Here is a 138,729-nt window from a genome sequence, read left to right on the forward strand (position 1 = left end):
TCCCCGGGCCTGAAGAGTTTGCCCTTGACACTGGTGGGTGTAGAGCTCGCATCCCTGCGTCCTGCCAGTGTGCCCTGTGGGTGGTCTCCCGCTCTCACGTCTTTGCGCGAAGGCAAGCACTTCCGACGCTGTGCGCCAGGGGACCGATAAACCCCAGGCTGCCTCCCAAAGGCTGCGCGGGTGTCGCTGCAGACGCAAGGGAGGGGCACCAGCCCCCGAGAGGGGCCGAGTCCCTCCCCGATATCTCCGCTGGGCTCCCCGTGCAGAGTCCAGGGTGTGAAATAGGGAGGCTGGAGCTGAGTAGCTCAGGCGAGGAGGCAGGGAGGCTGCGTGGCCAAGCCTGAAGGAAGAGCAGGACCCCGTGGGGGCCTGGGGCACTAAGGGGCTTCCTCCAAGAGCCTGTTCCACGTGTGCATGGATACCTCCCCTTTTAATCAGTTAATGGTCACGTCTCAGGTTTAACCGGTTCACCAGTTCATCAGGAGTTTACACCCCTAGATCAGAACGGACGCGTCCTTGCAGACGGACACGCGGGTGGGCACTAAGCTTGCCCGGGGCAGCTGCCTTTTGCAGCGTGTCTCCCGGGACATGCACATGAACCCGCGCAACCCGGCCACTCAGGCCCCTCTGGCATGAGCCTTTGAACCGCTGCCGAGCGTCACCGGCAAAACACACACCCAGAGCGAGGCCCTGGCGCCGCGGCTGACTGAACCCCGGGGGCTGGATTCAGGCTGGTCACACTCACTGCTGGGAAGGAGCCGCCCCACCATTAATTACCGATAATAAGCTTCCCCTGTGCTTTCCCCAGGAAACCCGTCTAGCTCTCCGGATTGGAGACGGACTTCGGCCTGCTTACAGGGCCGTGTCTGAAACCTAGATCTAAACCCAGATTTTTAGGTGAGCCCCTTCCTAGCCCAGCCCGAGGGACAGTTGTTTCAGGCCAATTCCACAAGCCAAACACACAGAGAAGGGCTGGAACTTAACTTCGTTTACAAGTTTAATTCTTATGCAAGTGGTATGAACAGCAGCATCAGCTGGCTCGCACACTGCCTTCCACTTCCTAATGACTTAATCAACCAACTAACTAATGGAGGTGCTAATTGTTCTTATCGGCCTTTTGTAACTACTTGAAACATCTACTCACTGTCTCGCTCTCTTCCCCCTCCCCCTTTTTTCTCTTTTTTTTCCTCCCCCCTGCTCCTTATTTATTCTTGGATCTGGACTTCTAATACTCCAGTCATCTGAAGAAGTGGGCTGTGCCCACGAAAGCTCATGATCCCAGCTACATGTTTTGTTAGTCTAGAAAGTGCTACAAGACCATTTGTTGTTTTTTCTTCAGTTTTTTCTTGTTAAATTGATGGCCATTCCCCAATAAAAAACGCAACAACAGGGCATTTTTCTACCAGGTTCCAAGAGCCAGTGATCCAAACCGACCATCCCATGGAAAGCTCTGGAGATTAATAAACCTTGTTATTAACCACAGAAGATCAAAACCTCTCGGATCCAACCCTGAATTCTCGCACACAATTCCCTCCGCTTCTATGGTACTTTCCGGTAGACAAGGAACACAACACCGGGACTATGAATGGCTTACAAAAAGTGTGAGGCTTTCTTACGAGATACGATTAGAAGGACAATTGGTCTGTTGTAACATGGTCATGAATACGTAACTAAGGACATTCATATGAGCAGAGACAACTGGGACATGATTGCAGGGAGGTTCAGGGAGGTTGGACATTAGGAAAAACTCCCTACCTGTCCGGGTGGTGAAACACTGGAATAAATTGCCCAGGGAAGCTGTGGAATCTCCATCCCTGGAGATATTTAAGAGCAGGTTGGACAGACACCTGTCAGGGATGGTCTAGATGGTGCTTGGTCCTGCCATGAGGGCAGGGGACTGGACTTGATGATCTCTCGAGGTCCCTTCCCGTTCTATGGTCCTATGATTCCCATGCTGATAATAATATGATTCTTTTCACTCCATGTCTGTGCCATACTTGCTACCGTAATGCAGCAATACAATAACAATAACGAATAAGTCGGTAAAGAGGTTTGTGTGGGGTTTGCATGTGTTGAGATTTTTAATTTGTGTGGGTGGGATGGAATTTTATTTGACAATGGAATTTTTAGGCAGGTTTGGGGGGGGTTGATTTTTACACGATTCAGCAGTTTGCACTGAATGAAGCAGGCAGAGGAGTTTGTAACCGGGCACTGGGGGTTTTATTTCTAGTTCTGAAACAAAATCCAGACCGTGCTCATTTCCAGAACTGATTTTGCCCTCTTTAGAATCCCTCGCAAACTTGGCCCGGTTGGCGTTCGTTAGGGCTCCGACCAGCACGAATTCTATGCTCTGGCGCGGCTTTGATTTCCTTTCTCTTTTCCTTAGCTCACCCGAGAAGCCAGGCACTGACTCTCAAGCCCCAGGCTTTATTGTTTCCGTAGCACAAGGTGCCCGTCACTTACAGCCGTGTGGCCTTGTGGCTGGAGGTCTAGAAGTGCTTTACAAAGGTGGACATGTCTTATTACACCCCTTCTGCTGACAGGAGCCCTGGGCCACAGAGACAGGACGTGGCCTGCTCGCACACCAAGTTAGCGGCAAAGCGGGCACCAAAGCTCGGGGTCTCCAGGTTCCCTGCCCTGTGCCACGTTCCATTTTCAGAAGATCCCCAGAACAACCGTGTCTTACGGGCCGAACGGTAGAGATCAGGCCCTGAACGAAGGGGGAAAGCCAGGGGAAACTCCAGCGTGTTTTGCTAAACCCGCCTTTCAGTCTTATCACAACATCCAGCAGTTCCACTGATCCCCCCCCAGACAATCCGCTTCCCCGGCCCCTATTCCCAGGCTGCAGTGGGGGGGCAGAGCAGGGCCCCACATCCACCCTGAGTGTTTGTGTTTCTTTCTGTCCCAGTGCCTGGGCTGCCTTGGCATTGCAGGCCCGGTGTTGGGCTTTCCTGCCTTCTGGCTGCCAGGACTACTTCCACCGCGCAGGCAGCTCTCCGCCGAGCCGACCCTCCCCGGCGGGCGTCAGCCACACGGCCGTTGTGCAGGCGCAGATACGTACCCGGCAGGGAGAGCAGCAGCGCAGGCCCGCAGGTCAGCAGCACCGCACAGAGGCGGACTGCCCTCAGGAGCATCGTCCCAGGTGTCGCCGTCGAGGAGCCGGGAGCTCTCTGGGGGTCGGCTTCCTCCCCGGCACGTGCAACGCACCGCTCCGGTTGCCAGCCGCGACGCCCGGGCTACGTGGAGGGAGGACGCGCCGGGGGCCTGCGTCCTGGCCAGCCCACCCCGTGCCTTGCGCCCCGCGTCGCTGTCCCCCGGGCGGCTGGGTCCGACTGCCACCAAAGCACGCGGGGAAATGAAACGTGCCCATCTCGGCTTGAGAGGGAAACCCTCCCTGCCTCTCGCCCCCGTCTTCCCCTTCCTCCTCCTCCGCCGCAGCTGCACCCAGCCCCGCTCCCCCGCCCCGTGGCCTCGGCAGGTTCCCACACACCCTGCACCCGGCACAGAAGGGAAAGCGGCCTCGGCAGAGCGTTAGGGGTCTGAGGCGCGAGACCACAAGAGGAGGAGGGGGCCCTACGCCGCATTTCCTCTGCCGCAGGCGTGACGTCACCCACAGGCTGCTCCTGCCGGGCAAACGGCTCCGGGGCGGGGGAGCGCTTCTCTCTGCATTATTTATTCGGATTTGTACAGGCCTGGGGGCGGCTCCCAGCCTGACAGGCCGCCTCCGTGTATCCAGCCAGCGAGTCCATCGCACGACCCCTACGGTCTCCTCAGCCTTGGCTCGCAAGTGGCCACCTCTCGCGGGGGAAAGGGTCTGCGGTCCCACGGCCCCGTCCACTCCTTGGAGTCTCGGCTGAGATTCCCAAGCCGGGCATTGGCTAGTAGGGTGGCCAGGTGTCCGGTTTGCAACCGGACAGTCCGGTATTTGAGCTTCCTGTTCGGGAAACTAATGGAGAAAATTGAAATGAGAAAATAGAACTGTCCGGTGTTTTCTAATCGATGGTGATGTCACGTCAAGTGTGTCCGGTATTTTTGTGGAACCATCTGGCAGCCCGGCTAGCGCGAAAGGCCCTGTTCGGCTGTGAGATGGGGACGCTCGTCAGCGGGGAACTGGAGGGAGGCCACCAGGAGGCGGCCATTTTGATTCACCGTCCTCCAAGCCTGGACTGTGACCTACAGGCCTTTGTCAATCCCCGGAGTCATCGAGGGAGGGAAAGAGGGATGGGAGGGGGGCACGGGGAGCTGGAGAGAGAGGGATGTCAAAGCGCTTTTCATCCGTTAACTGGTTAAACGTTATTTGTAACCAGTTAACTGCTAAATGGGGTTGGGGGGCTGGAGCACCCCTCCCGGTAGCTCACCGGGCCGGGCCTGCAATGGGCGGACCCCCTGCCCACACGGGGTGGGGGGCTGTTGCAGCCCCCACCGGTTAACCGTAATCGGCACGTCTCACCCTGTGCGGTGAGGCTCACCAGTGAACCGGTTCACCAGTCGCATCCTGACAGAGAGCGCTAGATCTTCAGAACCTGAGCCAACCACAGGAGAGCCGGCATGAAGACGATGCAGGTGGCAGTCTTCTACCATGCCACCTCCCAAGCTACAGCTGTAGCGTCTACACCAGTGGTCCCCAATGTGGTGCCCACGGGCGCCATGGCGCCCACCGGGCCATTTTTATGCGCCCGCTGAGTGATTGGGGCCGGCCCTGCCCCATGGCACGTGGGGAATGGGCGGTGTCAGCCCGGGCGCGCGGCACAGGGGCGGCCCTGCCCCCAGGTGCACGGCGCAAGGGCTGTGCCAGCCCCAGCCATGCGGCATATGGGTGGCGCCAACCCAGGCGCACAGCACGTGGAAGGCCCCGCCCCTGGGCGCATGGCACAGGAGTGGCGCCAGCCCCTGGAGTGCGGTGCATCGGTGGCGCCGGCACCAGGCGCGCGGCGTATGGGTGGCCCCGCCCCTGGGCACAGGTGTGGCCCCGCTCCCAAGTGCCCGGCATGTGAGCGGCCCCGCCCCCGGGCGCCCGGCAGCCCCACAGGGTTGGGGACCACTGATCTACACTGAAGCGGGCTGAAGAGAAATGCTGCATGTGACGAGACCGGAGGATCTCGAACCCGTCACCATATAAACAGGAGGTGCTTGCCCCCTGCACGAGGGAGCTGTCTACAGAACGCTTAAGGCCAGTTTGGCAAGACCATCCCCGCCCCCAACGGTTTGCTGTGCCGAGGCAAGTAAGCCCCAGATCACGGAGTACGGCTTGGATGATGAGTTGAGCCTGGCGGAGGCGGCCCGGGTGCGGATCCCCATTTCTGTATCCGCACAGGGCTCTAGCTGCCGCAGGGCAAGGGGCCTTAGGAAAACCTATGACGAATTATTAGACCGGCGGCCGCTAGCACATGGCTCTTGTCTGCCTTGACCCACTTTGCGTCTCTGTGTCTGCTGTGCTGACTCAGAGCCACATAGGAAATCGAGGATGATGAAACCGCCCCGTTCTCTGGCTCTCCCTGTGTCTCTCGAATGGAATCTCCTTACCTTTCAAGAGACTCAGGGGAAAATGTGTGATTTGTTCTTGTTTGTCGTTGTGATCTGGTAAATTTCCATGCCTGCAGCTATGAACCGGGCTGTTGCGGTTTGCACAGTGACAGCATTCAAAGCCAGCATCAGGGTGGTTTAAACCGGCAGTTCTCAGGTAGAGGTACACGTATCTCTGGGAATACACAGTGGTCTTCCAGGGGGTTCATCAACTCCTCCAGATATTTGCCTAGTTGTGCAGCAGGCTACACCGAAAGCACTCGCAAAATCAGCACACATTCCAATTTCATGCAGTGCTTTGTGTGCCCTGCTCTCTACACCGTACGTTGACACGTAAGCGCAACAGCGATAGGCTCGTCATTTTATTTTTATAATTAGATGATCGCACGAGAACAAATGTTTCAGTTACCTACCCACCCTCGCTAATAAATATTGATGGACCTAACCCCCATGTGTTCCGAGACAGAACGTGATTTCGAGCCTTCAGGAGAGGCGCCCTCTCTCCGGCATCCATCTAACCCAGTGGTTCCCAAATTTTTCAGCATCACGCCCCCTTTTTGATTTTTTTAAAACCCTCATGGCCCCCCCCCCCCCCTCCCAAATAGCAGCAAAACTTGAGCGGAAAAAAAGGGAACTGAAACCGGGGCTGAAAAACAAAAATAGCAGCAAAACGTTGGGGGGGAGATTAGCGGGTGGGGGGGAGCACTGGGTCGCCTCGTGCCCCCCCTGGAATTTCTTCACACCGTCCGGGGGGGCACGCCCCCTAGCCCCCCTAGAATTTCTTCACACCACCCGGGGGGGCACGCTCCCCAGTTTGGGAACCCATGATCTAACCGAGGTAGAAAAGTTCAAGCTCATCCAAAATCCCACCTGGTTTTAGTTCCAGGGGCTTGGAGCTTGGTTTTGTCAGGAACATGTAAAAATTGGTCCCCGAGATGGACCAGGCCCGAGCTCTTAGTGACGCTAAGGCCTGGCCCGGCTGCCACGTCACAGTGCCACTGAGCTGCCGAATCCGGAGCAGCACTGACCCATGCGCCAGGTCACAAAACCCAGAGCAGGAGCCAGGCCCAGCCCTGTGAGACAGGAGCCGCTGCTATGGGGGGGACTGGGTTTGCCTAGAGCTGGCTTCTCCAGCCCCCCATTCTGCCTGCCCCCTGCCCCGACTCTACAGGGCGGCCCCTCCGCAACCCCTCAGAAATTTCCCTGCCCTCTGCCACAGGCAGGGCACCACTTTTTGCCACAAGGCAGAAGTGGCCTTGCCCTGCTGTGAAAACTGAGAGGCCCGGAGCCGAGCTCCCTCAGGGCACCAGCTTTCTCCCCAGTGCGGCAGCCGCCCACGCCAGCCAGGCTTGTGTGATTCGAGTTTTACCAGCTGTGGAAAAAAAAAAAAAAAGTCTGATTGTGCTAAACGTGAGGCCCGTGACAGCACGTGCGCGTGAGCAGGGGGGAGGGGCAGCGTCAGGCACGGAGTCTGGGGGAAAGAAAGGCCCCAAAAGGGTTTGAAATGTCAAACCCAAGCTGAGGCGGTTCCCCGCTGCTTCTGCTTTTCCCGGGCCCCCGTCTGGGGGAGACGCTCCCTGCAGCCCAGCCCGCAGCATTTTACCACAGAGCAGTGGCCATCTGGGCCGCTGGCTAGCTCTTAATTTGGGTGACTCGATTCTGCCTCCCTCAGGTCCCCCCGGAGCTGGGCCACAGCAGCTCTCCGCCTTCAGGGCTCGTTGGTAAACCTGCCTGGCCAGCTGCAAGCCGGTAAATAGCTTTTGTGCCAAATACCCAAGCACGTAACCCGGGATATATACTACAGCACAGTCTGCTGTATATCGGAGGGTGTTTGTCTCCATCGATTTGTCCGTCTGTCCAAGAACCCCTCCTCAAGGTAAAGTCAGGGTTTGGGTGTGTCAGGAAAACGGGATGAGCCTGGAAGGGGGTTACTTCTCATCCGCTCTATATTTGAGAGAGTGTGTGCGTCTGTCTGCGTGTCCCTCCGTCCGTGAGTCAATTTGTTCAAGAACCCCTCCTAAACAGTAAGAGCTAGGACCACCAAATTTGGTAGGAAGCGTCCTCTTCTCGTAACGTGAAGCAAGGGTCAGGGTTTGGTTACGCCAGGACAATGGGATGTGTGTGGAATGGGATTGGTGGCGCCAGGACAATGGGATGTGTGTGGAATGGGGTTGGTTACGCCAGGACAATGGGATGTGTGTGGAATGGGATTGGTGGCGCCAGGACAATGGGATGTGTGTGGAATGGGATTGGTTGCACCAGGACAATGGGATGTGTGTGGAATGGGATTGGTGGCGCCAGGACAACGGGATGTGTGTGGAATGGGATTGGTGGCGCCAGGACAATGGGATGTGTGTGGAATGGGATTGGTTGCACCAGGACAATGGGATGTGTGTGGAATGGGATTGGTGGCGCCAGGACAATGGGATGTGTGTGGAATGGGGTTGGTGGCGCCAGGACAATGGGATGTGTGTGGAATGGGATTGGTGGCGCCAGGACAATGGGATGTGTGTGGAATGGGATTGGTTGCGCCAGGACAATGGGATGTGTGTGGAACGGGATTGGTGGCACCAGGACAATGGGATGTGTGTGGAATGGGATTGGTGGCGCCAGGACAATGGGATGTGTGTGGAATGGGATTGGTTGCACCAGGACAATGGGATGTGTGTGGAATGGGATTGGTGGCGCCAGGACAATGGGATGTGTGTGGAATGGGATTGGTTACGCCAGGACAATGGGATGTGTGTGGAATGGGATTGGTGGCGCCAGGACAATGGGATGTGTGTGGAATGGGGTTGGTTATGCCAGGACAATGGGATGTGTATGGAATGGGATTGGTGGCGCCAGGACAATGGGATGTGTGTGGAATGGGATTGGTTGCACCAGGACAATGGGATGTGTGTGGAATGGGGTTGGTGGCGCCAGGACAATGGGATGTGTGTGGAATGGGATTGGTGGCGCCAGGACAATGGGATGTGTGTGGAATGGGATTGGTGGCGCCAGGACAATGGGATGTGTGTGGAATGGGATTGGTTGCACCAGGACAATGGGATGTGTGTGGAATGGGATTGGTGGCGCCAGGACAATGGGATGTGTATGGAATGGGATTGGTGGCGCCAGGACAATGGGATGTGTGTGGAATGGGATTGGTTGCGCCAGGACAATGGGATGTGTGTGGAATGGGATTGGTGGCACCAGGACAATGGGATGTGTGTGGAATGGGATTGGTGGCGCCAGGACAATGGGATGTGTGTGGAATGGGATTGGTTGCACCAGGACAATGGGATGTGTGTGGAATGGGATTGGTGGCGCCAGGACAATGGGATGTGTGTGGAATGGGATTGGTTACGCCAGGACAATGGGATGTGTGTGGAATGGGATTGGTGGCGCCAGGACAATGGGATGTGTGTGGAATGGGGTTGGTTATGCCAGGACAATGGGATGTGTATGGAATGGGATTGGTGGCGCCAGGACAATGGGATGTGTGTGGAATGGGATTGGTTGCACCAGGACAATGGGATGTGTGTGGAATGGGGTTGGTTATGCCAGGACAATGGGATGTGTGTGGAATGGGATTGGTGGCGCCAGGACAATGGGATGTGTGTGGAATGGGATTGGTGGCGCCAGGACAATGGGATGTGTGTGGAATGGGATTGGTTGCACCAGGACAATGGGATGTGTGTGGAATGGGATTGGTGGCGCCAGGACAATGGGATGTGTATGGAATGGGATTGGTGGCGCCAGGACAATGGGATGTGTGTGGAATGGGATTGGTGGCGCCAGGACAATGGGATGTGTATGGAATGGGATTGGTGGCGCCAGGACAATGGGATGTGTGTGGAATGGGATTGGTGGCGCCAGGACAATGGGATGTGTGTGGAATGGGATTGGTTGCACCAGGACAATGGGATGTGTGTGGAATGGGATTGGTGGCGCCAGGACAATGGGATGTGTATGGAATGGGATTGGTGGCGCCAGGACAATGGGATGTGTGTGGAATGGGATTGGTGGCGCCAGGACAATGGGATGTGTATGGAATGGGATTGGTGGCGCCAGGACAATGGGATGTGTGTGGAATGGGATTGGTGGCGCCAGGACAATGGGATGTGTGGGGAATGGGCTTGTGTCTCAACAAAGGGAAGTGAGGGGTCTGAAATCAGGGACAGTTCTACTCCGGAGTGACCACAGGGGGCAGCAAGCATGGAGGACAGTTATACTTCAGACTGATCACAGGGGGGCAGCGCGCCCTGCCAATCCCAGAGAGCCATTGGAGCAGCTGCCAACTAGGCAGCACAGTTCCCAGTGCTTTGGCCCGGCTCCCTGTGGATGGGAAACCTGGTGTTCAAATTGGAGCTCCTTCCTGGTTCTCCCACTGCCCGTTTCACACACCTAGATGCTCCCGGGGGTATCCTGCCTGCAGGGTTTTGACAGCCTGTTAAGGGGCCCACGTAGGAAACCGGGTGAAGTTTCTAAAGTTCTTTTGGGATCCTTCTCAAGGGAAAGTGCTACCCACTGGTCAAATCCTGGGCCAACCACGCTTGTCAGGATCGCTTCCCGTTCCAACCAGCCCTGGTCTTTCTCTGCGCTCATTGCAAACGTTCTGCGGTAGGGATTCTTTCTCCCATGAGCGGGAAGGACTGCTTTTCATGCCGACACCCACATCGCACGGAAGCCGGAGCGCGTGCTGATCGCTCTTCGCGAGTTTCCCATTTTCAAAGTTGGCACCCTCCGATCCGCAACCTAGACGGGGTACCATGTGACGTACGCGACCCGTCGCACATCAGGAATAACGATGCCGTTGACGTTCACAGACATTCCCTAGCACAAGCACTGGGCGCGAAGAAAGACATTTGCATGATGAGGGCCCGTTTGGCAATCAAATCCAAGGCTACATGTACCTCACAGCTTCTTCACAACAAATAATTCAACCAGTCCTAGTAACTGTCACAAGCTAATTCTACTAGCCAGATATACAGAGAAGCATTGGCATTAGAGCTCATCCGCAAATTCAATTTGCATGCTAATGGACTCAGTCGTGATGAAGGCTGGTTGGAGCTCTATCTACTTAACTTTCAATAGAGGTGCAAACTAGGAAGCCTAGTTCGAACTACCTAGTTCGTGCCATGTGTAGCCGTGCTGCACGGGGTTCGAACGAGCGGGGATTTTAAAATGGCGGCACCCCGCTTATGCAAATGAAGCCCGGGAAATTCAAATCCCGGGCTTCATTTGCAAGTGCGGTATGCCTACATTACCCTCCTAATTCGAATTAGGAGGGTAGTGTAGACATACCCTGATTCCCTTAACCCCCCTATTTTCTATACCCTCTGCTCCTTGTCTCCCACCCCACTTCTTTTTTTTCTCCCTCCCCTTCTCTCCTATTTATTTTGGGTCTGCACATCCTAAACTCAGAACTCTGGTCATCTGAAGAAGTGGGCAGTGCCCCCGAAAGCTCATGATACCAGCTACATGTTTTGTTAGTCTAGAAAGTGCTATCAGACCAATTGTTGTTTTTTTCTGTACAGACTAACTCGGCTACCCCCTGAAGCTTCTGAATAGCAGAGGTGAGACAGGTTCACGGTCAAGGCCCAGGTCTGGGAGTCTGGAGATCTGGCTCTGTTCCTGACTACCACAGTGTGTGATCTCTCTGGGCCTCAGTTTGACCTCCTCTAAAATGGGGGTAAAAACTCTTGCCTCCCACAGAGGAGGTGAGAGTTCCTTGGTGCTTGGGTATCGGTAGAGGCAAGATGCTCCAGAAGTACAAATCATTACACTGTATCTCAAATAATTCGGCATTTGCTGGAAACAAGGGCTCATCACCACATACGTGCCATGTGCTTGCACGATGACCTTACCGCTAAGCATAGAAAGTCTGAGTCTGATTCAAACCGTAGCATGATTGCTCAAACTTTCCAGCACCTGTTCTAAAAATAAGGAGCAAGGGAATTGTTTTCAGCTAGGGTGAGGAAACTGCTGTATCCACGCAAAACTCGGCTTCTAAATTTAGACCAGAACTCAGTGATTTTGATGCTGGGATTCCATTTGACTCAGGCAAAATTGATGCCAGGCTGGTACCTATCTTTTTTGTTTCATTTCCTGTAGCACTAGACGCTAAGGCAACCATTACTTGCAAAGAAGAATCTGTCTGGCTTGTGTAGTGGGCTATTGTTGTTTAGAAATGCAGCTGATGCGCCCTGTGTACATGTTTCCAGAGCCTTTAACGAGCAATTATGGCCATGCCTTTTCTACTTCGCCATGTCATATTTATCTACTGCCAAAATTATAGGCATTTTTACAGAAAAAAAGAGGGACTCCTACTCTGCACTTTGTAGGAAATCATTTTACTCGAAAAGACAAGGAGATCGTCGAGGGCAAATCAAGACACATATCAACTCTTTGCTAGCCTTGAGTGTTTCCCTTTTCATCATGCCTACCAAAAAAACCCATCGAATCCTAGGTCTGGAAGGGTATGTCTACACTAGCCACCCTAGTTAGCAGTAGGGTGGTTAATATAGTCATACAGAGTTGCAAATGAAGCCCGGGATTTTAATTTCCCGGGCTTCATTTACATGATCCCGCCGGCGCCATTTTTAAATGCCGGCTAGTTCGGACTGCGTGCCGCACGGCTACACGCGGCACGAGCTAGCTAGTTCAGACTAGGCTTCCTAATCCGAACTAGCTGTACACCTCGTTCCACTAGCTGACATACCCGAAGAGACCTCAGGAGTCATCGAGTCCAGCCCCCTGCCCAAAGCAGGACCAACCTCAACTCAATCAACCCAACCAGGGCTTTGTCAAGACGGGACTTAAACACGTCTAGGAAAGAAGATTCCACCCCCTCCCTAGGGAACCCATCCCAGTGCTTCCCACCTGCCTAGGGAAATAGTTTTTCCTCATCTCCAACCCAGACCTCCCCCACTGCAACTTGAGGCCATTGCTCCTCGTTCTGCCATCTGCCCCCACTAAGAACAGCCTCTCTCCATCCTCTTTGGAATCCCCCTTCAGGGAGTTGCAGGCTGCTCTCAAATCCCCCCTCACTCTTCTCTTCTGCAGACGAAACAAGCCCAAATCCCTCAGCCTCTCCTCATAGGTCATGTGCTCCAGCCTCCCACCCCCCATCATTTTGGTCACCCTCCACTGGACTCTCTCCAATGCATCCACATCTTTTCTGGAGTGGAGGACCCAGAACTGGATGCAATACTCCAGATGTGGCCTCACCAGAGATGAATAAAGAGGAATAATCACTTCCCTAGATCTGCTGGCAATGCTCCTCCTAATGCAGCCTAATATGCCATTAGCCTTCTTGGCTACAAGGACACCCTGTTGACTCATATCCAGCTTCCCACCCACTGTAACCTCCAGGTCCTTTTCTGCTGAACTGCTACTTAGCCTCTTAGATAAAAATCTAAGAGGCCAGATTCTTATCTGGTACAAAAGAGCAGAGCTCCACTGACTTCAGTGCCTGTTTACAACAGACGAAAGTCTTATTTTGCAACACAATTCAGTTGGGTGTTGCTCTTCTCTGGACCCTCTCCACTTTCCCCACACCTTTCTTGAAACGGGTTGCCCAGAACTGGACTCCATACTCCAGCTGAGGCCTAATCAGCGCAGGGTAGAGTGGAAGAATGACTGTATGGCCTAGGCCTGGAGCAGACATGCCAGCTACATCTAGACTGACATGATTTTCCGGAAATGCTTTTAACGGAAACAGTTTTCCATTAAAAGCATTTTCGGAACAGAGCGTCTAGATTGACACGGACGCTTTTCCGCAAAAAAGTCCCGATCGCCATTTTCGCGATCGGGGCTTTTTTGCGGAAAACAAATCCGAGCTGTCTACACTGGCTCTTTTGCGCAAAAGGACTTTTGCCCGAACGGGAGCAGCATAGTATTTCCGCAAGAAGCACTGACAATCTTACATGCGATCATCAGTGCTTTTGCGGAAATTCAAGCGGCCAGTATAGACAGCTGGCAAGTTTTTCCGGAAAAGCGGCTGATTTTCCGGAAAAACTGGCCAGTCTAGACACAGCCGCCCAGTGTGACTCCAGAGAGTCCATATGATTTAGAGACCCCTGGCTCCAGCCCTTATGTCCCAAGACAATGGCTCCTCCCAGTTGTGCGGCAATTGAATTTATCTAGCAAGTCCAGCGTCTGGCGCACAAAGCCACAATTCATTTCTATCCCCAGCGCTGGTCCTGGCCGGCTGTGTCATTTTGGGCACAGTCACGTCTCTCTGTGCGCTCTTCTGCCATCTGCACAGTGGGGATAAGAGATCTTTGAGATCTGCAGGTGAAAGCTCTGAGCAAGAGCTTATTAGTATTAATTATTGTCTTAACCGTTAACACCTCTTACCGGGGACCAAGCGGATCATTCTCTTCCGAATCACTGGGAATCTCGACTCCAGTGGGTTTGGAATTGGCCCCTCATTAATTAGAGTGTTGAGTGAAAGAAACAAAGCCGCCCACAAGCACAAACCAACTATGTACGTCTTGCAAACCTCAGCAGTTAGCTGCTGGTTGGGCCTGATCCTGCGAGGTGCAGCGCAACTCCTGCAGTCACTCAAGCCCCAGGGTTATCGAGGGCACTTGGCAGCTAATAGGATCTGATCCATTACCAGCACAGGAAATGCAGATGAGGTGTCAAGATATCTGTTGTGCAAAGAATAAACCACCACAAGGAGGGCCAGCAAAGCGCTGAGGTCAGCCAGTTTCCTTCCTGGTCCGCCAGATTGTGGCTCCGCGCAACAAACGGCAGCTCCCCAAGTAGAACATTTCCCCCCGTTAGCTGTAACCGGTAAGCGGGAGCTGGGACAGCAGCAGGCAGGACCGCGGGGAAAGAGGGACTCAGCCAGGGCTGAGCGTGTTTGCCAGGGAACACAAAGCGCCTTTGCTCTCGAGGCGCGTTCCCGTCAGCCAGCAATTGGCTAATCCTAATCCTAAGTGCCCTGCCATCAAGGGCAACATGTCGCTGGGCCTGCCATCGGACCATGAGCTATCGCGCCGCTGGACCAGCTGGAAGCAGAACAGCTCAGCTGTGTGTCATAGGCCTTGTAGTGGCAAAAGGGGATTCTCCGTCTGCTCCATGGGGCAAGAAGGATTGAGGTTCTACCCTCGCCATTTGCATGAGATGGTCAGTGGCCGCAAAGGAGACCATTCTCTGCTTCTTGCGCCCATTTTTCCTTCTCTAGCACCTACACAATGGATCTGGTAGGCGTTTTGAAGGTTAGCCATTCGGCCGCCGCCACCAGCAGACAGGGAAAGGGCATTGTCCCTGCCTCACAGGGGCAGGGTCCAAAGCACAATGTAATCAGCGTGGTCTGTGATGGTTCCCCCCCATGTGTATGAAATTGACTTATGGATACAAATATGCATAGCTTGGGACAAAATGCCTCATGCCACCGATCGGTCTTAATGTCACGATGCGCTGGGTCTGGATTTCTTATTTTGGTGTGTTTCTCACTCTGGTGTGTAAAGATAGAGACACGGGTAGGGAATGGTTTATGGTTTGAAATGTGCAAATGGAAGCCACCAAGGGGGTTTCCCTCACTGTCTGGGTGGTTACCTGAAAACAGCCTCCTTTGTCCTTTTGGTCTTGGCCATGGTTGGGCTGAGGAATTCATGTGACTGCCCTCATGGGTAGGATCTGACCAGGTAATTTTCCAAGGCAGGGTGGAATGCAGAGAGGAAGAATTCCCATGCAAAAGGAAGGCTCTTTACGATGCAAAAATGCAAACGTTTCAGCCCTTGGTCTTTGGCTGGCAGGACACACCCAAGAGGATAACCAGAGACCCCCAGGGAAAAAAGATCTTCCCTGGCTTGGAGGTTTAGCTGAAATACGAACAGTTTTAGGGTAAGTTTGCAATAAGTTTTAGGGTGTTAGAACGAGCTCTGTGCTTTCTGTTATTTTAAATGTGTAACTCGCTTCGCTCTGCCTGTTTTTACTTGCAGCCACTTAAACCCTCCTGCTTGTAATTAGTAACATCGCTTTTCTTTACTGTCAAGCTCTGTGTAAATAATTGTTCCCTGGGAGAGCCATCCGGATACACACCCTCCTGTGATTGGCAAAGGGGGCGTGCCTGGGTGGTGTATTTGGGGTTCGGATCCCAGTTGGGGTTAGGATTCCTGGATGTTGGGCCCAAAATTGCATTCGCCTCAGAGATGAGGTCATTCAGTGTTTGTATTGCTCTTCAAGGAGGCGGGGGGTGATCTCATCTTTGTGCCTTGGTGGGGAAGACCAGGAGATCTGGCCCAGCAGGCCAGGGAGGTGAGAAGCCCCAAGGAGCAAGAAGTGGCTTTCTCAGCACTTCGGGAAGCAGCCCCAAGGAGTCTTCTATGACCGCTCCTCGTCACAGCATCTTCCATTGGTTTTTTGTCTCCCTCTCTTGCAAAACCCAGCAGGAATAGGACCACCCCACACACCCTGCAAGCCAGCCTGGCCATGTGCAATGCCATGCAGCAATTAGACCCTATGTCCAGAAAGCTATGGAGCAGCTACCAAGCAGCCGGTGCACACTGAGTCCTGGCTGCACCTTACCAAATACCACGTCACATTTGCACCTAGCAGCTTTGCAGTGCGACCCAGGAGCTGTATTTAATCAGTCCACGTGAGTGATAAACAAACGCCTACGTGGCTACTGCAGAAGCTGCTAACCTTGCAAATAAAGCCCCACTAGCCAGGTATTATTCTAAAAGTGCTCTGATAACTATCACCCAGATGTAATTATTTTCCCTTCCAAAAATACCTGACATTTTCTGTAATGTCACAGCTCTTGAGCACATAACAGAAACTGCTCAGCCCCTACAAAACTCCTGGCAAACTTTCCTTATTAGGTAATAGCTCTCTAAGAGGAAATAATAGCCAGTCGGGGCAGGACCAAAATGTCTAAGTAGGCATGATTGTTGTTCGACCATTTTAATATACATTGTACAATTGTCGTTTCTAGGCTTGTGCATCCACCACACCTGAAGAAGTGGGCTGTGCCCACGAAAGCTCACGATACCATCTACATGGTTTGTTACTCTTTAAAGGGCGACCAAACTATTTGTTGTTTTTTAAGTTTATCCTGTACAGACTAACTCGGCTACCCTCTGAAGCTTTTCACCACACCACGGTGCATCACCAGCTTAAAACAATCAGCGGTGATAATGAATAATGACAATAATAATTAGCAACTCTGCATTTAAACCCAGAAAAAACTTAAAAATCAACGACTAGTCTTGCAGCACCTTAAAGACTAACAAAACATTTAAGCTCATGATACCATCTACATGTTTTGTTAGTCTTTAAGGTACTGCAAGACTATTTGTTCGTTTTTTTAAAGTTTTTCCAGTTACAAACTAACTCGGCTCCCCTTCTGAAGCTTTTAAACCCAGAGTCATTCTATTAAAGTCAAAGCACAACCTTCAGGTTTGAGTCCCAGTTTCACTGAGATCCAAATTTGCCTGGCCAACTCCTCCATTCTGAAACAGCAGCCACCAAAAATGGGGGGACCCATGATTTTTGCTACATTTGGATCACTACAAAATTGGCTAATCAGAAAGTTCTTTCTAAGCCACAACCGTGGCATCGTGGCTGGAATCCTTGGATAGCAGTAAAACTCTATACCTTGTTCTACACTAGGGCTTTATTTTGAAATAACCCCCTCTTAGGTCAAATTAATAAGCACAGCGGCCACACTCCCAAGCCTGCTATTTTGAAATAAGGGGCCTCTCATTTCAAAATCTGTTCTCCTGCTTTTCTCGGGGAATAGCGCCAATTCTGAAATACATATTTCAAAATAGTGGTTAGGTGGACGCTCCAGTGATGCTATTTCGAAATAACAAAATAACGACTCCCAGAATATTTTGAACTAATAACTCCCCAGTGCTTCCTGGGGCTCTAAGTCGAGGTAGCATATCAACATTAATGGAGCCTGCCTTGGACTAATTTTGAGGCTTCCCTGTAGTGAGGACATGCTAAGTCGATTTAAGTCATTTCAAAGTAGTTTCCTAGTGTAGACATGTCCTATGATATTACAAGGATGGAGAAAGAAAGAAAGAAAGAAAGAAAGAAAGAAAGAAAGAAAGAAAGAAAGAAAGAAAGAAAGAAAGAAAGAAAGAAAGAAAGAAAGAAAGAAAGGCTGTGTCTAGACTGCAGGGTTTTTTCGAAAAAAGTAGCCTTTTTTCGAAAAAACTTCACCTGCGTCTAGACTACAGCCACGTTCTTTCGAAATTAAATCGAAAGAACGCGGGTTTTCTTTCGATGGCGGTAGTCCTCATTTCACGAGGAAGAACACCTTTTTTTGAAAGTGCTCTTTCGAAAAAAGGCGTTCTTGAATGCAAACAGGGCTTTTTCGAAAGAGAGCATCCAGACTGCCTGGGTGCTCTCTTTCGAAAAAGCGCTTGTTTTTTCGAAAGTACTGCTTGCAGTCTAGATGCTCTTTTTCGAAAGAGGCTTTTTCGAAAGTATCTTGCAGTCTAGACGGAAAGAAAGAAAGAAAGAAAGAAAGAAAGAAAGAAAGAAAGAAAGAAAGAAAGAAAGAAAGAAAGAAAGAAAGAAAGAAGGTAGGTGGGAGGAAGGAAATATGATAGAACATTTCAGAAAATGAACTTTTTAAAAAAAAAGGGGAGGACCATTTTTCACCCAGCTCAAACCTCCAAACAGAGGAATGGCTACAAGGACAATACCATACTGCGATTTTGTAAGAATGATGATGGTGGTGGATTATTTCCATCCTAGTCTGGGGACCCTGCCCACCCTTTGTAACCACACCACAAAGCCCTAGCGTTAGGAGAGTAGCTGCCTGCCAGTCCCCTCCAGGAAGGAAAGGGTTAAACGTATGAGGTCTTCAAGGGACCAGATCCATCCTCCTAAAACTCCCAGAGAAGACGCCCCCAGAGTTGGATCAGGCCCCTGGCTCTCAGGGAAATTGCTCACAGTCCCGTAGTTGTGGGCGGGGCCTTCTGCCCTCATTTCCATCAGGCCCAGAGGGGCTAAAAATGTCACCGTTGTTTTTAGGGAGTATCATCATGGCGGGGGGACTCTTGGAGACCTCCAGCAATGCACTTGCCTCACACACAAGGTGTTCTCAGTCTCAGCTGCAATTTGCAGGCCATGTGGTGGCTCTGCACAGCAGGGGACCGCGACTGTCCTCAGCTCCCTCCCCACGGCACTTCCCCTCGCCCTGGCCAGGGAAAGGGAAGGGCCCGGAACCGGGGCGGGAGGGCTGGGCTCTCCTTGGGAGAGGGCAGCAGGGAGCTGGAGAGAAGCTCCGGGACTCGGGAGTGGTGCCCGGAGCCGCCTGGGAAGCACATGGTACTCATGGGGGAGCAGCGGCAGCGAGGCAGGGCTGAAGGGCCCCAGCAAGAGACAGAAACGGAGCCCGGCTTGGAAACCCACCGATGCTCATTGGCTTGACTAGTGACGACTGAAGCGGGCACCCCAAGTCCCAGGCTGAAGAGCCCTGACTGGACTTCCCCAGGGACCCCAATGGGAACGGGGATTGCTCCCTTTGAACTGTCGCTTTTCAGTCCTTCCCTCAGGCAGGTGTCTGAGGGCGAGTCCACACTAGACCAGGCAGGTCGGCTTAAGCTACGCAACTCCAGCTGGAATCGGCTTCCCTTAAGCCGAGCCCTGGCACCGTCCACACTACAGGGGGCCTCCTGTCGGCTTCCCTTACTCCTCGCAGAAGGAGAGCCGCGGCCGCCGGCGGGAGCTGCCCTCAGCGTTCGATTCACAGACCTGCTAAATCGAACACCAGAAGCTCGACCTCTGGAACGTCCATCTTCCAGTAAGTATAGACGTGCCCTGAGTGGTTATTGGGAGCTGTAGTAGTCAGGCATCCACGGCGTGGCGACCTGACAGGCCTCCTGCTCCGTCGGTGGTGATGACCTTTCGGCTGCGTGCGTGTGCCCCTCCGTGTGTCGTGCTGGCCTGCGCAAGTTGCCAACACAGCAGACTCCGAGAGAGCCCCAAAGACTGCAAATCAGCAAAAGATCGAAGGCGCCAGGCCAGGCGTATTGTCAAACAAAGGGCAGTCATCGTTGTCAGTAGACTCTACCAAAACTCTACGCATCAGTTCCCCCCAACGACGGACACGGCTCACGTAGTGCCAGGCATGAGACACTGCCCCCTCGGCTGGACAAAGACAGCTCTTGGGGGGACGCTGGTACAAACGAGGTACACATCACTCCTGACATATCGGGGTGCCACCCTCTGACCTCACCTAGCTCCACCCGTTACCTCGTACGTGGGGGCTGGATCACTATCATGCGGTCAGTTTAGGCCCATGGTGTCCGACCAGACATCCATGGTGTGTAAGCCACTATAGTGGCTACTGCAATAGCGAACTAGCCACACTCAACTGGCCAAATAGCCACATTGTTTAAGCCAACGAGTGTGGCTAGTGGCTAGCGTATTGGACACGGGTTTAGTGTCCCTGTCCTGAACCTAGGCTGGTATGTTCCTGTTATCTTGGGGGCAGGTTGATACCGAGATGTTTCTTTGTGAGTTGTTCTGTTACCACCCCTCTGGACCGTGTTTATGGCCTGTGCCTAGCACCTCTGAAGGGCTGAGTGGTTCTGTATTACCAGCTCACAGTTTAACTGCTTTATATTAGGAACATTTTGACCATTGCTGACTAGGCCTCAGGCCTCACGACAGGGCCCACCAGGGTAGCACCTCTGGTGCTTGTCTCCAAGATGCAATACACTGAGCATTTGAGTGGGCCCTGAGGCCTCGGGGTCCAGAATAGTCCCTGTGGCAACAGCCTTTTAGCTGCCATGCAGGGCAGGGAGGGATTCGGAGGCTGTAAGTGTCAGGAATAAAAAGCTGCAGCCTTTTTTTTTTTTCATTTAAACTGGAGCCACTTTAATGCGCGCCAGATCGGATGGGAGCTGCCGTGGCTGGGGCAGGAACAGGAAATGGTTAATAGTGTTTGCAAATAAAGGCACAGCATGCTCGGGCGCTTTCAGCTACTTCTCAGAAGTTCGGAGGGTTGGTGCAGCTGATTTGCATGAGACAGAGCCGACCCTGCTGGGAACGAGGGTCCGGCGGCTCGGAGCAAAGGAGCGGCAGGAGCCAGGGGCGTGTTTATATTTGAAAGGCACAAGCACCCAATACACAGAGCGATTTGGCGTGATAAAGAGCAGGCGGGTGCCAGTTAAGCTGGTGACTGTCTGCGCCCAGCAGCGAAGCCGCAGGACAGCAAAAGTAGAAGTTAGAAATAATCTGTAATTGCATCTAGCGGTGACAGCCAAGACTGAGTTCTAATAGGCAGGGGACTGCACAGCAGAGACAGCTTGCAATTTACACTGACAAGCCAAAGAAGAGACTGTTAGCTCCATTTGACAGAGGCCCATCCCTAAGACATGCTGGGTATGTCCACTGCAGCCGGGAGCGACTTTCCCTACCCGGTGCGACAAACCGACTAGAGGGGTTCGGGCTACAGTGCCAAAAATAGTTGTGTGGATGTGGCGGCTTGCACAGCGCCTCAGGGTAGCCCCAGGACTATTGTTCCCTATACGCTGAGCACTTGTGTGGCCCACTCGAGAGAGATCCCAATGCCATCCAGCTGATTAGCAGAATGTCAACCACTGGATTTGAGTTTCGCCTGGTGGTGCACATCTGCACCTGCCTCAGTGCACACAAAATCGCACATGAATGGGAAAAATGTGCACATGGATGGAAACATTTAGAGAGAACACAGACCCTCAGAGTCTGAGCTTCGGCAGCTAGTCTGAGTCCCTGCCGGAACTGCAATGTTCACCCTGCCATTTTTAGCAAGTCTGTCTACCTGGGTTGGGAGACTCTCTCATACTTTAAGTGACATACCCAAGGTTCACAACGGGTGTCTGTGGCAGAGCCCCAACCCTCCTTAATCCTTATCCAGTGTGTTAACCCCCAAACCAAGCCCTTTTCTACCTTTCTCTGGCCTGGTCCTGCTTTGGGCAGGGGGCTGGACTTGATGACTTCCTGAGGTCTCTTCCAGCCTTAGGTAGGGTTGCCAGATGGTTGAAACAAAAATAGCAAACACCCGCCGCCCTCTCCTCCCCCCCAAAAAAAACGGGAAAAAAAAGGTGGGGGGGACCAAAGTTGTTGAGCCCCCAAAAAAAAAGGACTCCAAGACTTATTAAGCAAAAAAAAAATTAAAATAAAACAGCATTAAAACAGCATGTCCCCTTTAAGAGTGAGTGCAGGGATAGGAACAGGGGAGAAGTTGAGCACTAAGACCCAGGGGAGTCATTGCTTCCCCTTGGTCTTTTTGCCAGCAGCCATTTTGTGCCAGCAGACTTGCAGAACCAGGTAAGCATGGGGTCTGGGCTGGGGGGAGGTCAGGCGTGAGTGTTTGTAGGGTTGCCAGGTGCCCGGCATTTTTGCCTCCTGGCCAGGGAAAAGTCAGAAAATCCCAGACATCGTAGGTGTCCAGTATTTTCTGAAATTTTTTACTGGACAGGAGGCGAAAATACCGGACTGTCTGGGTGAATACCGGACACCTGGCAACCCTAGTCTTAGGATGGTATGATTCTACGGCAATGCATGCACTCTGCAGGCCTGCTTCTTCTCCCCATCTCCGACAGCCCTCCTGTGGATGTCGGGGGGCTGCTTGGGGGGGGGTAAAATGATCAGGATTTAGCTTCTGGGATCACTGCCCCACTGAAATGCAGCCAGCACTGGAGGAGAGAGAGCCACCGCTGGGCACTCGGTCAGAACACAGTGCACAGTGTGATAAGGGAGGGGAGAGCGAGGCAAACTTTATCCTTTAAAAATTACATGAGGATCTTCACCATCACTGCAGGCCAGATCTAGCTTGACAGCCCTCTCCTACCAGCCAAGGTTATTCCCAAGTGCTGGGCATCCTTTAGTTACACCTAACATATGCTGCAAAACAGGGGCCTTCCCTGGAAACTTTAATTAGGCAATTCATCAGACCACTCCTGTACGTCCCACTTGCGCAAGCAAGGGTGTCATACTGGGCCCTAACGAGAGCTCGATTGAGGTTACAACTGTCCAATCCCTCCTGCCAAGCGAATGATTGTGAGGTTTGGATGAGTGTAGGCGCCGGGCAGGCTGCTTCCTCTCTTGGGTTTGTGGTGATCAGCGGGTTTCAGATGCATAATGTGTGGTCTGCATGCAAAAGGCAGGCTGGCCTAGCCGCCAGAACAGACCTAGCACGGCAGGCTCAGGGGGTTTCATCGTAGCATTGCCTGAAATTGCCACAGGCAATTTTCTTGGCCTGTGCTCAGAAACTTCGCAGTGCTTCTCAGTAACGGTGTCATTGCTCCAGGCTGGAGGCTGGGCTCTTTGGGACAAGTGCTGGGTGGTGAGGCGTTTGGACGCTCAACCTTTCCTGGCGACGGGTGTCTGATTGGTCTCGCGTTCCCCGGGTTTCACCGCACTTAGCAACGGCTTGCGTGCGGAACGAGACGTAGAAATGAACAAGGGTCACAGCACACGAGTACTGAAAAATGGCTCGCTGTCTCCTTTTTACCTCATAATCATAAAACAAATCCATTTGGAATGTCAATATTGTACTTCCACTTCAGCGGGCAGAGTATAAAGCAGGATCCATCAGTCATTGCATGAAACCTGCGTCTGTGCTGACTTGCGTCTGTGCTTTTTATGGAGCCTGTTGTAAAACTAGGCAGCTATCTAGATGAGTGGATGTACTCTCCTGGAAGACCTCTGGGTACCTCAGGTGTATGTTTACCCCGATTGAGAACCACTGATCTACCACAATGGGGACAGCAGTGTTCCCTGTAAGCTGTGTGCTTGTGTGGCTGCTAAGAAGAAATCGAAGAGCTGCCCAGCTCATCAACAGACAGCCCACATCTAGGTTTTGTTTCTACTAGTGGTGCATTTAGCACTTGCACCGGTGCACATAAATAAATGTATTCCGCACATGGGTGGAAAAAAATAGAGGGAACATTGGGTCACAGCCATGGACCAGGGCTTAAAGGCACAACCACAATAATCTGTTTGTTACCCCTCTGGAGGTGAGAACCGTGCTGGCACTGGTGAGCAGCAAACTCTGTTTCTCTGTTAGAGAAGCTGTAGCTCATTCTGTCACCTGGGGCATTTCAGACTGATCTAGACAAACTCCAAAATCATTCCTTTGGGCTGAACTAGCTCCGGCTTGTGCTTAGCCCTAACCAGCATTTCTGAAAAGAATGATAACAGTCTGGGTGGGCACTTTTGGAGGGATCGACTTGAAAACCGTCTGTGGGCCAGGAGGAGCGTGAAGGCTGTAAAGGTGCAAATCACGACCACACAGAGGGAACAGGCCGGTAGTAACAGAAATCAGATTCTGTGCTGCAAGAAACACTCTCTGCTTAGCTCCACTATATATCCCATCTCATGAGCCAGAGGAAAAATATCTCCTGGATTCCCTTGCCATTCCCAGGGGATATCTACTTGAGGCCACCAGAAATGGCGAAATCCACAAACACTGGAAGCAGGGGTGTTCCCAATGCAAAGCAACCACATTTTCCGTATAAACCGATGCCATGATGCAGTGGATGTAATCATGCAACAAACACATGCAACACCTCAAATAAACAAAACCGCCTGGTACTGGACTTGCATTTAATGGTGGAGACCATCACGGAGAAGACATGGATGGTAGTGAGGTGGATTACGCTGATGGCATGGTGGGAGTAAAACCAGACTGGAGACAGTGAGTCCAATAAAATGCTAACTAGCAGATTCTTCTCTGCTCTTTACCCTTCAAACGACTAAGTTTCCAACAAAACTCAAACACAAAACTAATAAAACCCTTAACTGAATGCCGAGCTCCCTAAACCATTCCTCCAACTTGCTCCTTGCCTATCTGACTGGTGTCTAATCAACAAAGAGGGTGGCCAAAATATTTTGGATGGGGGGAGTTAGGAGGGGTGGGTTGGTAAATGAACATTGCGTTAAGAAGCTCTTTCAACTTTTTCTTTAATGCCTTAAAAAATTGCTCAGTACAGCGTCATGGCAGCTTCGATTTCCCTTGTAACCGTCAGGCTCCCTTCCATGGAGGGATCACACTGTGAAGACTGAAATACGACTGCAATTTAGTGAACGTGACTTTTTTTTTTTTACACTAGAGCACCCTGAAAAAGCATCAACACGCTGCATCGTGTGCTTGGGCTGGTGCGGCGCAGTGCACCGCGAATAGGCGAATCCGCGAATAGCTGCCCAGATACGGGTCGGGACAGAAGACCCGTAGCCTAGAAAGGAGCAGTTCTGAGTCTATGCAGTAGGGAGCTCTGGTGCACACTAGCCAGTTTATCACAAGGGGCATGACTTCACAGCAGGGCCGAAGGCGAATGAAGCTACGCAACCTGTGCATTGCGTCACTGGAGCCGAAATAGCTTAATTCAGCTTTTGGCGCTGTCTACACAGCAGGAAGCTGAAGGAAGAACACTCCTCCGACCTCCCTTACCCCTCGTGAAATGAGGGTACAGGAGTCGGAGTAAGAAGCCCGTTATTTTGAAATTATTTCGAAATAATGGGCTCGCTATGCAGACGCGCTCTTTGTTATTTTGGAATAACGTCAGTGTAGCTGTGTAGACATCGCCAATATGTTTTCAGACACAGAACAACAGAAATGGTGGGCTGGAAGGTACCCCGAAAGGTCCAACTCCCAGAACCCAACTAAATCTAGACCATCCCCGATAGGTGTTTGTCCAGCCTGTTCTTAAAAGTCTCCCGTGATACGGGATTCTTTGGTAGCCTACTGTAGTGTCTTTGGTAGCCTACTGTAGTGCTTTGGTAAGTCATTTCATTACCATGGCATGCAAAAGGCTCACCCCGGCGGAAGGAGCTGAGCTTTCACAAGAGGATGGGATGTTTCCATTTTTTGCGGCGAGAGAAAAAAGCCAGTTAGTCACGGTTCAAAAGGGAAAGGTGTGGGTTTGAATGGGAAACAGGCGATTGCACAGGCAGATGTCAAACAGAGGCTGCCCGGCACACACAAGTCACATCAGCCATGCACCGCAAGACACTGGAAACACCAAACCCTCCCAGCCAATAAGCCTGAACTGTTCCAGGGAACTTCCCACGGCAAATGGCTCCCCTGCCTTTGGAAAGTACACGTCGTTTGCAGAAAAATGGAAGGCCTGGCCTTAGGGGCGGCCTGTGAGCAGTTGCCTAGGGCGCCGCCGGCCCGGGTGCCAGATGATGACGTCACGGGACGCCCCGTGATGACGTCATGGCCATTGATGGCCGTGCAGGCGGGGGCGCCGATCGCGCCTTCCACCTGTGGCGCCAGCTGTCGCAGCCAGCCTCAGGCCGCTCCTGCATGGCCTATGCACTCAGGGCTTCTGCTTTTGACGCGACGCCAAGGCCTTGTCTATTCCAGGCATGTAAAATCCCATTTCATCAGTTAACCGGTATGTTAACCACTTAACCAAGTAAAGTGGGGCAGGTGGAGGGCCCCCCTACCCGTGGGGCACCTTGGCCCACCACAGTCAGACACTGCTCCGGACACCAAAGAAAGCCCCTGCCTGCGAGGTGTCCAGGCCTGCCACGGACAGGGGCAGCTCTGGACGACTAGCGTCACCCCTGTCCACGGCAGGATCCTTTCCCACAGCAAGTAGAGAACTGCTCTAGCCCCCACCAGGTAACAGTGAACCAGAACTGGTAAGTATTACCTGATAAGGGCCAGACCCACTTCCTCAGATCAAATAGTGGAAGAAAATTGTCACAACCATACGTACCAAAGGATACAATTAAAAAAATGAACACATATGAAAAGGACGAATCAAATTTCAGAACAGAAGGAGGATGGGGGGGGGAGTAAATGTCTGTGAGCTAATGATATTAGAGGTGACAATTGAGGAAGCTATCTTTGTAATGGGTAAGATAATTAGCGTCTTTATTCAAATTTAGGTGTAAAGTGTCGAATTTAAGCATAAATGACAGTTCAGAGGATTCTCTTTCAAGTGGACATTTCAACCAGAAAGGACATTGTCTCAACAACTTGATTACCTGCATCCTGCTTCAAAGGCCTTTTAAGACTACACTTGAAAGAGAATCCTCTGAACTGTCATTCATGCTTAAATTCGACACTTTACACCTAAGTTTGAATAAAGATGCTAATTATCTTACCCATTACAAAGATAGCTTCCCCAATTATCACCTCTAATATCCTTAGCTCACAGACATTTACCTCCGCCCCCCCATCCTCCTTCTGTTCTGAAATTTGATTTGTCCTTCTCATATGTGTTCATTTTTTTGATTGTATCCTTTGGTATGTATGGTTGTGACAATTTTCTTCCACTATTTGATCTGAGGAAGTGGGTCTGGCCCACGAAAGCTCATCACCTAATAAACCAGCTTGTTAGTCTTTAAAGTGCTACATAGTCCTGTTTTTTGTTTCAGCTACACCAGACTAACACGGCTACATTTCTATCACTGTTAAGGGTGATACTTATTGGTTAACCTTTCACATCCCTCGTCCATTCCTGATCATGGCGTGAACGTCCCAACGACCTGGCCAAACTCCAGTCTGCGTAGTATATTTGAAATCCCTCAGCAGCATCAGCTGGAGGCAATCATGTTCACCTCCTAGTAGCCATGTAAAAAATCGTTAAATAAGGAACCGTGTACCCGCTAAAAATCCAAGCGCTTATCCACGCTGTGGGCTCTGCCGTATCACTTCAGCTGCCGTTTAGCACTGGTGCGGTGCTCCCCCGCCCAGAGCTGGCTGCATGTCAGCAGTTACTAAACCCGACAGACCCCGCTGGAGGCAAGGTGCCACGCGCCGTCCCCGTGAGACGTTGTCACGATGCCGGGGGTCACAAGACCAAGGGAAGAGGACGTCAGCGTCTCAGCAGAAGCCCAGCAGGGTACCAGCCTCCTGTGGGACCCCTGTAAGGAGCCGCTGATCAAAAGCAACCGCGGGCACAAGAAAGGAAACATTCCCGCACAATAAGCCGGGCCGGAGAAAATTGGGAGCTGTGAGGCGTCGCCGTCATGGGAGAGGGCTAGGAAGAAACCCAGCAGGCAAATCCTGCCTCTGACTCGGACCTCTTTAGTGTGGGGGTGGCATGGAAAGTATCTGTGGAAGGGGCCTGGATGCAGATGTCCTATACTCTGCCATGCAGAGAGGAGTAAGGTGTGAGGTGGCCATAGGCTTGGCTACGCCGCCACACCCTGGACCATCGTGTGCCTCCCCTGACCGTACCCCACTGACGGAGGCTGCATGTAGGAGGCAGGATATGGCCCGGTTAGAGACAAGACCATCTGAGAGGGCAGGCAGATACGGCCCCATGGTGACACGGTGCACTGCAAATCTGGGTCTACCTGCTCCTTCTGACAGCCACTGGCACGGCAGGATGATGCGTGCAGCAGCTGTTCCCACCGCTGACAGATTCACCCGACTAATACTTTGGTTGCCCCAGGCCTTCTCCCCCCACCTCCCATTCTCCCCACTCTAATCTTCCATGGAAGCTGAACGTCTTTTGGAAGCAGTTCAAATTAAACAGGGCAGCCCACTGGGGAACATACTGTCTGGAGAGGGTGGGACACTGGGAAAGGAGCTAATAAATCTCTTTCTCTGCTCCTCTCATTCCATCAGCTGTTCCTCTTGTTTGCAAATGCATTTTGCATGTGTCTTAATGTTCCCGCTAATCATTTCCATCCGGGGCAAATTTTTTTCCAATTGGTGGGCAGATTAAATTTTGTGATGTGCGCCGAGGTGTGTGTGAATGTGCACCACCAGGAGAAACACAAACCTGGCTGCGAGTGCTCTGCGAATCAGCTGGGTGGTGTTCAAATTTCTCCTGAGCAGCTGCACACGTGCCCAGCTTACAGAGGTCAGTGATGTGCGTAGGTGCTTCTTTAGGTTAATGTAAACCACTGACGCTCATGCTCCCCAGAGGTCCTGCATTAAGTTCTGCAGATGGGGAAATATAAAGGCCGCTGAGTATCTCCTCTTCCTGACTGCCTCCTCAGCAAGGCGTCCTATCTCGCACTATCATCACTTCTGTCACATTCACTTCCCCTTGTATAAAAATAATCAAATTATTCACTTTTTTGAAAAAAGAAAGTCATGTGGAGCTGCTAAAAAACAAAAACAACTAAACAGGTTCCGATAAGATAGAATCCGGCCCTGCATTTCCAGTAAAACAGACCTGGGTATGTGCTGGGAGGAGGAGGTGCAATGGAAAAGTGGGTATTCGTTATCATGGTTCGTTACTTCATTTCCACACGACTTCTTAGCAGGCTTCCTCTCACCCTTTGAAGCCTCCCCAGCCCTGACAAATGGAGCTCTCGCCTCTTCCTCCCATGCCTGGCTGTGCCTGCCAGTCAGAAGGGGGCTGGAAAAGCAGCTGCGATGAACAAAAGGCTCAGAATAAAACCCCGAGAAATAAACGTGAGAGGTCGGGGGTCAGAGGGAAAGAGCGGAGAGGCTGGTGAGCAAAGGTGGAGAACAGACTGAAAAGCTTCTAATAGGAAGCAGTGCCGTAACGAGCTAATTTTGCACCTGAGGCAAGAATATAAAATTGTGGCCCCCTCATGTGTATATTCATAGTAGCTATTTCATAGAAAAAGGGAAAATACATTATTTATTATTATTAATAATAATAATAATAACAACACAACATTTATTTATTATCGTTATGAGAGCTGCATAAACAATCAATTAATACATATATACATATCATTATAAAATATCACCATGTCAGGTGCTCTCAGGTATTTGTTTATAATCGTACTTTGTGTGCTTTTAATGAGGCAAACTCGTCAATAATTGTGTTGAAATGAGTATTATTTGCTACCTCGTGGTCTAGCGATAAGAGGGACGTATTTGAGCATCTCTCCTGACCCGTGGATGCGCGAAGGTCGTTTTTAATGAATTTTCGTTTACTAAAACTTCTTTCCCAAGAAGCCACAGTCACTGCCTGGTCCCTGTGGTTTGAGTAGCACATTCAAAGCACTTGGCCCAGGTGACACAGCAGCATGGGCTCCAGTTTTTGGAGGGAACGCCATGACTCCAACAGGCTAAGGGCCCGGACCCTGACCCATAGAATCCAGGGATTGTAGCGCCTAGACCCCCAGCTCTAATCACACACCCCTATGATCTAGAGCCACTCTCCTGGCAGAGATGAGACAAGACCCAGGAATCCCAGCTCCCAGCCTGACACCCCCATCTCATGCCCTGCACCTCTGCCCCTGTGCAGGGCAATCTGAGCCCCTTCTCCCCCGGCCCCGCACCTGGAAACTGTGCTAGGGCACCTTAAGGCGGCGCTTGGCGCGGCTGAGCCGGCGCCCGGCCTCCCGCAACGCTCGGAAGCAGCTGACACTGGTGACAGTTGGATCGCGGAGCAGCAACGTGCAGCCTGACATGGAAACCGCGGGCCGGCCGATGCTCATGGGCAGGGGAGGGAAGCGGTGTTGTCTATTTAGTTGTCTATATTATTTTTCTGTGCGCGAGGCAAGCACCTCACTCGCCTCGCCCTTGTTACGGCCCCGGTAGGAAGTTAGAGAATCCGGTTTCCTCCACGGGTTCTGGAACCACAAGTCAATATGTCTCCCTCATGGGGCGGCAGGTGGAGTAGACGGGAAGGTGCTGCCCCACCTGGCCCTGCGCATGCTCCATTGGAGTCCCCAGACCCACTCTCCCCTCTGTGGCTGTGATGTCATAGGCTGGGGCAGGCACCTTGGGGGCTGGGCCGCCTGTCCCGGCACTAAGGCCCCTCGGACGGTCCAGTGCTGGGGCTGTCTGCCCCCACCCCCAGCAAAATATCTCGGCTCTCATTGGCCAGTTTCCATTAAGCCGTCCCCTCTCCTCCCCTCCCCAGTGCCCAGAGCAGAGAGCCACAGGGAGCAGCCAGCTACTTAAAGTGGCACGGGGCTGCTGTGAAGCAGCTGGGTGCTCTGTGCTGGAGGTTCCTGGCAGGGTGGCCTGCAGGCCAGATCAGGCAGCCTGTGAGCTGGATCTAGTGGCTTGGCAGGCTGGATCCAGCCCATGGACCATATCTTGCCTGCCTCCGTTCCAGGGAGTACCCTTTCAAAGCTGTGCCCCGGGGGTGCTGGTTCCCAGACAAACTCATTCTAGAATATTTCTACCAGATGACGGCTAATGGGTTTTTTCTTACGAGTCTAATCGCACAAGGTGCTGAGCACTGTGAATTCCTATGGAAGTAAGTGGGAGCTAAAATGCTCATCACTATGGGGATTAGGCCCCAAGGGCTCTCTCTCTCTAGGCCCTCTGCATAGGGCATGGCCTGACATCCTGCCATGTCTCCCACCTGGCTTCGGTGGACCTGGCTCATTTAAGGTTTTGTAATTCTCCTACCCCACGTTTGGTGAGTTGAGGGAAAGCAAAGAAATTCCCCTCTCTCTACTTCATAGTACCCTGACGCCTGGGTCGATTCTTTATCTACTAGGCAACACTGCCTTCCCTATGCACTTCCAAGGTACTTCCCACATATGCTCCCAGCCCCCTTATGAAGCAGGGAAAAGGGAATCTTAGACCCACTTCCCAGATGGTGAAACGCAAAGCATAGCGGGAGGATGGGGTTTGGGAAGACCAAGCAGTCAGTCAGCGGGAGAGCTGGGAATGGAACGTAGGAGTCCTGATTTACAGCCCTAGGCACAGTCCAGTGGGACACGCTGCCTTCCCTCCTCCACCTCCTCCTCCTCACTCGCCACCCCCGACCAATGTGATGCAACAAAGAGGAAGATATGCTGATGTACCCACAGCAAGCCGCACAGTGACTCCTCCTCGAGAGGAGACAAGATGCAGATTTCTCATCTGCCAGTTTATCATTTCCAGGTGATACTTCGCACTGTAGCGAGGGGAAAAAGGCTGAGTGGGTGTTTTGCATGTGAGTCGGTTGTGCAGCGAAACTGCAACCCACTTGGCTATGATATCGTATCTCCAGGCACGATTTCTGATTCTTCACCATAGTTCACGGGTACAGCCACGCAAAGGCTCCTGGCATTGTTCTGTTCCTACATTTCCCTAGCGTCTTTCACCCCACCCCGTCCCGTAGCAGAGGGCTCACCTGGTCAGCTCCTGAGGTACAGCCCCTCCCGGGATGGAACAGGGGCAGCTGTTTCACAGAACACAGCTATATAGGGCAGGAAGTAAATAACTCGCCTACTTGAAATGGCAGGAAGAAAATAAATAGGCAAAAGGCTGACCTGGAATTTTGTTAAAACAGAGTTCGCGCTCTTTTGCCAATAGCAACTTGGGTTGTTTAATGGTCACCAACCCCGCTTGACATTTGTTCGCATGTGGGCCCTTCAACTCTTTACCCCTAATATCGTCTTTGGAATGAATGTCCTCGCTTCCCCATGTATCCCAGCATGTATGCAACATGTGTCCCTTTCAGTCCTGTGCATTTTGTTGCTGTTCACTGAAAGCTGCCAGCCTTTGTGTGGGCCTAGGCCAGCGAAACGTTTGTTGGTCACATCATCTTTCCAGCTCACTGCAGGCTGCCATGCAGGAGAGAAACCCAAAAATGAAACCCTGTTGGTAAAAGGCATCTTCCTACAACCTGCACATGAAGGTCCCTGGTCCCCTGTCCAGATGTGCATCCCAACCCAGGATCCAGGTACATCTCTTATCCAGACATACAGCCTCCTCCATGCCCTGGACACGTACCCTCCCATCTAGTCCAGCTGTGAACCCTCTCCCATGCCCTGGCCACGAACTCCCCCCCCCCCCGTCCAGATGTGTATCCTCTCCCATGCCCTGGCCACGTGCCCCCCCCCATCCAGCTGTGAACCCTCTCCCATGCCCTGGCCACGAACCCCCCCGTCCAGATGTGTATCCTCTCCCATGCCCTGGCCACGAACCCCCCCCCCCCCCGTCCAGATGTGAACCCTCTCCCATGCCCTGGCCACGAACCCCCCCCCCCGTCCAGATGTGTATCCTCTCCCATGCCCTGGCCACGAACCCCCCCCCCCCGTCCAGATGTGCATCCTCTCCCATGCCCTGGCCACGAACCCCCCCCCCCCCCGTCCAGATGTGTATCCTCTCCCATGTCCTGGCCACGAACCCCCCCCCCGTCCAGATGTGTATCCTCTCCCATGCCCTGGCCACGTGCCCCCCCCCCCCCGTCCAGATGTGTATCCTCTCCCATGCCCTGGCCACGTGCCCCCCCCCGTCCAGATGTGTATCCTCTCCCATGCCCTGGCCACGTGCCCCCCCCGTCCAGATGTGTATCCTCTCCCATGCCCTGGCCACGTGCCCCCCCCCCGTCCAGATGTGTATCCTCTCCCATGCCCTGGCCACGTGCCCCCCCCCCCCCCCCGTCCAGATGTGTATCCTCTCCCATGCCCTGGCCACGTGCCCCCCCCCCCCCGTCCAGATGTGTATCCTCTCCCATGCCCTGGCCACGTGCCCCCCCCGTCCAGATGTGTATCCTCTCCCATGCCCTGGCCACGTGCCCCCCCCCCGTCCAGATGTGTATCCTCTCCCATGCCCTGGCCACGTGCCCCCCCCCCCCCCCGTCCAGATGTGTATCCTCTCCCATGCCCTGGCCACGTGCCCCCCCCCCCCCGTCCAGATGTGTATCCTCTCCCATGCCCTGGCCACGTGCCCCCCCCGTCCAGATGTGTATCCTCTTCCATGCCCTGCCCACGTGCCCCCCGCCCAGACGCCAGCGCCCCCTCCCGGCCGGCAGAGGAGCAAAGCGCGTCCGGCAGGGGGCGGGGCGCGCGCCAGAGCGCGGCAGACTCCGAGTCCGGAAGCGGAAGTGAGAAGCGGCAGGGGCGGGGCCGGTTGCTGTGGTAACGGGGCGCGCTGCGGGGCCGAGGCCATGGAGGAGCCGCTGGGCCTGGCGAGCCCCGGGGACACGTACAGCCTGCGGCCGGCCTTCCGGCACAGGTGAGCGGGGGGGGGGGGTCGGGGGTTGGGATCCTGGGGGGGGGACGGGACGCTGTTGGGGGGGGTTGGGGGGGGGGGGGTGGGACGCTGTTGGGGGGGGTTGGGATCCTGGGGGGGGGGGGTGGGACGCTGTTGGGGGGGTTGGGATCCTGGGGGGGGGGGGGGGGTGGGACGCTGTTGGGGGGGTTGGGATCCTGGGGGGGGGGGGACGCTGTTGGGGGGTTGGGATCCTGGGGGGGGGTGGGACGCTGTTGGGGGGGTTGGGATCCTGGGGGGGGGGTGGGACGCTGTTGGGGGGGTTGGGATCCTGGGGGGGGGGGGGTGGGACGCTGTTGGGGGGGTTGGGATCCTGGGGGGTGGGACGCTGTTGGGGGGGTTGGGATCTTGGGGGGGGACGCTGTTGGGGGGGTTGGGATCCTGGGGGGGGGGGGGGGGTGGGACGCTGTTGGGGGGGTTGGGATCTTGGGGGGGGGAGGGGGGGGGACGCTGTTGGGGGGGTTGGGATCCTGGGGGGGGGGTGCTGTTGGGGGGGTTGGGATCCTGGGGGGGGTGGGACGCTGTTGGGGGGGTTGGGATCCTGGGGGGGGTGGGACGCTGTTGGGGGGGTTGGGATCCTGGGGGGGTGGGATGCTGTTGGGGGGGTTGGGATCCTGGGGGGTGGGACGCTGTTGGGGGGGTTGGGATCCTGGGGGGGGGGGGAATGCTGTTGGGGGGTTGGGATCCTGGGGGGGACGCTGTTGGGGGGGTTGGGATCCTGGGGGGGGTGGGATGCTGTTGGGGGGGTTGGGATCCTGGGGGGGGGGGGGAATGCTGTTGGGGGGTTGGGATCCTGGGGGGGACGCTGTTGGGGGGGTTGGGATCCTGGGGGGTGGGACGCTGTTGGGGGGTTGGGATCCTGGGGGGGGTGGGACGCTGTTGGGGGGGTTGGGATCCTGGGGGGTGGGACGCTGTTGGGGGGGTTGGGATCCTGGGGGGGGGGACGCTGTTGGGGGGGTTGGGATCCTGGGGGGGGGGACGCTGTTGGGGGGGTTGGGATCCTGGGGGGGGGTGGGACGCTGTTGGGGGGGTTGGGATCTTGGGGGGGGGTGGGACGCTGTTGGGGGGGTTGGGATCTTGGGGGGGGTGGGACGCTGTTGGGGGGGTTGGGATCTTGGGGGGGGTGGGACGCTGTTGGGGGGTTGGGATCTGGGGGGGGGGTGGGACGCTGTTGGGGGGGTTGGGATCCTGGGGGGTGGGATGCTGTTGGGGGGGTTGGGATCCTGGGGGGTGGGATGCTGTTGGGGGGTTGGGATCCTGGGGGGGGTGGGACGCTGTTGGTGGGGTTGGGATCCTGGGGGGGGGGACGCTGTTGGGGGTTGGGATCCTGGGGGGGGGGGTGGGATGCTGTTGGGGGGGTTGGGATCCTGGGGGGTGGGACGCTGTTGGGGGGGTTGGGATCCTGGGGAGGGGTGGGATGCTGTTGGGGGGTTGGGATCCGGGGGGGGACGCTGTTGGGGGGTTGGGATCCTGGGGGGGGTGGGGGGGGGGACGCTGTTGGGTGGGGTTGGGATCTTGGGGGGTGGGACGCTGTTGGGGGGTTGGGATCCTGGGGGGGGTGGGACGCTGTTGGGGGGGTTGGGATCCTGGGGGGGGGTGCTGTTGGGGGGGTTGGGATCCTGGGGGGGGGTGGGACGCTGTTGGGGGGGTTGGGATCCTGGGGGGGGGGATGCTGTTGGGGGGGTTGGGATCCTGGGGGGTGGGACGCTGTTGGTGGGGTTGGGATCCTGGGGGGGGGGTGGGACGCTGTTGGGGGGTTGGGATCCTGGGGGGACGCTGTTGGGGGGTTGGGATCCTGGGGGGGACGCTGTTGGGGGGTTGGGATCCGGGGGGGGGATGCTGTTGGGGGGTTGGGATCCTGGGGGGGGTGGGACGCTGTTGGGGGGGGTTGGGATCCTGGGGGGTGGGACGCTGTTGGGGGTGAGGGTTGGAGGGACCTAGAGGGGGATGCTGTGGGGCTGGGGGCTCTGAGGAATGGGAAGCTGTTGGGGGATGGATGGGGTGGGAAGAAGTACAGGGGACAGTTGGGGGTTCTAGGAGGCCTGGGGTAAATAGTCCAGCGCACAGGTGGGGTGGGAGATGAGGAGCTGTAGGGAGGTTGGGGGGGGTAGGGAAGTGCTGGGATACGGTAAGAAGTACAGGGTGATGGGGCAGTGGTTCCCAACCTTTTCGAGCACACAGACCCCTTTTCGGTTTATTAACATTTCACGTACACCCCACCCTGGGGGTGAAAAGAAAAGTGGGCCCGATCCTTTTAAATTTTCTGTGGACCCCCTGCAGTACCGTTGCAGACCACCAGGGGTCCATCGACCGCAGGTTGGGAACCACTGGGTTAGGGAATCGAGGTGTCTTCGGGTGAAAGATGCCCCACACACTAGAGATGTGGTGTAGCAGTGAGGCGAGGTGAGCTGGGGTCTGCTGGGGATGACACGTCCCAGTACAGGGAAGGGAGCCTTTCAGCATACACAAGAAGTGGCAAGGGTCTGATCTGTTTTTTCTGACTGTCACAGGCTACAACCAGCCTGATACAATCCCCACAAGCATTTACTGGCCCAGACATGCACATCAAGTAAAAAAAAACCAAAACCAGCCAGGTGGGAGCCAGTAAATTCTGAGACAGCCCCCTTCTGCATTTTTTTTCCTGGCTCTTCCCTTTACGAGAAGAGGACAGTGTTTTTCTTCTCCCTGACAAAGAAATCAAGATTCTGGCTCATAAATCTTCAGCCCTGCCCCTTCCCCCATCTGGCTCCCTGAACACCTTTTTTGTACGGTCCAGAGAAAAGTGGAGGTAGACATTGCCCCAGAGGACTGTTCCCTCAGTACTGTCTGGGGAAGCAAAGGTATGTGTGGACAGTGATTGCCAAACATAGATTAGAAGGGCACAATCCAATAATAGACGTTATTTGCCCAATCACCTGACTGGAACATAGGTGGATTGTGGGCAGTTTTGCAAGATTGGTTAACTAGCTTCTACTTTTCCTGTACTTTCATACATTTCCACCTGCCAAGAATAAAAGGTGAATTTTTCCAACACAGCTCTACACATTTCAACCTATCCTGTGAACTTTCTGAGATTTAGGATTTTTTTCCCCCCGTAGATTCCGATCTTCCATTGTAAAAGAGTGCATCCATGCGATACTGAAAGAGAATCTAGCCAATGTTCAGTACAACCCAGAGGAAACGCCGCAGCTCACACGGTCCTTATCAGACGCAATTAAAGATAGACTGAAAGGTAATGAGGCTTGGTGGGGAAACTGCCGCTTTCTTTACTGAATTTATTCGTTTCTGTTTGCTAGCATCGATTCCCTCCTCTTTTTTAAAAAAAAAAAAACTCCTTATTCACTAACCCTAATCCAATATCATTTAATAAACCAGGTGCTTTACAGACTTGGTCTCATCCTGAGGACCTTAACATTTAATTCAGACAAATATGATTACATATAGACCCACTGGTGAGAGAGATCAGCTTAGGAAATATCATGGAAGGAGTAGAGTGCATGGAACATGGGTAGCATGGAAGAAGGTGCGTAACTGAGAGCTGGAAAGAGAAAAGAAACCGATTCTGACTTCACTTCCATAAATGGAATCACGCTTGGTTTAGCCTGATGTAAATAAGATCAGACTCCATTCCAAAGGGAGCACATTGGGAGTCAGACTCAATGGGAACAGCCGAGGGAGAGGACCAGTAACAGAACCGGGAGTAAGAGGGAACATGAAGCAAGAAGCGGTGGGTCATGACGCTGTGAGGTACCGCTGGCATGCTGCAGCATGGCAGTGTTGTTTCAGAACGCTGCTCTGCATACTTTGGATTCCAGAAGTTATTTCAGGACCCATGAAACATTTCCCATGTCCAGATGAAAGTCAGCATTATCAATGACTTCAGCATCATTCTGGCTGTGCTCCCTCTGCTGCCTGCTTTTGCAGCAAGAGAACCAAACGATCATGAGTTCCTGCATTAGCAGTGAGTTATTAAACATCCTTTACAGAATTACTAATTTTAAAATAGATTACGTAAAGTATGTAGTCCAAGCACTTGTGGATGTTGAGTTAATAGACCCAGGACCTAATTACGTGCGTGGTGCCCTGAGGCAGGAATGGTCCCACCCCCAGGATTGTCTGTTGTCTTTCTTTATTCCAGGTGACATTGACTAGATCAGATCTAGCTTGCCACGCTCCATCTTGCAGCTGAGATGCAAACGGATTGTAGCGTGCTGGCATTTTTGCTCTGTTTGAAGCAAATTTGTTTTGGCTCTTGCATTTCTGGCAAATTGCCAGTTTCACCCCCTCTGCCAAATTGGGAATCATCTATTCTTTGAGTTACTCCTTTACTGTGCTTTTGGAATGGAACCAGAGACATTTGTAGTCATGTATCTCCGATCTTATCTATGCATGCCCTGGAGAGCCTCTAATACTTAAAGATACTAGTAACCTTTAAGATACTAGTAACGCATGGCAGAAACAGCAATAACATTCTAACAAAGATTAGAACAATTTCAAAATAATTCAGATTACCTGAAACTTCTGTGTTTCATGTAATAGCCTCACTCAGAATCATAGAGCTGGAAGGAGACCTCAGGAGTCATCAAGTCCACCCCCTGCCCAAGGCAGGACCAATCCCAACTCAATCAACCCAGCCAGGGCTTTGTCAAGCCGAGACTTAAACACCTCTAGGGATGGAGATTCCACCCCCTCCCTAGGGAACTTCTGCCCTTACACTTTTGTTGTAATGTGTATTTGAATCCTGGAAAGTTGTCTGATTGGCAGGGTTGGTACCAAGGATGCTTATTTACCGATGCTTCAAAAACCCATTGCACCTTAATCTGGGACAGTGCTGATTATGCACACTATGTATCTCGTTAACTGCATACACCGATACTTGTATTTCCTCGTAACCCCAGCTTGATTCCAGATATACAACAGCGCCTTCCTTTTTAACTTGTATTCTATCAACTTTATTCGAAACATTAGCTTTAATAAAATCTTTTCTGGCTGTGTGACAGTCTTTCTTCTCCCGGGCCTGTGTTTGAACAGGATTGTGATGCTTAGCACTTATGGAAGTGAGACTTCATTTCACTATCCACTGGAAACTAAGAGTTTCTAATTACAAAATAAAATATCTCTGTCCCTCTGTCCTGTGTGACTGTAATGCAGTTCTATACTCTTTCATATTTAACTGTTCATTTGTCTCCCTCTTACTCTGCAGAAGAGGGATTTCACCGATATAAAATGGTGGTCCAGGTTGTGATTGGAGAACAGAGAGGTGAAGGAGTGAAGTAAGTTTTGTGCATTTCAAATGTCTTGCTTTTGTCACTCTCATCAAGAGTTAATGCTCCTTGCTCTTTACTATCCCAGGCCGGCAACTGTTATGCAAGAGGTTAGACCAAATAATTTACCATGGTCCCTTCTGGGCTTAAAATATATAAAAATAGCTCGCTTCCCAGGGTTCTCTCTGCTGTAGTTAGCAAAGCAAGGCAGTTTATGTCCTCTTGTTAGGCAGCAATGTACTAACGGCCAGATTTTCAAAAGTGCCCAGCTCCCTTTTAAGCCCCCAAGAGCTCAGCACCCAACTGGTAGAATTCTCTTAAAAATCTCACCTCAGTTGTGGGAGCTGAGCACTTGAAAATATGGCCCCAGAGGTTGGTGATCAGAGAAGAATTCTTACTTGCTGACATAGAAAGATTGTGGCTTCCACTATTGCTGAGCAAAAGGAAAGAACTGATGTCGAACAACCCAGAAAGTAGGCTATCTCCAGGATCTGTGCGCTCCAGAAGGAGATAAACGCAATAGATAAGGGTAATCAGAACTCCTGCCTCTTTGTAAGAGCTGATTAGTGGTCAGGGACAAGTGTCTCTCCCCCGCCTTGTACATGTGGTGAGGTATGAGTGTGTGGTGGTTCTCGTCTCTGAAACACGTCTGTGCTGGCCACTGTCTGAGGCAGACTGGATGGACCGATGATGTAATCCAATCTGATGACGTCTGTGCTGTGGAGCTGGATACAACAGCACCAAAACTGAGGGGCTGGCTCTGGTCGGAGGTTTGCAGTTTGGGTGTGAGCAGCAACATTGCAAAGCACAGCCCCTCCCAGCGCTGTTCCGCAACTGTCCAAGGTTTCCAGTTGTGGATGAGGGGGTGGGGGGATCCCACACCCTGCCCTCCAAACTACAGCCATGCTAAAAAGTGCAGTGTAGGGCTTCTTGCCAATCCCCCCCCTTTCCAACTCGAGTATCCACCCCCACACTTCTACAAAGGTTCCAGCACCTTGACTTGGTGAATAAGTCACGGGAGAAAATTCTTGAGCTTGTTGTGCGGGAGGGTGGACTACATTATCACAATGGTTTCTTCTTGTCTTAAAACCTGTGGCCTTAAGTTCTTTGCCATGTGGTATCCAGTTTACCCACCCTGTGCTTTGACTCAAATAGCGTTTGAGGTGGGGGAAATGCAAGTAATACTGTTCCTACCTCTCTGGAAAAAAATCAACTTCACCCAGCAGAAAGACACATTCCCAAATCCAAAAGACCTGGTTGCATTCTTGACAGGAAAATACTTAGCTTTCAAGGAGAGTCAGCAGTGATCAGATATGAATAGCTCCATTTATCCCCCGGGTGTACCGTGTTAATGGTTTTGTCCCAATTCATTTGTTTAGCATGGCTGCCCGATGTTTCTGGGATGCTGACACGGACAACTATGCACAGGATGTTTTTATGAATGTGAGTATTTGCCATTTTTCCAGGGGAAAATCGAGTGAAACTATTCTGTGTTTTTTTGTGTAGAGATTCTGATCATAGGACGTGGATTTGATACATTCACCTGCTGGCCATTTATCAGTACTAAGCACCAACACAATATTGAAAACAAAAACCAATACAAGTTGGACCTCACTGGTCCGGCACTCTCGGGGTCTGATTGAGCCCGAATGAGGGGATTTGCCGGACCAGGGAAGGTCCTCCCCTCATGGCCATGCTGGGCTAGGGTTCCAGCCTGCCCCTGCTGCTGCCTCAGCCCCTCCACAGCCAGGGCCAGAGCACCACGGCCAGAGCCGCGCAGCTGGGGCAGAGCTCTGCAGCCACTTGGCTCTGCAACTGGGGTTGGAGTCTTCTGGCTGCCGCTGAGCCTGGGGCTGGAGTTCCCTGGCCACTGGAGCCAGAATGCGGCTGGAGCTCCACAGCCGGGGATGGGGCCAGAACTCCCTGGCTGCTGGTAGGCTTAGAGCTCCCTAGCCGGGGCCAGAGGCCACAGCCAGGCTAGAGCTCCCCGGCTGCTGGGGCCAGGGAACTCTGCTGGGGCCAGAACTTCCCGCTGTGCCGTCCCTCCTCTCCCCCCACCCCAGCCCACCACACACACTCTGGGCTCCCGGATGACTCACCTGCGCCCCTCACAGCGCTCCTGCCCCACCACCAGACCCCTCTTCCTGGGCTCTGTGTTCCAAGAACATCTGTGGTCCATGTCGGACCATGGATGTTGCTGGACCAGGGCAGGTCATATCTGACCCCCCCTGCTACTGTCTTCCCCCCCAGCCCTGGATCGGCTGCAGGTCCCTGCCTGCCACACTATGCAGCCTAGCTCCCAGCATGTCAGGCTCCTAGCCCCACCAAGCAGCCCCACTGTGGCACACTGGGCAGCCCCACTGCAGGGAGTCGAGCTCCCAGCCCCGCTGGCAACTTGCTGGCAGCAGTACACAGCCCTGCCACCCCACAGGACTCCTACCCACCACACCTCCACCAGGACTCTCTGGTCCTGGAACATCCGTGGTCGGCTTGACTATGGGTGTTGCCGGAGTGGAGAGTCCCAGTTTGCAGAGGTTCAACCTGTATAATACTTAGAACTTATACAGTGCTTTTCATCCAACATCTCATATCATGTTACACAGGCGTTAAGTATCCTTGGAAAGCTCAGAGAGTTAAAGTTACCTGAGGCCAGGTTTTGAGAATAGGACTGGAAACCAGGATATCCTGAGCTTTGCCACTGTCTGTCCTCTGATCTTGAACTAGTCACTGAACCCCTCTGTAAAATGAAGATAATGTCGGTGTGCTAAGAATGAACGTTTGTAAAGCACTGTGTTTGTAAAGCTAAGTGTTTTAAATGGGTGAAAGGGAATCTGGTACTCTAAGGATGTGCCCTGCAATATTTGAACCTGTGTTGTTTATCTTTTGTTAACCATTTAGTGAGACTAAATTAGCAGCATACAGGTTTTCATTAGCAGCATGCAAGCATCCAAAGGCAGACTTTGGCCTTCATATGAAGTCTTGTCTGTTACACAGTGTGCCCTGGTCTACAATAGGGCTTTATTTCGAAATAACCCCCCTTAGGTCGAATTAATAAGTGGAGCATCCACACTCCCAAGAGCATGATTTCGAAATAACGGGCTGGTTATATCAAAATCTGTTCTCCTGCTTTCCTCGAGGAATAACACTAATTTTGAAATAGCGGTAGTGTAGTCGAAATAACTCCCCAGAGTAATTCGAACTAATGACTCCCCAGAGCTTCCTGGGGCTCTGAGTCCAAGGTAGCGCATCCACATTCACAGAGCCCGCCTTGGACTCAATTTGAGGCTTCCCTGTAGTGAGGACATGCTCTTTTGAATTTGTTAAATCTGGAGTTATTAGGTCAGTTTAAATAATTTCAAAAGTTTCCTAGTGCAGACACACCCTAAAGCTGCAGCACTAGGATTTCTCAGTTTTTAGTGCATAACACGTTGACTTTTAAAATAAAAGGCAAAATCTTGGTGGTCAAGTGGTTTTGGCCTTTTAAAATATATTCATACCACATTTTCTTTATGCCAAATAAAGCCATAACAAAAATGTAATCTTTCAGCAGACCGGTTCCTCTGCCGAAAACAGGCTGTACTTGCATAGCAAACGGTTCCTTTAATATAACTTTTAGCTGGGCTTCACCATGGCCACTTGTTTAGTGAGAGGTGCGCACTTTTGTTAAGACTAATATGCTTCTCTCTTGTTTTCTCAGGACAGTCTGTTCTGTGTGGTAGCTGCATTTGGCTGTTTCTACTACTGATCCCAGAGAAGACTGCAAAAAAGAACCAGAGGAATTTTAGAGAAGATTTTTAGTTTGGTTGGTTTTCTTTTGTAATTAATCCTAAGGAGCCATGTAGTCCTGGTTTCTCGGTGTAGCAAACTTACAGCTGTACAAAGCATGCTCTCTGTACCTCTCTGCTACACTAACGTATCCAGAGCTTCCTCCTCTTCCCTGCTTGTATAAATATAGCTCTGTGCCATGTTGTTGTTCGGTTGTCCTTTTAATCATCCTTTTTGCTTTGTGCAAAATGAATGTATTAATTCCAAGGAGCCAGATATCGTGCCTCAGAAGGACTAGACTGCTTTTATTAGTGGTGACTTGTTTCCATAATGTAAAAAATATTTATGAGCAATGTAATATAATCAATACAGATGTATCTATTTTACATTTTCCCATCTCTGTTCCTCCCTATGGATGTGCTTTTGTCTTTTCGAGTGTTAGTATCTGCTCTCTCCACTCCATCAAATATGCCAGCCTTGACTGTTGATATAGCTTCTTCTCCCACAAAATGTCTCCATGTTTCCTGCTGTGGGTAGAATGCCCTTCCTGTGCAAGGCCAGAAAACTAGTATTCTGTCCTGTTGTAAATTCCTCCTCCAGGTCACCTATGTCTGTGATGCCTACAAGATACTGCTGTTCAACCTACCTAACACTAATATCAGTCTGCGAGAGCTCATATTTTGAAAAAAAAACACACAATTAAAATGATCCGGAAGTCAGACTCCCTATTAGCCTTTGTGACTAATGATTCTGTTACCGTTAGCCTCATCCTTCCTTCTTGTCATATGCTCAACTCAGCCAGCTGGGTTGCAGGTGCAGATCCTGCAAGCACTGACACACATACTTAACTTTAGCATGTAAATTCTCTCATTGCCAAACTAAGCATCTGCTTAAGTAGCCTCAGCTCCTAAGCACTGTGTTGTCAGGGACCAACTCTCCTTACTTGTCCATGCAGAACCCGTCCCAGAAGGATGCCAAGACTGAGTGGGATCGCTGGATGCTACCACAGTATAAATTAGTAAATACAAACTATAGTTAGTGACAGTTTAAGCTTGCAGCAGGGCACTTCCCACCATCCAAAAGCTTAAACTAAGGAAATAGGGGGAAGATTAAAGGAATTGCACACATCTTCATCTTGGCTACCACAGTAGAGCTCATACACTCTAGTGGGCTATAATGCTTCACTCCCATCTCCAGCAGCTGCCCAAAAGCAGTACGGATCCTGGCTTCATCCCACTTGAACTCGGCTTCAACACCTTGAGGTCACCCACTCGTGCATGTGAGAATGTATTTTGCTTTAACATACAAGTTGGATGAAATTGAGGCACAAAGAAAAGTGAGACATTCTAGTAAAAAGTCACCAGAAATGGTGATTTCTTTAAATTCTTATTCTTCCTCTACCAATTCATTGTTCACCAGACTACTGTGAAAAATGAGAGTTCTCGTGAAAATGAGATTTTCACAAAAGAAAGATTAAAAGCTCCTCTTAAATTGAACTCTGTAACAAAACTATACACAACCAACCGTATCTTCCCTCTTTTTCAATAAAAATTTAACAGCTTATGCTCTAAGGAGTTGTACTATCACAAAACATTGCCACACAGTTCTTTGTCCCAATTATGTTAGCTGCTTAGATAAGTAATATAAACTCCCTCTTTCCTCCCTGGGTTACTGGGGAGCAGGCCAGGTTCGCTTGAGGGCCTGATGTTTTTAACATAAAAAGAGATCCTGAGTTCCCCAGTGGTAATGTTATATAGTTGGGGATTCCCTATCCACCCCATTGCTGCAGTCCCTTGCTCCTAAAGTAATATACAAGGACGGTGCCTCCACCTGGCTGGCCCTGTACACACTTAATGGTGTACCTTGGGAGCCTCCAGAAATAAACTTATTCCAGCTATAATCTGGATCTAACTCCAAAAACAATTATAAATGATATACATCTAAGTGATTAAATTAGAATTATTGCACCTTTACTTAACAATGTAAAGAAACAGTTTAACAGATGAAAAGTGAATAAAGTCAATTAGCAAAGTTCACCAAAATAAAGGGAACTTCTCTAACTGGCATTTACACTGCCACCACTTATCTCACCCAAGTGTTCACTCCTCTAGATTCACTTGCTTGTGTGGGTGCACTTAAAGGTCTGCAGCTGGAGTGGAGACAGCCCTGTGCAGATTCTGTGTGTGTCAGTCTGAGATGAGCACCCAGCTGCAAAATCCCTCTGCCACTGGAGCAGGCCCCACCAAATGCCAGCAGTTCACTGAGCTAGTCACTCTGCCTCTCTTCAGACCCAGAGTCACTTTTCCAAACAGTCACAAGTACTCAAAGTACCTTCTATGCACAGTTATGTAGGCCCTTCACAGGCACAGCCAAAATCTCTCCTCTCCAGGGACAATCACACCAACAGCCCCTGAAGCACCCAGCTAGCTCCAAGCCCCAGCAGGCTCTCAGTAGCAGGCTCTAGCTTCCCGCAGCAGCGCCTGGACTAGAAAAAGGCTTCCCACCAGCAATCTGGCTGTTCTCTCCAAAATGCAGCTCACAAACTCTCTCTCTCCCTCTCTGGTAGAGCCACCGTTCCCTCCTTTTTCCCAAGGGCTCATGGGAGTTGTAGCTCACGGGTAGAGATCAATGGCTCGATGTCTGGTTAGCGGTCAGTTTCAAGTGGAGTGCTCCCAGGATCGGTTCTAGGACCGGTTTTGTTCAACATCTTTATGAATGACCTGGATGAGGGGATGGATTGCACCCTCAGCAAGTTTGTGGATGACAGTAAGCTAGAGGGAGAGGTAGATACTTTGGAGGGCAGGAGGATTGGAGGATTTGGCCAAAAGAAATCTGATGAGGTTCAAAAAGGACCTGCACTTGTGATGGAGGAATCGCAAACATTGTTACAGGTTAGAAACCGACTAGCTAGGCAGCAGTTCAGCAGAAAAGGACTGGGGATTAAAGTGGATGAGAAGCTGGATGTGAGTCAATAATGTACCTTGTAGCCAACAAGGCTAATGGCATATTAGGGTGCATTAGTGGGAGAATTGCAGACCAGGGGGACGGGGGGCAAAGCAGAGCCAAGCCGCAGAGCGCGTGGGCAGCGGACAGCCCTGTCCGCTGCCCACGTGTTCCGCCGCTTTGCTTCCTCTCCCTGGTCTGCTGGAGACCAGGGAGAGGAACGGCCCCGTTCGTAACTGCGGATCGGATCCGACATAAGTCGGATCCGTGTAACTCGGGGACTGCCTGTATTCCCCTTTATTCGGCACTGGTGAGGCCACATCTGGAGTATTGTGTCCAGTTCTGGGCCCCCCCACTATAGAAAGGATGTGGACACATTGGAGAGAGTGCAGTGGAGGGCAACCAAAATGATTAGGGGGCTGGAGCACATGACCTACAAGGAGAAGCTAAGGAATTTGGGTTGTTTAATCTGCAGAAGAGAAGAGGGAAGGGGCATTTGAGAGAAGCCTCCAACTTCCTGAAGGGGGGTTCCAAAGAGGATGGAGAGAGGCTGTTCACAGTGGGGGCAGATGGCAGAAGGAGGAGCAATGGTCTCAAGTTACAGTGGGGGAGGTCTAGGTTGGAGATGAGGAAAAACTATTTCCCTAGGCGGGTGGTGAAGCACTGGGATGGGTTACCTAGGGCGGGGTTGAAATCTCCATCCCTAGAGGTTTTTAAGTGTCGACAAAGCCCTGGCTGGGATGATTTAATTGGGGCTGGTCCTGCTTTGGGCAGGGGGCTGGACTCAATGACTCCTGAGATCTCTTCCAGCCTAGGAGTCTATAAATCTGTGATTCTATGATTCTCTAAGGCTAGACTGCAGCACAAAGTCCCAGTAAAAGTCACAGGCTCCTATAGTAAAAGGGAGCCTCCAGTAACATACGTGTTGTGAGGCGCCACCCTTGCATTTTAAGTTTGGTTTTGTTTGCTCATGGACTTTAATAATATGCAAAGGGTCTCTCAGGCCTTCAGGCAAAACAACGTGTTTCCAATCCCACGGCAGATATTTGGGTGTAATAGGAGACATGGTGCATGCAACCGTCTCCCTCTAGTGCTGACCAGGCAATGGTATGAACCTGTTACTTCCTGGCAGGAATCCACATATGGGCAATGTCGCCCCCTTGTGGATCTCAGAGGCCCCGCAGCTCTATTGCCTAGGAACTTGCCCCGCCCCTCACTTCCAACCATCTTCTGCTTCCAGCGAGGAAACTACTGCAGCTGCCTTTGTTTTAAATTGTGTCTCCTTCCCTTCCACTGGCTCACGGAGGTTTTCCTCCCTTTCACCCTTCCGGCCGGCACGGCCCCACCTGGGAATGGCAGATCCGCCGCAGAAGCACCGCAGCAAATCCAAACGGTGCTCCGCATGTGAGGCCCCCTTTTCAGGAACGTCCGAGGGAGAACTGTGCCCTGTGTGCTGCCAGCCTGCCCCCCCTTTCTCTGTCATGGGGCTGGGCTTTGAGCCACAGTGGTGTGATGGGGCCACAGCTCCTGCACATAGCCAGGACTCCACTAGAGAGCCATGGGACTCACAGGAGGAGGAAGCTCCTCCACCATCGCTACGTTGGGTGAGTATAGCAAAGCCTTCTATTATGAAGGGAAGGAGTTTCATAGGCGCCTACCCCAGCTCCTCTGGCTGGTGCTTTTCTCCCTGGTCTCAACACCCTCATGTCTGTTCACCAAGATTTTCCATCCACTTCAAAGATGATGCGTTTGCCAACAGCCTACATCCCCAGGGCCTTGACAGTTATTGTGAGTAACTGATACCTGCCACGCTTCTTCTAGGTGTAACATGCTGCAGCGGCTAATTCTCAGAACTGGATTAGAATGCAGGACCTGTGTTTGTATCGCGGCTGGTGGGTGCAGAGCCTGAAATGCATTCTTGTCCATGCAGCCCCATGCTGAAATGAAATACGCAAAGGCTGTGTCTACACTGGGCCACTTATTCCGGAAAAGCAGCCGCTTTTCCAGAATAACTTGCCAGCTGTCTACACTGGCCGCTTGCTTTTCCGGAAAAGCACTGACGATCTACTGTGAAATTGTCAGTGTTTTTCTGGAAAAACTATGCTGCTCCAGTTCGGGCAAAAGTCCTTTTCTGGAAAAACTATTCCAGAAAAGGGCCAGTGTAGACAGCACAGTAGTCTTTTCTGCAAAAAAGCCCCGATCGCGAAAATGACGATCGGGGCTTTTTTCCGGAAAAGCGCGTCTACATTGGCCACGGACGCTTTTCCGGAAAAAGTGCTTTTCCGGAAAAGCATCCTGCCAATGTAGACGCGCTTTTTCCAGAAATACGTATAACGGAAAACTGTTCCGTTTGAAGCATTAAGTCTATGGAGTGCTACCAGACCATTTGTGGGTTTTTCCCTAACAGACTCGGCTACCCCGGAAGCCCTTGGTCAACTCTCACTGCCATGCCCGGGACCCAGCAGCCGGCCGGGCAGGCTCCGCCCACGAACCGAGCCCGGCGCCCTCTGGCGACCCTGCAGCAGCCCCCGGGGCCAGGCTGCGGCCGGGCCCTCTGGCGACCCTACAATAACAAGCCGAGCGCCCCGCCCCGCCCGGAACGCCGGAGCCGGCCGCGGTTTCCCGGGGCCCGCCAGAGCCGCCGCGCGCGCCTGGTCCCTTCCCGCGCGCTCCGGCCTGACACGCAGCGTCCGGGCCCCGCCCCGCCCCGCCCCGCCCGACAGCGGCCCGGCCGGCAGGTCAGAGCGGGGGGGGCACCCGGCTCTGGGGGGGGCTGGCGGGGGCTCTGGGGGGGGCGGGGGGGCACCCGGCTCTGGGGGGGGCTGGCTGGGGGCACCTGACTCTGAGGGGCGGGGGGGCACCCGGCTCTGGGGGGGGGGCTGGCTGGGGGCACCCGGCTCTGGGGGGGGGCTGGCTGGGGGCACCTGACTCTGAGGGGCGGGGGGGGGCACCCGGCTCTGGGGGGGGCTGGCTGGGGGCACCTGACTCTGAGGGGCGGGGGGGCACCCGGCTCTGGGGGGGGGCTGGGGGCACCTGGCTCTGGGGGGGGCTGGCTGGGGGCACCCGGCTCTGGGGGGGGGGGGGGCACCCGGCTCTGGGGGGGGGCTGGCTGGGGGCACCCGGCTCTGGGGGGGGCTGGCTGGGGGCACCTGACTCTGAGGGGCGGGGGGGCACCTGGCTCTGGGGGGGGCTGGCTGGGGGCACCTGACTCTGAGGGGCGGGGGGGGGCACCCTGCTCTGGGGGGGGCTGGCTGGGGGCACCTGACTCTGGGGGGGGGCCCGGCTGGGGGCGGGGGGCTGGCTGGGGGCACCCAGCTCTGAGGGGCGGGGGGCTGGCTGGGGGCACCCAGCTCTGAGGGGCGGGGGGCTGGCTGGGGGCACCTGACTCTGAGGGGCGGGGGGCTGGCTGGGGGCACCCTGCTCTGGTGGGTGGAGGGGGCTGGCTGTGGGCACTTGGCTGTGAGGGGTGGGGGGGGCCCTGGCTTGCATAGTTTTGGGGGCACTTGGTGCTGGGCAGGGGGAGCTCGACAGCGGGGGCTTTGCGAGGACCCTGGCTCGTGTGAGAGCAGGGGGCACGTAGCCCTGGGTGGCTGACTGGCGGGGCACCTGCTGGGTACGTATGGGGCACTGGGATGGTATAATGAGGCTTGACTTCCACCCTTAGTTTAGTCTCTGCACTGGAATAATCTAACATGGTTTCCTCTCTACCCTGTCTCATCTCAGTGCCCAACACCTTGTCCAGACATAACTGCTAATTACAGAGGGCCCCCCCCACACACGCACACACACCCGCCATTATTTGCTTTTGCTTGTCTTTCCTTGTGTTGGGTTTCCTTACCTCTGATAGTAATGACAGAATCAGAGTCCACACCCTCCCCCATATCTTCCACCCTCATGCGCTCCACTTCCCTGTGGCTTGCGACACAGATTAGCGTTGGATGAACTGAAGCACGCAGATGAGTTATTTTATCTACAGTTATGTGGTAGGGAGAGGTTTAGATTTTTTTTTTTAACTTCTTCTTGGCTAATGTGGGTACCATGTTTACTTGTCAAATCTGGCCCCACAAGGCCACCCTAAATACTAGCAGATGTGTGCAGTGTATCATCAGATTGTTGAATTTGGGGATTTAAAACTGATCTGATGTCTGGACTTTAATATAGTCACTGTTGGACTAAAACCAAGAAATTGTTATAGAATGACAAATCAGTGATGGATTGAAGATGTAATTTAGCAGGGCTAGGGACATGGCAGCCCTGGTAGAGGGGCCAGGGATGTGGCAGCCTCAATAGCCTGGCAAGAGAGGTGGGTCGCAGCAGCCCGGGAGGAGGGTAGCAGGGGCTGGCAGTAGGCTGTGGGGCCAGTAGCAGGGGACCTCCCCTGGTCTAGAAAATTCCCTCATTCGGGACCGGTTAGGTCCCGAGAGTGCTGGACCAGAGAGATCCAACCTGTAGTAATTTTCCCAGTCTAGCTTTTAGTGTCTTTGGTACAGTACTTCTCTGTAGCTCTCGCTATATTTTCTCTCTGAGGGTCAGTCTCCCTACTGGGTGGCTGGTCAAATGCAAACCTTAAGTTGTTTGCATATGAGTCACCAGAGGAGAAATTGCAGACTTCTGTGTGTTTGGAATAATCTTGTAGGCAGGGTGACACATGACAGCACAGTCAGATGCCAGCAAACACTTCCAAATTTTAGAGATGGCACAGAGGAAAGCAGACAGCATATGCAAGGAAGCCTTGATGGTGCAGCATTTAATTCCTTTCACTCCTGTCTCAGTAAAATCATGGTGATTTCAGACCAGAGTTTAAGGAAAGTTACAGAGCGACACTAAATGAAAGTATTCTCACGTAGGTTCCTGCTTTGTGCAGGCCTCATGATGAAGCAGTAGAATTTATTCTCTGCCCCTCCCTGTTCATCTGCAAGCAAAATTATTCTCTTCATGAAACTCTTCTGGTGGAATGCAGTTGGGTCTGTTCCTCATTCCATTGCTGTGTTTAATGGAAATATTCAAATTATAGGGACTGTTATGGGCAGAAAACAAAGCTGCTGCTGACTGTCCCTATAATTTGAATATTTAAGAGTACCACAATGTTTAGCTCTCTAACATTAAACAGATACAAGAACATAAAGCGGTCAAACCACAGATCTGTCTACTCAGTATTTTGTCTTCTGATGCCAGGTGCTTCAGACGGAATGGACAAAACAGGGAATCCTCAAGTGATCCCTCCCCTGTCTTCATTCCCAGCTTCTAGCTAACAGAGGCTAAGGACACCTATGGATGTTAACTAGTGATTAATTTACTAGTCGAGTAGTTGATGGAATTTCCATCGACTACTTGACTAGTCGATAAGCATTTCCACATTCTGCCTTTGAAATGTGCGTCATTATGTGCTTTTCAAAGTTTGGAGCCCAGGGCCAGCGGGAAGTCCTGCCGACTCCAGGCTCTACGTGGGCGCTTCTGCTTTGAAATGCACAAGAGCTCCAGTGAAGACTCTTGTGCATTTCAAAGCGGAAGTGCCAGCATGGAGCCTGGAATCAGCAGGGGACTCAGAGTCCCACACTGGCCCCAGGTTCCATGCTGCGCTTCCTCTTTGAAATGCACAAGAGCCCCACTGGGGACTCTTGTACATTTCAAACCTGGCACGCTGCAGGGAGCCTGGGGTCAGCTAAGGAGACCCCAACTGATTCAGGCTCCACCTGGCATTTCAGAGCAGCTTGGAGCCCGGGATCAGCTGGAGACTCTCCAGCTGACCCCGGGCTCCATGAGGTGCTGCTGCTTTTAAGTATCCCCTTCTCCTCCCCCTCCCTTGCTGCCTCTATCTGGTAGAGGCAGCAGGGGCGGGGGGAGCAACTAGTGTCTATTCTGTCGACTATCCGATAAGCATTTGCTTATCAGATAGTTGACTAGTCCTTTACATCCCTAGGGACACCATCTCAGCCCATCCTAGCTAATAGCCATTGATGGACCTCCCCTCCATGAATTTATGTAGTTCTTTTTGAAAAGGGTGAAAAGGGTAGGAGAACATTAATACCCTTGTCTCTCCATTGAGACTAGCCATCAGTTTAGCAACAAGAATGGTATTTGCGGTTTCTAAAGATTTTACAGGCCTCTTCTTTTAATTGGGGGTGTTAATCCTCATAGCCTAGCCAAATTACAACTTGCTAAATGTGCTCTCTGCTCTCAGTTGGCTGCATTGTTTCTTCACTCCTATCCTCAAATGTTCATGTAGAGTTCCTCTGTACTGTGGAATGCTTTTTCAAGAGTGGGTGACTTGAGCTCTGTAGCATTTGTATCAGTAAAGTATTTGGGGGTTCTGGAAGGGAGTTTTCAACAGTTTAATACAAATTCTTTTTTTCTGATCTGTCTACTCAAAACTCACAATGCAGTGCTTTTGTTGTCTAACAAGGGTTGAATGTCCTACCATTAGATATTCAACTTTTTATAGATCCCATCCAACTATTCTGCCGGTGGAGAGCTTGTTGAAAATTAATGCAAGATCATAAAAACGGCCATACTGGGTCAGACCGAAGGTCCATCTAGCCCAGTATCCTGTCTGCCGACAGTGGCCAACACCAGGTGCCCTGGAGGGGGTGGATCAAAGACAACGATCAAGCAATTTGTCTCCTGCCATCCATCTCCAACCTCTGACAAACAGAGGCCAGGGACACCATTCCTACCCCCTGGCTAATAGCCTTTTATGAATCTAACCTCCATGAATTTATCTAGCTTCTCTTTAAACTCTGTTATAGTTCTAGCCTTCACAGCCTCCTCTGGCAAGGAGTTCCACAGGTTGACTACACGCTGTGTGAAGAAGAACTTTCGCTTATTAGTTTTAAACCTGCTACCCATTAATTTCATTTGGTGTCCTCTAGTCCTTATATTATGGGAACTAATGAATAACTTTTCTTTATTCACCTTCTCCACACTCATGATTTTATAGACCTCTATCATATCCCCCTCAGTCTCCTCTTTTCTAAACTGAAAAGTCCCAGTCCCTTTAGCCTCTCTTCATATGGGACCTGTTCCAAACCCCTAATCATTTTAGTTGCCCTTTACTGAACCCTTTCCAAGGCCAAAATATATTTTTTGAGGTGAGGAGACCCCATCTGTACACAGTATTCAAGATGTGGGCGTACCATAGTTTTCAGAGGCAGTAAGATATTCTGTGTCTTCTTTTATATCCCTTTCTTAATAATTCCTAATATTCTATATGCCTTTTTGACCGCCTCAGCACAGTGTGTGGAAGTTTTCAGAGAACTGTCCACAATAACTCCAGGAGCAACTAGTCGAGTTACTACTTGATTACCTGATAAGCGTATGGTTATTGGGTAGTCGACTAGTTGCTTACATCCCTATTTCTAGCCTCCCTTCCAGTGTGCAGGTCCTCTTGTCTACTGTGGAGAAATGATGCAAAAAACAGACCAGTGTTAAAACTTCAAAAGGATTTTTACTTTTGAGCATACCAGGTTTGATTCTGAAAGAATTTAAAATGAAGCTTTGAAAGCAAAGCCTCAATCCACTGTGCGTGAAATTAACTAGAACATTGAAGCATTCCAAGCAGACAGGGGAATGAGATAGTGTGTGCTAAGCTATGATACGGATGTTGGATCCCATTGGCTTTAACTGATGGGATATGGTGCTATTTTAGTCCTTCTTGTCTAACTAAGTCCTGAAAGATTAGTAGCTGCATCGCAGTGGTTCCTTTTAGTGCAAGATCTTCCCAGTTCTTAACAATGACTAGTACAAAGCTTGAAGAGTCACCATAAATCTGCTAGCCAGAGATAGAGATGAAGAAGGGAGACGCAGCAGGATCCAAAGTAAAGCTAAACAGCAAACCCAGCTGTTGAGGGAGAAAGCAGCTGCTAGGGCTTCTGCAAGGGTTCTGGTGTGTCTGAACCCCATTTGGGGGACCCCATCAGCATCTAGCCAATATCTCACCATCTGAAATTCCTACCCCTTTCTAGCAGATGGATAAAGGGTGCCAAGAGGAAGCAGATCTTCATTAAACTGCTGTAATACTCTGCCTCATGTTACCTGTGAAGTGACTGGAAACCTGCTTTCAGCTGCAGGGCCAGAGACATTGTACTACATCCACTGGTCCTGACCCACGATATATAGACAGTGCGTTCCCATTTGGAGGCTTTGAGTGAGAACTTGCTTTATCAATGGCAGCTTAAATTCGGTGGGAATTAGCCGCTAAAAGCTCTCTCTCACTGGGGAAGGTTCTTGCGCTCTGACTTCTGGAATATAGAAATATTTGCTTTGGTCGATAGCTGCATTCATGTTCCTGTCCACCGACTTATGTTGGCTCTTTGAGTGTGCAGTCTGCTGGTCTGGAAGTCCTGGAAAAGCTGCCTCTGATTTCAGTGAGAGTTGTGTCTGGTGCAAGGGAACAGCTCATGCCTATTTGAATCATTGTCTCAGGCCATGTCTGTGCTACTGTTTATGCTGGCAACATGTCTGTCACTCAGGAGTGTGAAAAAGCCCACCTCCCTGAGAGATGTAAGTTTCACCAGCATAAATGGCAGCATCAGTGAGGTGAGCTTCTCCCATTGACAAAGCTATTGCTGCACATTGAGCTGTATTATTTTTGTCGACAGGAGAGCTCGTTCCCATCAGCATAGAGCAGCTACACAAGCGATCGTGCAGCTGCAGAGCCATGCCACTGTAAGCTCACTTAGGACATGTCTACTGTACAGCTGTCCCATGCCAGCTGACTCAGGCTAAGGGGCTGTTTAATTGAAGTGTAGCCAGATGGGCTTGTAGGGTCCTAAAGCCCAGGCTCCAGCGCAGGCCAGAATAACTACATTCCCTTAGCCTGAGTAAGCTGACCTGGTCCAGCCGTGGGTTTTTAATTGTACTGTAGGCATACCCTAAAGCAGGGTTTCCCCGGTGCTGCATGCAGAGATGGAATGGGTCATCAGGGAAAGTAGCCATCGCCCAGGGGTGCTGCACTTCACCAAACACACTTATTCAAAGTGGAAGGAGAAGAACGTGCACCTAAAGCAGGGGTGGGCAATAATTTTTGCCCGGGAGCAACTTCCCCCTGGAAGGGGCAGAGCCTCAAGCAGAAGGGGTGGGGCCAGGACACTTCTGCGCTTTCCCATCAACAGACCCTGATTGGTCTGGGAGAGTGCACAAAGCCCCCCTCGGAAAACCGCCAGCTGTTCTGAACAGCTGGTGGTTCCCTCAAGTACCTGTGCGCCTGGTGGTGGGAGGAGACTTCTCATGCTCCCCCCTCAGCTCTAGGTCAATTAGGGCTTGGAGTCAGGAGGAGCAGCAGGGCCTCCGCGGGTTGGATCAACTCGCTTGGCGGGCTGGATCCGGCCTGCGGAGGCCCTTTTGCCCACCCCTGGCATAAAGAGATGAGTGAAGTGGACACTGGAAGAGAGTATGTGAGGAGGAAACCTAGAAGGGAGAGTGAGTAGTGAAGAGAGAGAGCCTTGAACACAGGCAGTCCCTTGCTCCATACACAGAAATACCCAGCATTGCCCATTGGAGGAACTTACAATTCTCTGACTTGTGATCGCCTTTACATCTGACAGCAACATGCTTGCAGTGTCACAGCAAGGAATGTGTGTGCGCTCCTCCATGCACTCATTTAAATACTGTGACTGGACATCTGAGTCACTCTGACATCACTCCTGGGCAGGCTGTGACATTGAGGGCACATTCTGTTCAGAAATTGTGTGGGTTAATAATTCCTTTGATTAGATACAGCCTGATCTTAATGAGCTAACGCAGCACTGGCCAACTCTGCGGACTGTCCATGTACTCAATAGGGTCTATTGTATCCGCGGTTGGCGATGGAGAAAGTGACAGGCCAGCGAATGGGATGATTAAGTATAGTGTCAGATTGTTCTGCCCGAAGCCATAAAAGAAAGTGACACGTTGGTTCTCCAGTCATGTTAATGAACGTTCATGTTATGTGAAAAACAGACCCAGGTCACTTTGTTTCTCATGAGCTGGGCGCTGATTGCTGAACCGCTGAAGTGAATAGCTAATGTAAAGGGCCTCCTCAGCTGGTAATGCCTTATGAAGTACATGCTTCCCTGTGTTTCACGCTGCTTGTGTTTCCAGTGACCGTCGGTGAGGGTACTGTGTAGTATCTCTAAGTGCATGAGCCACCTCACCAACTCTTTAAGAGCTGGCACCACCAGCCTACTTCAGGTTAGGCACATGCAGATTCAGGTCTTAGCTCATTTGATCAGTTTGCTGTGGATGTCCTTACCACACACTGTCAAGTGCCTCAGCCAGTCCCCCGTGCCAGAGCTTCCATCGCTTCCTAGAGCCAGTTCTATATTATTATAATCCCACTGTCGAGACTTTTTCCTTTGATGTTCTTAGATTTCCTCTCGCTCGTTCGATTTCACTGCTCCGTGCTGTACCCCCTTGTGCTGCTCTACATTATTTCTGTCCCTGCTTGGTATTTTCTCTCCCTCCTGTATTTGCAGCCTGTTCTGTTCCCCGTTAGCCATCATTTAATTCCTCCTGTCCCCTGATATTGCAGGTTCTTTTCTCTGAACTCCCTTTCTGATACTGAGCTGCCTAGAGCTGAACAAGTAGTCCATGTGCAAACCCAAGGAAGATGTTAGTCTGCCTAATACATGCCACTATGCCAGTGCTCACCAACCAGTCGATCGGGATCTACCGGTAAATCTTCGCGCTTCTGACAGGTGATCCTGACTGGTTTGGCCAGGAAGCTTTTAAGTGCTGGCACTTGTTACACCCTTCCCCCCCACCCACTGTCATGCTGCCCCTGCCCTCTGCCTTGGAGCACCCTGCCCTCTCCAGGGAGCCTCCTGCTTGCTTTGAAGTATGTGGGAGGGGGAAGTGCTGATGTCAGGGTGTCCCTCCTCCCCTGACTCCTGTACCCAATCTCCACACAGAGAGAAGGGGATGGAGGGAGCTTGGCAGTGCAAATCTGTCATTCTCTCAAACACACACTGCCCTTCGCTCTCATCTCCCGACCCAACACATACGGGAGTTGTTGTTATTTCTTTTACTGCTTTTAAAGTGGGTTAGCGTTTGTTTCTGACTGATCTGTGCATTTCATAATTTTCATTTCTCTCATATGCCTAAATTTAATTTTGAGGAGTGAGTTCTGAAATGCCGAACCTGTCATGACTGGAGTCATTATCTCTGTAGTAATTGCTGCTCCTGGAAGTGGCTGGCATGTCGGGTTACCACATGCCATCCTTGCCTGCAGACATCCTCCTGCAGCTCCCATTGATCAAAACTGGGAAACCGTGGCCAGTAGAAACTGTAGGTTCAATGCCTGTTGGTGAGGGGCAGCACATGGCATCTTGGAGCCATTGCTGTCCATGCCAGCTGCTTTCAGGAGTGGTGCAGAGCCAGCGCAGGAATAAGCCTCCTTAACCCCACTGCTCCACCAGCCGGAAACTGTCTCAGTTAAACGGTGCCCAGCCAGAGCCTGCTTCCTGAACCCCTGTCCCAGCCCTGAACCTCCTCCTGTCCCAGACGTGAGTCCCCCTGCACCCAAACTTCTTCCCAGAGCTTGCACCCTGAAACCCCTCCTGGATCCCAGTCCCCCACCCTGGGCTAAGCCTGGAGCCCCTCCCACAGGCCAGACCCCTTAGCCCAAGACCAGAGTTTGCACCCGAACTCCCTACCCCAGCCTGTTGCAAGTGAGTGAGGAAGGGCGCTAGAGTGAGCAGGATGAAGCCTCAGAGAAGGGGTGGAGCAGGGGCAGGGCCTCAAAGAAGGGGCAGGAAGGAAGTGGGGCAAGGATATTTGGGTTTGAGGTAGATCTTACATTGCACTTCAGTTGAAAAAGTGACCTTGTGGTTAAAAGGGTGGAGACCCCTGCACTGTGCTTTCAGTCCAAAACTAAAGCTGGTCAGAACATTGCCAGTGAAGATTTAGTCTCAATCTCGCTCCTTCCAAAACCAAAAATCTTTTAGACAGAGACTGTGTCACATTGTAGTCTGATGGCTGGTACACTGACATGGGATGAGGGAAACCCTGATTCGGAGCAGCGATTTTCATCCCAGAGCACTCGGAATCAGGAAGAGCTAGGACATGAACCTGCATATCCCACATCCACATCAGTGCCAACTGCCTGGCTACTGCACTGTTGCTCCCACTTGCACACTTTCCCCAGAGCATGAGAAGGGTTATAGTTTTGTTTCATCATGGAATAACAAGAGATTTCCAAGTTGCCACAAAACATCCTTGTCCTCCAGTCAGCTCTGCCCAAAACCACAGGTCATCTTGAGTCTAAATTGGACACCATATAGTCTCCATGTCCCAAGCAGTCTTTATCTTTGCTTGCCTCATGACACAGGAACTCTCCCAAACAGAGTGAGCTGTGCTCCTAACATGCCTGCCAGTATTGTCCCTTTAAAAGCCCAATTTTCAGAAACCTTCGGAGGATCTGGCTAATGGAGCTTCATCCAACACCACTCCACTTTACATTATCCATTAGGCATCACTGAGCAGTGATTTCCAGCCGTGATTGATAATACACAATCACATGCCTCAAGCGGCATGGGGGCAGCATTCATGTGCTGTAGCTTCCTCTCCCTGCAATAGGTTTGCTCTCAATCTAGAAACCCCAGCCACTTCCAGGATACACTCTGCGTATGAGTGGGAAAGAGTCTTAAATCCACAGCTTCTAGACTCAGATGTAAACTGCATTTCCCAGGCCTGCCCGTCTTGGCTGATGAAAGGTGATACGGAAGTGCAAATGACCACAAGGGGGTCAGATAGCTTGTTTAGTAAAGGGGAAAAACTTCAACTCGGTTGTTAGCCACAAATTTTCAAATCCAGCCTCTACTTTTAACCCTTTTGGCCGTTGGGTTGGGATTTTCCCATGTTAGCCATTCATGTAAACTCCTAGTTTCACCTCCCCAGCAAGCCGTGCAGGGCTTCCTTGCATTTCTGGCATAGGGAAAGTTAACAGCTGAGCTCTCACTGCAAATAGCCTATTCACGATTTAGTTCATGGGCACCCACCCCAATGGAAACAGGGGATGTAAAATCCCATTTATTTAGCTAACCAGGTAAAGGTTCTTTTTAACCAATTAAACGGAGCAGGTAGGGGGCACTCCAGTCAGACTGGGCTGGAGCGGTCCTCCGCCTCCATCTGCTGCAGCCAGGCTAGAGCACTCCTTGCTCATGGAAGACCCCATCGGGCTGTGCCAGCCCCCACCAGTTTACCGTAGCCAGTAAGCCTCACCCATTAACTTGTTAATCATTCACATCCCTAATGGAAATACAGCTTTGCCCATCATCTGTCTTAGAATCGTAGCATGCTAGAACTGGAAGGGACCGCGAGAGAACATCAAGTCCAGTTGCCTTCCCTGGCAGGTGTCAATCTAACCTGCTCTTAATATCTCCAGTGATGGATTGTTGTTGTGTGGAGGTTCGTTTTGTGCATCCAGTTTGTCACTGAAATGAAAGCTAGGAAATTATACACAGTCACCCTTTAGTCATGTGGACTGGGCATGTTTTAATCTTTGGCCTGCCTCAGATACTAAAATACCGTAACTAGTTCCAAGCTCATGATACCATAACTCATACGTCAACTCCTGCGTGAGGGAGTTTCTCTCCAGCCAGCTGATTATTTCCCTCTCCTCATTCCTGTGACTAGGAGCTACTCTGCAGAGAGAACTTATTCAGAGTTCCCATTGGCACTGTTTGTCAAGAAGTTTTGGCATCTCCTGCCACATTCCACTGGGTAGGGCCCTGTATAGGTGGCTTTGGACTGATCATTTGTATGCAGTGCTCCTCGTTGGCTGGTTTCTCAGCCCTTCTGCCGGGAACATCCTCTTACATTTCTCCTTCATTTCATTCTTATAGTCTGCTGGAAACGCCTTACCTACCCCATCTCCTGTGATGGAGCCCCCCAGCTCATCAAGGCTGAATCCCCGGAAGAGAAGAAAAGATGGGTCCGGACCCAATGGGGCAACAGAGCCAGATGGAATTCCCCTGAAAATGCCTCGTCACTCGTTTGTAAGTAAGCAGGGCTCCTGATCAGAAAGCTTTCCCTTTTGAAAAGCCGCTGAATGACACTGATGTTGCAACATTGATTGGAGCAGAGTAAAATGCCCTCTGTGCCCAGGGAAAGGGGCAGAGTTCTGCAGCCTGGCAAGTGCAGTTTGCTTCTTGCAAAGCTGAGTCAAAATCCTCCTTTGCTCATGCGGGTGTACGTACGTACAAAAATGGAGTCCCAAGCAAGGTGAGGAAAGCTGTTTAGTGGTGAATGCGGATGTTGGTTCTGGGCGTGGATGTGTACAGACTTGAGATAAGTCACCTTTTCACTGGTCTCATTTCTTTAGTGACATAGGCAAGATTTTAAACAAAATCGATATTGGCTCCCTAGACCCATTTCTGGCAGTGTTCCTACAGCTACTCATGTGGCTAACTTTAAGCACACGAATAATGACACTGAAATCAGTGAAACTGCATGTGGAGTAAGACATATGAGTGCTTGCAGAACTGGCGGCTAAATTATTAAAACCAAAATAATTGTAATTAATATCTTGCTTTGAGGTGGATCGATTTACATCAGCAAGCAGAAACTATCTTCTTTCACATTTCAACATTTTAGTTTTTTTCCTAAAGTGAGGTTGAGTCTTATTGGTTGGTAATCGTTAAGACTAGAGATGACAATCCTGTTTAATTTGTTAACCAATTGGTTAACATATTGTTTAACTGGTTAAGCAATTAAGGGGGAGGGGGAAGGCCTTGGCTGAAGCGGCCTTCCTGCCTGCTGTTGGGCTGAGTGCCCCACACAGGCAGGGCTTGGAGCAGCTCCTGTCCATGATGTCCCCCCCCCCCCCGTCGCCCCCCTCCGGGCTGGAGCAGCCCCTGCCCACAGCAGGCAGAGAACTGCTCTGGCTCCCACTGGTTAACCAGTTAAACATTCACATAACTAGCTAAGACATTGATTTGCATGGGAATTGGAATTGAGCTAAGAATTCAAAAAAATAACATTTACAATTTTTTTAATTAGTTAAATAAAACTACCTGAAATGTGCTGGATACCTATGAAAATGTATCCACATGTGGTTCACATTTAAAACTGATTTATTAAACAAAGGCCGTGCTAGCCAAAATGGCTGTTTGTTTACCATGTCCTTCAAAGTTTTAGAACTAGTAGAGCTCATCTGCTCACGCCTCCATTTTTATTCACAGATTGGAAAACGAAAATGAGCTTTTACTGCTCGTTAAACTTCCAGTTGGTTTCTCAGCTTTGAGTGAATCTAGTTGTTGAACTGAACTAGGTGAATGAAGCAAAGCAAATATTCTCTGCACCTGCAGAAGAAGCTCCCATCAGTCAAAAGCTGGTTTTGCATTTCAGCCAACTCTAGTTCTAGGTGCTTAGCCAATGACTCCCACCTGTTTACTGGTTTGACTTGCTTTAAAACTTGTGCAGAAATTATGTACTGCTTGCATATTCTATTTTTATTTAAATTAAATGATGTTAATAGAATACAGTTAAGTTTAGGCTTTAATATAGGTAGTCATTTCAAATTTAATTTTAAATTGTTTTTTTTAATTTCTTCTGAATATAATCAGATTTATTAATCTATTTTTATACACCTTGTTTTGTCATCTGCCGTGATAGTAGACTGACTAGTTTCATCGTGTGTTTAATGGGCTTCACTTTCTGGTTCTCATGCATTTAGCAGGAAGCTGCATTAGTGTTTCCAGCACTGCAGGAAAGCTTTTAGATAACCCAAGAAAATGTTTCGTGCCCGTGCTGGGCTCAGTGCAGCCTTGTTTTCCAAAACAGAAATGCTGGGCCTCCGTTAATTTGACGATGCCTCTCTAAAAGGCTACGTTTAAGATTTTAGCACAAAAAAGTCAGGGTTTTGCGCAATCCACATTTTGCACTGAAACTGCTGAGTTTCATGTGATGTGCCAGTAAAGACTCTTGATTGCTTTTACTGGTCTAATTGCCCTCTTGAGCGTACTCAGAGTGGCCACTCCCACTCTGCATCCAGAAACTCAGCAGTCGTGCCTGGAGGTATGTGCCTTTTCCCTTTTGCTCCATTCTGACAGCTGCCACTGCTCTGTGAACAGAGGCGAATGTGCTGTGCAGAGGGAGGGAGGCGGGGGCGAGGTTGGGGGGTGTCTCTCTCTCTCTCACACCTGCCAGAGCAGTGTGAGAGGGACTGCAGTTGACTCCTCTCATCCGAAATGCAAGTGCTGCCTGTGTAAACGCACTCTGAGCCTGAGGAAAACAGAACGAAAGTGTGGCCGTAGGGGAGGAGTGTCTCTCCAGCTGACTCATGAATCTGTAAATCATTAATGCTGCTAGGGCTATAACTCAGCTGCTTTTACTTTAAAAAGTTTCACTCCCTGGAAGAGCCAGGCCCCAATCTGCTTTCTCCTTCCTCCTCCCAGGCAGACCCGAGGGGTGGTTTTATTGCAGTGGTTCTCAAAGTGGGACCCATGTTGAGAACTGTGACGGGCTTGCACCCCTCACCCCTGCGGTGGGGAGCCTGTGCTGGCGCTCCAGCCCTGTGGGCTCCTCCGCGAGGTTGGAGCACCGTGAGGGTGGGGAGCCTCGTGGGCCGGATCCGGTTTGAGGGAAGCAAGTGGCGCTGCACGCGGCTGTTCCCTCTCCTCACCCTAGCTGGGGGAATGGGAAACTACTTGCCTGGAGGCTTTCCTGGCTGCTCCCATTGGCCGGAATCCTGGCCAATGAGAGCAGCAGTGGGGAGGTACCTGAGAGCAGTGGGAGGCACGGAGCCAGGTAAGCACTGCCAATTGCCTTCTCTTCCAGACGCAATACCCCCTCCCACTCCTGTACTCTCCCTCCCTCCCACCCTGACCCCCCTCCCCCCGTCTGTGCGCTCTTGCGCCCTACACCCCACCCATATTCTACCCCAAACCACCTTCTCCTGCACTCTACCTCCTGGCCAGACCCCACGCCCCCACTCCTTCCTGCACCCATTTTGTCTTCATGGATGGTTGGCTGGTGGTCCACGGACAGGTCCGCGTTGAGCGAGGTGGGCCATGGGCCAAAGAGTTTAAGAACCACTGGTTAATTGGGACCACCCTTGTCAAAATCTCTGCCTCTTTCCAGAGCTTGTCTACTCTGGCTGTAATACAGTATGTGTGTCCTGTGTGGTTGTTCTCTCCCTCCCCCTCGGTGGGGCTCATGTGTGTCTCACATTCTAGAGTTGTTCCTTCCTGATCTTTGTCAGAGTTGGCCATCATCCTTTCCCCTATCGCTGAGGGGTCAGAATCATTTATAAATATACCTGCAATGTGCATCAGCCTTTACCTCCCCAGATATATGAACAGTGCTTTGCCCTTTAACAGCATCTCCCATTAGAATGTCTCAAAGTTCCTCCCAAACTGGAATGGGTAAGAATTAGTATCTTCTTTTTGCAGATGGGGAAACTGAGGCACAGAAGGGTGCGGTGACTTGCTAAAGGTTACTTCTCATTGGGTGTAGGACCCTGATCTCCTTGACTTCCATGCCTGTGCTTCAACCAGCAGACCTTGTAACATGTGCCCCCACCTTCTTTAGTGCTACACTCATGGCCCTGACAGAGCGCCTGACCACAGATGGCACAAAGCGAGCTGTGCTTATACTTCTTCCTTCCACTCCCTCTGATCTGTCCTCTGCAGAACTCCTCCGCCTCTTGGAGGTGCAGGCTCCCTGTGAATCTCTTGACGCGTTCGCTCCTTCGCTGTCATGAAAAGTTTTATTCCTAGGAGTTTGGCAGGGCTCCCTGTTTCTGCAAGGGCAAAAGTGTCACCGAGATACTTTGTGCTCTCTTGGCACATACTCATCACAGAAGATCTGATTGCTCATTTAGCAGTGCCAGAGTCCCCCAGCAGACAGGAATGAAACGCCGATTGATTTATAGCCCTGCTCTCATCATCTGTTGTATTCAGTATTTCAGGGTGCATATCCCAACCTTCTTACAGGAGAGAAGACAGGCCTTTTTATCTAGACAGGCAGCTTTGAGGGGGTCGTGTGATCCGTTATATTAGTTGCAGGAGGCACTTACATTTCTGTACTGTTCTAATTGCCGTGTGTGTGATTGTGAAATTGCAAGCATTCGGTTTGTTTCTGTGTCACGTATCTGCACACAATACCCCCTACACGCACTCTTCCCTGGTTTAGGGAGCCTGAACTAATGCACAGTAATTACAGAGGCAAGCACGGAAGTATCAAAAAATCAAAGCCTTGCTCACAGGGGGATTGAGGGCTAAGAAGGAAAGCTGAAGGCAGTGTGGGTGAATGGACTTTGGCCTCATTAAATGTCAGCGTTTAATATAGAACCCCTGCCATGAGGAGATGCATGCCCAGGGCTCCACATTTAGAGCTAGGAATGATGCTGCTTCTGCCTCCGTGAGGTCCAGAAGCCCCAAGGCCTCTGACCGTAATGGACGAGACAGCACAGAAGAGGCCAGAGGCTCGGTACGATGCTCTTGTTAAAGAAGGTCTCAGAGGGCATCCGCTCACCGCAGCAGAGCGGCCAGGTTGCCGCCTTCCCACGTGCTGCACGAGGAGATCTGTTTCAGCACAGGATCCCCGTTGGGAGAGACCGCGGCAGTGCTTGCAGAAAGGCTGCCAGGGCTCACAGCGGGGCGCTGCAGTAGGGCAGGAGGAAACTGCCGAGGACCCTCTTGCAGCTGCAGTTTGGCTTGTGTCATGACGTGGGTAGCAAGGTCGATGCCTAGTCATCCGGCGTGGGAAAGGGTGATCGCTGCGCGGACACACCTCCCTGCGAAAAGGGGAGCGACTCTCGAACTGTCACAGGCCCTGCCGCGTCATTAAACTGACACCGAGCCGGCAGCTCATTGGAGGCCCGGGTGCTTCATTCTGCCAGACGCGATCAGCCCCCCAGCAGCTGTCACTGGACTTCCTGCATCCTCCTCCTCCCTCCGAACTCTGCCGATGCGCTGCTCTTGCTGGTAGTGTCAAAGGGACCGGTGAGGGTCTGTAAGGTTCTATCAGGCCACAGAACGCGACTGGTTTCCCACCTTCCAGGGCTTCCAGATGGGTACTTCTAAACACTTTCCCTGGAGAGTCAGACCAGCTTTGCTGAGTTGTAATGGCTTGTGTGTCCTGATAGCTGTGACCATTTATACACTATGCCCGGGGAGATTTGTTCCATGGTATGGTCCAGCTGAGGCAGTTCTGCCCAGTGGCTAGATCTCAAAACTCAGGAGTAAAGGACTCATGCGGGGGAAGGGGGATCCTTAGCCGACAGGAAGGTCCTAGCTTCACTGAAGCCCAGAGAGGTATCAGCGTTCACGCCAGCTGGGTGTCTGCGCCTTGGGCTGTGCTGAGTGTTTCCCTTGATTCCATGTGTCGCTGTGACCTCGGCTCACCTCAGTTCTCTCCATCCCTAAGCACGGGGACGGCACGGGGGCTTAGCTGTAGAAAATCTCATTAGTGCCTTCTGACCAGGCTCTCCTAGCACAGTATGGCTGCCATGCGATTTCCCAGCTGTCCAATTCCCCTGCCCTCTCTGTCGGCTTGTGCTGTGGCTGTGGAATAGGCTGAACCATGAGGGGTTTGCAAGCTGTTCTTCTCTCTCGTTGCTTACGCAGGGCTTGAGGGAGCCAGCTCCCTTTTCAGATGAAATTGAAGAGGACTACAGTAAGCCGTACGCCAGAGTCACGTTCGAAGAGGCGACCAGGGGCACCCCCTGTAAGTACTGTAAAACCAAATGAGAGAGCATTTACCTAGCCATGCACTTGGCTCTGGGATTTCTCCTGGCTCAGTTACATAGCTCCAGCCTCCCTTGTGTCAGAGCCCTGCTTTGCTAACTAGGACCGTAGCTCCACTCTGGTGACTAACTTGGTATCATGTTTGCCCGGAGGCTGCAGCTGAGTTTGGAGCCTCTTTGTTCTGGGAGCTTCATATAATGAGAGCCCCTTGTGTTTTCCTCAGTAGTAGCATTGCTTCTAGCCACGTTCCTGAGTCACGTCAAAGCCACATAGGCATACGTTTATCAGACAGTCAAGTAGTCGCTCGACTACTCGCTTCACACACACGCACCTTGCTGCCTCTATCAGAGAGATGCTACAAGGCGGGGGAGCAGGAGCCGGTTTAACAGCTGGTTTCCCCATCACTGTCTCCACAGGGGGTAGGGAAGGCAGAGGCATCCCTACTGCTGTGCCTCTCTCTTCGACATTTCAAAGGGAGAGGCGCAGCGGGATAGCGAGCTCCCCCCTTATCTACTAATTGAGTAGTCGATGGAAATTAGATCAATCGAAATGTAACATCCCTAGCTTGGAAGCAGGAACATAACAATTGAATCAATAGTGCCCTGCCTGGTCAATTTTTGGAGGTCATGCTAAGCAGGAATTCTCATTGGCTCGCAGAACCAGAGGATAGTAGCGAGGTTCAAGCATGGGGTGGTGGGGCAGGAGTAAACTAATGGTGGAAACGGGGAGGATGTCAGGATTTCCTCCAGGAGCCTGCTGGGCAAACATAACGCAAACCCGTGCAGTCTTTGGCAAGTCACCCAGGAGTAGTCAGTTGCTGTCCAGAATGTTGGCACGTTGCATGTTCCTGGAGATGAAGGTGTTGGATGTTTCCATTTTCCCCAGGTTTCCTTTCGCGCTGTGTGCACCGCGTCCCAGGGCAGCTGCACTTAGCCCCATGAGAACACTACGCATGGCATTTTGGGTGTTAAGTTTTGTCTCTAAAGATCGTTCCATGCTTAGTCTGGCACTCCCGTCCCCTGACTCCTGGCAGAAGAGGGAACAAACCAGCAGTTTTCCTTCTCAAATCTTTTTTGGCTACAGCTCTGCATTCTGATAATTGTTTCCCTAACAACGCATACAACCAGCTTCCTCCCACAAGGAACACAAGGCTTCTTAGGTCTTCGGAAGCACCCAGTAAGGCCCGGCCAGCAACTGCTTTCCCCAGGAATGGTTCTCCACGAATAACGTCTGTGTTTTTGTGCTCAGTGGACCGACCGGTCAGGGTTTATGCTGACGGGATATTTGACTTATTTCACTCTGGACATGCCCGGGCCTTGATGCAGGCAAAGAACCTCTTCCCGAACACGTATCTCATTGTGGGAGGTAAGGAGAGGTCTTTGTTGACTTTGGCAGCCTTACAAGAGTAATTAACTTTTCCTAAGGCAGGAGCAGCTTTGGACTCTCCCACCTTCAGCGGCTTACCCTGTGCCTGGCACTTGTTGCAGCTCAAAGGGTGACCACGTTGTAATCTCGTCCCCTGTAGCACTAAAGCGGATATAGCGCAGTGTCGGGGACAAATGGCCCAGCCTGTAAAAATGAAACTCCCAGAAATGGGTTGTTTCGTAAAGCCGGGAAGAGCTTTTTATAGTCAAACGAAATGTTGTGCATCCAGAAATGCGGTTCAAAGCTGGAAAAGGGGACATGGAAAAGGGGACATTCGGCGCAGCCATTTGAACTGACAACTAAGAAACCGTCCCTTGGTGTGCGGAGTCTCAATGCTGGCGCCAACCCGGGAGAGCTTTCACCCTCACTGTATCTCTCTTTGGCTGGAGCAGCAGCAGTGTCTCAATTGAGATTGATAATGGCCCATCTGCTTTCGGGCCCTTCCCAAATGATTCCGTAGAGCTGATAGAGAGCCGTTGATTTATTACATGGCCTGACGATTGAATGAATCTGACGATTTGCTAGGAACCCGTTCCATTCTAGTTGGGTTCGCTCCAGTGGGGTTTGGCTTAGTTTCTACTTTTGGAAACTTGTTTGTTTCTGATGTTTCTTTGCGAGGGATCAGGTCAACTCCAGGGTAAATGAGGCATTCTGTGCCCCGCCTCGGGGTGGTCTGTAGGGCTGCCCTGTGTTTCCAGTACTGGTGCCCAAAGGGCAAGGACACTGCTGGCTTCTGAGGGACAGTTGACTTTCTGAATCCATCCTTTCTTTCACCAAGCAGCAGAGGGCCTGGGGTGAAGGATGTCTACCAGCCAGTCAACCCCAAAGCTGACCAGATTTGCATAGTAATGCTGTCGTCACAATCTGTGGCAGTCAGTGGAATTGTTCAGAGCAGTTTCATTTCTCCGGACTGCTCTATTTCCCCCTGGGCCTCCAAACCTTTCACACCAGTGCTCTAGAGAGGGAGTTGAAAACTGGGTTCTCTTCCTGAATTACCAGAGCCTCCCATAGCACTCGGCTGTAACAGCTGAGCCTGCGTAGCTTGGGAGACCTGCCCGGGTCTTGGTGCGGGGTTCTCCCACGCTGCAGGGGTCGGACCGTGGGTTCTGGCAGGGGCGGGGGCCCGGGTGGGTCGCAGAGGGCTGACAGAACTCTTCCCTGCTCTGTGCCCGGCTCTGCAGTCTGCAGCGATGAGCTGACCCACAACTTGAAGGGCTTCACGGTGATGAACGAAAGCGAGCGCTACGACGCGGTGCAGCACTGCCGCTATGTGGACGAAGTGGTGAGAAACGCGCCGTGGACCCTCACCCCGGAGTTCCTGGCTGAGCACCGGGTAAGGCGCGGAACGCGGAGGAGCCAGCAACAGAGGGAAGCCAGCTGGGAGCCTGGCAGCAAGGCCATGGCTGGGGGGCCGGTGGCAAGGGGGACACAGATATGATCTTTCCTGGTCTGACAAAATCCCTCATCCAGGACCAGTGAGGTCTCGAGGCACCGGACTAGGGAGGCCCAACTAGCTTTTCAATCTGAGAGGTACTCCGCTTGGAGAGGAGGCCGGATCAGTAGTGGGGCCGATTCTGGCAGACACAGCAAGGCTCCTTTTTGCTGGTCCCTGTAATGAGAACAAGGGGTCGCTGAACCTTAGCGGCAGGTCGACGCAAAACAAGCAGCAGGCCTGTGGTGAAGTTCTCCTAGCAGGCATTGGAGAGGCAGCTACCGTGGGTGGCTTTGAGAAGGGCTGGTAGTTTCAATGCTACTAGTAACAGTTGGGTTGTGTAGCTTGAGATCAGATGCGTCACATCTCCTGCATCAGGGCGCTGCTGCAAGGGTCAGGAAGCAATTTGTGGCCAGATGCACAAGAGCTTTCTCGCCTTCCTTCGAAGCATCAGATGTTGCCCTCTGCTGGCACCAGGCTGCTACGCACGGCCAGCAATTCGCCGTGCTTAGAACAAACGGTCTGAAGCTTGCAGCTGCCGTTTGCATCTTACTCACGTTGTCTCCTCCTTGGCGCGCACTCTCAGGCTTGTCTAAGCGTGCTCAGGGGGCTGGCTGCCAAGGGTGAGCCTTGTTTGGAAAGCAAAGCACACGGCCGCTCCTCGTAGCTTTGCTCCCCACCTACCAGCACACGGCGGCTGAGCATTAAGTAATGAACTGTTCCTTGGTCACTGCAGAACAAGGTACTGTCTGTGGAGTCAAGGAAAGATTTATTCAGACTTTTTTTGTTTTGTTTTCCTCCCAACTCCCAGATTGATTTTGTTGCCCACGATGACATCCCATATTCTTCTGCTGGGAGTGACGATGTTTACAAGCACATAAAAGAAGCAGGTGAGGCATAAGTTGTGGGGGTGACCTGTAACCTTCGCTATCTAGTGCCAGCTGGTGGGTCTCGGTTCAGTTCCGAGTGGGACAGGTGTTGTAGAGCAAAACTGTGGTTCTAGGTGGTGCCAGCAAGGATTGAGTGTCTAGGGAGACTCATCTCATCTCAGGCTAGGTTGGACCTGTTTGAAAAAGTTCCTCTCTCCTTGTCCTGCCCCAGGGCACCAGCCACCCAGAGCAACCCCAGGATCCTGGCTTGGGGAGGAGAGGAAGCCCAGAGAGAGAGCCCTCCCCTCCCCCCAAGCTCCTGCGGGGACTCTACCCTAAACTCCAGTCCTGCAGTACTGGGGCCAGTACCCTGTTGGGGGAGCAGGGCTGGAGGGGCCAGGCTGGAGCGGCACTGCCACCCTGTGTGCCAGGTTTCAACACCCATCTCAGGGCACTGGGCCCAGCCCCACAAGAAAAGGACCTGCAACATTAAGGTGAAAAGAGAAGTCATGGACAAATGGGAAAATCCTACTCCCCTTGCTTCCTGTCCTGCCGTAATAGACAGCTAGCCATAAACACGGCTACCAGTGCTGTGTGTATTCACACCAAGGCAACGTCATCTCTGTGTCTCTTCCTTTGTGTCCTGGCCCATTCCGTGGCTTGGGCTGATGCCTAAGCTCAGTATCATAAATTCAGTGCTGGGAAGTCCCTTATTAAAACACACAGAATCATAGAACTGGAAGGGCCCTCGCGAGGTCATAGAGTCCATCCCCTGCCCTCATGGCAGGACCAAGCACTGTCTAGACCATCCCTGACAGGTGTCTGTCCAACCTGCTCTTCCATATCTCCAGGGATGGAGATTCCACAACCTCCCTAGGCAATTTATTCCAGTGTGTCACCACCCTGGCAGGTAGGAAGTTTTTCCTAATGTCCAACCTAAACCTCCCTTGCTGCAATTTGACCCCATTGCTGCTTGTCCTGTCCTCAGAGGCCAAGAACCATTTTTCTCCCTCCTTGTAACACCCTTTTAGGTGCTTGAAAACTGCTATCCTGTCCCCTCTCAGTCTTCTCTTTACTAAAGTAAACAAGCCCAGTTTTTTCGGTCTTCCCTCATAGGTCATGGTTTCTAGACCTTCCATCGTTTTTTGTTGCTCTTCTCTGGACCTTCTCCCATTTCTCCACATCTTTCTTGAAATGTGGGGCCCAGAACTGGACACAATCCCCCAACTGAGGCCTAAGCAGCACAGAGTGGAGTGGTCTCTGCTGTCTCTGACAACAGCCAAGAGAATTAAGTACAAACTAACTAGGCAGGTACATTTCTTAAAAACATTCTCTCTTCCGAGCGATGGTTCCTCTGTAGTCGATTCACTCCTCCTCATAGCCCAGTAACAGGGACTTATCAAAGGGATATCAGGAAAGAGCAGATCCATCACACCAAGACTCCTGAACTACAATTTTTATTTTCTTTTTTAAAGAGTGACCTTGGTATTATGGGTGCTGGATCGGCAGCCTTTGAGACCCATGGCTACTGTTCACTAGTCTGGCTGGTCTATTCATTCATCCCCATAGCTCAGGAGCAGAGCGCCTCTTCATTTAGAACCCAGCTTTTGGTCAGCTTCCCACCCCCTCCGTTTTATACTAAAGTAGAAGGCTTATGGTGTTGCCCGGGTCTGGGGGCTGCACATCCCACCCAGTGGCTTCTTCCCAGGACAGCTGGCAGCAGGGGAATGCAGGCTACCCACCAGCTTCTCCCCAGGGTCTGTGGGAGCCATGCATGCTGCCCATTGGCATCTCCCCAGAGCTGGCCCAGAACTGCAGGAGCTGCGCTCAGCGGTGGCCCGGTGTGACAGAGGACATGTGGCAGCTGCTCCCTAAGGCAGGTTGGGGTGGCAGGGCTGTGCTGCCCACCAGCAGCTGCTCCTCCTGTGGTCATTCGTGAGCGTAACTGTCCCTGCTATCACACCCCTCCCTTTCCGTTTGATGCAAAACAATTTCATTCCAGGCACATCCCATTGTCCTGGCACAACCAGACCCCGACCTCGCTGTAAGTTAGGATAAGAGGGAGCTGCCTCACACATTTGGAGGTCCTGGCTCTTCCCGTTGATAAGTTCTTGAACAAACAGCCATGCAGGCAGACGCATCCGCTCTCTGAAATAGCAGATAACTGTAGTGATCCAGCAAAGGAGGTGTGGTTGGAGAATCGGAGCCCACCTTCCAGCACAATACTTGGCCCTCATGGCTCACTCAGTCTGACAAACCCAGATTCCCATCCAGTCAGCTGGCTACGCCATACACTTTGGGCCTTTTTCGTGGGAAGGAAAAGAAAGTTTTTGCTGCCACCACCCTGCCCTCTATAAGGCGTGTTCAGTTCTCCAAGGCTGAAGGTCACGTTTTGGGGGGCACATGAAGTGTGAGGTGTGTTGGGGGCTTGCTTGTGTCTCCCTACGTCCTTTATGGACTCAGTCCCTTTGGGCAAGCCAGGTAACAGAAGCCCATGGAATTGTACCTTGACTTGTGCTCTGCTGCCTTGGTCCTGCCACTGTAGCTAGCTGATCTCACACTCCTGTGCCGCCCTGATTCATGGCGCAGGTGCCTCTGAGTGTGGGCTTCAGGCCTGTTACGCTTGCTGAGCTGTTTGCATAGACCCTAGGCCCAGACGTTGTGATCACCTCGCCTGGATTTGTCCAGAACACAGGCCAGAGGACTCTCCTGAATTAATTCCTGCTGCAAACCCCATCGCAATGGTTAAACAAAAGCAGATCCTTTAGAGAAACCTCCTTTCTTGATTTGAAAAAATGGCCAGGGATGGAAAATCCCCCCTTCTCTTCCCCTCTCCTGCCCCATGCCTTGATGAACAGCTCCAGCGGTTAATTACAGCGAGAGTCATTTAACTCACTGTCTAAAAAAAAATTGCACTTGATTTCTAGTCTGTATGGCTCTAGCTTCGCCTTCCAGCCATTGACTCTTGTCTGCTAGACTAAAGAGCCGTCTGCAGTCATATTGCTGTTCCCCAGCCAGGTACTTAATCAAATCACTCCTGAAGTTGCTCTTTGATAAGCTACGTAGCTGAGCTCCTTCCGTCTCTCCTTCTCCTGGCTCCTCTCAACCCTCCCGGCTTTTGACCCTTTGTGAATTGGGGGCACCAGAACGGGGCAGCTTTCAAGGATCAAAATACAGAACCCGGGGCCAATTGGGATACGAATAAACCTACAGGAAGCAGGGGATGAGCTTTGAGCGCCTGTGAAATGCTCCAGCCTCTGTGCTGAGTCAGGAGCAGCTCCTCACCTTCCATCCGACTGACAACTGCGCTGGGTTCCATTCCCCTGGTCGTAGGCATGTTTGCACCAACTCAGAGGACCGAAGGGATCTCTACATCCGATATAATCACCCGGATTGTACGGGACTATGATGTCTATGCCAGACGGAACCTGCAGAGGGGGTACACAGCCAAGGAGTTGAACGTCAGCTTCATAAACGTGAGTCTCGATGTGTTAGACTGTTAACGCTCCAAGGCAAGGACCGTGTCTGTACCGTGGGCATGTGCGTCACCCAGGACAGTGGGAGCCTGACCCTGACCAAGGCCTCTGGGAAAGTCTGCAATACAAATAACTAATAATACATTTGCAGGGCTCAGTGGTCCCACGCACAGTCTTGTCAGCTCATTTTCCCCTTTAAATTCTTCATAGAAGACTCAGAGCTAGGAAATTGCAATGCAGATCTTTGCTAGATTGTCTGTTTCTGCCAGTCGTATTGCGCTGTGAAAGCGGGAGATGCGGCTTGCAGAGGGGAATTGGTATTTTTGATTGAAACGTCATCCGTTCCCAGCTGTAGCTGTTGAGTGTCCAGGAAACTCTGGCTGCTCAGCTGTAGGCCCAATGAAGTTTGTATTAGTACCAGAAAATTATCTTCACACTTTTAAATCCTAAAAAGTGGAAGTTACCTGCCTGTGGGACAGGTGAAAATCGAAATGCCCCTTGTCCTAACCCTTCCCCCTGTGGTGTTTGCTTCTACAGGAGAAGAAATATCACCTGCAGGAACGTGTGGACAAAGTGAAAAAGAGGGTGAAGGACGTGGAGGAGAAATCGAAGGAGTTTGTCCAGAAAGTGGAGGAAAAGAGCATTGACCTCATTCAGAAATGGGAGGAGAAATCCCGTGAATTCATCGGCAACTTCCTGGAGATGTTTGGACCCGAAGGAGCACTGGTAACAAATTCACCCTGGAGAGGGGGAGCAAAGGTGGGGTGGGCGAGGGATCGTCCTGGTAAACGTTCCTGCTTCTGGAAGGTGCAGTTGTGATAGCTTTGCAGAGGGAAGCCCCCTAGCTAAGGACAGCACTACCACACTGCCGGCTTCCCTCCCAGCCCTTCTCCACCAGCATGCGCCATGTGGGGGCCTTGCTAGAGGCCTAGACAGTTGCTCAGTCTTTGAGGATGCCGTTGGCCTGTCTGGGATGACCAACGTGGATGCCACTTAGTCTTGGTGGCCACGGTGACTTTATTTCCGAGCACCGATTCCCTGGGAGTCGGCCTGACCCCTCCAACTCGTTTTACACTAGTCACCGAGTGGCCATGGGGAGCGGAAACTTTCCATCGCTGTTCTGAACTGGCGCGCTCCCCGTTCTGTGACGCGTCCTGTGACCTACAACTGTCAGTGCTTGCACTGATGGACGTTGGGCTGGTACAGCTACCACAAAGCTGTAGGTGCCATGGGCCGGAGCAGCCATATGCTGGCTCCGGCGCCCATTCCCATCACCTGACGTGTCACCAGCCATGTGGTTAATCTCTCTCCTCTCTCCCTCCCTGCGCTAGAAGCACATGCTGAAGGAGGGCAAAGGCCGGATGTTGCAAGCGATCAGCCCGAAGCAGAGCCCCAGCAGCAGCCCGACGCACGAGCGCTCCCCCTCTCCTTCCTTCCGCTGGCCCTTCTCCACCAAGACCCCTCCCTCCTCTCCAGCCAACCGCTCCAGGAACCAGTGCGCCGTTGCCTACGACATCAGCGAGGACGAGGAGGACTAGGCAGCCAGCTGGAGGCACTGAATTGCTGAGAGCCGAATTCAAGCTCCTACCCCAAGGGGAACATTAAACGAGAGAGCAATAGTCACGTGGCTGCAGACGCCCCTCCAAGAGGCACCGTCTGCTCCAAGCAAGGGCTGCTGTCTGGGAAGCACAGTCAAACGTTCTCCCTGCCCCCGGCCCCTTTTTAGTGTTTACGTTCCAATGGTTTCCAAGAGAAAAGTGGGTTTTATTTTCTTCTTTTAAAAAAAAAAAAAAAAGTATTTTAAAGAGAGTGGCCCTGAAGGCTTTGCCTTGTTATGCCTCAGCCAGGCAGGGTAAGGTCGGTGTGGGGAGAAGAGTTCATCGGACCCTTTCGTCTGTCTGCTGCTTTGGCCCACGGCTGCCTTTTATTACCCCGAAGCAGGATTCTTCATTGCTGCTGAATCTCTTGAATGATGCATATGCCAGGCCCTCGAATGGTGTGAACTTTGAGACTGTGCGGGAAGTGGTAGCATCGACGAGCTATTTTTTAATTCTAAAGAGACGTCCGTGCTGTACTGGAACCAATAAGAACCTACCGAGCTGTCTGCATCTTGATCTTGCTTCTTTTTGCTGAGGCTCCCAGTGTGCCATAGTGGAAACATGCCACATGTTCTTTGCACGGAAAATTCACCATATGAGAAGCCACACCACCGTAGAATTGGTCACAGGCTATTCAGTAATGTCCGGTATCCCTGCACCCTGCAGACAACTCTCACCTGACTCTGCAAGGAAATTGCTGTCTTAGAATATTCCATCAGCCATTCGGGCCTCTACAAGAATCACTAAATCTCAGGCTAAGAACCTTGTTTTGCTCATCAGTTGGTGTTTGAGGAAAGACTATCGTCTCTTCTTTCCAGACGTGCGTTGTGTCTTTGTGTGCACATACACGCAGCCAGGCAATAACAAATATGCCAGCTCCTTCCAAAAAGTCCTCCCGCCTTCACACCTCCCCCTGGTCTCTGGGGTTCTGCACGTAGGACTGTCTGTCGAAACATCCGCTCTGGGTGCTCTGCCTTGCACGTGTCCATATATTTGTTTACATGATTGGGCGCTGAGGGAGGGAGAGCTGTGACCTCGCTCGGGCAAAGAGAGCTTTTCAGAATGTTTGTGGCCAAGTCTGTCCTCGTTTTGATGTGTGCAGTGGGATAGCTGCTGGGCGTACGTTACCCCAGCAAACAGTGATGTCAAATCATTTGTGCAGTAAATGCTGGTGCCTCTCTCCGTTAGCTGTTTCTTGGGAGCGCAGAAATAGCATCAAAGGAAACTGCCACTATTTTTAACTGTGTTTGAAATTGTGGTCCAATGACGCTGTGCTGTGAACTATGTAACGAATGTTTATGTTGCGCTTTGGTAAGATCTGTGGCCTCGTGTCAGGCATTGAGTGCCATGCACTTCCTGTGCCCAAGGGACGTCATTTGGGCGGGCAGGTGGGGGGGGTCTTGTTGGAAGACACTCTATCCTAGAAGCCAGCCGTTGGGGGGGAGGAGCTGTCATCTCCACAGCCATGAAACTCCCAACGTTGCTTTGTGCCCGAGCTTGCTTGCCACCATCTCCTGTTTGGAAAGAGCTTCCTTGAATGCTGCAGTGAGTGAGGTCAGGTTGAGTCCCGTGGGCCAGGCCTGCAAGTCTTAAAGTCCGTGATAGATGAACTGAGAACCAAGGATTCTGTGGAGACTAAGAGGAAGGCGCTAGAGGCATCCTAATACGCTTCTATAGAACAAGGCCGTCCTGTACATAAAAGGGATGGCTTTTGTCCAGCTCTTCTTTGACATGCCACCTGCATGGCTTGGCAGAGACTCTCGTCCTCCACCAGGCTCGGTGGCACTGATTCTTCGCCCACCCTTGTATTCCCAGTAAGGCCAGAGCTGGTCAAAAGGAAGGAAGGCTTTGGTTTCCCTTTGCCCCAGTGTGAGCGATTCCGCCCTGCAGGGCGAGCCCTGGGAAGGTTTGATCCTGCGTAGATGAGCTTTAGGGAGCGCTCGGTTTTGTTCTGAGGCAGCCCGAGAATGGTGAGATCCAAACCATTCTTAATGTCTTGGCATCTGAATGGTAGAAGACACACACGTAACTCTCCCGCTTACGTGATGATGTATCCGTCGACACCCCCTACTTCCACAAATGGTCTATTTCCTTACCTGCTCACAACCTTGAGACTGGGCAGCACGGGGGATTGATGGTCACATTAAACACGGGGAATGAACGGCACTCCCTCACGTTGGGTGACGGCAGCATTTGCGATGCCCAGTCATTCCGGTGGGCGATCCTGCACAGGGAAGCTACTGCGTGGTTTCTGTGCACAGATGGGGTCCCTTGTGCAGCCAGGGCATGTTGATTGCCTTTAACTAGGAATATCGAAGCCATTTCTTGTACCCCACAAGCCCTGCTTCCTCTTTGTACCCCACAAGCCCTGCTTCCTCTTTGTACCCCACAAGCCCTGCTTCCTCCTTGTACCCCCACAAGCCCTGCTTCCTCCTTGCACTTGGCAAATTAAAGGGGACACGCCCATCTCAAATCAGGGTGTTGGTCAAGGCTTTTAGAGAGACGGCATCGGTGTCTGTAGCTCACATCTAGCGCACATTGCTGCACGTGGCTGAGTGCCAGAAGCCCTTCATCCGCACAGCATAATGTACCCTCAGCATAGCAAAGTTCCCCATGGCGATGGGGGGGGGGAGGGGCAGAAGGGACAGGATGGTTTCCCAGGGTTTTACCTCACCATAATCACTTGACATAATCATTCTGTGCTTCTCTGCTGAGCCTGACCTAAAGGCACCCCTCCTCCATTGGTACAGCTGCTAATGAGTGTCAGAAGAGGGCTGCTTGCACTCAAGCCCTCCCGAGGAAGTGGCGGAGTAGATGCGTAAGAGAAACCCCAGCTTTTCCCACGTTAAGAGAACAATCTCCATGGAGAATTTGCTGCAGTAAGAGGAACCTGGAGCTACTTGAGCAGGTGGGTCAATTTCTGCCAGACGGTATGAGACGCGGCTTCGAACAACCTCCAGTCTGATGCGTGCGGCGGCTGGCTTTGAAGGCAAGCCATTACGAAGGCTGTGTGGGGCAGAGGGGCAGTGCAGTGACGCTGAAAGGTGCGGTGCCCTGCTTCTGTTACGATTGCGTGGACTCTAAGAAGCTGTGATACTGACGTTCAATAGCATCTGAGTTGGGGCTTCCCCAGACAGTTTCGGGAGCTCGTGGCAGAAAAGTGGAACCCGTCTCTCAAAGTTTTATGGGACTAAACTCTCTAACAAAATGATTTAAACCCAGCCCTCCGTAGAAAGTGTGGTCGGGTCCATCTGTAACTTGAAGCTAGCACAGTTAATGTGTCTAACGTTCTTTCCCTCCTCTTTGTAACTCTACATGGAACATGTTGGGGTGGGCACCTGGTGCCGGAAGCTTGTATGCAACCCCACCGTAGGGGCTGTTTCTTGGGACTTTTTAATGGTGTTCAGATCCCCTGCCTGCCTTTCCTATATAGAATGGGGGACAGCCTATCCAGTGCAGGGACAGAATCCTATGATTGCACGTGGTCCGTACATCGAACATGTGGTTGCCATGACTGCTGCTTGACTCCTAGAAAGCCATAGAGAGTTAGTTCTCCGTAATGCATCATCTGTCACAAGAGCATAGCCAACTGTGTGAAACTTGGCCGTTTTGTAACTCATGGCAATTTAATGTTCTAAAATGCTGCCACTGGAATGAAATTCGACCAGAAGAGTTGTTTTTTTGGGGGGAGGGAGGGTGTCTTGGGATGAGATCAATGCTTAGATTTTCCGAAACACACAGAAGATGGAACAATGTGGGGTTTGGAATTCATTTTAAATTCCTGATTTTTTTTTAAAAAGTTAGTTTTTTCTGTTCACTGAAACGTCACTTACCTTGTTATGAAAGTGCCGCCGGATAAGGTTTTACGATTGTAAACTGAGCTCTGGGGTGGTGGATCAGATTTTAGGGCTGAACATGGGACTTTCAAATCCTACCCCAAGTTGTCTGACATTCTAGAGCACCAAGATGGGACTCTCAGATTTTGTTGTCTTAGCAGGGACGTGTGCTGTCGAACATGAAACACACCGGTGTGGTGCTTCACTCCTCTCATTAGGGTGCGTCTCCCCTCAATCAATGTTAACTGTATCGGTTTCTCTGTGTACATGTGTTACTGGCTTGTTCCAAGTTGGTTTTTGGCTTTTATGTTTAGCCAAATAAATGCAAAGAAATTTTACCCAACCCTTGTCAAACAGTGCCAGATATTTTCTCTCCTTAATTTGAGTGGGTTTAATCTCCCTAGATTTCCAGTTCTGCCGTCCCATATTGAAAAGATCCAAGATAAAACCATGCCCAGAAAACTCCTGAAGTCACGGCCTTTCTTCATCGATTTCCCACCAGTTCTCCTTTGATATGCGAAACTGGCACAGAGCTACTGACCAAATGTGCCATGTATTGCTCTCGTTCATGCCACTTTGCTTTACCAGTTACTTAAGACTGTATTCTACAGCTCAGCTAGGGCAAAGCTGCTCTTTAATTCCAGCCTGGCAGCTGCTCTGTTCCCTACTAGCAGAGGGGACATACAGTCTATGCCTTGTTTGCTTTGCAGTCAGAAAAGCGGCAGCAGCAGCCAAGGGAACACAGACTTGCCTTGGAGTCAGGACACCTGGGTTCTCTGTTCTGTGTCTGATAGGGATGTAAACGAGTAGTCGAATGTACGATTAACCAATAAGCCTAGGCGTATTGGTTCATCTTCTCGCCTACTTGCATTCCCCCTCCCTCTTGCTGCCTCTTTATCAGAGGCAGCAAGGAGAGGGAAGCAGGAGCCTGTGCTGGCTTAAAAGCTTCCCTTAAAAGCCGGTTCTTCCCAGCACCAGATCTGCTGGGCCTCCTGCCCCCTCTCCCACATGCTGCTGCCTCTATCAGAGGCAGCAGGTGGATGGAGGGATGCCAGGGGAGGATGGAGGGATGCCAGGGGAGGCTGCCACGAAGCAGCCTCTGCTCACAGCGAGTCTGGGCCTGGTGCAGGCAGAAACTGCTTCGCGGCAGCAGCCCCTGTCAGCTGCAGGTTCCTAGCTCCCTGAAGACAGAGGCTTCTCCGCCTCCTGCAGAGCAGCATCTGCCTGCGGCGAGCCAGGGCCCCAGGCTTGCCATGGGCAGAGGCTGCTATCTGCCCGTGGGGATCTCAAACCAGCCCGAGGACAGGGGCTGTTGCAACCCCACGCTGCTGCCTCTGTATTCGAGGTGGAAGTGCAGGACAGCAGCAGTTGGTCTGCGTGAAAAGCTGGTTTTTATACTGACTCCCCTAGCAGATAGGCTTCCGCTTGGCACCCCGTGCTGCTGCCTTTAATACAGAGGCGGCAGCAGGGGGCTCCTCGGGAATGGGGCTGGTGCGCACTGGCAGTCGGCCCCGCCCCCAGGGACTATAGAATAGTCGACTAACCAGTAGAAATGCATGTGGTTACTTGTCTATTCTCTTACCCGCTTTCTAACATCCCGAGACCTGGACAACTCACTCAGGCCATCGGAGTGTTTGCTTTCCCACAAACTGGGGTAGTAAGACCCCTCTCTCTGAAGACCTCCAATGAGCAGTGCTCGAACGGTGACAAGTCCTGATGTTTCCACACTTGAAGTGAACAGGTGGGGCGATTCGTTTGTACAGAGGGCTGCACTTCTCCTGAGGGCGTTGGCGCATTTGTGCGCCCCAGTGTTGGAATATCCCTCTTCAGCTAAACAAGGGAAGTGGCAGCCAAGCTCCGACCCCCTCAGCTCTTTTGGAGACCAGAGGAGGCAACGTTTTGGCCCACGTTTGTCCTCAAAGGGAGGCTTAAAGGAAACAGCAGTATTTGTCTTCACAGCAGTGAGCCGAGCCGAAGTGCCTGAATCGTTTATTCTGTATTTATCCAGCACCTGAGGTGCGCTAGGCACTGTACAGACCATGTCCCTGCACTAAGCGGCTAATTTACAGAAACTCTGGTAGGTATCCTTTGGATTTCAGACCCATCTACCATCTGGATGTCAACTCCTATAGGCGACTTGCCAAATGAAGCTTCAAGCTACCTAGGGAAATATTCTATCCTCTTGAAGTTGCAGAGGAAACGTGTTTTGGCAATGGGGGAAAAGCTCCTTGTGCCAGAAACTCCTTTCTGGCAGCGCTGCTTCCTCTCTAAGCTTTGATTTCCATGTTCCCATTCTGCGGGCTGAAAGCTTGGTAGCCTGCCTTGTCGTCCTTCTTTCGGTAGTACATCCGGGTCACCACCGTGAGGATGAAGGTCTCCAAGATGAGCAGCTGCATGTTCATGTCTGGAATATACATCACGAGGGGGAGGAGTTAGTTGATGCGCCTTTCCTGAGCGTGTTTCCCAGTCGCTCACAGCCAGGACAATGGTGGGGTTTCAAGCGGCATGTTATCAGCATTCACTAGCTCCCAGCAGTTGCCAAATGAGGGGTCAAAATATCTGATTCTGGGGTTAATTTGCTGTTTACGGACGTAGAATTTCACTTCCCTTCAAGTGAGCAGAGACTATGCCTAGCTAGGGAGGAAGGCCTAGTTACTGCCTTGTCGCTCACCCAAGGCAGGGACCAAGTCCCGCAGGCAATGCAGTCCTGCTTTTACAAGACTGCTGAAGAGAAGCTGGCTTAAGAAATTCACCAGAGGAGGGAAAACACACCGGCCATTGGACTGACTCAACTGACCATTTCCACTTAGAATCATAAAATCCCGGGGCTGGCAGAGACCTCAGGAGTCATCGAGTCCAGCCCCACTGCCCAAAGCAGGACCAACCCAACTCAATCATCCCAGCCAGGGCTTGGTCAAGCCAGGACTTAACCTCTAGAGATGGAGATTCCACCCCCTCCCTAGGGAACCAAGCCCAGTGCTTCCCCACCCGCCTAGGGAAATAGTTTTTTCCAATATCCAATCTAGACCTCCCCCACTGCAACTTGAGCCCATTGCTCCTCCTTCTGCCACCTGCCCCCACTGAGAACAGCCTCTCTCCATCCTCTTTGGAACCCCCCTTCAGGGAGTTGAAGGCTGCTCTCAAATCCCCCCTCACTCTTCTCTTCTGCAGACTAAACAAGCCCAAATCCCTCAGCCTCTCCTCATAGATCATGTGTTCCAGCCCCCTCATCATTTTGGTTTCCCTCTACTGGACTCTCTCCAATGCGTCCACATCCTTTCTGTGGTGGTGGGGGGCTTAGAACTGGATGCAGTACGTCAAAAGGCTGGTTTTTGTTGGTGAGCAAAGGTACGTATGCCGAGTGTGCTGCGTCACGGCGGTACAATGGACCGTGGTCTTTGCTGTGTCGCAATGGGAAGACGGCAATTCTACATCCCTGCACCGAATGCCCATAAAAGGAGCATCTCCTATTTTAAAGAAAGGCGGTGGGTGAAAATATGTTTGGCCCATCTGGGCTGTGCAGAGAGGGGCCGAGTGCTGTCCTGGGCCCGTTTTCTTCCTTCAATTGTCTCTGCTAAGTGGGACCAGAGCTGCTTGGTACTCACGCTGTGACCTCGTCTTGGAGGACAGTGGCGGGGAGCAGGCGATCTGTCCGCCGTTGCCCAGGATGCTGAGGATGGCTGGCTGCACCGTAGACAGGATGAGGAGCATCTGGGACCAGAAGCAGTAGGCATGAGAGAGCTGACAGCAAACATGAGGGATCCCCAAACAGCTTATGGGTTGGGGTTGAGGCAAATGGGGGACAAAGAGTGGGAAGTTCAATGGTTTCCATTTACACCTGGAAAAACTAGACAAACCTCGTGCCTCCTCCACCCATTCTGTTCAAACACCCCACCTCTGCAATCCCTGCCAGCTTTACTGTGACTTAGGCCTTTTCTGTATGTGCAAGTCAAGCAGCAGCCCTAGACCAGCGCAGCAATCCTACTGGAATAGAATCATAGACCTGGAATGAACCTCAGAGGTCATCGAGTCCAGTCCCCTGCCCTCATGGCAGGACCAAGCACTGTCTAGACCACCCGTGAGAGATGTCCGTCTAACCTGCTCATTATCTCCCGTGATGGAGATTCCACAACCTCCCTAGGCAATTTATTCCAGTTTTTAACTTCAACTTCCCTTTTTGCAATTTAAGCCCGTTGCTTCTTGTCCGATCCTCAGAGGCCAAGAAGAACAATTTTTCTCCTTCCTCCTTGTGACACTCTTTTAGATACTTGAAAGCTGTTATGTCCCCTCTCAGACTTCTCTTTTCTAAACTAAACAAGCCTGGTTCTTTCAATCATTCCTCCTAGGTCATGTTTTCTAGAGCTTGAATCATTTTTGTTGCTCTTCTGTGGATCTTCTGCAATTTCTTCACATTGTTCCTGAAATGTCACCCAGAACTAGACACAATAATCCAGTTGAGGCCTTCTTGTGTCTTGTTTACAGCACTGCTGTTAATGCATCCCAGAATCATGTTTGTTTGGTTTTGCATCAGCGTCACACTGTTGATTCCTATTTAGCTTGTGGTCCACTCTGACCCCTAGATCCCTTTCTGTAGTGTTCCTTTCTAGTCGCTTCCCATTCTGTATGTGTGAAACGGATTGTTCCTTCCTAAGTGGAGCACTTTGCATTTGTCCTTATTAAACATCATCCTATTTACCTCAGACCATTTCTCCAGTTTGTCCTGATCATTTTGAATTATGGCCCTTCCTCCACAGCACTTGCAACTCCTCCCAGCTTGGGATCATCCGCAAACTCTATAATTGTACTCTCTATGGCTATGTCTAGACTGCAAGCCTCTTTTGAAAGAAGCTTTTTTGAAAGATACTTTTGAAAAAGCCTCTTTTGAAAAAGAGCATCTAGACTACAACCAGTACTTTTGAAAAAGCAAGCCGCTTTTTCGAGAGAGCACCCAGGCAGGCTGGATGCTCTTTCAAAAAGTACAGTTTGCATTACATAGCGCCTTTTTTCGAAAGAGCACTTTTGAAAAAAGGCGTTCTTCGTCGTAAAACGAGGTTTTCTGTGGTTGAAAAAAACTGCCGCGTTCTTTCAATTTACTTTTGAAAGAATGTGGCAGCAGTCTAGATACAGGGGAAGTTTTTTTGAAAAAAGGCCACTTTTTTTTTTTAAAGACCCTGTAGTCTAGACACACCCAAAGTCTTTATCTAAATCGTTGATGAAGATATTGAGCAGAACCAGACCCAAAACAGATCCCTGCAGAACCCCACTTGTTATGCCCTTCCAGCATGATTGTGAACCATTGAGAACTACTCTCTGGGAACGGTTATCCAGCCAATTATGCACCCACCTTATAGTAGCCCCATCTAGCTTCTATTTCCTTAGTTTAATGAAAAGTTCATGTGAGACTGTATCAAATGCCTTCCTAAAGTCCAGATATACCACATCTACCGCTTCCCCGCTGCCCTTGTCCACAGGGTTTGTTATCCTATCAAAGAAAGCCATCAGAGCGGTTTGACGTGACAGTAGTCACTTAGACTGGAGCAGTGTCTCCACACAGAGTGGCCTACCTGCGGAGGTGTAAATCTGCAGGTCGGTTTCCCAATGTAGACAAGCCCTACCCTGTCTCGTCTCCATGGGACACACTGATTTTAACCCCATCCCTTTCTCCTCCCCTTCTGCCTTGGTCCTGCCAGTATCCAGTGTCTCGCCCCATCCTTATCAATGGTAACTTTCTCGTTTTACCTAGTCACTTGCCTCCATACGCTTGGCCTCCCTAGCTCAAGGAGCAGAGGGACTCGTACTGTTAGCCTACTGTCCTGATACAGTCTTTCCCAGGCATGCGCCTTACATCCCCATCTCAGGTGAGGAACTGTTTCTTGCGCCCTGCAGGTGTTACACTGCCCATCTTTGAGTCTAGTCGCTAGCTAGAAATTATTATTCAAACTACAGCAAGGAGTTAAGTCGGAAGACGAGTCCCTCACTGAGCCTGCTGTAACTTTCGAGTAGCGCCTTATCCTCTGCCCTCGCCAGAGACTTCATAGAATCTTCTTCCCCATTTCTTCTCCATCCACCATTCTTGCCCTTCTTGTATTTTTTTTTTTTAATTAAATCCCTGCTTCCTCAAAGGAATCTCTCAGTTTCTCCATTTTTATATCCTGTTCCTTTTCCGTGTCTGCCTTTTCTGTGCCAGGTGAGGGCAGGGACTGGCCTCGATGACCTCTCGGGGGCCCTTCCAGGGCTCGTGTTCTGTGATTCTAGCCAAGCAGGTGAAGGACCCCATGGCAGATGTATCTGTCTCAATCCACCCCCCTCTGTCCTGCTGCTGCTTGCTCACATTGCTGGTGGCAGGGCTACTTGTGGAGAAGACATTGAGCCAGTCCTGTCCTCGTTCTGCACCTGAAGACTCATGTTCTTGAGATGAGGAGGTAGTTTCAAGACAGGAGAAGCGAGAGGCAGCCAGCTGTGGGGTAGCCACCTGCCAGGACGTGGCAGGCTGCACGTGTGGGGTAAAGGAAACTTGGAAGGCCCCGGTTCACAACACCAAACAGAAGCCCCCTTTGCAGCCAGGAAACTGCTAACGGTGCTCTCTTCCCCGCCCCCCAAGCAACGTTACCTGGAAACAAACGAACTTGGCCCCCATGTTCTGCTCTTTCAGATGCACCCTCGCCTGGCGGAACAGGATCCCAAGGGCCCACAGCGCAAAGATGGTGGAGAACCCCAGGCAGGTGTTAATCCAGAGGGCCACGCTCTGAGCTGAGATCTGGGCGAGACAGAAGCGAAAGCAGCGTGGGTGGGATTTCCAGGCCAGACTAGGAGGGCTGTGCTGTGTCCAGGGTGGGGCACACACATGCTGCCTTGAAACCCTTGGGCATGGGCAAGATGGAGACTTGGAGTGAGACAGCCGTCCCCTCAACTTGCTGTCCCACCACCTGCCATGCTCAGCCAGGGACCCCGTCACCCTGCTGTAGCTGTGACGGTGGCCCCGAGACAGGGGTAGGGCTCAGCTGGCACCCAACTCCTCTCTCCTACCCCCTGCTGCCAGGTGGAAGCTATGCCAGGTTGGCTTTTCTCCCCCGCCGGCCTCCTTGGCCTCACTGCCCCTTGTGTGCCCTGCTTTCCGCGCCCCCTCGACCCAGGGCCCCCTGCCTTCAGGGACACAGCCTACTCTTGCAGCCCAGCGAGCCCAACCAGGGCAAGTCCCTCATCAACAGAGCAGCCGCTTTGCTGGGGGAAGGGTCTGGACTTACATCGGCCGGATCATAGTTCCCATCTGCAGCCAGGGCCAGCCCCACGAAGACGCTGGCCGTCTTGAGGAAGGCGAATTGGAAAGTGCCCAGAAGAAAGAGTTTAAGTTTCCTCCTACGACGACAACAGAGCAAGACGTCCGTGACAACGCCAGGCCCCAGAGTGTCTTCCTTGTGTGTTTGTGTTTTACCCGGCCTGTCTCCCCTTGCCACCTGGCCCTGCCCTCAGGCCCCGGCGAGGACAGCAGAACAGACTGTCAAATGACACTGGAGTGCCCTGCAAGCCGGAGCCCAAAACTGCTGATCCCAGCCTCCCGGGCCTGCTTCTTACCTCTTCCAACAGCCCCTTTGGTCCCCCTCCCGGAAATGCAAACCCCATCCTGTAACAGCCCTTCCCTGGCACTGGCCCCGCAGGGACTTGGCTGGCAGCCTCTCGGGGCAGGGACCTTGCCTTGTGAATCGTCCTACACCTTGCGTTTGACTTGGGGGGGTACCTGGCAGCCCTCGTCCTAGGCTGCACCCCGTGGTGCTAGGTGCTGGACAAACCCCAGACCAAAAGCCGGCCCCTGCGCCAGAGCGCGGACAGTTTCCGTACGAGGCCAGACAACGGCTAGGTACAGACCGACGGAGGGGAGAAAGGAAACTGAGCCAAGACAGCTCACGCTTTTTGTAGGTATCGCAGCGAAGGCGAGTAGGAGGGAGGGGCCCGATGGCGGAGGAGAATGCAGGGGTTTATGGGGGCTCCTCCCAATCCGCATGGCAGCCGGGGCGGGAGCCCAAAGAGGCGGCTGGTAAATGGCAGAAGCAGGCTGGGCTCAGCACCAGCACAGTCACGCCCAGGGCCAGCCAAACGGGTAGCTCCTACCCCGCCCGCTGCCTGCATTCTCCACCTATCTGCCTGGCGGAGGGAGAGCTCAGCCTTGCAGCCTGGTGCTGGGGTAGGGGCTTCTGCCCCACAGCCCCCCGGCTGGGCTTGGGGATTCAGCACAAATGGGGCAGAAGCCCTGAGCCCCAGCAGGCAGGTCCCAGCTCTCGAACGCCCGTAGGTTTGTCGTATATGGCTCAGCCCCAGCCTGGTCCATGTGGTCTCCGTGGGGGACGGATCCCAGCTGCGCGGCTCGCCGAGAGACGTCCCCCATGGCCCCCGGCTGGAAATGGAAGGTAGGGAAACAGCCTGGGAACAAGGTGTGTGCAGCGGTGGCAGACAGTGACCGTTTTGGGGCAGGGGCTGGAGGTAGAGACTCACGGGCCTGCGGGATCCAGCGGTGGCACTAGCTGGGCAGCAGGGTGGTCCCTGCTCTCCTTGGTGCCTCAGTCAGTCGAGTGTCTGGGGTTGTGGCACGTGGACTAGATAATGGCTGGACTGGGCTGTGGGGGTGCCCCCTGCTCTAAGGGGGTTCGCGGGGTGACAACTGGGTCCGCTTGGGCAGGCAGAAGGGACATGGGCAGGCAGTCCCTGTGCACTGGCGAGGCGTGGCCGTGGCTAACCCCCCGCCTGCCCTGGGATCCAGCCAGCAGAGCGGGCGCGCACGGGTGGATTGGAGCCGTCGGTCGCCCCTTCCCTCCTTTGGGGGCCGTGCCAGCAGAGCCCAGCCACGTGCAGGCAGCGGGCCGTGCGCCTCCAGAGGGGGAGAGGGATTCGGGGCACCTCTTGGGGAAGCTGCTCTAGCCAGCGCCCGGCTTCTCATCCAGGGAAGGGGCTGTGGAACCAGCTTTCCTCCCAGCCAGCCCCGCCCCAGGCCCTGCCCGGTTGCCTCACTTGGTCATGGTGATGCGTGGGCAGCAAGGGCAGCAGCAGCAGCAGGGCCCGGTGCTGATCGCCATGGGCGTGTCCTTCAGCGCGGCGAGCAGGGCCTCCTTCCCGCCGAAGCCTTCCACCATGACCAGCATGAGCAGGTAGAAGCAGACGCCGAAGTACCTGTGGGCAGCCCGGGGAGCAGGGAATTCAGCTGGAGGAGAGGCAAACCCCACCGCCCTGCAGCACGCCAGCCTGCCAGAGCAGCAGTGGGGCCCTGGCCAATTTGGGGGCTGGAAAATTCTCCTGGGGCTTGGGCAGCAGGTTTCAGTTGCTGCTTTCTCTGCTGGGCTAGCCGGGCTTAAGGCTTCTCCCCTCCCCTCCTGCCTGACCTGTTCTCCCCCCTCCTCTTCCTGTTTTTTCCAGCGTCATTTGGTGATTGCAAAACACAAGGGGAGCGCGAGGCTCGGGAGGGGGTTACGCCTCCATCCACTGTGTCAAGGCCTTTGGTGCCGCTCACCCTCCCTCTCATGCAGCATTATTTACCCCCATCCCAGCATGCCAGACTGCAGCCCTCTTCCCCCCCACCCGAGCCCTTGGTGGAACCTACCTCCCCATTCCAGCCTTGGGATCTTAGTGTGAGCTCTTGCCGGTCTACTGGGATCAGGGATTCTTTACCCCTGCTCAGCTGATAAAAGGCCTTCCTAGCAGAGGTCTCCCCTCCCCCCCACACCTTAGCACTGGCTGAAAGCCCATCAGCTATTTACCCCAGACTGCGTGTTTCCCCCTCCCCTGGCATAGACTGATGTGGCTCTGTTCACACGGGGCTGCAGCTGCCAGCCCCAGCAAACTCAGCTATGAATGTCACCAGTGAATTGCAGCCTACGTGGACTCCACTGCTGTCCTGGGCTAACGGACCTCGAACACCCAAGCCAAGATGGGGGATAAAACAGAGCCAAGCCCAGAGAGCTATAGAAGTGGGAGAGATTTAGCTTCAGAGGCCTTTCAGTTCCAGAGACTTGTTTTTCCCCTCCATTACACCCAGGAGGGCTGTGTCTACATTGGCACCCCTTTCCAGAAAAGGGATGCTAATGAGACCAGTCGGAATTGCAAATGCCCCGGGGATTTAAATATCCCCCGCGGCATTTGCATGAACATGGCTGCTGCTTTTTTCCGGCTCGGGGTTTTGCCAGAGAAAAGCACCAGTCTAGACGTGATTCTCTGGAAAATAAGCCCTTTTCCGGAAGATCGCTTATTCCTACTTGAAAGTAGGAATAAGGGATCTTGCGGGAAAGGGCTTATTTTCCGCAAGATCCCATCTAGACTGGCGCTTTTCTCCAGCAAAACCCCAAGCTGGAAAAAAGCGGCAGCCATGTTCATGCAAATGCCGCGGGGGATATTTAAATCCCCGGGGCATTTGCAATTCCGACTGGTCTCATTAGCATCCCTTTTCCGGAAAGGGGTGCCAGTGTAGACACAGCCATGAGGAGTCAGGCCCTGCCAAATCCATGGTCCTTTTAGGTCAACGTTGTGGTCCTAGGATTTTAAAAATTGGCACATTTCAGGCTTTTTAAATCTGAAATGTGGTGGTGGTGTGATTGTAGGGATCCTGACCTCAAAATGAGTTGTGTGTGGCCGGGGGGGTATTGCAAGGGTAATGTATGGGGGTTATAGTATTGTCACCCTCACCTCTGCACCGCTGCTGGCCGGATGCTGCTTACAGAGCGGGGCACCCTGCCCGCAGTCCAACCACCGCTCACCAGCTGCCCGGCTCCTAAGGCAGCACAGAAGTCAGGGTGGCCACACCGTGACCTGCCTAAAATAACCCCCTGCCGCTCCCTTTTGGGCCCGGATCCCCAGTTTGAGAACCGCTGCTCTCCCCCAGGAAATCTGTAGAGTGTAGGGGAAAAGCCCACAAAAGGCCAGACTTCACGGGAGGACACCGGAGTGTACAGTCCGGGGCACGTTTTGCATGCCCGTGAATTTGGTCGGGCCCTGATGACGAAGGGCAGTGGTAGAATGAAGTGATAGATATTCACTCTCCCTGCAGGATTTTTGGAAAAACGATGTTCTCGTTGGGCTTCATAACCGACCGTGATGCTGTACACTCAGATTAAGCTTTAGGGACTAACGATTTCAGGTGTTCGGTAAAACGGCGTCTTTCTCCTGCTTTGACAGCCTTACCTTTGGCGGACACTGGCATGCATCGGGGTCCTTGCAACGTTTTTTCAGAGCTTACGTGATCCGGGACAAACTGTTTCAGATCAGTTCTCCCGGCTGGCTATGCAGAATAATGTTCTCTCGGGTTAGGGTTCTTTCCTTTACTTGTTGCTGTCTGGAACGGTGCCTGTGGGCGTTCAGACAGCTTTGCTTCCCCGGTAGAAAAACGGGACTGTAACGTGATCTCCGGAGGTTAGGGGGCATAATGGTCCCGTTTCAGAAAGTCGGGGGAGATGAAAGATCCACTTGGGGGTCTCTGAACAACTGATCCGTGTGACTCCAGCTTAGCAGTGACATGGTACGGATGACATCTAACCTGGTTTATTTTCCATGTGGGAAAACTGAGCCATTCCCAAAGGCACAAGATGCCCTGCTTTGTTACTCGTGCGGCGTGCAAACACTGAGCGGAGTGGTTCTATGAATGCAATCAGGTAGGTCCCTGCTTTTCACGGGGTGGGGGCCCACACGGTCTTCGTGCCTCGGGCCCTCACACATCTTAATCCTTTGGCTAGGCAGGGAGTGGCTGGTTCAATCCAAGCCCGCCGGGTGCTAGCGATACTCACGTGCCAATAGCCATCTCCACCAGCATCATGGCGCGTGGGATCCAGAGCCCAAAGCAGCAGAACACGGAGATCATCTGAGAGAGAGGAGGGGCCGCTGAACAGGAGGCACAGAGCATGCTCCCGCCCGGGTCCCTCGCAGGCCCTGGGGCTGGCGGCGAAGCGAACCGCACCGCTGGGCCCGCACCCAAACCTGGATCTCCCTGGACCACGACCGTTACAATCCAAGCTCTGGGGAGCTGCATTTTGCTCTAGAGAGGTCTCAGCAGCCCATCCCCCACACAGCTCCCAGCTCCCTGGACACGGGCAGTGCCCCGAACTCTGGGTCGCGAGTGGTTTTACCACCGAGCCAATTGTTCCCTGGCACCAAGGCCAAACTCGGAAGGGCCCCGTATCTGTCCCACCTATGTCTAGAAGAGATCCACCAGAAAAGCTTCTTTCGAAAGAGAGCGTCCACACCGCAAAAGCGCAACGAGAAAGCGATGTGCCTTTTCGAAAGATAGCGTCCACATTGACTGGATGCTGTCTCGCATTTCACTTGTGATTAGTCTGGACAGAATGGCCATCAGGGCACCTGTGTGATTTCCTTGAGGCCTCTTCTTTTGAAAGAATTCCCTCTTGTACATCCACACATAGGGCTGCCAGATGGTTTGACAAAAAATACTGAACAACAACACCAGCTCCCCCCCCCCCAAAAAAAACAAAGTTGATGGGCCCAAAAAAAAAAAAAGGCGCTGTGCCTTTAAATGGCCCCGCACATCTCACTCCCCTGCCCTTGCCAGATGCACCAGAGGAAAATGTCCCCGCCCGGCTTCCATCTGAGGGAAACAGAAAATACTGGACATTTCACATGTTCGGTATTTCCTGGGTTTTTTGTTTTTTTTTTGTTTTTTTTTTTTTACCAGATGGGGAACCAGGAACGGTCCGGTGAAAACTGGACACCTGGCAACCCTATCCCCACACGCCTTTTTCCAAAAAGCTTTTTTGGAAAAAGGCATCTTCCTTGTAGAATGAGGTTTACCGCCGTTGGAAAACCCCCTCCGTTTTTCGACTTTCTGTCGAAAGAACTCAAGGGCAGTGTGGACGCAGGGCCGGATTAAGGGGCGGGCTACCTGGGCAGCTGCCCGGGGCACCTGATGGCAGCTGTAAGGGGCGCCATGTGCCTGGCCGCACGGCACCTCTTACAGCTGCCATCAGGCGCCGCGCGCCCGGGGCCAGGGGCCGTGCCCCTTAGAGCTTCAATCAGGTGCCCAATTGCAGCTTTAAGGTGCGCAGCGTGCTGGGGGGCGGGGCCACGCATGCGCCTGGGGGCAGAGCCACGTATGCGTTGCACGCCCGCTGCCCGGGGCGCAGGAATGGCTTGAGCCGGCCCTGTGTGGACGCAATATTGTTTTTCCAGAAAAATGGCCATTGTTCTGGAAAGACACTGCAGTGTAGACACGCTCCCCACTGTACTATGCAGTGAGACTCTGCCGGGCAGGAGGGGGAGCCCCCGGTACCCCGGGAGCTGTAGCTCCTTGGCCGGCTCCCTGCCTAGAGAGCTGGTCTTGGAGCAGGGAAGAGACTACATTTCCCAGCATTCCCGTGGCTGCTAGCCACAGGGGAGGGAGGGGGAAAGCTGTGAATGCAGAGCTGGCTGCTAGAAGGGGCTGGTGCTATGTGGGCCGGGAGTCGGCAGCATGGCCCAGATCTCGCCCCCAGAAGCCTCCGCCAGGCCGGGTTAGGGATGCTGGGGGCCTCCGTTTGCGCCCCCTCCCTGAGAAGGAATTGGGTGGCCTGAGTGGACAATGCCGAGCAAGGGAGGTGTGGGGACCCCAGCGAGAGGTTAACATGCTCGGTAGGGGAGGGCAGGTTCTGCTAGCAGGCCCAGGCAGCTCCGGCACAATCCCAGGCACCCCGGAGAACGGGACTCCGTTTCCACAGCCACGGGCTTTGCCTTTCCCGAGTTCTCGGACTCAGGCAGGGAGCCGAGCCCCGGCCTTGCCGCTTGGAGCAGGCACGCTCCCGGTCCACGCGGGCGGCCGCTACCGCGTTCCCCAGAACCAACCGCTGACCCGCCGTCATCTCTTGTCGGAAAAGTCGGCTAAAGTGAGCCACAAACGCTGGCTTCTTCCCAGGGCTCGCTGGGCCTGGCGGTGCTATTTCCAAGCGCCACGGCCCGTTTTGGGGGGGGGAGAGGGCTTTTGCTTAGTTTTTTTGCTTTGTTCTTCTAAAAAGAAGCCAGTAACGTTGGATCCTCCCCCCCCCCCCCTCCAGGCACAACGGGTGAGGCGAACAACACAAGCCCCTCCACTTTTTCTCATTTGTGTGGGGCAGCCTGACGCTAGAGAGCCCCCGGTCCCCCCCACAGAAAACTCTCCTGCCTCACTGCAGGTCTGTGGCTAGGCAGGAGCCAGCCCTGCTCGCTTCCAAAGTCCTTCCTGAACGCGGCAGCGCCTGCCTTGTGTAATCCTGGGGCCCAAGGGTCACGGCCCGGGTGAGCTGAGCCGTTTTATGTTTCGTAATGGAGGGAGGCCGTCCAGAAACAGGCTGATTCACTAGGTAGCGCGAGGCTCTCCTGGTACAGTAGAAACCAGGGCTGCCTAGAACGCACTTTGCTCCTCGCCGCGGTGAAATGAACGTCGCTTTCCTTACGGGTGCTGTCCTGTTGCAACCCGGGTCCCTGCCGGCTCGTGAAAGCTCCCTGCGGCTCTTGCCGGAGCAGCGCGTCACCGCGCACCCGCCTCCTTTAGCCTCTGGCTCCTAGCGCCTAGAATGGTCTTTTGCGTCGATGCAAAGACGCCCTGCAGCGGGCTTGGGGGGACCTGCGTGCCGACAGGGTAACCCCGCTGGCCTCCTAGGGTCTCGGCCCCACTCGGAGGGGTGACGACTACACGACGGGGGCCCACGGATGCGTTCACCCGGCCCTGCGCTGGAGCCACGTGGGCAGCTCAGGGCCCCCTCTAACATGAACGGAATTGCCCGGCCTCGCCCTTGGCTCCTGCGCAACCCAGCTCCGGCTCCTCCCCGTCCAGCAGCGCAGCGGGGACCCTGCGGGAGGCTGCCGGTGCCCGCCAGCACCCCGGTGCCTTCCCCTCCCTGCACGCCGGGCGCCGGGGCTCACCGTGGGGGCTGAGCTGCTCCAGAGGAGGGTTCTCATCTTGACCAGGCAGCGGATCTTCTTGGACAGGTAGATGGCTTCTTCCAGGAAGATGGCGACCGCCAGCAGCGTCAGCAAGGTCATGAGGGCCTGGATGGACAGCTCGATGGGGTCCAGCTCTGCAGGGGAAGGAGGGCATCAGAGAGACCCCCCAGCCGGCCCTCCCTTCCAGCGCCTGAGCCCTCCCGTACCGCGGGGGGCAAACCCAGGCCTGGGCCCCCTAGCTCAACCCTGGGCAGTGTCCCCTGAGCACCTGGCCGGCCGCCCAGGAGAGATTCAGATGCCCAGCTGATTGGCAGAGCCCCCCAGCTCCTCACAGCCGGCAGCGTGTTTCTTTGGGTGGTGCACATCCCCACATGCCGCGGTGCAAGGAACCACATTTATTCTGCACACGGTGCCTTTTCTGCCCTGTCCTCTGGGCCGGGTGCCTCCCCCTCCTTGCTCTCACCCACAACCAGGAGCCAGGGGCTGAGAGTCAGGGACCCGCCGCCAGAGGGCAGGGCTGCTCTGTGACACCCCCCCCCCCCGGCTCCCCACATACGGTACAGCAGCTGCAGCGAGGTGGGCGGCTTGGAGACGCAGGCCAGGGGAAGGCTGTAATTCTTAATCAGCAGCTCGATCACCTGAGGGGGGAACCTGCAGGAACACAAGGCCCCAGTGAGCTCCGCACTGGGGCTGGGGGCTGGCTACACCGGGGGGGAGGGATCCCAGGGGAGAGTTGCTTCCCCAGCTCTTCTCAACCCGTCACTTGTCCTGGGCCAGGCTCACCCCGCCAGGGACACGAGGGCTAACGGTGCAGCACTCCTGTGGCTGCCAGCAGCGCTGCTGGCCTCCGCGGGCGGCTGACAAGCAGCCCTGATTCATCCCCCCTCCCCGGGGCAGCCGCAACCGACCGGGGCCAGGGACCCCGGTGAAATGAGCGTGGCAGGTCTCAGCCAAGTTCCCCTGGAGCAGGGGGCCCATCGCTGGTTTGAAGGTGAGTTTCTGGCGAGGCCTGGCGGGGGGCGCCCCAGGGGCTGTGGGGCGGGGGGCTGTCCTGGGGAAGTTCGCGGGAGGACCCGTCTTGCTTCTGGGAATAGTCAGCCCTCCCCTGAGAGACGGGCCCTGCCCTGGGACGTGGGGAAGGGGGATTCGCCCTGATCCGCTACAGTCTTCTGCCCGCCCCCGCCCCGTGCCAGACCAGCGCTGCCCCCGGCCTGGCCGCCCCGTACCTGGGGTCCCGTAAGCGCTCTGGGGCGGACTCCATTCCGGCCGTTCCCCGGGGCTCGGGCTGGCTCCGCACGCACACGGCACGTCCTGCTGCTCGCTGGCGAGAGGCTCCGGCAGCATCTGCCCGGCGGGGGTAGCGTCCCAAAGGTCAGTGCCTGCTGGCGGGGCTCCTGCGGGGCCTGGTGCATCTGTAACTCCCCCTCGGGGGGAGGGGATCAGCCCTGACAGCCCCTGCAGCTCCCTGGCTGTGGCCGGGCGAGGGACCCGGGCGCTCCAGCGCACAGATCAAATTCAAGGGTTGGCGCGGAGCTCGGCTTGCAGGCTGCGAAGAACTCGCCTCTCCTGCCTTCTCGGCCCGGCTCCTCAGGCTGCGGGGGAGAAAGCGGCTGGTGCCGGATCTGCAGAAAGCGGCTCATCCTGGATCTGCAGAGGGGAGCCGTGCGGGTGCCCGGTTATTCACCTGGGCCCCCGCAGCGCTCCCCAGGCTGGAGCAGGAGACTCTGTATCCGCAGCACGGTGGGGGCGGCTTCCCCCCGCCCAGGAGAAAGTGGCGTTAATGCCGTGTGTGTGCATGCGGGCGGGTGCGTGTGTGAGAGATGTGTGTGCATGGGTGGGCGGCGTGCGTGCACAGGGTGGGTGTGCATGGGGTGGGCATGCATGGGTGTGTGTGTGCACACGGGGTGGGCCTGTGTGCACGGGTGGGCGTGTGCGTACAGAGGCTACGGGCGTGCATGTACATACATGTGTTTTGTGTGGCAGACTGGCCCCGTGCTCAGCGGGAGGGCGATGGGGTCCTTCCGAGGGCGCTGGGGATGACTGAAGGGCAAAGCAGACAGGAGTTTGCCATGGGACCCAGCTGGGTTCGGTAAGGCAGGGGGGTTCGTGTCCTGCCCCCTATCCCTTTAAATTGGGCCGGAGGCCTGTTCAGCTCTGGGTAGTGCAGCGGGGAGCGTGTGGGGGCCCTGCTCCCCGAGCCCTGGTGGGGCGAGCACCTGAGAAGGGGAAACGGAAAAGCCGCACGTGCTGAACCAGCTGCGCCATGGCTCGGGGGGGGAGATTACAGGCCTGAGGGGGCCCAACCGCCAGGCCAGGGCTGGAGCTGAGGCCCAGCTGGGTTCGAGGGGGGGGGCCCACGTGCTCCCCCGACTCGTGAAAGGGTGCCCCTCCCCCAAGAGTTATATCTCAGCCCTGGGACCCGCGGTCCCCCCGGAAGTGAGCAGGGATGGAGAGGCCCACGTCCCCCACTCACGCCGAGAGAGGAGGCTGGATCCCTGTGTGCCTCTGAGCCCCGGCCCCTGCCCAGTGGGTCTGGGGAGCGTCAGCCTCCCGGGGGGTCGCCAGCTGAGGGGGTGAGGGGGGACTCCTGGTGTGACGGACACGCCGGGGGGGGAGTCGTTTTCTCCAAAGCGCTCTGCCCCGGGGGGGAAGCAAACAGCTCCGGCGGGTTCGGGCCGGCGGTAGCCCAGGGCGCAGCTCGCGGAGGGACGAGCCGCAGCTGCCGGGCTGGGCCGGTCGCACACGGGGCCCGTCGGAGCGTGAATCTTTGGCTGCAAGCGGGACGCAGGAAACTGGCCTTTTGATGGTTTCGTTCTGTGCTGGCTGGGCCCTTTTGTTCTGCCAAAGCGCGGGGGGGGGGGGGGCTGAGGGCCTGGGGGCTGGACGTGGCCCCCGTCTGGCTTGGATCTGGCCCCGGAGGCTTGGGGTTCCTCCCCAGCACTGGGGTGCCTGCACTGGCACTCCAGCCCCCCCCCCCGGGGTATCCCCCATGGGGCTGGAGCACGCAATCTACTAGCCTGCCCTCCCCTCAGGCTCTGGCGGGGGAGGGTCTTTCCCCTTCTCGGTCGGGGGGCACATCCGGGGGGGGGGGTTGTTTTTGCTACTCCCTTGTGTGCAGCCCCCGGCTGATTTTTCTGTGGGTCAGCAGCCCCCGGCCGGGGAAAGGTCCCCGGCCCTGTGGTAACGATACGCAGCATGCGCCGTCGGAGGGGCTGGTCCCACACAGCCCTGGGGCAGGGCTGGAGAAGCCGGTTTGGCTCCCAGGACGAGGAGAGCAGGACTCATGCCGGCACGGGACCGGCCACTTCCCTTCTGCGTCCTTCGCGCCACTCGGCCGGGGGGCAGGCTGGCTGCACGCTGGGCCCCCTCTGAGCGCCCCGCGGGGCTCAGGCCTGCGCCCTCCATTCCCTCGCGCTGCGACGGGCCCCAGCCAGAGCTGTTTGCTTCCCCCCGGGGCAGAGCGCTTCGGAGAAAAGGGCTTCCCCCCCGCCCCGGCGTGTCCATCGCACCTGGCGTCCCCCCTCCGGCTGGGGACCCCCTGGGAGACTGACGCTCCCCAGACCCACTGGGCAGGGGCCGGGGCTCGGAGCCACACATTTTCCTTCACCACTAGGGGGCGGAGCTGACCCGCTACAGTGCACCCGGTGTGTCTACACGGCTCCTGAGCCAGCCAGCATGGGCCAGGCGCGGGGCTGTGCAGCGCAGACAGACCCGGCGCGGCCAGGCCCTTCCTCGGTTACCCCCGTGCTCGGCCCAGGCCGGCTGCAGCTCCCCGGACCCCGGGGGTTGTGAGCGCTCAGCACGGCTGGGAATCAGGCCCGAAGCGCTGGGAACACGCTGTCCTTCGGCGTCCCAGCTGCGGGGATGTGCTTACCCCAGGGGAGGGTGGCGCGGGGCGGGGGCGCAAGCTTTCCAGGAAGATCTGCCACCCAGCCCCCTTCTCCTGGTAACCATTTCTGCAAGCGCCAGCCCTGGCAATTTTCCAAGTCGTGCTCCACTGAAGCAGGAGTTACCCGCTGGAGAGCAGGCCGCCTCGCCGCGCTGTCTGTGTCCTCACACCCAGCCTGGGTTCTGTTAGCAACCTGCCACCCCCGGATCGCCTTGCATCTCCCCTTCCAGCCCCATGCAAGATTCCACCTCCACTAACTCCCCCTGGTCGGGAAAACACGCCCCAGGGGCAGAAACCCAAAGGCCGACTGCCCCCAGCCCATGGACTTGAACAGAAGAGCATCAGAGCGGCCACACTGGGTCAGACCAAAGGTCTATCCAGCCCCGTGTCCTGTCTGCCCACAGGGCCCAATGCCAGGTGCCCCAGAGGGAGTGAACAGAACCAGGAGTCATCAAGCGATCCCTCCCCTGTCGCCCGCTCTGACAGAGGCCAGGGACACCGTCCCTACCCAGCCTGGCTGATAAGTATTGAGGACCCAACCTCCATGAATGGATCTAGGTCTTATTTGAACCCTGTTAAAGTCCTGATGTGCACAACATCCTCTGCCATCCTGTGGCAAGGAGTTCCACAGGTTGAGTTGGGTAACATTTGGAATCGACCGCGCGGGGCGGCTGAGATGACAGCCTGGGTGGCAGCAGGTTCGTCTCCACGAAAAAGGGAGCCGACAAGGCCCAATGTTCGGTGCCCGAGGGTGGGGGGGGGTGTCAGGACAGGGTGAGAGGCAAAGCCCGGATGAGATGGGCAGGGGCAGGAAGTGAGGGGGGGCAAGGAGACAAGAGACGGGAATTAGCTGCTGTTCTGTTCCTGGGGCGTTGCCCTCGTGGCGCTTGGCGCTGTCCGAAGAGAGAGAGCCGGTCACTGCCCCAGCGTGCGCGCAGCCCCCGCGCCAGCGCAGGAGAGCAGGTGGAGACAGCCAGGGCACAGGGGCGGAACCGGCCGCCGGCGCAGCGACAGCCCCCGGCAGCCTCGCCCCCGAGAGCCCGCTGTGGAACCTGGGGGGACACTGGTGCCAGAACTGGGGGGCCAATGGGACGTTTGCAGCAGGGGGAGGCCCTGACCCCTCACCGCAAGCCTGAGGTAGGCACAGAGCAGCTGCGGCTGTGGGGTTGCTCCCCCCAACCAGAGGCATAGTGAGGGGAGAGCGGGGGGCAGGAGTTGCCCCCGGGCGCCGGGCTGGGCTGTGGGCAGGAGGCGGGGGGAGGTGCGGGAACCCGGAGCTAGGCTCCAGGGGAGGGAGAGGCAGGAAATCAGCAGTTTTGAGGGGTTTGGGGGGGAGGTGCAGGGAAACGGGGCTCAGCTGGGCTGTGGGGAGGCCTGCAGGGAACCAGTGCAGGGCTCAGCTGGGCTGAGGTGGATGGGGGAGGCATACGGAACAGACGGGCAGCTCAGCTGGGCTGAGAGGGGCTGCAGGGAGCTGGTGCTGTGCTCCCTTGGATTGTGGGGGATGGTTTTCGGGGGGTGCAGGGAACCAGCAGGGGTGGGCAGCTCAGTTGGGTTGCAGGGGAGGGAGGTGCAAAGAAGCCTAGTGCGGGGGGACCCGGAGCCCTGACATGACCCCTGGTGCACAAAGTCCCTCATCTGGGACCAATCAGGTCCAGAGGGTGCCAGACCAGGAAGGTCCAACTGCTACCCAAGTCCCCTTCTTGCACCCTCCCTCCTAGCCAGACACCCTCCCCCCCAGCCTGCTTCTGCTCCCTCCCTCCTAGCCAGACACCCTCCCCCCCAGCCTGCTTCTGCTCCCTCCCTCCTAGCCAGACACCCTCCCCCCCAGTCTGCTTCTGCTCCCTCCCCCTGGCCAGACACCCTACCCCCCAGCCTGCTTCTGCTCCCTCCCCCTGGCCAGACACCCTACCCCCAGTCTGCTTCTGCTCCCTCCCCCTGGCCAGACACCCTACCCCCCAGCCTGCTTCTGCTCCCTCCCCCTGGCCAGACACCCTACCCCCAGTCTGCTTCTGCTCCCTCCCCCTGGCCAGACACCCTACCCCCAGTCTGCTTCTGCACCCTCCCCCTGGCCAGACACCCTACCCCCCAGTCTGCTTCTGCTCCCTCCCCCTGGCCAGACACCCTACCCCCAGTCTGCTTCTGCTCCCTCCCCCTGGCCAGACACCCTACCCCCAGTCTGCTTCTGCACCCTCCCCCTGGCCAGACACCCTACCCCCCAGCCTGCTTCTGCTCCCTCCCCCTGGCCAGACACCCTACCCCCAGTCTGCTTCTGCTCCCTCCCCCTGGCCAGACACCCTACCCCCAGTCTGCTTCTGCACCCTCCCCCTGGCCAGACACCCTACCCCCAGTCTGCTTCTGCACCCTCCCCCTGGCCAGACACCCTACCCCCAGTCTGCTTCTGCACCCTACCTACTACCCAGACCTTGCCCCCTTCCGCCCCCCACCTCCCTCCCAGCTCCTGCACCCCCTCCCTATCCCGCTCATTGGCAGCCCTCTCACACACAATGAACCCCTCATCCAAACAGTCGATTTAAACAGCACGGTAAGATGCCACGTGAAAACACTTGCTACGTCCACCACCGAGAGGCAGGGCGTTTTGTCTCTCTCCAGAGAGCGTTGTCATGACGTGTGTCCCTGGGGGAACAAGACCCTTTGTGAGCTCTGTGAAGAGGGGAGACGTTTTGACTTCCAGCGTCAAGGGATTTGCTCTTTTGTCTTTGGGGTGCACGGTGCTTTGACCTGAATGGAGTTCGCTGTGACGACGCATTTCTGGGTTATTCTGACACAAAGTGAAACCTGTGCTGAAGACCCCACATTCAGTGAGAAAACACTGCTGTCCGAAAAAGGAAATTCAAACTCTCCGATTTTCTTCAAAGATCACCTCTACCGGGCAGTGCGGCTTTTACTGATCCATCCCTTATATGTTTGAAGGGCGACTAACTGTTATCTGGATCTTTTGGGTCATGTCAACAGATTGTTTGGGGCTCAATCCTAGATTAAAATGTAAATTGTATCAGGCCCTTTGTAAGCAAGTTGGGAAGAGGTCTCATTGGGCAATTATTATTCGGTATTATTTACATAATATACACATTGCCATCTTGGTATTGACATATACATTTCTCAGTACCTTTACATATAAAATAGCCCAGCCCCATTGACCTCCATGGGCAATGTACAGGCAGTCCCCCGGTTACATGGATCCCACTTACATTGGATCCCTACTTACAAACGGGGTGAGGCAACCCCGCACTAGCTGCTTCCCCCCAGCAGACCAGAGAGACGCGAAGCTAGCGCCCCCCCCCAGCAGACCAGGGAGACGCGAAGCTAGCGCCCCCTCCCAGCAGACCAGGGAGACGCGGAGCTAGCGCCCCCTCCCAGCAGACCAGGGAGACGCGGAGCGGCTTTTCTCAGCAGACACCTCAGCTCGAGAATAAAGGACTGAGGGAAGTGAGGTGTGGGAGAATAAAGCTGAGCTCTGGAGAAATGTTTGGCTAGAGTTTCCCCTACAATATGTACCAGTTCCGACTTACATACAAATTCAACTTAAGAACAAACCTACAGTCCCTATCTTGTACGTAACCCGGGGACTGCCTGTACCTTGTAAGGCGTGATGGGGATACGTGAAGTTGTTTAAACAAATATGTTGCAATGGTCGAAAAAAATGGTGTGTCTGAAAACTGTAGGTACTGGGGGTACTTATACATTTTTAAAGGGGTACTTTATTTAAAAAAAGGTTGAGAAACACGGCTCTAAACCATTCCTGTTGGCCTCCCTGTTTCCTTTCTCCTTTGACAAGTTGGGCAGGTAGCAGTTTTGGTAAAAATACATCAGACATGTGTACACAGCGCCCTTCTGCCTCAGCTGGTGCTGGATAATCAGAGCCTCAGTTCTAAAGGAGTTGGCGTTACCGAGGTGAGCCATTCTCCCACGTTTTGTTGTGGATTTTCCAAAGAAAATGCTGGTGTTTTCTATAGGTCACCCACCTCTCCCAGTCTGAGCAGAGACCTGGGATTAACAAGGCTTTCTCAGCTAAAAGTCTTAGCCATGTTCGGACGTTGTGATTGTGAGCACCTGGCGAGGCAGGCTGCCAAAGGCCGGGCTGGCCTTGAATCTTGATATCGATGGCGTCAGTCGAATGGCTTGTGTGAAGAGCCGCTCAGAGACCTGTCTCCTTTACTTAAGGGTAGGATCTCCCAGCAGCCGGAAGGAAAAGTCCTCGTGGCAGACAGAAAGCCGCGCTCGCAGGGTATCCTCAGCCTTAGGGTTCAAGAAAGCGCGGGCGAGGCTCGTGCTGTGTGTTAGTTTTATTTTAAAAAATTTTCGGAGTGTTATTTGAACAGGTAAGTGAATCTCTTACGTTCACTGACGTAGCAAAGGAGGGGTGTGGGGGGGGGATTGCCCTTCTGCTCCCCCATCGTACCTCTGCTCGCCTGCCCCTCCTCCATCCTCCACCGCCTGCTGAAGCCTCCTCCCTCTTCAACAGTGGGATAGTGCCCCCCCAAACTGGAGGGGGTGAGGGAAGACAGGGTACAAGCTCCCCCACCCCCGTCGGGCTCAGCTGTGCACCAGGTGCGGGGCCCTGTCACGGGAGGAGCAAATTTTGCTTTTGCCCCTGGGTGCATAACACCCTCGCTACGCCTCTGCCTCCAACCGGCCGTGTTACCAAGTGGCGGGGCTTGGCTCCCTGGTGCCAGCACCATGGAAAAGCCCCTGGAGTCGCAGGGGTCTTGGGGACAAACCAGGGTCCTTTGAGCCTTCGGCAGCGCAAACACGAGAAACAGGGAACCCAACACGGGTGAGGTCTGACCCAAGCCCTCCTCAAGTTCCCAGCCCCCTTGTGTCTGGGGCCCCCAGCTCTCCCTGCCCCCAGCCGCCTGCCCCTGCAGCTCCATGTCCCCTTCCATTGGAATCCCTCTTCCCGGGGTCTCACCGGCTGGGACTCGGAGCCAGTCGTCAGCCGAGGTGAGAGTAGAACTGGTGAGCCGATGAGCCGTAGCGTGTCTGTTAACCTTGCCGGTAAACTCCAGGCCATCGGAGCAAGCCCGCGGGGCCGGCAGCCCGTGGGCACCTGCCGGTCCGGGAGCATTTAACCATGTAACCGGTCGCAATTCAATCGGCTGCACGTGCAGCGGGAGATTTAAAACCATTTTACGTCCCTAGTCCTGCCACGACTGGGCGAAGCCCCCGGCCGTCGCGGGGCCCTGCCGCTCAGAGAGCACAAAGCGAACGCACCCCTCCCCCCCATGGGGGCTGATGCGTGCCCAACCCCCCCACCGCTGCACTCCGTCCCCCTGTATCTAGGCCGGTCGGGAGCCCTGGAGAGCAGGTGGAGCCTGCAGCTCTCACCCTGCTGGATCCTAGGTCGGAGCCCCGAATGCTGGTGCCCGGGGCTGGCTAGGGGGGCCGTTGTCATCACTAGACCCTCAGCCCTCAGCTAAGGCTGCATGTTCCCCAGCCGGCCACTGCCCCTTCCCTGAAATCTGGTGTTGGGCTCCGCCTCTCTCCCTTTGTCTCCCCCCTGGGAATCCCGTTATCGCCTCAGGCGGAGCCCAGGTGTCTGGGTTAATCCACATTTGGGTGAGTCAGTGGCTATCACACATCCCAGCGCAGGGGGACCCCGGGTTACAGAGCAGACAGCCCCCCCACTACGCCACACTCCGTGACTCAGTTTCCCCGTGCAAAGGGTGCCTAATAACGCCCCTTCCTCCTCTTTCCTGGAGCGATGCGCTGGGCGGGGGTGTCTCTGGGGGGCAGCAATGTCGGGGCGCCGTTCCAATAAAGCCGCCAGCAGCTCTGGGCCTTTGTGTGTCTCCTCTCAAGGCCACACCATCATCCCCCGATGCTCCTGTCACCCCACCTATTACAGCGGGGGAAACTGAGGCCTGCCCAAGCTCACACAGTGAATCGGGGGGGGCAAACCCAGGAATCCTGGCTCACAGCTCCCCTTGCTCTAACCACTAAGCCCCACGTCCCTCCACCATTGTGATGTCCCGCCGCGCTGCGGAGCTCCCTGCCAGGGCCGCGTGTCGCCGAGGCAACGGGGCGTGGACATTCTGCGGGGCAGGCACCGGGGGGCGCTCACCCAGCCCCCGCCATGAGCCCTGCCAGGGAGGCGCCGCACTGGGTCCTGCCCAGCCTCTTCGCTTCCTTTCACTTCAGCTCCCTGCTGGCCTTGAGTGGCCTGTTCTTCTCCTTCCCGTAAGCAGGGCCGCCGGTTCGAACCCCCGCCGGGGTGGCATGGGGGGGCTGCCCCATGCAGAAGTTACTGCTCCTGAGTGCTGGCCAGGGGCAGCCGGGACCCCCGCTGCAGGAGTCACCTGCCACCCAGCCCCTGCGAGGTCTTGACCTACGGTTCCTGGCAGAAGCCAGCTCCGCCCAGGGCTCAGTGGGTGCGGGATAGGAGGGGACGGCGGGTGGTCTGGCCTGGCTGGGACAGTGCCCCCCTCCGAGATGAGTCACAGGTGGGCAGAGAGCATCTGGCTGCAGAGAGGGGGGTGAGGCCGGGCAGGGCGCGAGGGCTGGGATGGGCCTGAGGAATTTAGCAGACAGCCCCTGGGTCTGGGCCCCCCGAGGTGGCAAGAGACCAGGAACTGGCCGGGGTCCCTTGGTTGCATGGCATGGGGAGAGTGTCTGAGTCTAGAGCCATGCCTGGGTCGGCTGTCACCAGACTTCACCAACTGATCATCACGTGCCCCAGGAATCAGCCCTCGGACACCAGCACGGCTGGGCGGGTTGGCCCCATTTCACAGATGGGGAAACTGAGGCACGGGACCAGCGTGCGGTCAGGGGCTCACAGGATCAGGACCCAGGGCTGCGTTAGAAAGCCCGTCTCCCCCACAGAGCCGCCCGCTCCTGCCAGGGACGGACAGCAGCAGAAAGGCCGCCCACCCTGGTGCCCAAATCCAAACCGGCCCTCCCGGGGGGGTCGGAGCCGGCCGGGCTTCTTTCCCTGGGGGGTTGTCACTGGGCACGTCTACGCGGGACGCCAGCCTTAGCCACCCCCTTGCCCTCGTGTGGATCTTCAAGGTCTGCAGGGGCCCGGGGCCTCTGTCCCCTGCCCCCTGCCCCCAGGTCTGCTGCCCGTCCCCTCCCGCTGGGGCCTGTCTCTGCCTCCGAGCTCTGAGCGGTGCCCCCGGCGAGGCGCCCACCCCCCCGCCCTCCCTTTCAGATGCAGCTGGCTGGCCGTCCACGTGTCCCCGGCGTTCCCCCTGCTCGCCGGCGGCCTGTTCATCCCGGCCGTGGCCAACCTCCTGCTGGCCAGCTTCACGGACCCTGGGATCCTCCACCGAGGTACCGGGAGCCGTGGGCAGGTGGGCCCCGGAGAAGGGGGAGACGGTCGGGCCTGAGCCCTCTGCTCCCGGCTGCACCGTGGGTCACCGGGCGTCCCCTGGGCCCTCGCCGGGGAGCAGGGCAGGGACGGGCACCTGGCTGAGCCCGCAGCGCAGCCCATCACCCGGCCACGCCGACCGGCCCGTCGGCCTGCGGGAAATCCCTGGTCGTCAGGGACGGGGGGGCTCTGATCCCAGCCCCCGACGGCCATTCCAGGCCCCTGGGCAGAGCAGTCAAAGGGCCCCTCCCCCCCCCCACACGAGCAAGCTGCCAGACCGCTGGGCAGTGCGGGCTCTGGGGGAGTTTGGGTGCAAGGGGGGAGGGGTCGGGCTCTGGGGGAGTTTGGGTGCGGGTGGGGGAGGGGTCGGGCTCTCGAGGGGAGTTTGGGTGCAAAGGGGGAGGGGTCGGGCTCTGGGGGAGTTTGGGTGCAAAGGGGGAGGGGTCGGGCTCTGGGGGAGTTTGGGTGCAAGGGGGGAGGGGTCGGGCTCTGGGGGAGTTTGGGTGCAAGGGGGGAGGGGTCGGGCTCTGGGGTGGAGTTAGGGTATGGGAGGGGGAGGCGGAGGGGTCGGGCTCTGGCAGGGAGATTGGGTGTGAGACGGGTGAGGGCCCAGGCTCTGGGGGAGTTTGGCTGAGGGAGGGGTGAGGAGTTGGGCTGGGGGGGATTTTGGTTGTGGGAGGGGGGAGAGGGAGCGCTCTGGGGGGGAGTTTGGGTGTGAGAGGGGGAGGGGGAGAGCTCTGGGGGAGTTTGGGTGCGGGGGGGAGGGGTCGGGCTCTCGAGGAGAGTTTGGGTGTGAGAGGGGGAGGGGGAGGGCTCTGGGGGAGTTTGGGTGTGAGAGGGGGAGGGGTCAGGCTCTCGAGGGGAGTTTGGGTGTGAGAGGGGGAGGAAGTCGGGCTCTGGGGGAGTTTGGGTGTGAGAGGCGGGAGGAGGTCGGGCTCTGGGGGAGTTTGGGTGTGAGAGGGGGAGGGGTCAGGCTCTCGAGGGGAGTTTGGGTGTGAGAGGGGGAGGAAGTCGGGCTCTGGGGGAGTTTGGGTGTGAGAGGGGGAGGAGGTCGGGCTCTGGGGGAGTTTGGGTGTGAGAGGGGGAGGAAGTCGGGCTCTGGGGGAGTTTGGGTGTGAGAGGGGGAGGAGGTCGGGCTCTGGGGGAGTTTGGGTGTGAGAGGGGGAGGAGGTCGGGCTCTGGGGGAGTTTGGGTGTGTGAGGGGGGAAGAGGTCGGGCTCTGGGGGAGTTTGGGTGTGAGAGGGGGAGGAGGTCGGGCTCTGGGGGAGTTTGGGTGTGAGAGGGGGAGGAGGTCGGGCTCTGGGGGAGTTTGGGTGTGTGAGGGGGGAGGAGGTCGGGCTCTGGGGGAGTTTGGGTGTGAGAGGGGGAGGAGGTCGGGCTCTGGGGTGGAGTTAGGGTATGGGAGGGGGAGGCGGAGGGGTCGGGCTCTGGCAGGGAGATTGGGTGTGAGACGGGTGAGGGCCCAGGCTCTGGGGGAGTTTGGCTGAGGGAGGGGTGAGGAGTTGGGCTGGGGGGGATTTTGGTTGTGGGAGGGGGGAGAGGGAGCGCTCTGGGGGGGAGTTTGGGTGTGAGAGGGGGAGGGGGAGAGCTCTGGGGGAGTTTGGGTGCGGGGGGGAGGGGTCGGGCTCTCGAGGAGAGTTTGGGTGTGAGAGGGGGAGGGGGAGGGCTCTGGGGGAGTTTGGGTGTGAGAGGGGGAGGGGTCAGGCTCTCGAGGGGAGTTTGGGTGTGAGAGGGGGAGGAAGTCGGGCTCTGGGGGAGTTTGGGTGTGAGAGGGGGAGGAGGTCGGGCTCTGGGGGAGTTTGGGTGTGAGAGGGGGGAGGGGTCAGGCTCTCGAGGGGAGTTTGGGTGTGAGAGGGGGAGGAAGTCGGGCTCTGGGGGAGTTTGGGTGTGAGAGGGGGGAGGAGGTCGGGCTCTGGGGGAGTTTGGGTGTGAGAGGGGGAGGAAGTCGGGCTCTGGGGGAGTTTGGGTGTGAGAGGGGGAGGAGGTCGGGCTCTGGGGGAGTTTGGGTGTGAGAGGGGGAGGAGGTCGGGCTCTGGGGGAGTTTGGGTGTGTGAGGGGGGAAGAGGTCGGGCTCTGGGGGAGTTTGGGTGTGAGAGGGGGAGGAGGTCGGGCTCTGGGGGAGTTTGGGTGTGAGAGGGGGAGGAGGTCGGGCTCTGGGGGAGTTTGGGTGTGTGAGGGGGGAGGAGGTCGGGCTCTGGGGGAGTTTGGGTGTGAGAGGGGGAGGAGGTCGGGCTCTGGGGTGGAGTTAGGGTATGGGAGGGGGAGGGGTCAGGCTCTGCCAGGGAGATTGGGTGCGGGACGGGTGAGGGCCCGGGCTCTGGGGGAGTTTGGCTGAGGAAGGGGTGAGGAGTTGGGCTGGGGGGGATTTTGGTTGTGGGAGGGTGGAGGAGTCAGGCTCTGGGGGGCAGTTTGGGTGCAGGATGGGGGAGGGGTTGCGCTCTGGGGGAAGTTTCGGTGTGGGGGGAGGGCTCGGGGGGAGTTTGGCTGAGGGAGGGGTGAGGAGTTGGGCTGGGGGGATTTTGGTTGTGGGAGGGGGAAGAGGGAGCGCTCTGGGGGGGAGTTTGGGTGTGAGAGGGGGAGGGGTCGGGCTCTGGGGGAGTTTGAGTGTGGGGGGCGAGGGGTCGGGCTCTCGAGGGGAGTTTGGGTGTGAGGGGGGGGGGAGGGGTCGGGCTCTGGGGGAGTTTGGGTGCGGGGGGGAGGGGTCGGGCTCTGGGGGAGTTTGGGTGTGAGAGGGGGAGGGGTCGGGCTCTGGGGGAGTTTGGGTGCGGGGGGGAGGGGTCGGGCTCTGGCAGGGAGATTGGCTGAGGGAGGGGTGAGGAGTTGGGCTGGGGGGGGGATTTTGGTTGTGGGAGGGGGGAGAGGGAGGGCTCTGGGGGGCAGTTTGGGTGCAGGATGGGGGAGGGGAAGGGCTCTGGGGGGGAGTTTGGGTGTGGGCGGGGTGAGGGATCGGGTGCAGATTCTGGGCTGGGGCACAGGAGGGCACTGGCGGGTACTGGGGGGCACTGGGGGGAGACTCCCGAAAGCTCCCTGCCCCTACCCCCGGCAGCAGCTCCCCAGGTGGGTCTCCGGAGGCCGCGTCCTGTAGGCCCTGCCCCCGCAGCTCCCATTGGCCACCATGCCCGCCAGTCGGCGCTGAGGGCCGGCCGCCAGGAGATGCCCCTTGGCACGTGCCAGCCGCGTCCGGGGCTGTGTGGAGCCAGGGCAGGCAGGAGCTGCCTTAGTGCCTCAGCGCCGCCAGCAGGGGACCCCCGGGCCTTTCTAAAATCACCCAGACCCCTGGGAAATTGTCCCTGTTGCCTGCCCCACGACTGTCAGGCCCGTAAGTCGTCAAAGCGCAGTCCCAGCCACTGGCCCTGGGAGGCTCTTCAGTAGCGGTTATCAGTATAGGGGCTATGACAGTCGGTGGAGCTGTGACAGTTGCATCTACCAGGACAGAGGGAACAGGCTCGTTCTAGCGTTCCCTTCGGGATCAGGAGCCACTGTCACCGTGTGGTGCAGAGTGGCCTGCTCTGGGTCCAGGGAGCCCCAAGAGCCATCCCAGGTGGGCAAATCCAAAGCAAGAAAGAACCAAAGTAAAGTCCCCTCTGAGGCTCACAGCTCTGAGCTGGACGGAGCGCCAGGCACGGAGCCGGCCCAGGCAACCCAGCGCAGCTGCCCGTCTGTGCTCTAGGGCGGGCAGGTCTAGACACATCCTGGCCGGGAGGGAGCTCTGGGGCCCGGGACTGCCTGGAATGGCTCGTCCCAAGCTGGCTTTGTTTTCCTGGGTGCTGGGCAGCAGGTCCAGGGACAATCCGCCACCTCCCTTGCCCTTGCAGCTGACATGAGGGCAGGGCCATTGTGTTCCCTGGTTCTGATCTCCCTGCCCAGCTCCTGAGGCTGGGAGCCAGGCTCTCCCCACACCGTGTCTCCCTGCGCCAGGGGCCGAGGGCCGGGCCGGGTTAGTGATCCAGGCACTTCATGTCAAGGAGAGACGCTTTGACCTGCACTGGTGCCAGACGTGCCAGTACTACTGCCCGCCACGGACCGTCCACTGCGCCCGCTGCAACGTCTGCGTGGAGGTGAGCAGCCTGCTCGCCCGTCCACACGCCCTGTGCACACGTGTGCACACGCCGGCACAGACTTAGCACTGCAGATCTGCACTCCACCCACACGCCCTGTGCATACGTATGCACACGCCAGCACAGACCCAGCCATGCAGATCTGTACCCCACCCACACGCCCTGTGCATACGTATGCACACGCCAGCACAGACCCAGCCCCGCAGATCTGTACCCCACCCACACGCCCTGTGCATACGTATGCACACGCCAGCACAGACCCAGCCATGCAGATCTGTACCCCACCCACATGGCCCTGTGCACACGTGTGCACACACCAGCACAGACCCAGCCATGCAGATCTGCACCCCACCCACACGCCCTGTGCAAACGTATGCACACGCCAGCACAGACCCAGCCATGCAGATCTGCTCCCCACCCACATGCCCTGTGCACACGTGTGCACACGCCAGCACAGACCCAGCCATGCAGCTCTGCACCCCACCCACACGCCCTGTGCACACGCTGGCACCACCTACACACACGGATCCGTACTTCATCCGTAGCCTCACAGTCACGTACGCCACCCTGGGGGGCCTCCCCCTCCGGTTCCCACTTCCCCATTCGCCCTGGGCCAGGCTGGCTCTCGGGCACTGGGCCAACGGCTGCAGTTGGCCTGGAGGGGCCGGGACGTGGCAGCCCAGCCCAGCCCGAGCGCGCTCCCTGCCCCCCAGGAGTTCGACCATCACTGCAAGTGCCTGAACAACTGCATCGGCTGCCGCAACTTCCGCTTCTTCTTCCTCTTCGTGGCCTTCCTGTGCGCCTACGACCTGCTGGTGCTGGCGTCCTGCCTGACGTACCTGGCGCTCAACGCCCGCCAGGCCTACGGCCCCGAGAAGATCTGCGCGTATCCTTGGGAGCGCAACCGGGCCTGGCACCGGCCCTGGGCAGGCGGCCGGCACGGAGCACCCGGCCCAGGGGTGTGGCTAGTCCTGAGCACCCGGCCCAGGGGTGTGGACGGTCCTGAGCACCCGGCCCAGGGGTGGCTGGTCCTGAGCATCCATCCCTGGGCATGTGACTGGTCCTGAGCACCCGGCCCAGGTGTGACTGGTCCTGAGCACCCAGCCCAGGGGTGTGACTGGTCCTGAGCACCCGGCCAAGGTGTGGCTGGTCCTGAGCACCCGGCCCAGGGGTGTGACTGGTCCTGAGCACCCGGCCCAGGGGTGTGGCTGGTCCTGAGCACCCAGCCCAGGGGTGTGACTGCTCCTGAGCACCCGGCCCAGGGGTGTGACTGGTCCTGAGCACCCAGCCCAGGGGTGTGACTGCTCCTGAGCACCCGGCCCAGGTGTGGCTGGTCCTGAGCACCCGGCCCAGGGGTGTGACTGGTCCTGAGCACCCGGCCCAGGGGTGCGGCTGGTCCTGAGCACCCGGCCCAGGGGTGCGGCTGGTCCTGAGCACCCGGCCCAGGGGTGTGGCTGGTCCTGAGCACCCGGCCCAGGTGCGGCTGGTCCTGAGCACCCGGCCCAGGGGTGTGGCTGGTCCTGAGCACCCGGCCCAGGTGCGGCTGGTCCTGAGCACCCGGCCCAGGGGTGTGGCTGGTCCTGAGCACCCGGCCCAGGTGCGGCTGGTCCTGAGCACCCGGCCCAGGGGTGCGGCTGGTCCTGAGCACCCGGCCCAGGTGCGGCTGGTCCTGAGCACCCAGCCCAGGGGTGTGGCTGGTCCTGAGCACCCGGCCCAGGTGCGGCTGGTCCTGAGCACCCAGCCCAGGGGTGTGACTGGTCCTGAGCACCCGGCCCAGGTGTGGCTGGTCCTGAGCACCCGGCCCAGGGGTGTGGCTGCTCCTGAGCACCCGGCCCAGGTGTGGCTGGTCCTGAGCACCCGGCCCAGGGGTGTGGCTGCTCCTGAGCACCCGGCCCAGGGGTGTGGCTGGTCCTGAGCACCCGGCCCAGGTGTGTGGCTGGTCCTAAGCACCCGGCCCAGGGGTGCGGCTGGTCCTGAGCACCCGGCCCAGGTGTGGCTGGTCCTGAGCACCCGGCCCAGGGGTGTGGCTGCTCCTGAGCACCCGGCCCAGGTGTGGCTGGTCCTGAGCACCCGGCCCAGGGGTGTGGCTGCTCCTGAGCACCCGGCCCAGGTGTGTGGCTGGTCCTAAGCACCCGGCCCAGGGGTGCGGCTGGTCCTGAGCACCCGGCCCAGGGGTGTGGCTGGCCCTGAGCACCCGGCCCAGGGGTGTGGCTGGCCCTGAGCACCCGGCCCAGGTGTGTGGCTGCTCCTGAGCACCCGGCCCAGGGGTGTGACTGGTCCTGAGCACCCGGCCCAGGGGTGTGACTGGTCCTGAGCACCCGGCCCAGGGGTGTGACTGGTCCTGAGCACCCGGCCCAGGGGTGCGGCTGCTCCTGAGCACCCGGCCCAGGGGTGTGACTGGTCCTGAGCACCCGGCCCAGGGGTGGCTGGTCCTGAGCACCCGGCCCAGGGGTGTGACTGGTCCTGAGCACCCGGCCCAGGGGTGTGACTGGTCCTGAGCACCCGGCCCAGGTGTGCGGCTGGTCCTGAGCACCCGGCCCAGGTGTGTGGCTGGTCCTGAGCACCCGGCCCAGGGGTGTAACTGGTCCTGAGCACCCGGCCCAGGTGTGGCTGGTCCTGAGCACCCGGCCCAAGGGTGTGGCTGGTCCTGAGCACCCGGCCCAAGGGTGTGGCTGGTCCTGAGCACCCGGCCCAGGTGTGGCTGGTCCTGAGCACCCGGCCGAGGGGTGTGGCTGGTCCTGAGCACCTGGCCCAAGGGTGTGGCTGGTCCTGAGCACCCGGCCCAAGGGTGTGGCTGGTCCTGAGCACCCGGCCCAAGGGTGTGACTGGTCCTGAGCACCCGGCCCAGGTGTGGCTGGTCCTGAGCACCCGGCCCAGGGGTGTGGCTGGTCCTGAGCACCCTGCCCTGGCATGATGCACACACCAAACGTCACCCCACACAGCTCAGGGTTCTGTTGCTCCAGGGAGCTGGGTCTGATCTTTGTGGTCCTTGAGGATCACACACACGTGCGCACACACACACACACACGTGCACACACACGTGCACACACACATGCACACACACACGTGTGCGCACACGTACAGGCTGCGTCTCACACTCCGTGGCAGGGCAGCAGACGTGCCCTTTGGGAGCAGCACAACCGTGCCCAGCCCTGGCTTTGCGTCTTCCCTGACTCGCCTGCCCCAGCATCGTGGTGACCATCCCGGCCGCACTGTACCTGCTGCCCCTCCTCATCCTGGTGGGATCCCAGGCCAGCTTCATCACACTGGCTCAGCGCACCTACGAGCTCAAGGTACGGGGCGAGGGCGCCAGCCTGGCCTCAGGGCGTTGATCGCTCCGCCAGGCGGGCACGCGGCACCAGAGGGCAGTGCGGCTCAGCGAGGCTGCTCCCGGCCTTCGCCCTGGGAAATCTGCCTGAGAAAACGCTGAGTGTGTGTCTGCACATACGGGTGTAATGTGCATGCATGAGTAGAGTTCATATGTGGGCTTCCCATGTGTGTGCGCATACATGTGTGTGGAGGTACCGTGTATACATGGGGTTCCCATGTATGTGTGCATATGGCTATAATGTGCCTGCATACATGAGCTTCCCATGTGTGTGCGCATACATGTGAGTGGAGGTGCCAGCATATATGGGGTTCCCATGTGTATGTGCATACATGTGTGGCGATGCCTGCATACATGTAAGTGGGGGGGGCACATGCCTGCCAGGGGGTCTGATTCCTTCCCTGCCCCAGCCCTTACCCATCGCGGGGCTGCTCGCCCGCTCAGGCCCGCGTCAAAGGCTCGTGTGCCCGAGGCCGGGGCTCCGGCTCAGCCTGCTGGCCCTGGCTGTGCCCGGCGTGTGCTGCCGGCGTGGGCGTCTGGCCGGGGCAGAGGCACCGGCGCCCACCACGCCAAGCAGCTGGTGTGTGTTTTGCAGCGGGCACACGGTGCCCCCTCGGCCCTGGGAGTGGCGGAGTCTCCGGCCCCGGGGGGCAGGGGAAGGGGGTCGGCGCCTGCCCAGGAGAGGCAGGCCCCCTGCCTTTGAACCAGAGCAGGCACAGGGGGCAAAAGTGGCGCGCGGAGGGCACCCTCTCCCCCTCCTGCCCCCGAGGCCCGTCCCCCGGGGGAAGCCCTGGTCTAGCTCCCCAGCTCACGGCCTGTGTGTCCTTCTGTCCCCAGCTTCGCGAGATGGGCAGAGGGAATCCCTTCGACCTGGGATGGGCCAGGAACTGGTACGCGGCCCTGTGCGCCCCGCGGGGACCCAAGTGAGTGCTAGCCCCCGCTTGCCCTTTCACAAGCCCCTGGCTGGGGCCGTCGGGGCCAGCTGGGAACACCAGGCGACTGGCTGCTCTCCCCGGCCTCCGCCCATGGCCGGGCATCACCGCCCTGGGCAGCCCAGCCACGGGAAGAGACCACGCCAAGAACGGCGGCGGCGGGGCCGAGCAATCGGCCATCGGCACCGCCTTCCTCGTGCGACCAATGAAAACGGTGTGTGCACATTGGCTGCGGAGTAAAGGTGGTGATTGGTGGAGCTGCCGGTGATGTCACAGAGGGCTGGGCCTCTGGCACGCTGGAGAGGACAGCCTGTGCTGGCGAATGGGGTCTGGCGGCGGAGATAAAAACGGGACGGTAACCGGCCGGGAGGCCAGGGCCGACCGGACCCCCAGCCGGGTTGGTTGCTCAGCCTGTTGCTTCTCCCTGACTCAGCAGCCCCTTGAGGCTTCAGAGAGACCCAGCCCGAGGGACAACCCTGGAATCTGATACGGATTCTCTGGCATTAGTGCTCGGGGCCCCCATCAGGCTGGCGGCCCTGTCGCGCTAGGCGCTGCCTAAACATATGTGAGCGATTGGTCCCTGCCGCCCCAAAGAGCTTCAGCAGACAAACGCCCCCCCCCACCCGCCCCTCCGGGCCAGGACGTAAGAGTGATCGAGGTGCGCACGCCCCACGGAAAGTCCCTGGACTGGAGCCGGGCTGAGGGGTTTTCTCAGCGATCCATCTTCCACGCCGCGCCGAGCACTGAGCGTGACCGTGACCGGTGACTCCTCCAAGGGGGGGATTTCTGCAGGGAAGGGCGGCCAGCTGGCCTTGCTAGAAATCGCAGCCCTACACCTGGGGTGGGCCCGCACCATGCGTCGGAACCGCGAGGTCTGCTCTGGGTCTGGGCGCAGCCAGTTTGCCACCATTCCCAGAACAGCCGGGGTCCCGCGACAGGGCGTCTCGGCTCAGAGCTGCCCCCAGTGGTAGCAGCCGCCTTCTGCCCCTCCAGGTATATGGTCAGAGCCTCTGAACCAAAGGCAGCGACCTGCGGAAGCAGGAAGGTGTCTGTGCTCCAGCTCCTTCCCCTGCTGTCTCGCCGGAACGTGACACTTCCTGGATTCTCATCCCACCGCTGCCACCAAGATGTGCCTGGCCAGGGGAGAGCAGCCAAGGTGCATAGTGACGTGTTCTCCACCGTGGGAAGCTTCTTGAGGGCCGGATCTCGGGGAGCCAAGTCTGAAGAGCAGACTGCTCTGGAGGGGAGGGCTCAGCTGGGGTTACCAGTGACCACAGGACCCTCTCTTCAATGGCTCCATTTCCCCTTTCCCTGCCCGGAGCGAGGGCGGCTTGGCTTAGCCCCCCCGGAACATCCTCTCACGCCTGGCTCTCTGGCCGGCCCCACAGACACAGGGCCTGCATCAGCAGCGACCGTCCCCTCCAGGGTGGGATTCCGCCAGAGTGGGGTGCCCTTAGGACCCATTGAAGCTGCCGGGCAGGCGGGGACACGGGGAGGTGCCAAGGCCAGTGGAGTTGGGCATGTTCCAGTCTGTCTGCACCTTGCGCTTGATGGCTCAGTGCGTCTCCCTGCAGGCTGGCGCCGAGGGGACCTGCAGGCCGGCGCACCCAGAGACGGAGGCGAACGTGGCCATCACAGGTGAGCAGCACCCCCTCGCTCGCTCCCCGTTCTCATCCAGCACAGCCTCCTCCGCCCCTCCCCGGAGCCCTGCTGCCTTAGCGCCGGGGCGTCACACACGGGCCCAAAGCCCAACGGGAAAACCCTGCCCTCCCACACTGTGAAATCAGCAGCAAAACTCCTGCTGATGTCGGTGGGGGTCAGAGTGATCCCTCAGCTCCCCGTCCCCAAGATCTTACAATGCGTGCGATGCTCCCGGGGTAGCCGGTTCACCCTCGTGTTCGTCTGGCACTTCCTGCCAGCAGAGGAGGCCAGAATCGTCATCCCCATGGCACAGCAGGGAAACTGAGGCACAGAGCGGAAACGTGACATATGCAAGGTTACCCAGCGGGCTAGTGGTATAGAACCCTAGTCTCCTAGTCCATCTACTAGGCCACGGGGACTCGCCTTTTGCAGCCTGCGGCTTTTCCTCCACCATTCGGCCCCTCCGCGGGCAGGACGGCTGGCGGGAGCCAACACCCCGAGGCCAATGGTCATGTTTTAAAAAGAAAAGACTCTCCAGGCGTGTGGCAGGCCTCGCGGCGTCTCTTTTCCCCGGGCACGTGTGAGGAGCTGGCATGAGCTTTGGAGGAAGGTTCGTCAGCTCTGTGCACGTCCGGGCTGGTTTGCCTCCTTTTAATTTCTTGTGGTAATTGTTGGAATGCCAGCAAGCAGATGAAAAATGTCATGTAAACACACCACTGGCACGAGCCAACACAGTCCATCCCAGGCCATACAGAAATGTCGGCTGGGTTCTTCTACCGGCTCCAACACACCGACTCAGAGGCCGGAAGGGACAATTGTGTTCATCTAATGTGACATCCTGCATAGGCCAGGCCTGAAAAATGCAGAACAGCAATCTAGTCTAACAAGAACGCATTTAGAATTCATTCAGACCCTCACCCGCCCACCTATGTTTCCTGCCTTTTTGGAGAGGGACGTTATAATCACAGGGGGGCTATATTTAGTTGGTTCTGCTCCTCTGTGGCTGTGCGAAAGACTCACACATTCAGCAGAGAAACCTGACTCAATACACCATAGAAAAGGGAAGTGGTGAAACTGACATACCGAGGAAAGAGCGAGAACTAGTTTGTTCTCTTTAGAGTAATTCTGGTCACCTGCAGGGGTTCTGGGAAGCAAGGGACAGAAGGAAAATGTGTAGAGAAAGGTGACTGTTAAGCTGACGTCACTTGAAAGGTGACGTCACTTGGAAAGCATTTAAAGACGGCAAAACACCAACATACATTTTGCATTGACATTACATTCCTGGGGAGAATGTCTCATCTGGAGACATTCCTAATGGACAGGAAGCCTGACAATTCCCTTTGTGGCAGAAAAACATGGAACCTGCATTGTAATAGTTCAGGACAGCAATGCAATATTATTTAGGATTTAATGGTGGGGTGTCCTGACACATCTCCTCCTCCGTCAGTGATGCTAAACGTTCGGCTGTGGGCGTGTTCATAGGCTCCCTCAGGGTATGTCTACACTACCCCGCTAGTTCGAACTAGGAGGGTAATGTAGGTATACCGCACTTGCAAATGAAGCCCGGGATTTGAATTTCCCGGGCTTCATTTGCATAAGCGGGGAGCCGCCATTTTTAAATCCCCGCTGGTTCGAACCCTGTGCCGCACGGCTACACGCGGCACGGACTAGGTAGTTCGAACTAGGCTTCCTAGTCCGAACTACTGTTACTCCTCATGGAATCCATTGATAGCATGGATTTCACTATCGCCCACCAGGCTGGCCAAAGAGGTAAGTAGAGATATCCCAATATTTATGGACAGAAATGAACAATATAACGTAGCTACCCCACAAGTATAAAAGGAAAGGTAATTTTTGTGCAGTTATGCAGCGAATTTAACCTACAGGGCACCTTTAATTTGTACATTGTGTGAAAAAATACAGACCTGGAGGAAAACCCCATGTATCCATGCTTCCATCATCCATCTCTCTGTAGTGACCCAACTAGGACCGTTAGTCCTGATTAGGTTAACACAGAGAGCCTGATAATAGGGGCTCAGCTAACTGGGGTTCTAGCGTATTGCAATAAAATAGTGTGTTCTACTGATCCCTCTCTGCATTGCTAGGGAAGCTAAAGTGCAGGGGAAACGTCAATTGATATGGTTTTTATTAGAGACGTTTTTGTTTGAGTCACGGCAAACGAGGGTCCTAGTTAGTTCAGGCTTCCCTGGAACCTCTCCCAGCGCTGGGCTCCTCCAGTCCCCAAGCAAAGACAACGACGTTGCCTTGAACCGCCCTGACAGTCCCCAAAACGACAGCCTGGACGGATGATCAGGACAGGGCGCGGGTGGAATGCTGAGCACAGCTGGCCCCGCCAGAGTTCTGAAGGGTTCTGGGGCTTGCGGGCCCGGCTGGTGAAGGGCCGTGCTAGGAGTGTGAACGGAGCTGCCCCCGCCCCATGGCCACCCAGCCCCCAGTAGCGCTGCTGGCCCTCAGCAGAGCTGGGAAGCAGGCCCTGCAGGGCAGGTTTTCAAAGGCCTAGCTCCTAATTCAGCATGGAAACGGGGCCTGCTTTTCCAAGGCGCTCTGAGCCCTTGGGAACCTGCTTGAACTGTGGGAAAAACCGGGCCGGAAAGAACTTGGAAAGGCCAGAGAGGGGCCGGGTGGCAGGGCAGGGACCAGAATCCAGGCCTCCTGCTGATGAACCAGCCTTGCCAGGGGACCTTTGGGCGCTACAAATCAGTAGGGGTCTGTCTACACTAGCCACTCTAGTTCGAAGTAGGGTGGCTAATGTAGGCATTCGAACTTACAAATGAAGCCTGGGATTAAAATATCCCGGGCTTTATTTGCATGTTCCCGGGCGCCACCATTTTTAAATGCCTGGTGGTTCGAACTCCCTGCCCGGCTACACGCGGCACGGGCTGGGTAGCTCGAACTAAAGCCCCTAATTCGGACGACTGTTACTCCTCCTGCAAGGGGGTTTAACGGTAGTTCGAATTAGGAGCTGTAGTTCGAGCTACCCAGCCCGTGTCGCGTGTAGCCGGGCAGGGAGTTCGAACCACCAGGCATTTAAAAATGGCGGCGCCCGGGAACATGCAAATAAAGCCCGGGATATTTTAATCCCAGGCTTCATTTGTAAGTTCGAATGCCTACATTAGCCACCCTAGTTTGAACTAGAGTGGCTAGTGTAGACAGACCCTAGGAGACATTTTCCGCTTTCTCCTGCCCAGGCGTGGCTGCGTGGCCGGCGATGGCCAATGGAGAAGGGGGCGGCTCCCACTGGAAATCCCAAATTCACATCGGCGGCAGGACGGTCTCGCCCACGGCCGCGCTCCTCTCAGTGTCGGATATTTAAAGGGACCCGACGGCAGCGCCTGCTTTATCCCAGCTACCCAGGCTGGGCCAACGGATCAATAAAGGGCGTGTCCCCAAGCGCGCTCGGTCCATGGTGTCCGGCAGCTCACCCCCCCAATGACGGGCATTTTGTGCCCCCCTGGGGGGCAGCTGCCCTCTGCTGGTGCCCTGCCCTGCCTAGGACCCCCTGATGTGAATGGGAGCGCTGGTTGGGGGTGGGCGACGCTAGGGAGTGAGGGGAGAAGCTGCACTGGGAATCCCTTTGAAATGTCACGGATTTAAGCTGCACAATCCAGCCCCCCTGGCAGGGCGGGGGTGGGGTCGCTGGGGCGCCGACGGGGAGATGGAGCCAGTGACCACGCAGGGCGGGGGTGGGGTCGCTGGGGCGCCGACGGGGAGATGGAGCCAGTGACCACGCAGGGCGGGGGTGAGGTCGCTGGGGCGCCGACGGGGAGATGGAGCCAGTGACCACGCAGGGCGGGGGTGAGGTCGCTGGGGCGCCGACGGGGAGATGGAGCCAGTGACCACGCAGGGCGGGGGTGGGGTCGCTGGGGCGTCGACGGGGAGATGGAGCCAGTGACCACGCAGGGCGGCGGGGGGCGGGGCAGCTGGAGCAGGCGCGGCGAGGCCCGGGGCGACCCAGTGGCGGAGTCGCAGTGGGGAGCAGGCTGCAGCTTGCGCGGCGCCCACGCCTTTGGCAGAACGGTGCGGCTCCGGGTTCCGTTTCCTCCCCGCGGGGTTCTCGTTAAACCGGCGCCGCGTTGGCGGGAGCGGGGGCACCAGCGCCGGGCGGCGGATCTGGCAGCAGCTGGTGCCGCGCCCCCGAGCCTGCGGCGAGTCGGGGCCGTTCTGCAGGCAGGGGCGGAGACTGCGCCATGGAGGGGGGTGCCCCGGAGCCGCGGGACCCACATGGGAACGACCCAGAACCTGGCTGCCCGTTAACCCCGCGTGGGCTGGAAGGAGGCAAATCTTCCTCCCCTCCGCGTCGCCCGGCACAGGAAGGACAGCTAGCCGAGGAGGGGCCCGATTGTGGGGGTGGGTGCCAGCCGCACCCTGCGCGTGCCCCTGGCGATCCCTGGGTACCGCGGGCGCGTTCCACGGGGCCACACTGCACAGAGAGTGCGGCACCATCGGAGGGGGGCCAGGGGTGTGGGGCCGGACCCACAAAGGGGGTGTGCCCGTGGTGACAGGAGCTCGGCACACCTGGCCCTTTGCCAGCCGGTGCCAGGCAGCCAGGAGCGGGTTCCCATTCAGGTCTGCGGGCTCAGGAGGGTGCAGCCGGTGGCATGACCCCCTCCCCGCTCCGGCCGTGCACACAGAGAGCCGAGGCCAGCCCCTGCGCTCCCCACACGCCCTGCGAGCCGATAGCGAGCAGCTGCCTTTATCTGCCGTGGCCGGCGGGCGGGCAGGCGGGGCTGGCAGGGGAGAGGCCCCTCGGGCACCGGCCTCGCTTTCCAGCCCCGCTGTGCTGGGCAGGCAGCCACCCCTCCCCCTGCCCCTGGACAGCCTGGCCGGGGGTGGGGGGGCGGCTTGCTGGGCCTGGCTCCCAGCAGTAGGTCTGTGGTGACGCTGGTTTCACCAGGCTGCTCCTGCCCGTGGTGCGCAGCCTTCCCCGAGCCCGGAGAGCCGCTGGGCAGCACACAGGGAGTGTGAGGGAGCTGGGGGTACCCAGGACTGAGTGGCCCTGCCCCCCCGCCCCGGCCCGTGGTTCAGCCTGAGGGCGTCTTGCCGGCCGGAGCTCCCCGACACCGCCCGCCTTTCAGCCCCCGGCTAGGCCAGCCCAGCTGTGCCGGCAGGTTAACCACGGCTGCAATCGACTCCCCGAGCCCCCTGGCCTGAGCTATCCCACCCCTGCCCCCAGCCGGTCGCTGAAATCCCAGCAGGCCCCAGTTATACCTCAGCCCACCCTCCCCCCTTGGAGTGAAACCCACCCAGGGCTGTTTGCGGACGAGCAGGGCCCCCTCAGCGCTGCGGAAACAGGCGTTTGCCTCCGCGCACAGGCAAGGGGACCCCCTCGGGTACAAGGGTCCCTTTCCGCCTCTGGGAGGTTTGGCTCTTGGGCTGTCAGCTTCGAGGGTTTGCCCTGGGCTGGTCCGGGACGGGGACGGGGAGATAACTGAGCTGTGTATTACGTCACGGGCTGACCCGAAGGGCAGGTCCCTCGATGGCTCGTAGCCAGGCGGGGCAGGGATGGGGTCACCAAATGAAATGAATAGGTAGCAGGTTTAAAACAAACAAAAGGGAGATTTTCCTTCATGCGGCGCACAGTTAACCTGTGGAACTCCTTGCAAGAGGATGTTGTGATGACCGGGACTTTAACAGGATTCAAAAAAGAGATACATTCATGGAGGACAGGTCCATCAGGTCCATCAATGGCTATTCGCCAGGATGGGTGGGAATGGTGTCCCTGGCCTCTGTGTGTCAGAGGCTGGGAATGGGTGACAGGGGAGGGATCACTGGATGATTCCCTGTTCTGTTCCCTCCCTCTGGGGGGTCTGGCATTGGCCACTGTGGGCAGACAGGACACTGGGCTGGATGGACCTTTGGTCTGACCCTACATACCGGGATCACCCCAGGATCCGGCACCTGGATAAGCCGCGCACTGTCCGTGGAGGCCTCGCATCCTAGCCTTGGTGGACAAACACCCCGGAAGCAACCTACCTCTGCAGTGAGTTGGCCGGTTCTGAGCCTGGCGTGGTGTGTGGGGAACAGGCCCCTCTAGCATCCGTGCGCCTCTCCGGCGCGGCACGGTGCACAGCGGTTGTGGCTTGTGAGAAGGAATTCAGTGACGTACCCACCGTACGCTCCCTCAGCCTCGCCGGTCGCCTGTGGGGTGCAGGAAGGACGTGTGGGGTGCCCCGTCGCTGTGCCCAGGGGGATTTTCACCCCAGCTCGCCCATGCTCAGCAGTGAGGTGGTGACGTCCTGGGTCCTGCCACTCAGCCCCAACCCCGCTTCTAGTCTCTGTCCTCTGCAGCCTCTCCCACACGTGCAGGTGTGAAGCGGCAGGCACCTCGCTCTGTCGTCCTCTCCCCCGTGCGGGGCACGGGGAGCAGCAGGCAGTGGTGCGTTCCACGTCTGTCCGTGCTGCTCTCTCTCTCCCGGAGCAGCCGGCGGGAGACGTGCCCCTGGTCTGTGGCACCGACGGAGAGAAGGTTTGTGATGGACCTTCGTTCCCGGGGGAGTTCGTTCCACGGCCGGGGGCTGGGAAGTTCTGTCCCCAGCTGGGTAAATGTCTCCAGAGAGCGGGGAGTTGCCAGCCCCACTCTTCAGCGGCTCCACGAGGCACCCTGAACCCCGGTGAATCTAGGAACCGAGGCCTTGAACTTCAGTCGCCAGTAGAGACCAGAATTCCTGTACGCTGAGCGCCTGGGCAGCAGCTCAGGAGAATGTCAAATGCCACCTAGCTGATTAGCAGAGCATCCACAGCCACCCGCAGCCAGCTGCATGTTTCTACTGGTGGTGCACATCTGCACATGCCTTGGTGCACCAAACAAAATTTATTCTGCACATGGATGAAAAAAATTAGAGGGAACATTGGTAAGGCGTGAACCTGCAGCACTGGGGACTAGCCCAGATGAAGCGCGTTGCTGCTGCGAGTCGAGGCAGGCGTGTCTAACCGAGGCCAGGTCTTTCTCCCCTCCAATGGGACGGCGTGTCCTAGCCTAGCAGAGGACCTTATTCGCCGGTGCGGCTACGTGCCAGCCAGGCGTCCGGGAGCCTTCTAGCCGTAGGGCTGAACTGCCCAGTGGCAGGTGGGAGTCTCCCACCCGAGACTGCACCATGGCTGAGGAATGGGCGGGCCAGGAGCCTGCCTTCGGGCAGAGGAACCGGCTCACACCAGGCCACCGTGGGGCCCGCTTGTCCATCAGCGACGCAGAGACGTTAACGGGCAAAACCACCGGCCCTCCCGCTGCAGCCGGCTGGCGAGGGCTTTGCCCACGCGCCAGGGCACCCCTGCCATGAGCAGAGCTGGCAGCCACGAGCCAACACCTGGAGTTGGTGACACCGGGGCCAAGGCTGAGTACGAGCACAAGGCCCGGGGGGCTTGTTTGGGCGGAACCAATTGGTCTTCGAGGGCGCCCAAGTCATGCCAGGTGCCCCCCGCGCCGAGGAGGAGACGGGCGCCTGCCCCGCGGTCCGACGGGACCCAGTGTGGGGCAGCACCAATGCCACAGGCAGCCGCCAGGGCGGGGTGCCAGCCACAAGCCGGTGCGGTTGAAGGCTGGGGGGGAGGCTGGCAGACGGCTCACGCATGTGGAAGGGGGTGAAGAAACAGGCGGTGGCGGCCAGGGTGAGCGCCAGTGTCGGAAAGAGCAGGAGCGACGGGGTTGATGGCAAAGTCCCCCCACCACGGCCCAGTGTCACCTCACTGTGACACCAGGGGGCACTTGGCCCTGGAGTCCATCTGGCATTGCAGATCAGAGACCCCCTGCAAACCCGGGCCAGGGGCTCCATGCCAGACGGGCACTGCTAACACCGTGCCAACTACACACCCGGCCCAGGGGCTCCATGCCAGACAGGCACTGCTAATACCATGCCAACTACACACCCGGCCCAAGGGCTCCATGCCAGACGGGCACTAACACCGTGCCAGCTGCACACCCGGTCGGGGGGCTCCGTGCCAGACAGGCACTGCTAACACTGTGCCAGCTGCACACCCGGTCGGGGGGCTCTGTGCCAGACGGGCACTGCTAACACCGTGCCAGCTGCACACCCGGTCGGGGGGCTCTGTGCCAGACGGGCACTGCTAACACCGTGCCAGCTGCACACGCGGCCCAGGGACTCTGTGCCAGACAGGCACTGCTAACACCGTGCCAGCTGCACACCCGGTCGGGGGGCTCCGTGCCAGACGGACACTGCTAACACCGTGCCAGCTGCACACCCGGTCGGGGGGCTCCGTGCCAGACAGGCACTGCTAACACCGTGCCAGCTGCACACCCGGTCGGGGGGCTCCGTGCCAGACGGACACTGCTAACACCGTGCCAGCTGCACACCCGGTCGGGGGGCTCCGTGCCAGACAGGCACTGCTAACACCGTGCCAGCTGCACACCCGGTCGGGGGGCTCCGTGCCAGACAGGCACTGCTAACACCGTGCCAGCTGCACACCCGGTCGGGGGGCTCCGTGCCAGACGGACACTGCTAACACCGTGCCAGCTGCACACCCGGTCGGGGGGCTCCGTGCCAGACAGGCACTGCTAACACCGTGCCAGCTGCACACCCGGTCGGGGGGCTCCGTGCCAGACAGGCACTGCTAACACCGTGCCAGCTGCACACCCGGTCGGGGGGCTCCGTGCCAGACGGGCGCTGCTAACACCGTGCCAGCTGCACACCCGGTCGGGAGGCTCCGTGCCGGACGGGCGCTGCTAACACCGTGCCAGCTGCACACCCGGTCGGGGGGCTCCGTGCCGGACGGGCGCTGCTAACACCGTGCCAGCTGCACACCCGGTCGGGGGGCTCCGTGCCGGACGGGCGCTGCTAACACCGTGCCAGCTGCACACCCGGTCGGGGGGCTCCGTGCCGGACGGGCGCTGCTAACACCGTGCCAGCTGCACACCCGGTCGGGGGGCTCCGTGCCGGACGGGCGCTGCTAACACCGTGCCAGCTGCACACCCGGTCGGGGGGCTCCGTGCCGGACGGGCACTGCTAACACCGTGCCAGCTGCACACCCGGTCGGGGGGCTCCGTGCCGGACGGGCACTGCTAACACCGTGCCAGCTGCACACCCGGTCGGGGGGCTCCGTGCCAGACGGGCACTGCTAACACCGTGCCAGCTGCACACCCGGTCGGGGGGCTCCGTGCCAGACGGGCACTGCTAACACCGTGCCAGCTGCACACCCGGTCGGGGGGCTCCGTGCCGGACGGGCACTGCTAACACCGTGCCAGCTGCACACCCGGTCGGGGGGCTCCGTGCCAGATGGGCACTGCTAACACCGTGCCAGCTGCACACCCGGTCGGGGGGCTGCGTGCCGGACGGGCACTGCTAACACCGTGCCAGCTGCACACCCGGTCGGGGGGCTCCGTGCCGGACGGGCACTGCTAACACCGTGCCAACTGCACACCCGGTCGGGGGGCTCCGTGCCGGACGGGCACTGCTAACACCGTGCCAGCTGCACACCCGGTCGGGGGGCTGCGTGCCGGACGGGCACTGCTAACACCGTGCCAGCTGCACACCCGGTCGGGGGGCTCCGTGCCAGACGGGCACTGCTAACACCGTACTGTTTGGGCTGGGAGGCAGGACGGGCAGCTGTGATGGGGCATCTGCCCCGCACTGGCCCTTGAAGGGTCAAAACCCAGCCTGGGAGAGGGCTGGAGAGGTGGAGGCAGGTAGCAGCCAATCAGGGCCCAGCTGGGGCGGTATAAATAGAGGCTCCTGGTGGGGCGCGAAGTCACTGACTCACTCTCGGGCTGGGTGGGGATCAGGAGGGACCTGGCTGCCAGGGGAGCTGGAGGCCTCCTGCCTTAGGGCAGGGCTGGGGCAGGCAGGCAGGGCTGGGGAGCTCTGGCCAGGCAAGCTCCCAGGCTGCAGGGCCTGAGGCAAGGCCTGAGGGGACTGGGGCTGTGGGGAGGCAGGAGAAGGCAGCAGGTCCCCACCCCTGGCCAGTGGGGCGCGGCCGCGTCAGGCTGGCGTGTGCCCCTGAGGTGGGGCTGGTTGGCGGCTGGCCGTGGGTGGCTGGGCGAGGTGGGCCGGGGGCGGTGGGCCGGGGGCCGGGGGCCGGGGGCGGTGGGCCCCGACCTTTTTAACCACAAGGTCACCTTTTCAATGGACGTGCAATGTGAGATCCACCTCAGACCCAAATACCCTGCCCCTGCTTCCTTCCTGCCCCTTCTGCGAGGCCCGGCCCTGCCCCACCCTTTCTCCAAGGCCTCCCCTGCTCACCCCACCCCTCTTCCTCCCACACCCTCACCCTAAGACAGGCCGGGGGAGGGGGTGGGGTGCAGGGGAGGCCTTGGAGAAAGGGTGGGGCAGGGCCGGGCCTCGCAGAAGGGGCAGGAAGGAAGCGGGGGCTGGCCTGTGGGAGGGGCTCCGGGCTTAGCCCAGGGTGGGGGATTGGGGTCCAGGAGGCATTCATGGTGCAAGCCCTGGGGAGTTGTTTGGGTGCAGGGGGACTCACATCTGGGGCAGGCGGAGGAGGTTCAGAGCTGGGACGGGTTCCGGAGGCAGCCTCTGGCTGGCCACCTTTTAACTGAGACAGCTTCCGGGTGGTGGGGCAGCAGGGTTCAGGCAGGCTGCCCCACCCCTGAAAGCAGCTGGCACATACAGCAGTAGCTCCATGGCGCCATGTGCTGCCCCATATCCACCGGCACTGAGCCCACAGCTCCTACCGCCCCGGTTCCTGGTTATTAATCAATGGGAGCTGCGGGAGCGGTGTCTGCAGGCCAGGACGGCATGTGGAGAACCCCGCTCTGCCTCTCTCGGGCTGAGGGACGTGCCAGCCACGTCCAGGAGGAGCAATTACCAGAGGTCAGGGAATTACCACCACAGGTTCGGCATTTTAGCACCCGCTGCTCACAGAATTACATGTAGCATAAGAGAGAAAGGACAAGTATGAAAGGCACAGACAGTCGAAAACCCCAAATCATCCACTTTGCAAGCAGGGACAGGGGTAACCGCTCCCCACGCGTGCATGGGGCTGAGACGAGAGCGATGGCCAGTGTGTGTTGGTGAGAGTAACAGAGAGACACAGCGTGTAAGAGTGACAACGATTTGCACTGCCAAGCTCCCACCCCCTCCCCTTCTCTGTGTGGAGATAGGATACAGAAGTGGGGGGGAGGGACACCCTGACATCAGCGCCCCCCGCTTCTCCCTCCCACACCTTGCACAGGAAGCCGGAGGCTCCCGGGGGCAGCTCTGAGGCGGAGGGCAGTAGCAGCAGGACACTGGGGCTGAAGGGGGGCAATTGAAGTGTCAGTATCTGAGAGCTTCCTGGCCAAACCAGTCTGGCTCACCTGTCAGAGGTTCCGTGATCTACCGGTAGATCCCGATCGACTGGTGGGTGACCACTGGCCTAGGACTGGGGGTTCCCTGAGGGGGAGGACCCGGAGTGTGGGGCCCTGTGGCAGGGCAGTCCCCAGAGGGCCGGGAGGGACGTGGGTCCTCACACAGAGGTGGAGGAAACGAGGTACCAGCGGGGGAGACGCCAGCCCAAAGGGGGCGCCCCAGAGCTGAGACGCTACTTCCCTGCGTGTCCAGCAGGAGGCGCCCGTGGCAGTGAGCCCCCCCCGTTGCAGCCCCCCAGCACGAGACGGTTCCTGCCCTGTCCCCCTCCTCCCCTTCCCACTCCTGGCACTTGGCCCAAAAGCAGAGCTTCTGGGTGCCCCTCGGGTCGTTTTCTGGCAACGCCGCAGCCTGGGGTCTGAGCCCTGCACCCAGACCCTGCTGTGCCCCTCCCTGCTTGGGACGGGGGGAGGGAATTCTGCCGGGCCAAACCGCCCTCTGATCAGTGTGATGTGGCTGCAGGCCTCCTCCCCCCAGCCTCCTCGTGCCGAGGCCGGGTGGGGGCCGTGTGCTGCCTTCCAGGGACCAGCGGTGCGTTTCCTAGACCCGCGGGATCCAGCCGTGCGCTCTGGCCGATAAGGAGCCCAGCCCAGCTGCGAGCCGAGCGCCACGCCCGGCTGAGCGCTCCGGGGCCCATGTGTTGCCCACCGATGGCCTTCTCGGGGCCCGGGCGGGAGGCTGAGCAGCTGCTCCCCCCAGATACGGCGCTGGAAAGGAAGTGCGGGCGGGCGGCTCCACGTGCGCCGAGACGCATTGAGCGCCCGGTTCCCGTCACCCCGCAGCTGCCTGGCCCTCCCGGAGCCGGGCCACCGGCGCATGCAGGTTTCTGCTCAGAGGTGCCGGGTTTAACCCGCCCTCAGCACCGGCGCAGGGAAGGACATGGCAGCCCACCGGGGCATGCACGGCTGCAGGGGGTCAGAGCAAAGGCCCATCTTGCCCCAGCTCCCCTTGCCTCAGTTTCCCCGCAGGAAGGGCCTAGAGGAGGCCGGCTCTGAGCTGCAACCCGAGCTGGCGTTTCCAAGGCGGCCGCCAGTGGGACTGTGCCTGGCATTAGGTTCAGGTCTTGGTGCAGGTGTGAACGTGGCTGCCAGAGGCTGGGACTTCCCCTGCACGTAGCAAGGCTTCCTGCCGGGCCAGCTCCGCTCGGCTCCGGCGCCTGCTGCTTCCTGGGGGCAAATCGCCGCGGGGGTGCAGCCCTGCGGCTTTCGCTCAGGGTTACACGGGGAAGCTCTGGTCTAGATCGGTGGTGCCCTCCAGCAGCGCTGAGTCAGCGCCCCCTCCCCCGGGGCAGAGGCCGGGAGCCCGCTAAGCAGGGGATTTTCGCTAACCGAACTAGTGCTTCACTTCGGGGAAGAGCTGCCCACAGCAGCCCGGCCCCTCGTCACAGGCACAGGGGGGTGAGACAGGGCGGCCCTGAACCCCCGGCCCTGAGCACCGCAGAACCCTGGGGGAGGGGCAGGTCCCGAGCCAGCCCAGAAGTCCTTGGCTCCGGCTTAGCTCTGGCATCACCAAGGTGCCCGACCTGCCAGCTTAGGAAGGCCCCAAACGTCAGCGGTAGGGGGTGGCTGGCTGCAGATCCAGGAGCCAGCCAGCTGCCCCCCACAATGGGGGGTTTGAGGCCCCACGAAGGCCAGGCGGGGACTATAGTCCTGACTTCTGCAAACCGCCCTTGTGTCTCTTCCCGCGGGGCCCAGGGCCCAAAGGCTGCGGGGGGAGCTAGGCAGCTGGCCGGAGATCTCTGTTTGCCCTCGCGGCCTGGTGCTATGACAAGCCCAGCTCTGCGGCTGGCACATGCTGGAGTCCTGCCCGGGACGTGCCAAGGAGAAGTGAAACTGCAACAAATAGGTTTCAGCAGGAAACTTCTACGATGAACCTTTGCAGATGATCCCAAGCTGGGAGGGGTGGCAGGTGCTCTGGAGGGGAGGGTCAAAATTCAAAATGATCTGGACAAACTGGAGAAGTGGTCGGAGGTAACTAGGATGACATTTAATAAGGACAAATGCAAAGCGCTCCCCTTAGGAAGGAGCCATCCGTTTCTCACACAGAATGGGAAGTGGCTGTTTAGGAAGGAGTATGGCAGAAAGGGATCTAAGGGTCAGAGTGGAGCACAAGCTAAATAGGAGTCACCAGAGGACCCTGTTGCAAAAAAAGCCAACAGGATTCTGGGAGGTATTAACAGGAGTGTGGTGAGCAAGACCCGAGAAGTCATTCTTCCGCTCTGCTCTGCGCTGGTTAGGCCTCAGCTGGAGCATTGTGTCCAGTTCTGGGCACCGCATTTCAAGAAAGATGTGGAGAAATTGGAGAGGGTCCAGAGAAGAGCAACAAGAATGATGAAAGGTCTAGAGAACATGAGCCATGAGGGAAAACTGAAAGACTTGGGCTTGTTCAGTTTGGAAAAGAGAAGACTGAGGGGGCAGGAGAGCAGTTTTCAAGTTTCAAAAGGGTGTGACAAGGAGGAGGGAGAAAAATTGTTCGTCTTGGCCTCTGAGGACAGGACAAGGAACAATGGGCTCAAATTGCAGCAAGGGAGGTTGAGGTTGGACATTAGGAAAAAGTTCCTACCTGTCAGGGTGGTGAAACACTGGAATAAATTGCCTAGGGGGGTTGTGGAATCTCCATCCCTGGAGATATGTAAGAGCAGGTTGGACAGACACCTGTCAGGGATGGACTAGACGGTGCTTGGTCCTGCCATGAGGGCAGGGGACTGGACTCGACCTCGCGAGGGCCCTTCCAGTTCGAGTGTTCTAGGATTCTAAGAGTTGTCTTAGCAGATGCCTGCTGCTAAAACTTCTTGTGACAGCAGCTTCTCAGCCCAGGCCCCCGCCTCCCTCCCACCGTCCCTGCCTGAGCACTGCTGGGGGAGCCCGTGTGGGAAAGGCGGAGAACCCCGACACTGAGCCAGCCCCGGATCTGTCTCTCATCCCCTGGCCCTGCCGTGCGACAGGGGTACAGTCTGGCCCACGGGACTGCCCATCAACACAAAGCTCTTTGCTCATCTGAGAGCACCAGTACCGGGGCCTCTGGGTTGCACCTTTTCACCCCCGGAAGGTTTCTCCTCTCTCCTCCATCCGGGCCCGTCCGCAGACAGCAGCGGGGCAGTGCCGAACGGAGACCAACCAGAGGGGACATTTCCTGGCTGTGGCTAAGCCCTCGCTAGTGGGAAGTCTCTCCCCGCCCCCGTCTTTCCTGTTTCCCCTCCTCTCCCTCTTTCCTTGGCTCATCGCCTCAGCGAAGGCCCCGATCCTGCAAGCGCATCCTGATTGACCCGGAAGCCGGCCGCGAGGAGGCCTCACGTTGAAATGCCTGGGCCAACGCCCGTCCTTCGAGTTACGCCCGGGGGAAAGCGGGCACGAGGGGGGATCTGCGCCGCCAGCCCGTCTATTTTATTTGTCTGCGGGCAAGTCTCCCTCGCCCGGTGTTTTCCCACTAGCTGGTGCGGGGAATCCTGGGAGCGATGGGGCGATGGCCAGACGTCGGCACATGCTGAGTCCAGAGGCAGCCGGGTCCCGGGGTGACCGTCCCTGCGTGGCTGTTCTCATCTGCATGCCACCGAGCCGTGCGCCAGTTGTACCGGGAGGGGGATGTAGAGCTACCCTGTGAGGATAGAGTTGCCAGGTGTCCAGTTTTGCTCGGACTGTCCGTTATTCGGGTCCCCCGTCCGGTAAAAAAAACCAGAAAATACCAGACGTGTGAAATGTCCAGTATTTCCTGTTTCTCTCGGATGCAAACCCGGTGGGGACAATTTCCCCTTGATGCCTCTGGAGGGGATAGGGGAGTGAGGAGCACGAGGCCACTTAAAGGTGCAGCGCCCTTTTTTGGTTTTTTTTTTACTCAACAACTTTGGTCTCCCCCTTTTTTTTCCTCAACAGAATTTTCTGCCTGTGGTTTTTTTTTTGGGGGGGGGAGGGTGTTCGGGATGTTTTGTTAAACCATCTGGCAATCCTACGTACAGAACCACGAATGCTCACAGCCGCCCGGGCAGCAGACTCCAACGGCTTTCGAATGGCTCTTCTTACAGCTGACCACGCTGGGCCTGATCCCAAAGCCTCATGGCAACAGGCGAGGCGAATACCTTTGGCCCTCCGCACAGCCGGCACGGCGTTCACGCTGGGCCCATCCTCCCTGACCCGCACGCCGGGGAGGGAGGGAGGGAGGGAGGGAGGTCAAGGAAGCGGATGATGGGGCCTTTTTCAAGTGGAGCCAGAGCACCGCGGACACGGCTTGTGCCTGAGCCAATGAGAGCCATGAAACCTGCTTGGGAATAACAGGTAGCAGGTAACAGAGCTCCACTGAGTCCCTTGGGGGCTTGCAAGCATCAGGCCTAACAGAGGTGCCCTCTCTAATTGCTCCACCCTTTCTCTTCCTTCTCAGGGCAGGTGAACCCAAGAAGACTCGGGGGGTATCACACCCTCCGAGCAGTTTGGTTTTTCCTCCCTGATGATCTCTCTTTGCTTTCCCTTCCGAAGGACCATTTCCTGTATTCACAGAATCCTCGGGTGGGAAGAGACCTCAGAAGTCATAGAGTCCAGCCCCCTGCCCAAAGCAGGACCAAGCCCGACTCAATCCACCCAGCCAGGGCTTGGTCAAGCCGGGATTTAAACCCCTCTAGGGATGGGGATTCCACCTCCTCCGTATTGTGCTACTTCCCTCCGAAATGGAACCGGGAGCGCGCACTTTCGATCTGTCCCGAAGGCATCATGTCCTTAAAACAGTCTGGTTAATTGCAAGCCCTTTCCTGAGATCCAGAGGAGGGAGAGGACATGGCTGAAATCCACACATCTGTGCCTGCGTTCACACTTGTAAAAAACCCAAAAACCAACCACCCCACCCTTCCCTTGGAGCCGTTCTCATGTGAAGTATCCCCCCCCCCCCCCCCCCGATGGATGGTGTTTATCTCGGAGGCAGTACAAGTTAAACACCTCGGATTTTGTGGGATGAATTCCAGCCTCCGTCTCAAAGGGGCCTTGTTTAAAAACAGACGGGTCTTTTTCGTCCGTTGCCACCTCAAACGTTCATACCTCAGGGGCGGACGGGTTTATGCCTGGCGTGTGACAGAATAAAAAAGGAACTGGAAAATGAACGAGGGCTGGGGCGTTTTGTTTGGTTCGCACTTGGTTTTTACAGGCTGTCTCTGAGGAGACTTCAGCCCCAAATGCAGAAGAGTTTTTAAAGTGCTCCCGGCACATGGGGGAGAACCGGCAAAGAAGAATGACGTTCCCCCTCCAATGTACCCCAAAGTCATCACAACGTGGGTTTCTCATTTCCACTCAGAGAATTTCAATGGCTCATGTATAGCAGAGCTAAAAATTCAGCTCCCTCTGAGTACCTGGCTCAGTTGTCCACCGGTGCAAACCTGCATTGTGCCACTGACATCAATGGGGCTACACCGATTTACGCTAGCTGGTTATGTAGCCCATCAGCTGTAAAAAGAGAGGGATTCAAATAGCATGGAATCATTCGATTGATTAATCGGCACTCTAAGGGTATGTCTAGACCACAGGGTTTCATCGACAGAAGTTTTGTCGACAGTGACAAAGCATCTGTCGACAAAGAGCGTCTAGATGACATCCAGTTCTGTCGACAAAGCAAGACGCTTTGTCGACATAACAGTGTGGACGCAAAGGACAGTGTAGATGCAATAACGCCTTCTGTCGACAGAACTCTGTCGATAAACGGCGTTATTCCTCGTAGAATGAGGTTTACATACGTCAACAAAACTGCTGAGTTTTGTTGACGTTATGTCGACATAACTCAAAGGCAGTGTGGACGCAGGTAGTTTGTCGACAAAAGTCCACTTCTGTCGACAAAACCCTGTAGTTTAGACACACCCTTATAGAGAGCACACAATGCTCTGGGCATGGCTGCAATCTGAGATCATGTTCGTGTACAGCCATGCGTGCGCAGAATCTTCCCAAAAGTGCACCACTTCTGATCCACCCCACCCACTTATTAAGTGTAGTACAAGGCTCTCAGTTAGAGGAGAGGTGATTCGCAGAACTTCCCAGCCAGCAAGATGTTACAAGCTTGAGAGGGGAAGTCGTGTTAGACTTTGTCTACACTGACCCGTTTTGTCGCCAAATGCTGCCTTTTGGTGACAGAACAGTGAGAGCGTAAGCACTACAGTGAGACTTTTGTTGGGAAAACACCCGGCTTTGGCAACAAAAAACTTCCAGCCCCAGAGAGACTTTTGTCTTTTCCCCTCCCTTTATTATGACAAAGAGCCAGTGTGGACTCTGCGGTTTGTTTTGTCAAGAGACGTGGCTTCCACCAGGATCCCACCATGCCGGCCCTGCTGGCTCTGCTCAGTGTTCTGTGATCTCTGCTGCCCTGCAGGCCTGTGCCCCCTCCCCTTTCAAAGCTCTGTGAAGTGTCCGACAGCTGAGTGAACTGGTCCTTTTGGGGAACAAAGAGCAAATCATTGGAAAGCTCCTGTTCTACGCTACTAGGTACATAGCGACAGGGAGGCTGCTGCTACCAGGGGAGGGCTAGAAAGACAGCCGTGCTGCTTTGCCGTTCCTCAGCACGGAGAGCTCCCAGAGCTACAAGGGAATCCCAAAAAATGCAGGGATCAGCTCTGTCTTCCCACCACACTGCACTGTGGGATGCTCACCCACAATGCTCTGCTCTATCTGTCAACAAGGTGCTAGCGACGTGACCATGAAATATCAACAGCGAAGGCAGGAAAACCAGTTTGACCGGTTTTTCACTGTCACGACTTTTGCGTGTTGACAGCACTTCCTTCCTTGCCAAACTTTCCCCATGTAGGCACAGCCTTCATCTTTTTCAGCAAAAACAACAAGGAGCCCTGTTGCACCTTAAAGACTAACACATTTATCAGGGCATAAGCTTACATGGTCTGCAGCTCCCTTCGTCGGGTGCCTGAAGTGAAAGAATCAGATGGCAGGGATGCAGAGATGGGAGTGTTACAGCCATGTTAATGAGGCTAGTTCAGTCCGGGGGGAGGTAGCCCACTTCCAACAGCGAGCAGAAGGTGAGAGAACCTAAAGGGGAAAATTACTTGTTGGAATGAGAGAGCCATTCCCGGTCCCGATTCAGACCCATTGCGAGGGTGTCAAGTCTGCACGGGAATTCCAGCTGCGCCATTTCATGCTGCGGTCTGGCTTTGACCATATTTTTACTCGAGAATGGCAACTTTCAAGTCTGCAACTGTGTGTCCGGCGAGGTTAAAATGCCGCCAGCCCCTTAGTTTTGGTATGTTGCTGTTCTTGACGTCTGGTTTGTCCGATGTCCATGGCAGACAGGCATTGCTGGCACAGGGTGGCATAGGTCCCCCAAGTAGATGTGCTGGTGAATAACCCCTGGATGGTATGGCTGATGTGCTTTGGCTCTAACATAGGAAATTGATCACGTGATCTATGCCATCATATGCCACCAATGCCCCTCTGCTATGTCCATTGGGCACAGGGCAGCCAAAGGCCTCTGCAGGCCCCAGGACAAGGTGTGGGGGGCTGGCTCCATGCTCCTGGAAAGGGCAGGGCCTGGGGCGGAAGGGGTGTGATATGGGGCAGCCTGGCCTTCCCCACCCTTCTGAGTTGTGCAGAACACACGGAGGGGCTCTCCCATGGTGATTTAAAGAGCCCCAGGCTGGGGCAATTGCGAGAGTTGGCTGATGTGATTGCAGAGCCATTGGTCATTGTCTTTGAAACCTCGTGGCAATCGGGGAGGTCCCGGATGACTGGGAAAAGGCCAACGTGGTGCCCCTTTTTAAAAAAGGGAAGAAGGACGATCCAGGGAACTACAGACCAGTCAGCCTCGCCTCCGTCCCGGAAAAATCACGGAGGGGATCCTCAAGGAATCCATTTTGAAGCACTTGGAAGAGGGGAAGTGATCAGGAACAGTCAACATGGATTCACCAAGGGCGAGTCCTCCCTGACCAACCTGGTTGCCTTCTCTGGTGAGGTGACTGGCTCTGTGGACATGGGGAAGTCGGTGGATGTGATCTACCTTGACTTTCGCAAAGCTTGTAGCACGGTCTCCCACAATATTCTGCCAGCAAGCTAAGAAAGCATGGATTGGATAAATGGACTGTAAGGTGGATAGACTGTCGGGCCCAACAGGTAGTGATCCACAGCTAGATGTCCGGCTGGCGGTCGGTTTCTAGCGGAGTTCCCCAAGGACCGAGGATTTCATGAGTGAATCCTGCCGCAGCCAGTGGAAGAGGGGAAGCAGTAGGTGAGAGCTCAGCAATAGGAATCAGAGGAAACCAGAAAAAACCAGCTCCTTTTTCTCACACCAGCGTTTCCAAAGGTACACACCAGAGAACCCAGGTGAGTTATTACCGTTGTCCAAACGTTGCCTGAGCCCGTTTGTTCACTGTGCCATGCTTAGCCTGGCCAGGTTAGCGGGACATTCCTGGCCTCGCAGTCAAGCCTTCTGTTGACTCAGCTCGACTCAAGACCATCATGCACCGAACCAACAAGAGGAAATGTGGTCGGGGATATCACTTCATTGACTGGGAACTCTCCTACTGTGTGCCATAAGCACCGTACTGCTCACAGCCGATGGAGATTCCACTGGAGGGGTGTCCTGCCCAGCAGGAAAGCTCCATCGACCCCAGATGGACTATTGTAGCATGGTAAGGAGGCCAAAACACATTGGTCGTCCTGCCCTGTTCCCGCCCCCCGGCACAGACGAGTCATGCAAGTGGATTCCTCGCATCAGTCGAATTTGCAGCTCGGAACACATGGCAGGAGGGGTTAAAAACCCCAAAGAAAAGAGCTGATTATTTCTGTGCTGCTTGGAGTCTGGGAGATCCCATTTCTAGACGCAAGCGTGAGGCCCCCAGGGCGTCGCCTCAGGTAGCCCTAAAGGCCACAAAGAGAGCCCTCTCTTACTTTTTGCAACTGAAGATTGCAATTCACGTGTGTATCTATGTGCACCTGCTTTTGGTGAACAACCCTCTTGTTTCATTTTCCTTCTTAATAAATCTGCATGTACATAGTTTATTACAGGCGGCAAGTGTTGTCCTTGGTGTAAGATCTAAGGAGCAACTGACTTGGAGTCAGTGGCTGGGCCTTTGGGACTGGGATGTTGCTCTGATTCTTGGTGTCAGGGGCCATTTAACACAAAGGCAGGGGTGGCGGGGTGGTGAGACAGATCGGAGCACCCCAGGGGACCCCCTGCGGCTCCATGCTGGGTCTGATCCCTGAGGCGTTTACCCTTGACAGTTGGGGGGGAAATCGAAGTGTAGAGCTCACATCCTGTTGTGGGGTTGTGCCCTGTGGTCTTGGCAGCCTGCCCGGAGACTGGTACTCACACCCTTGAGTCGCTGCAGGGAAGGCTACAAAGCACTCCGAAGAAAACACTGGAATGTTCAATGCTATCCAACCCAGAAGCGAATGAATTCCTTCCTGACCCGGCTGGGGATCTCCTACCCTGAAGCATGAGGGTTGAGATGACTTGTACCTTTGGCCTCTCTACCTCCAGAGCCCGATCTCAGACACTTAACCGTCTCCTCCGCGTCTGACTCCCCACAAGCGTCTGGCTTCCCGTGGCAGCTCTGTATTGTTGTAACACCTGGACCAAAGCGTCCAGGAGGCAGGTGTACCATTACAAACGTACGATCGCAACGCAGGGGGGTGGGTAAGCAAGCTGGCGCTAAGGACGGTCACCGCATCCCTCCCAGCCATCCTCCCAGGGATGCTCATCCCTCCCAGCCTTGCTCAGCTCAGCCGAGGCAGTGGAAGCTGCAGACGGGGCAGGGGGAGGAATGTTGGTGATTTATAATTCCCCCTCTCCCCCCCCCCCCCGCCCACCGTTTGACTTGGACTCCCCTGTGGAAATCTGGCGTAGGGTTTGCCATCCCGAAGACATGTGCAATGTTTTCCAAAGCAACCGCGTCCTTGGAAAGGGAACACAGACCAGGAAGTCCGTACGGCGGATCAAAAAAGGGATCTGGAAAAATATCACAAGCTCATCCTCAGCAGACCAAAAAAGCCATGCACCGCAGGGCACACCACAGTTGCTCCTGTGCCCCCGTGCCCCGTCCGCACCTCCCCTGGCGGTGACAGAAGACACAGCGGGAGCACGGGGCTGTGTACCCTGAGAGGCACAGTAGCTATTTTCCTTCGTTCCTTCACCATCGGAACAACTGGCCCAGGGCAGTGGTGGATTTGCCGTCACTGACAATTACGAACCAGGCCTGGCTGTGGTTTTAGGAGACCTGTTCTCCCTCAAATGAGAATGAATTCAGGGACGTCCGGAGCAGCGTTCCCTGTAAACGGCCACCCACGAGAGATTTCAATGCTCTCTGATTAGCAGAGCACCCCCCAGCGGCTCACAGCCGCCAGCATGGCTTTCTATGGGTGGTGCACATCGGCACATGCCTCGGTGCACATGACAAAATTTATTCTGCACACAGATGGGAAAAATTAGAGGGAACATTGGTCCTGTGGCCTCATACAATGTCCTTCCTTAGAGTTTCTTTCTCCCTCCACCTCCCCGGGGCCACCTGCTGCAGAATGCTGCCTGTTCTCTCAAAGACCAAGAAACAGGCCCTCGCCCCTTTATTTCCAATTTGGGGCTTGGGGATTGAGATTTTGCTGTGTGCTTGCAGGTTCAGCTCCTGCCCAGGTCGGCAGGGCTAGTCAGTGGCACCTGCAGGCCCATCACAGACCCTCTGCCACAGTGGACATTGATCGCTCAAGGGGGAAACTGAGGCTGAAAGCGAAGGGGCCCTGAGAACTGAGCAAGGAGGCTGGCGCGGGACAGCCGGCTCAGCCACTGCTCATGCTGCGGAGCACTGGGGCCTCAGACCCTTCACCTCACCAGCCAGGAGAAAGGCCCGAAGCAGCGAACCCGGTGGGGCATCGCAGGAATGTAGCTCTCCAGCTCCGGAGCATTCGCCCCCCCCTCCCCGTGCAGCCCCCTGGCGCAGGCCCAAGTTGCATCTGCGGTTTGCACCGGAGCTGTGTCAAGCCGGCGTCGATTGTGTCTACACGGCTGCACCACCGCTACCCTGGCAGCTAAAATCCCCCCGGAGATATGCAGGGCGAATTCCCCCCGTTGCACCGAGCTGCGGCTTTGTTCTGTTCGGTGCCTGGCGCTGCCCCCAGGGCCACAAGAGCGGCAGCTTCCCGGAGGCCAGGAAAAGACCCTCTGCCCATCGCACATCCTCCCGCCCGGATGCCAGGCAGTGCCACATCCTGGACTGCAGCCGCTCCGGTGCTTGGCTCTACAAATGAAGCAATTTCCTGTCTGCGGGGCATCACACCTGGGCAGCAATGGCAGTGTCCTCACCTGCCCGTCTACCAACCCGCACGGCTCGTCTCGTGCTGGCTGTTCTTCAGGACTTCGTAGTTTGCTTCACCTATCGGAGGCAGGTTCTTCTGGGCCGCAGCTGGTACCTTAGCCTCAGTCTCTTAGGATCGTCTGCTTCTGGGCCTGGATTGCCGGTACCAAGCCTGCGTTGATCCCCATCAACTTCTGGACCTGAGTTTCTGGTACCAGGTCTGCGGTGATTCCCGTCTGCTTCTGGACCTGGGTCTCTGGTACCAGGTCTGCGGTGCTCCTTGTTGGGGCTAACCTCTGTAGGGGCTGGAACCGGTTTGCAGTGAGAGGCGTGAATCCAAGTGGGCAATCCCTCGCACTTTACAGCAGTATGGGTGGTCAGACGGACTTAGTAGGGACCCTTTCACCTGGGTTCCAGGGCAGTCTTTCACTGGTGAACCTTTACACAAGCCCAGTTTTCTGGTTGTAGTTTAAGGCACGGCTCAATCGGGGCCTCCTGGAAGGCGTCCTTAACCTGTGAATGAAAAGACTGTACACACCTCATAAGTTCCTGACAATACTTGACTAGGCTTCCTTTAATGAGTGTGGCATCAGCCACGTCAATTTCTGGGCTGCTTAACAATCTCATATGTCGGCCACATGCAATTTCAAGTGGACTGAGTCCAGTTTTCTGAATAGAAGTAGCTCTCATGCTCATTAGAGCAATCGGGAATGCTTCTACTCACGTTAAGCCAGAGTTCTCACATATTTTAGCAAGTTTGTTCTCTAAAATCTTGTTTTATCTTTCTACTGCTTCTGCGCTCTCCAGGTGTCGCGCACAGTGCAGTGCTTGTCTGATAGCGTAGTACTTTGCCAGTTTTTGAACAATTTGTCCAGTAAAGTGTGTACCTTTATCACTGGAGATCACAAGGTGTATTCCCCATGATGGGATGTAATGATTTAGAAGTTTCTTTGCCACTGTGATGGCATCAGCTTTCCTGCAGGGATAAGCTTCTACTCATCTCAAAAACAAGCAAACAATAACCAGCACATTATTCAAAAGATTGACATTTAAGCAATTGAATAAAGTCCATTTGTAAATTCAGAAATGGTCCCAAAGGCGGAGGTCTGGTTGCCGGAACTGTCTTTACAGGTTTACCCACGTTGAGGGCTTGGCAGACAGGGCAAGCCAGACAGTAATCTTTGGCTGCTTGGGAGAATTTGGGAGCAAACCAATTTTGTTTTAAGGATTGCTACCATCCCCCCTTTGCCAATGTGCGACAATTCAGGGAGCACGGAGGCAAGGTGAGGTAGCAAGACCACTGGGGCAACAATGTGGCCATCAGAGCTGCACCACAAGTGGTCTGGATGCAAGGTGCACCCTGCCAGTCTCCACTCCTGCTTTTCCGATTCTGGGGCTTGGTCCTGCAGGAGGGCCAGTTCTGACAGAGATGGCAAAGGAGCTGGCGGTGGTGGGAGAGCATACTAAAATCATGAACTACGCCAAAAGCATACCGGGAGTCAGTGTAGATAGTAGCAGACACTCCTGCAGCAATATGACAAGCTCTTGTGAGAGCCATTGATTCCGCTACCTGTGCGGAAGAAACAGCAGGTAAAGAGGCAGATTCAACTACATCCCAGACGGTGCAACCTGCAAAGCCTGCTACTAAAACTCCATTAGAATTATAAAAGCAAGAACCATCTGTGTAAAGCACAAAGTTAAGATTATTCAAGGGACTTAAATGATTCTTTCATTAAAACAACAATATTGTACACACACCAGTGTTTGAAATACGTATATCAAAATCAAGACCCACAAGACAAATCTGGACAGAACACAGAACACAAACTTATTATGTCATGACACAGAACCATGCTTTTTTTTTTTCAATTTTCAGCTGATATTAGCGCTTTTTGATGATCTGAAAGACAATGAAAACACTTGTACCCCCATAGGGATGGCCCATTATAACTTAAAATACTGCCTAAGATCTGTTAGGGGAACCGGTTACTGCTAGTTCCTAACCACTTCCATGGGCAAGTGAGCTGCAACTTTCCGAGAACAAGGGGGCTTCATCAGTACTCGTGACCTTCCACTCCCTTGAATTACCTCTGAGCTGCTAGCCCTCCCCAACAGTGGCATGCCTCAGTTTCCCTCTTGTACTGCAGACCAGGCTTTTTTTTTTTAATGTGAAGCTTCAAATGATTTACTGCCACAGAAACTCTTTCTTAGAACAAGGTGCTTGCTAGTTACTATTCCAGCAAGCAAAAAGGTTTTCTTTTCCTTAAAAGAATCACATGCAATGTTACAGGCTTACTTATGGGGGACAGTGCTCCCCCCCCCCCTTCCACAACAGACAGGCAGTTTGCAGACACACACAACCTTGGATCTGAAAGCAAGCCAAAAGTGCTATCAACTCAGCCTTGAACAGAAACACCATGAAGTTTCTGGGCTTGGATTTTTTAAAACAATAAT

The 138,729-nt window shown here is 55.5% G+C and overlaps 5 protein-coding genes across 13 annotated transcripts in view; 3 read left to right on the forward strand and 2 right to left on the reverse strand.

Moving 5' to 3' along the window:
* LOC102445197 (programmed cell death protein 1-like) overlaps positions 1–3,599 on the reverse strand; it is a 16,679-nt gene extending 13,080 nt beyond the window's left edge. Inside the window, exon 1 of the mRNA XM_014578548.4 lies at positions 3,062–3,599. Coding sequence (XP_014434034.3) covers positions 3,062–3,134 — 73 coding nt within the window. The 5' untranslated portion in view covers positions 3,135–3,599. The remainder of the gene's footprint in view (positions 1–3,061) is intronic.
* A 29,565-nt stretch (positions 3,600–33,164) lies between these two features.
* Positions 33,165–43,890, forward strand: DYNLT2B (dynein light chain Tctex-type 2B). Its single transcript, XM_075938221.2, has 5 exons — positions 33,165–33,325; positions 36,460–36,593; positions 38,565–38,634; positions 40,005–40,068; positions 42,323–43,890. The coding sequence occupies exons 1-5, from the start codon at positions 33,258–33,260 to the stop codon at positions 42,368–42,370; spliced, it is 384 nt and encodes a 127-aa protein (XP_075794336.1). The 5' UTR covers positions 33,165–33,257; the 3' UTR covers positions 42,371–43,890.
* A 3,973-nt stretch (positions 43,891–47,863) lies between these two features.
* On the forward strand, positions 47,864–77,979 carry PCYT1A (phosphate cytidylyltransferase 1A, choline). Of its 3 annotated transcripts, none has more exons than XM_089780706.1 (9): positions 47,864–48,071; positions 59,154–59,306; positions 64,881–64,980; positions 66,084–66,365; positions 67,607–67,758; positions 68,669–68,747; positions 72,060–72,202; positions 72,740–72,928; positions 73,534–77,979. In XM_089780706.1, the coding sequence occupies exons 2-9, from the start codon at positions 59,190–59,192 to the stop codon at positions 73,738–73,740; spliced, it is 1,269 nt and encodes a 422-aa protein (XP_089636832.1). In that variant the 5' UTR covers positions 47,864–48,071; positions 59,154–59,189; the 3' UTR covers positions 73,741–77,979. The 3 variants fall into 3 exon arrangements, with proteins under 3 accessions (XP_089636832.1, XP_075794333.1, XP_075794332.1); XM_075938218.2 differs by having other exon boundaries at positions 47,876–48,071; positions 66,249–66,365; XM_075938217.2 differs by lacking the exon at positions 47,864–48,071 and adding an exon at positions 59,013–59,031.
* Positions 77,980–79,608: 1,629 nt separating this feature from the next.
* Positions 79,609–94,023, reverse strand: SLC51A (solute carrier family 51 member A). The gene is made up of 9 exons (XM_075938219.2): positions 93,743–94,023; positions 93,073–93,167; positions 92,496–92,650; positions 89,396–89,469; positions 86,637–86,795; positions 84,881–84,992; positions 84,247–84,393; positions 81,242–81,347; positions 79,609–80,040 (listed from the first exon to the last, which is right to left on the reverse strand). Exons 1-9 carry the CDS (start codon positions 93,775–93,777, stop codon positions 79,904–79,906), a joined length of 1,020 nt encoding a protein of 339 aa, XP_075794334.2. The 5' UTR covers positions 93,778–94,023; the 3' UTR covers positions 79,609–79,903.
* Positions 94,024–102,473: 8,450 nt separating this feature from the next.
* On the forward strand, positions 102,474–117,105 carry ZDHHC19 (zDHHC palmitoyltransferase 19). Of its 7 annotated transcripts, none has more exons than XM_075938212.2 (9): positions 102,474–102,606; positions 103,577–103,698; positions 107,603–107,793; positions 108,507–108,679; positions 110,981–111,086; positions 111,959–112,044; positions 113,047–113,209; positions 113,628–113,691; positions 116,904–117,105. In XM_075938212.2, exons 1-9 carry the CDS (start codon positions 102,503–102,505, stop codon positions 117,026–117,028), a joined length of 1,134 nt encoding a protein of 377 aa, XP_075794327.2. In that variant the 5' UTR covers positions 102,474–102,502; the 3' UTR covers positions 117,029–117,105. The 7 variants fall into 7 exon arrangements, with proteins under 7 accessions (XP_075794327.2, XP_075794323.2, XP_075794322.2 ...); XM_075938208.2 differs by lacking the exon at positions 116,904–117,105 and adding an exon at positions 114,091–115,160 and having other exon boundaries at positions 111,959–112,011; XM_075938207.2 differs by lacking the exon at positions 116,904–117,105 and adding an exon at positions 114,091–115,154.
* Positions 117,106–138,729: the final 21,624 nt, after the last annotated feature.

The sequence above is a fragment of the Pelodiscus sinensis genome, chromosome 10, assembly GCF_052426305.1.
Source record: "Pelodiscus sinensis isolate ZL-2025 chromosome 10, ASM5242630v1, whole genome shotgun sequence".
Lineage (NCBI taxonomy): Eukaryota > Metazoa > Chordata > Testudines > Trionychidae > Pelodiscus > Pelodiscus sinensis.

What these genes read in the sequence shown, in the direction of transcription:
- DYNLT2B (XM_075938221.2), top strand. Translation starts at nt 33,258, where the DNA reads ATGGAGGAGCCGCTGGGCCTGGCGAGCCCCGGGGACACGTACAGCCTG. An exon ending in CGGCCGGCCTTCCGGCACAG is followed by an intron (nt 33,326 to 36,459) that starts GTGAGCGGGGGG and finishes TTCCCCCCGTAG; the next exon opens with ATTCCGATCTTCCATTGTAA. An exon ending in CACAGGATGTTTTTATGAAT is followed by an intron (nt 40,069 to 42,322) that starts GTGAGTATTTGC and finishes TTGTTTTCTCAG; the next exon opens with GACAGTCTGTTCTGTGTGGT.
- SLC51A (XM_075938219.2), bottom strand. Translation starts at nt 93,777, where the DNA reads ATGGAGTCCGCCCCAGAGCGCTTACGGGACCCCAG. An exon ending in GTGGAGATGGCTATTGGCAC is followed by an intron (nt 86,796 to 89,395) that starts GTGAGTATCGCT and finishes GGCTGCCCACAG; the next exon opens with GTACTTCGGCGTCTGCTTCT. An exon ending in CCAAGTTCGTTTGTTTCCAG is followed by an intron (nt 81,348 to 84,246) that starts GTAACGTTGCTT and finishes TTCTGGTCCCAG; the next exon opens with ATGCTCCTCATCCTGTCTAC.
- PCYT1A (XM_089780706.1), top strand. Translation starts at nt 59,190, where the DNA reads ATGGAGCCCCCCAGCTCATCAAGGCTGAATCCCCGGAAGAGAAGAAAA. An exon ending in AAATGCCTCGTCACTCGTTT is followed by an intron (nt 59,307 to 64,880) that starts GTAAGTAAGCAG and finishes TTGCTTACGCAG; the next exon opens with GGCTTGAGGGAGCCAGCTCC. An exon ending in GGCGACCAGGGGCACCCCCT is followed by an intron (nt 64,981 to 66,083) that starts GTAAGTACTGTA and finishes TTTTGGCTACAG; the next exon opens with CTCTGCATTCTGATAATTGT.
- ZDHHC19 (XM_075938207.2), top strand. Translation starts at nt 102,503, where the DNA reads ATGAGCCCTGCCAGGGAGGCGCCGCACTGGGTCCTGCCCAGCCTCTTC. An exon ending in GCTGCAACGTCTGCGTGGAG is followed by an intron (nt 107,794 to 108,506) that starts GTGAGCAGCCTG and finishes CCTGCCCCCCAG; the next exon opens with GAGTTCGACCATCACTGCAA. An exon ending in AGCGCACCTACGAGCTCAAG is followed by an intron (nt 111,087 to 111,958) that starts GTACGGGGCGAG and finishes TTCTGTCCCCAG; the next exon opens with CTTCGCGAGATGGGCAGAGG.